The sequence below is a fragment of the Camelus ferus genome, chromosome 12 (genome assembly GCF_009834535.1).
Source record: "Camelus ferus isolate YT-003-E chromosome 12, BCGSAC_Cfer_1.0, whole genome shotgun sequence".
Classification (NCBI taxonomy): Eukaryota; Metazoa; Chordata; class Mammalia; order Artiodactyla; family Camelidae; genus Camelus; species Camelus ferus.
Window position 1 is genome coordinate 6040169 of NC_045707.1, and position 119981 is coordinate 6160149.

Genomic DNA, 119981 nt, shown 5'->3' on the forward strand with positions numbered 1-119981 from the left:
AGCAGTTATCCTAAAAATCTTTGATTTATTCAACATTAATGCCCTGCCACTGCTCCCTGATTTTATTAAATTCTCTAGGACAGTTTCTTCGTCTGTAAGGGGAAGCTAATAAAAACGCTTCCTCGGTGGGTTGTGAGGCATTATCTATGATAACGTATTTGAAAGTGCTTTACACTTTGCAAAGCACTACTTACATATGAGTTATTAGTTTTCCTAAGTCCAGCCATTTTTACGTCGGAGGAAAGGGTGGCCTATGAAGAGCAAACGTCTTCTCGAGGTTTTACAGCGAACCGGGCAGAGCTCGCTCAGTCATCCACCCTTCACACCCTTCCCAATCTTCAAAGCCTGGTTCGGGTCCACGTTTTCCTCAGCCTAGCGCAGTGGCCAAGAGCCAAACGGCCCAGGTTCGTATCCCAGCTCTGCCTCTTTCACAATCCGAGGACACATGCTGTGCCTTGTGTGCCTCAGCTGCCACCGCGAGAAGGAAGGGGTGGTGACCGCGCCCGGCCAGCCTGGGTGCTTAATGGCAGTTAACCTCTGTCAGCCCAGGGATCGCTCCCCTCCATGTTTCCTCCCCGTGCTGGGGTTGCAGTCAAGGCCGGGATACTCTGAGGGCTCGCTGCGTGCCAGGCACTGCTAGTTGCTCTGGCGGAGCGCAGCCCTCCTCGTCAGCCCAAGACAAGGTTGGGGGTGGGGGGGTCGCGCCACCCCGGGCGGGCATCCTAGCTCAGGCAGCGCTCAGCTCAGTATTCTCCCCTCTCGCTGTCCGCGACGCCCCCAGCGCTCCCTCCCTATACAGTGGTCACTAACACCCCGCCCCAAACTGGACCCCGCTGTCCAGAAGGCCAGGTAAGCCCGCGCCCCTGCTCCTCGCTCCGGTCGGGCTCCCACAGCAGGAGCTGCGGCCTTCCAGCTGGCGGGCGGGGGAGGGGTGGGCGGAGGCGCGGGGAGCGCGCGCCGAGGGGCGGGCCGCGGGGCGGGGCGACCGGCGGTTGGCGCTCGGAACCGGCGCGCTCCGCCCGGCCACGTGACCCACGAGCGCCGGGGCTCGCCCCGCCCCCCGGCCCTCCGGGGATGGGGGCGGGGCAGGCATTAAGATCTCTACCCTCGCCTGGCATCCCCACCCCTTACCAGGTGAGAGCCAGGGTTGAGACTTACTTGTTATCACCCAATTTTGTAGTTGAGGCCAGCTGAGGCCTGCCCAGAGTCATGGGTGGTAGGTCGGGTGTCGAGGCCGGGAAGTTTTGGTCTCCTTTCCTTTGGATTTTGTTGGAACCGAAGCTCTATGAAGGCAGGAATTGTGCTGTTCTCTTGGTCACTGTTGTGCCCAGAGCACAGTGGGCACGCACTAAATCATTTGAATGAATAACTCTTACCCCGGCCCTCCTCTAACTCTCTAACCTCAACGTGAGTCAGCCTGCCCTCTCCCCCAAGATCTTCTAAAATAGTTGGGGGAAGGCCCGACAGGGTTTATAGGAGATGGAAAAAAGGAGCATCCAGCCTGCATATCACTGGTGCAGAGGAGTTAATCCAATTCATGGGATAGGTTGAGAGAGACCAGCTAGGCTTCAGTGGAGTCCAGCGGAGGGATGATGGTGGTCTGGATTTAAGGGGTAGCAGGTAGGGATAGAAAGACGGGGAAATACTCGAGGTGGGTTTTGGAAAATTAAAGGGATTTGCTGATGGATTGAAAGTAGCGGGGAATCAAGAAGAATTTCCTGAGCAGCTGATGCTGCTGGGTACTGAAATGGGGAAAGCTCTAAGAGAAACAGGTTTGGGGTAAAGGAATGAAATGTTCGGTTTTGCGGTTTATGATGTAATGTCAGTTATCTCTACAGATGGATATATGAATCCGCAGCTCAGAGGACAAACACATGGGCTGAAGATGTGAATCTGGGGCTTTATAAGTAGTATTTACAGCAGTAAGAATGAAAGACATCGCTTATGGGGAGCAATAAAGAGAAAAGAAGCAGGTCCAGGACAGAGCCCTGGAGAACGCCAGTACTTAAGTTCAGGTAGAAGAGGAAGGTCCTGTGAAGGAGAGAGGATTGGCCAGAGAGGCAGAAGGAAAACCAAGAGGGACCCAGAAAGGACTGTTTCAGGAAGCACGGAGTCATTGTTATGTCAGATGCCACTGAGAGAAGAGGGGTGTGGCTGGTTTTAATCAGAGAAGCTGTACTTGAAATTGACAGAGCAGTTTTGGTGGAGTGTGGGGACAGATGGAGAAGTAGAAGCAGAGGTAGTGTGTGCAGACAGTCCTTTCAAGAGACTGGGGTAGGGAGGAATAGCACAATGGCAGGGGGCTGAGGGGGTGGGCTCAAGGACTTATTTGTACAGAACGGGTGATATAAGAGCACATTTGTGCTGCTACTGGGAATGATCCAATAGACAGCAAGAGAACAATGATCCCAGAGAGAAAGAGGGGCAGTGACTTACCGAGGGAAGGCTTCAAAAAGAGGGGCGCCTACGAGGTCTGTGTGTAAACGCGTGGCTCAGACCAGCTAATGCTACAACATCAGCCCTGGGACCAGGAGCTCTGCAGCCGAAGGAACTGCCACACTGTTCCAGGGTAGGCACTGTTGCTTAGCAACCTGTGTTTAATAAGATGTTTCAACTGAATTCCTAATCAATGGCCATTTCTACTTACGCTAACAGTTCCTGTCACTGGGGTCTTATCTCTGCTTCCTTCCAACCCCCAAAGGCTGGTACTTCTGTTTCTTTTGTTGAACTGCCGTGAAACTGAAAAGCTCAGGTTTCTACTTTCTTGTACTATTGATGATATATGCATTGAGATGTGAAAAACAATACATCACAGAGAAGATGGATTTAGGGGTTATGATTCTATCTTAAAGGGAGGTGATCAAAAATTTCAGGATTTAGATCTCCAGTTCAGGGCTCTCTGATGAGCTCCAACTGCTGTCCTGCCCTCTTGGAGGCATCTCAGACCAAGCAGAATTCTTAACTCCCTCTACTCAACCACCCAGACTCATTCATTCCTTGTTTTTTATATTTATCACTACAGAATGTGGTCCCACCGTGTACCCATCTGACATGTTCACCCAGAATCATACTGGATTCCTCCCTCTTCCAAACCCACCCTGTACCATTCATTAGTGCCTCCAACATATTTCTCAAGTTCTACTTTTCGGCATGCCTTCTAAGTCTGCTGTGGTCCAAACCACCATTCCCCTAGATCAGTACAAGAGCCTTCTAACTGGTCTCCCCGAAGCTTTTCTTGACCTCTCTCCAGTCTATTTTCCACGCAGCAGCCAGAGAGCGATCTCTTAAAACACAATCTAAACAATTTCCTCCCCTGCTTAAAACCTTTAAAGGTTTTCCATTACATTCTCCTGCCAACTGGTGCTGTTCACCTCCCTCCCTAAATTTTGTCTCTGCCTGGAATGACCTTCCCCCAACAATCCCCTTCTCCTCACTGACTCCTCACCCTGCAAGTCAAGGATGTTTGTTTTCTGCACAGCATGCCTTCTCCCTACATCCCCTGTGCAGGTGCTTCCTTTCCTGTTCTCCATCACAGTGCCCTGCCAAGTTCCTTCTCAGTTGGGAGTAGGTGTTTGTCAATTTCCACTATCTCCGGGCAGGAGGCAGTAAACTCCATGAGGACAGAGCTGTTCACCTGTATCTCCTCAGAATCCAGGACTGACCCTGGCACAGAGTAGGCACTTAATAAATTTTTGATAAACAAGATGATTTGGTTGCCTTAAGCAGATTCTCTGCCTGTGAAATTCATTGTTGTGCATTTATAAAAATTAGTAAAAGATTAAGCAACTCACAAAGGTTATTTCTCTTGGCTGGTTTACTTTTCTAGTTTCTGCCACCCAGTATCTAATAGGATGATAATAACTACCATTCCCAGTGCCCAGTATGTGGCAGCCACTGCACACTTATTATTTCTAATTCTAACAACAACCCAACAAGGTGGTCCTATTACAACCTAGACTCCATCTGCTTATCACACTTGATGTTGAATCCAGTATGGAGGCTTCTCAAAAAAACGAAAAGTAGAGATACCACATGACCCAGCAATTCTACTCCTGGGTACCCATCTGAAAAAAAATGAAAACACTAATTAAAAAGATACATGCACCCTGGTGTTCATAGCAGCAACCTAACTGTCCATCAACAGATAAGAGGGGGCTATGGCTCAGTGGTAGAGCGCCTGCTTAGCATGCGCACGGTCTTAAGTTCAATCCCCAGTATCTCCATCAAAAAACAAACAAATAAATAAATAAAAATAAATAAACCTAATTACCTCCCCCCCAAAAAAAGATAAGGAAGATGTGGTGTATATATATATATAAATATTTTCCGCCATTAAAAAGAATGAAATTTTGCCATTTGCAACAACATGAATAGACTTGGAGGATATTATGCTAAGTGAAATAAGTCAGACAGAAAAAGACAAATACTGTATGATATCACTTATATGTGGAGTCTAAAAAATTAACAATAAACTTGTGAATATAACAAAAATAGATTCATATATAGAAAACAAAATAGTAGTTACCAGCAGGGAGTTTCGTCTTTTTCAGCATGTGACTTGACAAACAGTCACTACCTTTTTTTTGATATTTTTAAAGCATTAAATTTAAACATTAAAACTATTCTGCCAAATGTTGGCAAGGATGTGGAGAAAAGGGAACCCTCATACACTGCTGGTGAGAATGTAAATTGGTGCAGCCACTGTAAAAGCATGGAGGTTTCTCAAAAAGTTAAAAATAGAACTACTTATGTGATCCAGCAATTCCACTCCTGGGTATATATCCAAAAGAAACAAAAACACTAATTCGAAAAGATAAATGCACCCCAATGTTCATAGCAGCATTATTTATAATTGCCAAGATAGAAGGCAACCTAAGTGTTTATCAACAGATGAATGGATAAAGAAAATGTAGTATGTGTGTACACACACACACACACACACACACACACACACACACACAATGGGGTACTACTCAGCCATAAAAAAGAACAAAATTTTGCCATTTGCAGCAACATGGTTGGACTTGGAGGATATCATGCTAAGTGAAGTAAGTCAGCCAAAGAAAGACAAATACTATATGATATCACTTATATGTGGAATTGAAAAAATACAACAAACCTGTGAATATAACAAAAAAAGAAGCAAACTCACAGATACAGAGAACAAACTAGTGGTTACCACTAGGGGAGAAGGAAGAGGGGAGGGGCAAGATAGAGGTAGGGGATTAAGAGGTACAAACTACTATGTATAAATTAAAGAAGCTGCAAGTATATATTGTACAACACAGGGAATATAGCCAATATTCCATAATAACAATAAATGGAATATAACTTTAAAATTATTAATTACTATGTTGTACACCTGAAACATATGATATTACATATTAACTGTACCTTGATTTGAAAAAAAATCTTTGTTGAAGAAACAGAAAAGAAAAAAAAAAGCAGAAGCCTGTTGTAATCCTTGAAGTCTTATTAGCTAGCTCTTCAGTCACTGAGCACCTAGTGTATACTAGGCTCTGCTCTTGCCCCTGGAAATACAGCAGACAGCAAGACAGACTTAATTCCCAGCCCTCATGGAGCTTACATTCCAGTGGTGGGAGATGAGCAATAAACAAGTAAACAGATGAATGAGATAATTTCAAACAGAAAAAAGCACTGTGAAGGACTGCAAAATGGGTGAAGGGATACAGAGTGAGGGGAGGGAACAGCTACTTTAAGTAAAGTCCTGAAAGAGGTGACTTTGAGCTGAAATCTAAAAAAAAAATGAAGAGCCATACATGAGAAAAGCCATGGAAAGGATGTTCCACACGAATGGAACAGAAAGTGCAAAGGCCCTGAGGCCAACTCAAGCTTGGCAATCAAGAATAGGAAGAGGTGAGTGGATGGATACAGTGATAGGAGGAGAAGATGATACAAGAGGCGGTTGAAAAGAAACCTGGAGCTAGGTTATTGTGGCAGGTTTGCATTTTATTCAAAGTGCAAGGGGAAGCTATTAGGGGTTTTTAAGCAGAGGAATGAACATGATCTGGTTTATGATTTTTAAAAATTCATCCGTGTGAATTAAAGAAGATGAAGATTCAAACTGAGAGACTAGTTGGAGGGCTGTTTCAGTGGACCAATGGCTTGTATTAGGGACACAGGATACATTTTGGAGGTAGAAGACCCAACAATACTTGTGGATAGCATGACTATGGGGTTGGAGGTAGAAAGGGTTGAAGAAAAGAAAGAAATCAAGAAGACTTTCACATCTTTGCAGTGGACCTCAAATTTAGAAATATGTTTAACATATGTTAAACTAATTACATTTAGATTCTCAATTAATTAATTGGATTACAACATAGCATAGGGGAAGAATTTGGACTAAATTTTATATTCCATGTGATCTTGGAGAGTGTCTAAACCCGAAGAGCCACTGTTTTGTCATCTTTAAAAGGGTGATTGGTGATTGGTTGTCCCTGATTTGAGATGTTTGTAAAGCACTTGGAACTCTGAGTGTGGAAATCTAAAAGGAATGAGGCTGTCTCATATCTGAGGGGTGTTTTTTTTTTCTCCCCTTCAGGAGATGATGCAAGGGAGAGTGTTGCAGGATCTTGAGCATGCCGAACATTTATAGCGTTGGGCCTAAGACCATTCCCGTTTCTGCCTGAATTGAAATGAGTCTCTCAGCTAAGCATTCCGGCCCCCGGGCACCTTAAATTTCTACTCAGGGAGAATACGAAGTTATTTCTGACACCTGGAACAGTACCTGTCTTAGGTATTAAATAATTGTTTAATGAAGAATAGAGTCGGAGTGACTGGAAGAGGTTGGCGTGGGGAAGAGAACAGTGCGCGCTATCTGCTGCAGGGCTAGAGCCGGGGGATTTTTCACGTCGCTATAGCAACACCCCCTCCCACACGCACCCAAGGGAGAACTACAAGTCCCACAAGCGCCCGCGGTTCCCCCGCCTCCAGGGGAGGAGGGGCGCGGGCGAGCGCGGAACCGGCTTTTCCTCTTTCCTGAAGCGTGATTGGCCCGCGGCTCTGCGAGGTGGCCAATGGGTGCGCTCGGGGAGAGCGGCGAAGCCAATATGGCTTCCTGCACCTGGTGACGGTTGAAGAAACTGTGTTAGGTCTCATGGAGAAGCCCCGGGGCGTCGAGGTGAGAGGGAGAGGACTTCTCGTGACTGGGAAAGGGAACCCCGAGAGCCTCGCTCGGTGGGCCCTCCTTTAGGTCTTTGAGCGACGCCTGGAGGGTGGAGGGTGGAAGGATGGATAAACAGGTAGTTAGGCTAAGCCGGGCCAGAGGCGATTGGCGTTGCCTTTCGTTCCCGTGTTCCTGGGGCCGAGTAGTCGAGGAAAGAAGGCTCCCTGCCCTGGGGGAAGGGGAATTGGGTTTCAGGATCTGAGTTTCTAGATCTTCTTCCTCCTCCTTGTCTCGTGGGGGTGTTCTTTAGGGATTATGAGGCCTGTCACATCCTGGTAAGAAGTAAAGGAAGTAAAAGTTTAATAAACTCTCCGTGCCTGGAGCGTTCACGTGCATTATCTCCCGATATACTCACAACAATCCTGTGTTATTGTTTCGTTTTTATGGTTCAAGTAGCTGAGGCTTAGAGAGGTGGTGCGACTCCCCGAGAGGGTCACACAGCTGAAAAGTGAAGGAGGTGGGCACTAAGTCTGTCAAGTTCCAAAGCTCTACTTGATTTGCTTTTTCCACTCTACCACAGCCTGTAATCCACTCATCCTTTAATCATTTGGCTTCTGGTCATCTTATATTTGAATTGGGTTTCACTCTAGTACATTTGTATGTATAGTTGTAAATATAAAGTGGAATAGCTCAAAAACTCTACAAGGGTAAAGGAGAATAATCATCAAGTGGAGAGTAAGAACAATAGCTTAGAGTTTTAGAGCTGTCACTAACTGTCGGAAACAGAACTAACTGGGCTTTACATACCTTATCAGTGTTCATAGTAATCTTCTAAAAAAGTTGTGTTATATCTGTTGTACTGATGGGGAAACCGAGAGCAGTAAGGTTAAATATCTTGCGCATAATCACACAGGTAATAAATGGTAGAGCCTGGATTCAAACTCAGGCAAATCTGGTTTGAGAGCCCATATTTTTAACGTAATGATTGTCACCGTTTATTGAGCACTTGCTATGTGCAAGTCACTGTTTTTAGCACTTTCCGTATTAACCCTTATTTTTCCCCTAAAGCCTATGAAATAGGTGGAATTGTCCTCATTTACAGACGCAGAAATGGAGGCACTGAGATTGATCTGCTGCAGGTCGTACAGCTAGTAAGCAGTAGAGAGGGTATTTGAGCCCTGGCCTAGAGCCCAAACTCTTCACACCTTTTCTGCTGCATGCCAGGTAGATTTTAGATTTACATACAATGTCTCATTTATATGTCAGAAAGTGTGATCCAAATATTGTTCTTGTTTTATAGATGAGAAAATTGAGACCCAGAGAGGTTAAATGCCTAGTTAGGATCAGAGCTGAATCCATAGCCATGCTGTAGCTAGTGTGTTTCCTGCTTCTTAAATTCTTTTTCGGATAGTCTGGATACCAAGTTTTGTTTTTTACTTTTTTTTCGGGGGCGTGGGGGTTGGTAATTTGATTGATTGATTGATTGATTGATTGATTTAATGGAGGTACTGAGGATTGAACCCAGGACCTCATGCATGCTAAGCATGCACTCTACCACTGAACTATACCCTCCCCTCTGTGTACCTAATTAAGTTTTCTCTGACTTAAATTGTTTTTGAGTTGAAATTATTTTGTTGTACATATGCTGAAGGAGAAAAATGAGATTCTAAAATACATCTTTCCCAGAAAGTCTTCATGAGGCACCTTGCTTAGAGTATTTTCACATCACTGCATTCTATTCAAATTGTGTTAAAATATCATCATTTATAAATCCACAGAAGGAGCTTGTTGAATTCCTAATACATGTTTTCTGCCTTGCTAAGGTATTTTGTTGAGTTGCAATTGAGAAATGTATAAATAAGAGTAATGATCCTGGTGTTTGCAAAAGGGCTGTTTGATTCTGCCTGCCACTTGGCGCAAAAGTGTTGACTTGACCAAGAACTGGAAAGGGGGTTGATAGCAGATCTGCAGCCTCCCTTCCCACACACTAAGCCAACTGTGATTCCTTCTGCCTGGTTTGTGTCATCCTTCCACTAGGAGACTCCGTCTTCAGAACCAATGGAAGAGGAAGAGGAAGATGATGACTTGGAGCTCTTTGGTGGCTATGACAGTTTCCGGAGTTACAACAGCAGTGCGGGCAGTGAGAGCAGCTCCTATTTAGAGGAGTCGAGTGAAGCAGAAAATGAGGATCGGGAAGCAGGGGAGCTGCCCACCTCCCCCCTGCATTTGCTCAGCCCTGGGACACCCCGCTCCTTGGATGGCAGTGGTTCTGAGCCAGGTGCCTTCAGAGTGTCCCTTGAAGATGGGGAAGTTTCAGGAGGCTGTGGAGGAAGAGTAGGATTAGGCCCTGTGGGCAGAACTGTCCAGGTGTAAGGATGTCTAAGGACCTGTGAGAGAAAGAGAGAGACACCCCAAGTATCCCCAGGGGTCACTTCCCCTGCTGTAGTCTGATTTCAAGTTGTGATTTCATTCATTCTTTCTTACAACTTTTCATTCATTCTTTCTTACAACAATTCTTTCTTTCATTCTTTCTAATATTTATTCAGCGTGTGAGATGCCAGTCATCAACATGGTGCTGCTTTTGCGTTTGTGTAAATAGTTGGTGGCTTTCTAAGCCTGGATGTTGAGCATATAGGACACGTAAAGTGTTCTGGTTACTACTTGGGAAAGGACAAGAAATAGTTTGTGGGTTGGAAGTGGCAGGGAGGGAAAAATAGAGTAAAGTGACCTCTGGGTAAGAGGATTAGTAGAGGGCAGGTGCAGGGTGCAGATAAGAATCCCCATGGATCATCGGGAAGCCAGTTGGCTTCAGAGGTGTGATGCTTGCACAGCTGCTGGAGCCCTGTGTCAGGGCCTCCTGTGTGTGAACTGCCTGTGAAAAGAGGCAGGCTATATGGTCTGTGGCGACACTCCTGTTCCCTGGTCCTTCTACTCTAGAAGAGTAATCTAATACTCTTTGCCAGTTGAATCTTACTTCCTTTCTATTCATCCTGTAATCTCTTTCTCTCTCCCTTTTTATCTTTCTCGTTCTGTCTTCTTCCAACCAGTCTCTTAGAATCTTAGAACTTTAGAACTAGAAAGAACTATTAGAGACCATCTAGTCCAGGGGTTCTCCAGCCTGGCTGCACATTAGAATCACCTGGGGAGCTTTTAACAAACTACAGATGCCTATCTCCCTACAACCAGTTAATTAGAATCTGAGGCTTGGGCACTTTTAAAAGCTCCCCCAAGTGATTCTAATGTGGTATTGGGATTGTAACATTGATCTAGTTCAGTTCCTTTATAGAGGAAAAGAAAGCAGACCCACAGAAGTTAAGTGATGCAGTCATCCTCACGGGTTTTCCTTAGCCCCACTGTTGACAGATAGCCAAGGGGTGCCAGGCAGCTTCGGATGTACACGCCAGAACCTCCTCCTATTCCAGTTCTGTCAGCCTTAGGGGGTCTGGGACTCACCTAATCAATGCAGTGTCCAGGTTTTGAAGGGCCTGTCATTGTGTTTGATCTGGGGTGACTGTCAGGGGAGTTACATGCTAAGTTCTCTTCCCAGCTGTCTGTGAGATGTGTGGTATTGTGGGTACAAGGGAAGCCTTCTTCTCCAAGACAAAGAGATTCTGCAGCGTCTCCTGTTCCAGAAGCTACTCCTCCAACTCCAAGAAAGCCAGTATCCTGGCTAGATTACAGGTGAGAGGCAGTCACTTGGAAGACCCCTCCCTGGGGCCCCAGGTGGTAAGATAGGAACAACCAACTGACTGATGGTGAGGGGTCAGGAGGGCTTGGGAAGGACCCTGCTTGTGGCCCTCTGGGGTTGTTAGCTTCCTGGTGTTTATTATGCTCTCCAGCTTTAGAGGGCAGAAGAATCCATTTATGGAGCTCGTTAAATTGCTGATTCCTGGAGCACCCCCCACCCTCACCCCTCAGAGTCTGATGTGTCTTCAGTAAGTTGTAAACAAGAACCTTGGGGGAGCCTGACACACATGTCTTCTCACCACTTTTACAAATGCTCTGACAGGAAGCTGAGAAACAGGCACAAGGCCCACCAGCCATGGTTTGTTTAGGAAGGTGATGCCTCGTCTCTGACTCCATGTCATAGGCAGCCACCTAGTGAGTCTTACCAGTCTTTAGTTAATTACTAACATTTGTAGAATCCTTAGAAATGGAAGGATTCTTAGAGATGTGTTGTCTAATCCGACAAGTGTGCTGAGGTCCAGAGAGGAAGGACTTACCTGTGGGCTCAGTGGGAAGAGAACTGCAGAGCCAAGACTGGAACCTCATCTCAGGGTTCTCAACACTGGTTCTCAAACTTGACTGCACATTAGGTCACCTGGAGAGTTTAAAAAATAATTGATGCTTGAGTCTTACTCCCAAAGATTCTGATTTAATTGGGATGGAGCATAGCCTGGACATCGGGGCTTTAAAGAGCTCCCCAGGTGACTGCTGTGTGCGACCTGATGTTACAGGTCAGTGTGCCAGCGCCTCTGCTTCGTGCCTCAGACACTTCACCTCCCACCTTTGTGAGACCATTACAGTTGTTTCGCTCATTTTGCGGAGTGTAGTCAAGGCATAGAAAAACCCTCCCAGAGCTAATAATATTGTTAACAGCTACAATTTGGGGATACTTGCTAAGGGCTTGGCACTCTTAGTACAGCCAGTGATCCCTAAGAAGTGAATTTTTTTTAATTCTTATTTTAAAGACTCAAAATTTTTTATTTACTCAAAGGTACACAAACAAAATTGAAGAGCCAGGATTTGACCCCAGGTCCGTGTGGAACGTAAACTCGCATGTCTGTTTCACTGACCTCTGGGCCTTTCTGATCAGTGCTCCAGTTATTAGTTACAGACCAGATCGGTGGCCTTCTACTTTGGGGGAGGACCCCTTTGAGCTCCTGTTAAGCTATGGACTCACTCTAGAATATTCACATATGTACAAATTGTTGCCTCCTGGTTCAGTTCACGGGCCCCTTTGAAGCCCATTCTCTGCCATAAATCTGTAGGAGCACCCGAGGAAGGAGATGGCTGAGAGCTGAGGCCACAGGGAGGCGGTTCCTAGCAGAGAAGGCTGAAGAGAGAGAAAATGTGTCCCTCCCTGCCCTGTAGCTCCTTCAGCCCCAGCCCCCAGCCCCTCCCCAGCTGAACAATAGCTAAGCACAACACCGGAACTCATCCTTGCGACTCCCCTCTGAGCTCAGCATTATTATTGTTATCATCTTGATTTACAAATGAAGAAACTGAAGTCCCCAAGAGGTTAACTGGACTGCAGCCTGGATTTAAACCTAGGCAGTCCAATCAGAGCCTTACTATGATTAGCCTTTAGGCTACGTATTCTCTCCTCCACCTAGGGAAAACCACCTACCAAGAAAGCTAAAGTCCTGCACAAAGCTGCCTGGTCTGCCAAAATCGGGGCCTTCCTCCACTCCCAAGGGACAGGACAGCTCGCAGACGGGACACCAACAGGGCAGGATGGTAAGACAGCATGGGACTGGTGCTCAGGAAGCGGGTGGGGTGTGGTGCCAGGACTGGGGTGGCCTCCTCAGGAGCGAGGATTGGAAAAGGTGGCCAGCTAGAAAGTGCCGGCCCAGGCTCGCTTTGGAGCGCGTCTTCCTCATCTGGTAGGCGGTGCGAAATTAGCTCAGAAAATCCCTCAGTCACTTTGAAATTGCCAGGATCCCTACTCTTCATAACTTAAAAGACCAGAATTAGCTTCTTTTGTTCTGCGTAGCTTTTAGCCCTCTGGCTTCTGTTTCCCTGAGGCAATGGAGACCAGATCTGGTTTGAAGAAGGGTGCTGGGATAAGGAAAGGAACCTTTCTCTCCCTCTGAGTGTGTCTAGCACTGTTTCTAAGCAAATGTAGGCATGAAGCCACTCGGCTCTACATGGTCTGAGTTTCTGACTGAAATTGAGCTCCCCAGGCTCCACAGTTGGAGGGGCCTAGGTATGTGTACCTCCCACCCATTTAGATTGGTTGTGGCCAATGAGAGGCTGGGGGAGGTCTGAGGAATTTAAGCCCAGGGGTCTTTGAATTTCCTTCTTTCTTTGGGGGAAGGAAGATCAGACATTTCCCTCCCAGTGTTCCCTCCTGAGAGTCTGGCAGCCTTTGGATAAGGTCCTCCCCCCTCCCCCCGTCCTGATGGCCACTGGTCGTTCAGGTATGGGATGGGTTTGGGGCTGCTGGGGTGGCAAAGAGATCTGGTTCTGCCCTCGGCTCACGGCCCGGTTCCTGGAGTGGCTGCTGCTGGAGTTCCTAGCTCAGACTCTAACTCTCTTCCCCTGCTCCACAGCACTGGTCTTGGGTTTCGACTGGGGGAAGTTCCTGAAGGACCACAGTTACAAGGCTGCTCCTGTCAGCTGCTTTAAACACGTGAGTGCCTGGAGATGAGGGGAGGGAGAGCAGGGACCCTCGGTGCTCGCCACCTTCTTTCCTACCTGCCTCTTCCAGTCTGGGTGTCGGCACTGGCACGGGGAGAGAGCAGTGGTGAGGTCTGGGTGCACCAAGCCCAGCCTGCCACTCGCTCCAGTTTATGTTCTGCCCACTCTTTTCAAAAGCTCCTCCCATAAACCCTCACTGAGCGCTTCAAGCACTGCCCCTCTGTCTCCACTTTGCTTATGTACATAATGGCACTTTGTGCTAGCTGATATCTAAAAGCCAACTTTGAAAATCCCTCTCTCCTTTTCCCCCATTTTTAGTGTTTTCTTGTTGAAAGCTTGGTGCTTTTGAACTGCCCTGGGCCTGCTGGTTCCTGGGAGGCAGATGTGGCCACCCCCTGGAGCTCCCTTCTGCTAAAGGCTCCTGACCCCCTGTTCCTGAGAAACACTGAAGGCTGAGACCCTGGAGGGCTGGGCTTGGGGTGGAAGAAGAGCTTAGCAGGCAGGTCTGGGAGGACATGAGGGAGCACTCTTGTTTAGTCTTTCAAGCTGATTTCCTAAACCCCAGGAAATCCAGGAGGAAGCCTCTGTAGCTTTCAAGTCCTCTGATCAGAGTAAACCCACCTCCTAGCCTCTCCTCTCTGAACTGCTTCTGAGCTCTGGGGAGTGCCCGAAACAGGGAAGAGTTGGCACTCAGTGCAGCTTAACTCTTTATTCCATTCCCGTCTGAATCGCTAATGAAGGTGAATATCTTTCCTAGGAGATGAGTCTTTTTGTTGTCCTGAATTCTCTAGCAGTTCGGGCATTTTCATTGCAGGAAGTTGCGTCATGCTTGCGTTTTACATACCTGACTTGATATGCTCCGTGAAAGCCCACCCTAATGTGCCTGGGTAGCATAACTGTGTCTCGGTTCTGTGATTGACTCCAGTCTCTACAGCCAGGGAGATGGAATGGGATACTCCAGTTGGCTTAAGCCAGGGCTGAGAATGAAAAAAAGGAGAATCTCCCCAAAGGAGAACCACAGTACCACTGGCAGCAGAGTGAGGATTAGATATTGTGATGGCAACCAAAAACGGTCCACTGCTGCCAGAGGGCCTTTTAACAGAAGGTGAGACCTCTTGGAGAGGTGGAGAAAGAACATGCCAGGAGTAGTGTGGGTAGATGGCCCTGGGAAAGCTGGCAGGGTGACAGCTGAGGGACGAGAGGGTCATGGTCCTTACTGCCCAGGATTGAGTAACGATTGAAGGAGGTACTATTTGTGCTGAGAACAGCGCCTGGTTAGTGCCTGGTATGTGGTGAGGGCTGGAAACTGCTAGGGGTCCTTCCTGACGCACAGGCTGGCCTAGGCATGATGTGCCCAAGAGGATAACAGCCAGGAGCCGGTCCTATGACAACCGGCACCCAGGGCACCCCTGTCCACCCCCACTCCCCAGCGTGGCTCTTCACAATCACCCCTAGTCCCAGCCTGGCTTCCCACACACAGCACGTGACGTGGAAAGCTGAGGCGCAAAGGAGGAGGATGCGATGTCTGAAGAGGCCACGCTGCTGGCAGCGCTCCTCTGCCAGCCCAGGTGTTCACCGTCCCCGTGGCTTCTCCTGTCCCCACCCAGGTCCCACTCTACGAGCAGTGGGAGGATGTGATGAAGGGGATGAAGGTGGAGGTGCTCAACAGCGATGCTGTGCTTCCCAGCCGAGTGTACTGGATCGCCTCGGTCATCCAGGCGGCAGGTGGGTGCTCCTCTGGGCGTGGCAGGAGAGTCGCACCTCCAGACAGATAGGTGGTGGTGTTGGCAGAAATTGGCTTCATAAAACAAGCGAAGAAACCCACCCGCTGGAGTTTCTGCCTCCCTTCTTGCCATTCTTTTTCCTACCAACCTTAGAGGGGACCACAGAGCTTGGCGAGTTAGGAAACTCCCATTTTTTAAGTTTACTCCAGGGACGATCAGGCTGTAGAAAACTGCTTCTCACTGCTGTACCGTCTTGCTTGCCGAGTAAGTGGCATGGATTTGTTTTGCTCTGACTGTTGTGGACAGCGGGGACACCCCTTGCTTGGAAGGAGTTCTAGGAACAGGCAGCGAAAGTCCACTTTAGGCTGGAGAAGAAGGAAGGCCTCGGAGCACACCCTTCCCACCCCACCCTCCCTCACTGGCGCCCTCTTCCTTCTCAGGGTACCGGGTGCTGCTCCGCTATGAAGGCTTTGAAAATGACGGCAGCCATGACTTCTGGTGCAACCTGGGAACTGTGGACGTCCACCCCATTGGCTGGTGTGCCATCAACAGCAAGATTCTGGTGCCCCCACGGAGTGAGTTGATGAGACCGGCCCCTGCCCTGGTCCCTGCCGGGCACTTGGTAGCAGGGATTTCCTCTCCCAGTTTAGACCAGAACAGGACCCAACTGCCTCCTTGCTTCTGTGCTCCCTTGTCCCAGAGGCCCCATGGCAGGTCCAAGCTGGGCAGCCTGGTTTTATAGATGAGGCGAATGCTGTCCTGAAAAGGGAAAAATAAGTCATTCAGTCCCCTCTGCTGATCTCTGGGGCAGCTCTGGCTCTCTGTCAGTGGGAGGGTGTCAGTCTGTAACCAGGACCCTTCTCTGTCTCTGCAGCCATCCACGCCAAGTTCACCGATTGGAAGGGCTACCTCATGAAGCGGCTGGTGGGCTCCAGGACGCTCCCCGTGGATTTCCATATCAAGGTCTGGCAGTGAGCCCTCTGGATCTCCTGCCGCTCTCCCGTTTTATCTGGCCTTCTTGCTACTCATTGGAGTATTTCTTCTGAGACTTTCTTGCTTAACAATCTCAGCAGCTCCAGATTTCCTAAGTGATTGCTTTCTCCCCACCCAGACTGATCCAGCCACATCGATCACGTTGCCCTACCTGCCATTTGCTCTTCAGATCCTCACCTTTGCTCATAACGTTGTCAGGAGCATTCATTCAATAGATTTTATTAAATACTTGTTTACAAGGCACTGCAGAAATGTAGAGAATACAGACCATGCCATCCAAGACTCTCCCATCTGGCAGAGCAAACAAAGTCATGCCTATGAATAATTATACAATAGCCTTGGTTCTGAACCAGGGGTATGCCTCAGGATTGTCTGTGTGGCACTTAATTTTAATTTTTAAAAATTATTTAGTTCTTTGGCATAAAAAAATCATATACATGGTAAAAATCAAAGGGGTCATAAGGTTGCACAGTGAGGACAGTGTCTCCCTCCTCTATATGCCAGGCCTGCTGGTGTGTGGCTCCCTCACACAGGCACCTGGGCCCCACCTGGGGTCTCGGGTCTCCTGACCCAGGTGCTCACATGTGTTCTGTTGCCTTGGGTAAGAGTCAGAGCAGCGAGCAGGGGATGCAGGGCAAGTGCTGTGTGACATGTGGTTGACTGGTCCTGTGGCCTCAAGAGGAGTAGGTATCAAGGAAGGCTTCATGGAGAAAATGGCACTTGAACTCTACCTTGATGGATAGGATGTGGGTGGTAAGGAGCCAGCAGTGGAAAACAGGATGGTATGGAAGTTGGGGCCCCGGACACCTGATGAGAAATTTGCCGCTGTGGGCCTTCACTGTTGGGGGGCTGACCTTCAGCAGGAGTGGGTCCAAGCACCTCAAGGAAGCATACCCTGGCCTTTTCCCCTAAAGCAGCTATGCTTTTTGCCTTACTTGAACTTAGTGGGTAGTACTCATTTGCTATTTATCTCTCTGTATTTTGTTAATTAAATTTTCATATTCTTTACAACAAAACTAAGCTTTTTCTCCTGTATTTCCCATGGTGCCTTGGACAGTTGACAGGTCTGGCAGTTGAAGAGGCGTGTTCACTCCTCCTCAGCTGGCCTTTGTTTTAGGATGAGGCAGGTGACTGTGGGTGGTACAGGCCACTAGGAGTATCAAGGTAGCCTCATTTCTACTTAAATTAAAAGGAGCTTGATTCTGGGTGGCAGAGCAGGGCTGTGTGTGAACCAGTCAGCAAGCAGGTCCTGGCTATCATGTGCCCAGTCCCTGCAAGTGCACGCTGGAGGCATATGAAAGCAGCTGCCTCTGAAGATTGGGTGGTGGAGAGGGTAAAGGGGGTGGGTTTTTGGAGGCAGCACCAATCCACTCCCTGTGATGCCTGCACTGTGGTAAGTGCTTCATAAAGTGTTTTGAACGAATGCCCATCAGCCAAGGTCAGGTCAGGTGTGTGTGCATGTTTTTGTACATTCAGTTGAGAGAAAAAGTCAACTGAGCACCACCTCTGTGCCTAGTTCTGAGCTTGGAGCTGAGAATACCAAACCTAGCTTCTGCCCTTACAGACCTTGAGTTCCAGCATGTTACTTGGAACAAACAAGGGCAATAAAGTGTTGTTTGGTTGTGGGTGCAGAGGGAAGGAGCATGTCAGGAAGGGTCAGGTGAGGGAGGCGGCCCAGAGGGACCCTAGCCCAGGCCTCACCCTGTCTCTCCCTCTGCTGAGTAGGTCAGTGTATTCCAGCCCTTGGGCGGAGGGCTGAAGGATCTGTGTCCTGGTGGCTGCTTTGTGACCCCTGCGCTGCTTCCCCTCCTGGTGGGATTTAGACGCCTGCCTTCAGTACCATCCTAGGGACTGAGGAGCCAGGACTGAACCTGGGGGGATGGGCGAGCTCATCCGCCTGCTTCCTGACCTAGTGTCTACCCTCTCCATCCTCTGGTTACTTTTAAGAGACAGAACAGAAAAGTGGGTGGGAGTGTCCGCATGACCACAGCAGGCCTGTGTTCTGACATTGCAGATGGTGGAGAGTATGAAGTACCCCTTTCGGCAGGGCATGCGGCTAGAGGTGGTGGACAAGTCCCAGGTGTCACGGACCCGCATGGCTGTGGTGGACACAGTGATCGGGGGTCGCCTGCGGCTCCTCTACGAGGACGGTGACAGCGACGACGACTTCTGGTGCCACATGTGGAGCCCCCTGATCCACCCAGTGGGTTGGTCACGACGTGTCGGCCATGGCATCAAGCTGTCAGGTAAGCAGAGTCCCAGGCCAGCGCGAGCCTGAGTGAGGATATCTCCACACGCCACACCCAGGCTGTGTGGTAGAGGTGACCGTCTCCACTCTGAGGATGATCAGGTATCCAGAGAGGTTGAGTGACTTGACCAAGGTCACTCAGCTTGAAGTAAAAATTGATTTGAAACCAGTGGCTACAGGCCCCGTCCTCTCCTGGGTCACGTAGGAAGAGTCTGGGTCCTAAGGGCTGTGTGGTTCCTGCGGAGAGCTCCTAATGTCTTCTGTCTTCTAGTCTAAGGGCAGTGCTGAGACAGATTAGCACATACGTGGGGCAGCCCCCACAGTACTGAGGGAGGCGTGGAGCAGGCCCTGTTAGCAGCCTTCATCTCCCTTCTCTCTCTCTGCCATCTCCCTGAAAGAGAGGCGCAGTGACATGGCCCACCATCCCACCTTCCGGAAAATCTACTGTGACGCTGTTCCTTACCTGTTCAAGAAGGTGAGGCACAGCCCTTGGGCACTTACCCCTTGGCCACAGGTCCACTCCAGGCCAGAGCTCCCCAGCTCTTCCCAGAGTGTCCCTTTCCCTCATTTCCTTCCCAGGCCTGTGACAGACGAGGCCTTCTTCCCCCACCCTTCACCTGGGCCAGCCCAGAGATTCCCCAATTGCCCCTGTTCCTTTAAGGTTCGAGCTGTCTACACAGAAGGCGGTTGGTTTGAGGAGGGGATGAAACTGGAGGCCATCGACCCCCTGAATTTGGGCAACATCTGCGTGGCGACCATCTGCAAGGTGAGCCTGGGGCTGGCCCTCCAGCCTCCAGCCTGGCTTTCTGCGGGCCTGCAGATGGCGGAGTTCTGTATTCCATGTGTGACTCCCCCTTCCCGATACTGGCTGCTCCCAGGGTGCCTGGCGTTTGTGAGCAGGGACTTAGCTCCTCAGACTCACAGTCTGCTTTCATGACATGGTCAGAGGAGCATTGGACAAGTGCTTATTGAACACCTGGCCTGAGCCTGGTCCTGTGACAGTTGTAGCCCCACCCTGTCACCTCAATGGGGGCCTTCCCACCACCAATGCAATCTCCTTTGAGTGCTGGCCTAGCCAAGAGCCCCAGCTGGGCCTGCTTTGCTGCAAACCTCTGTTACTGCTGCAGCCCGAGGAGCAGACGACCACCCCTCGGCCCTCCAGGGGGACCTGCTGATTTGTCCATCGGCAGATCTCCAGGCTGGGCCCGTGCCCACCACTGAGAACACAGTGACAGAAAGACTGACGTAATTCCTGCTGGCACAGCACTTGCTGTCTCGTGGGGAAGCTAACTGATCTCTCAGGTAGTGGGTCACAGCCGAGTGTAAGAGGTGCTGAGTGCTCTGAAACAGCTCAGAGGACAAGCTGCGGCTGGAACCATCCACCTCGTGTCCCTACCACAGCCACCTCACCCTGGGACAGGGGTGCAGTTCAGGACTCCACGTCTGTCTGCCTTGCCCCCTAGGTTCTCCTGGACGGCTACCTGATGCTCTGTGTGGACGGGGGACCCTCCACAGACGGCTCAGACTGGTTCTGTTACCATGCCTCTTCCCATGCCATCTTCCCAGCCACCTTCTGCCAGAAGAATGACATTGAGCTCACACCCCCAAAAGGTAAGACTGCCTTCCAGTCAGAAGGGGCAGGTGGGGACATAGGCCTAGATTCCTGGCCAAGCCAGACTCCCGGAGCTTAAAGTCTCTGAGTGGATTGAAGAGGTGACAGAGCTACCCATGGTCACCACTAGCCCTTCCTCTGGGCTGGCTCGGTCCCATGGCCAGGATGTGGTTTGGTGAACAGAGCTCCCATTTGTCCCTTTGGGCAGTGAACAGTCTGTACAGTGGGCCCATGGTCCTAGAGCACATACCAGCCTGGGGAGGAGGGAAGGCAGCTGCTGGGGAGACTCCGGGCTGGGTCCTGACCGAGCTGCAGGCACCCTTTTGACAGTGTGGGACTTCAGGACTCCCTCTCACTCCACTGCTCTTCCTCTCCCCCCGCATCTCCGCTTTCTGGCCTCCAGGGTACGAGACACATACTTTCAACTGGGAGACCTACTTGGAGAAGACCAAGTCCAAAGCAGCTCCATCAAGACTCTTTAACATGGTGAGGAGACTGAGGATGCGAGGGGCCTAAGGGTGGCCGTGGGACCAGCCCTGCCCACTATGAGCAGTGGCACTTCCAATACCTTCTCTTTCCTTGAGTCTCTGCCGCTAAGGTCAGCCACTTCATGAGAGAAGTCCCAGACTGACGCAGGCACTGTGCTGAACAGTTCAGCCAGTCCCTTTCTCGGAGGGGCTTGTGCCTGGGAACAAAGTGCAGTGGGATCACTGGTCAGCGGAACCTGCCCCACAGGCACACTCAGCCCCGCCCCCTCCCCCAGGACTGCCCCAACCACGGCTTCAAGGTGGGCATGAAGCTGGAGGCCGTGGACCTGATGGAGCCCCGGCTCATCTGCGTGGCCACCGTGAAGCGGGTGGTGCATCGGCTCCTCAGCATCCACTTCGATGGCTGGGACAGCGAGTACGACCAGTGGGTGGACTGTGAGTCCCCGGACATCTACCCCGTCGGCTGGTGTGAGCTCACCGGCTACCAGCTCCAGCCACCTGTGGCCGCAGGTCTGGGCTCTCACTGTCCTCAGGGGCTCTTGACTTTTCTTTTTCCTTCCTGCCAACCACGCCCCCTGCCCCCTGCACACTTCTTTCTTTGGCATAAGATCGAGAATCTCCTGGACCACTCCTAAGAAAAGAGTGGCCCTTGTCTCCCCACCCCCTCCTGACCTCTCTGTCTCCCTCTCCCTCTGGCCTGCAGAGCTCCTTCCTTGACCTTGCCCACTCTGTCATATGCTCGCACCCAGGTAAATCCCCCAGGTCCCTCCGAGAGCCCTGGTGATGCGGGTGGGAAGAAGGGACAGCTCTTCTCCAGTCCCTGCCCGCAGCCCTCTCCCTGTTCTCATTGCCCAGCTCTGGCTTTCCTTCCGGGGGCATCCCCTGTGTATGGGAGGCCGATGAGGGGTGGGCAGAGGCCTCCAGATGTGCTACAGCCTGGGTCCTCTCAGAATTCTCTTCTCACCGCTTGTCCTTGTCTTTCAACAACAGAGCCAACCACACCTCTAAAAGCCAAAGAGGCCACAAAGAAGAAAAAGAAACAATTTGGAAAGAAACGTAAGTGGTGCTCTAAAGGTGCCCAGCTGGTGTGGGACCAGCTGGGCCTGTGTCCCTGGGAGTGGAGGTGGGACGTCGCCACTTAGGCAGCGCTCTTCGTGGTCCTGCCGTCTCCTCCCCCTGCCCTTTGCCCCACAGGCCCGTCGGTCACCCTGTGTCTTCAGGGACCTGGAGCATAAGTAGGGCATTCGGTCTCTGGTAATGGTCAGGATACAGAGGAAAAGAGACCAGAGATAGCATCTGAGGGAGAAGGGCGGGTGTGGTTCCCTAGGCAGCTGCCCTGTTTGAAAATAAAAGGTCTGAGAGGAAGCAGAAGGTGCTCCTCAGGGCTGTGTTTGTTCCCTCATGACCACGGGGATGGGAGCTTGGGGCCTCTCCTTAGGCAGGGCCCCACGGGAGGGGCAGCAGGTTGGAGAGGGGCAGGGAGCGGCAGAGGCAGGGCACCCTCCGAAGCTGCGGGCCACTGCATGAGATGCGCTCCCTGAGGTGGCGCCACGCAGAGAAGAGGATGTCTGGGTAGAGAGGGAACAAGGGATGTGGTCCTTGGGCAGCGCTGGGATCCTGTGTGGAGTTGCCCAATGGCAGGACCGTGAACTGTTTAAAACGGTAACTTGAGAGGGGGAGACAGTAAGGATCAGGGAAGGGCAGCTTCACCACCACAGAGGGCATATGGTCTCATCTACTACTGAAGACCACCTCTGCGGGAGGTCAGAGTGCGCGCCTCCCTCCTGCCAGATTGGCACTTTCCCCTCTGTGGCGCTGCCTGACCTGACTGCTGGGCGAGACCCCACCTTCGCGCTTCACGTGGATACATCCCTATCCTGGATTTAAGTTTGTTTTTATTCAAAGGAAAAAGAATACCACCGACCAAGACCCGGCCGCTCAGACAGGGGTCCAAGAAGCCCCTGCTGGAGGACGACGTGCAGGCCACGGAGAGGATCCCGTCCGAGCCTGGTCCCGATGAGAGTAAGACCCTCCCGGCGAGGTTGAGGCGGGGTCAGCGGCTTCAGGGTTCAGAGGCGGGCTCTCTCCTTCCCAACCTGGGCACAGAAGAGTAAAGTTTGAAGGGAATTTTCTGGGCACCAGGCAACCCTTCTCACTGCTGGGCCTGGAGGGCTTCCCAGTACCTACCAGCAACTCAATGCAGCTGCGCGTCTTGCCTGGCCCTCTCCGCCTCTGCCCCCAGCTCACATGCTTGTCAGGGTGGGCGGCAGCTGCCAGCAACTCCGGCAGCCTGCCTGGCAGGGGCAACGAGGCCCTGGACCATCTCTGCGGCCCACCCCCACAGGGGAGGAAGGGGCTCTCCCCGCCACATCCTGAGGGCCCCTGTCTGTAGGACCCACAACTCTTCCCTGGATCCTGAGCCCTCCGCTCTCCCTGGAGTTACACGCACACTCCCCTCCCTGCCCCTCTTCCTCTGTAGTCATTACTGTGCGTGTGAAGGAGGAGCATCTGGACATGGCCACGCCTGACAAGGCCCCGAGTCCAGAGCTGCCTGTGCCCATCGAGAACATCAAACAGGAGACAGACGACTGAGCCATCCTCACTGCCAGCGCAGCCGCCTGGCTGAGGCCAATCCAGGGTGCCTCTATTGCCACCACCCCTCCACTCTACTTTACTTTGGAGACTGAGCCTTTTGCATAAATTCTGCCTGGTGCTGTGAGGGCCGGGCCCCAAAGGAACAGCCAGGGTCTCCCTGACCCGCCCTGTTGCCTGTGCCCATCTCTTGGGCAAGGCCTACACAACAGGGGCTGCCTGAGACCCACAACCTTGCCTGTTAGCATACCCCTCTCCAGCCGGAGTTCCTAAAGCCCTTTCTTAAATGTAGCCTCTCTCCACACCCACCATGTCGCTCAGCTGCCAGGGTCGGGGGCTGACCCCATCACGCTGGAAGATTAGTCTGTTGTGGGGGGTGTGCTTATGCCCAAGCAAGTCATAGAAATAAAGGCGTGGAGCAGCTCCCGAGGCGGAGACGCCACCCAGTCGATGGCTTGTGGTGTGATGGGTGCATCGTCTGCCTGATAATGTGCCAACCAAGTGGAACGGCCCATCCTGCCTCCTGAGTCTGTGCCCTGCTCCTCACCCCCTTGGGGGGCTGGGGAGCCCTGTGCAGGCACCCAGCTCTGGCAGGAGCTGAGCAGCAGTGACCAAGATGTGGGTTTCGGTGACTTGTGAGGTGGCTTTGAGCAACCTCGTTGGCATGAATACGGGTTCCATTCTCCATTTCTAAAAGGAACCGTGGAGCAGAGGCGGGGTCTACACCTTGGTAAAGGGGGCTTGCTGGGGCCCAGGGTGGGGAGACCACACCAGCCCCTTTGCCACTGGGGAGCTTGGTGGTAGAAGCAAGGCAGGGGCAGCAGGACTGAGAGGAGAGCTCAGCGTGTGTGCGCATGTCCCAATAGGGAGACTGCTGCTGGCGTTGACCTGCTCTGGAGCCCAGCTGGCCTAGGACCTGTCCTCTTCACTCCCCTCCTACCTGCTAGCCAGGGTCAGGTCTGGCCCTGCCAGAAAGTCACGGGGCCTCGATAGAGGGGAGCGGTCAGCTCAGCTGGCTGAGGTCGCCCTGAAGGAGCTCCTGGAGGAAGGGGGGAAGGGGAGACTTCTGGCTCCTTTTCTCACTATCATGTCCTTAACTCCATGACATATTTTGACTCCCCTGCTCCTGTCCGAAGTTACATTCTGGAAGTTCACCTAGTGTCTGCCCAAATTTCAGCTGCTTTTATTTTTCCCAGTTAGTCTCCGCTGAAGCTGTCTCCTCCTCTGATCTGTCCTCTCTTCAACGGTTCCTCTTCCTGGAACCTAAGGTGGTGGCAGGCAGCTGCCCTCAGCCTTTTTCTTCCCTTCTGTGTTTTTGGGTAGAGACAGCATGGTCGGGTGGGCCCGTGTCGTGCTTTAAGGGCTGTGGCTGTGCTGGGTGGGTGTCCGGCTGCCTGCTCCGTGAGCTGGTCCATTAAGCTGCCACGGTCCACGCTTGCCAGATGGTGTGCTGGCCTTGGTGTGCTCAGGACCCAGCTGTTGAGTGTCATCCCAGAGACAGGGTGCAGTCCAAAGGGAGCCGATTTCCAGTCAGTTCAAGGAGATCCTTTCTCCTTTTCTAAACCAGTAGGCAGGCCCACGTGGTACAGAAGGTACCCTCTTGCAGCCCTAATTCCCCAGAGCATGACTAGGTGTGTAACACAGTGCTGACCAAGGACGGGCAGGTCCCAGGACAGGGCCAGTCTCATACCAGACTTGGGTGGTGACGGGGGAAGAGAAAAGCGTGGGTGTGCATTTTGCTCTGCTCGTGGCACCCTGCCTTTACCAAGGTAACCTGCCCAGCTGAGAATTCATCGTCCTGGATGCCCTTGCAGGGGAAGGATCCAGTTCTGACCGAAGAACTGGGAAAACAGGACTTGTACGGCATTTCGGCCTTTGGTTCCTTCTTCCTGAATGAAGAAGTGATGTCCACAGGTGCCGTGGGCACAAAAGTCCCACGGTGATGGCAGAGCTGGAGGACAAGTTTAGCTGCCATGCCAGCCCTGGACTTCTTATCTTGTATGAGATAATTAAATCCCTTTCTAGCTGAGGTCCAGTTTATCAGAGTTCTGTTCCTTACAGTCAGAGTGCATTCTGGTGAGGGTACAGCTCAGTGGTCGAGTGTGTGCTTAGCATGCATGAGGTCCTGGGTTCAATCCTCAGTACCTCTATTAGACAGATAGATAGGCAGGCAGGCAGGCAGGCAGACGAACCTAATTACCTACCCACCAAACAATTAAAAAAGTGCATTCTGACATGCCACCACACAGTTTCAATTATGATTAGGTGAGTTCACACGAGTGCAAAACAATAAGGAATAAATATCACCTGTCATCCCCTGAGTTCCCCAAAGGCCAAGCCCATGTCTATGTCCTTTGTGCTTGGCACAAAGTTGCCCCCATGAGTATGGGACAGTGTACCTAACTTGTATGGCTGGGGCCTAGAGGTCAATTTTATTTCTCACAAATGGAAGTGCTGACGTCTGGAATGTTTTAACTCGGCACAGAATGAAACTTTTGCCTCTTGGTGGGAACTGAAGGTCCTGTCAAAGTCTCAGCAGTGGGACCACCCAGTGGCTGGGAGACACCCTAACAAACAACCATTTCACTCCCTGCTTCCACAGCTGGAGGACCTGCAGGGTTCCCTGGTGCAGATCAGACCACATGCAAACGCTGGAGGAAGCCCCTGCACCTTCCTTTACTGTCACCCCGTCTACACCCTGGGCTGTGCTGGAGGGACGGGGAAGGAAGGGAACTGCCACTTGTGACAGCCTCGTGTGCAGGCGCTGGTCTGCACTCGTTCATGCCCTTTACTTCATCTTCACTATAATCCTGTGAGGACACATTGACTTCGTTTTGTAGATACGAAAAAGAAGTCTCGTTAAAATTTAGTAACTTGGTGGCTGAAACGCCCAGCTGTTAAAAGGCAGCAGTGGAATTAAAGCCAGGCTGGTCCTCCACGCACCCTCTAGTACTCAGCACCTGCCGCCAGGTGAGCGCCCCAGCCCAGAACACCCTGCCAGGTGCCTCTTTCAATGCCTTTGTATTCCTGGGAGGAAACTGCTGCTTTCAACAAAATAAAAACAAAAAAAATCTAGACCTCCAGGGCTAGTGTTTGGTGGAATATCTTCATGTGAGAAAAGATGGACAGAAGGAATGGCCTGAGAGGTCCCGATTCCCGTCACAGCCACCAAACTGTCACCATACGTTATGGGAGGAGGGTCCCTGAACGACAGCCCTAACCTGGGGGGGGGGCCCATGGGCCCCCCCACCCCGGGCTGATGCAGGGAGAAAGCCCCGAGGCTGTTTACTAGCACAAATCCTGGCGGAAAGTGCCACACCAGTGTTAGCTGAGGTGAGTTTCACTGTTGTCATTAACCCTGGTTCCAGGACTCACTCCTAAGGTCAAAATGCTCACCCTTGGCCTGGGGTCTCTTTAGCGGTTCCTAACTCCCAGCCCACCTCCACAAGGAACAGTTTCGGGTTGGACGATGTCCCCACAAAGAAGGTACACCTCAGCATGAGCTCTGCTTCAGAAATAGGGTCTTCACAGAGGGAATCAAGTTAAAATGAGGTCACCAGGGTGGGCCCTAATCCAGTGACTCATGTCCTCATAAAAAGGGGGAATTTGGACACAGAAATAGCGGGAAGATGATGTGAAGAGACAGGTGACACCACATGACGACAGAGGAAGAGGGTGGAGTTGTGCTGCCACAGTCAAGGAACATCCGGGGCCACCAGAAGCTGGAAGGGGTGCAGAAGGAGCCTCCCCTAGAGCCCGCGGAGGGAGCACAGCCCTGCTGACACCTGGATTTCAGATGCCCAGCCTCCACAACAGCGAGACAAGAAATCTCTTCTAAACCACCCAGTTTGTGGTACTCTGACGGCAACCCTATGGAACCAATACAAACACCCTCAGATGGTCCCTGGGCCCCCCAAGCCTTTAAACTGTAGGTCCAGATAGGCAGGGTCCTCGCCCCACCTTCCCAGGGCCCCGCCGTGCTGGTCAGTTTCCCTCTAAGGCCTGCGGCCCCTACGGACCCTCGCCGTACAGCAGGTGTTCCCACATGGAGGGGCAGCCACGTCCTGCTCACCCTTCTCTGATGAGCTGAGAGATTTTGCTACAACTGAGCTTTCCAGCCTGAATGAATCTGTCAGGATGGCAAACCTAACGTCAGGGGAGTGGTGGAGTGACGCAGAGTGGAGTCCGACCTGCAGTGCCAACAACACACCTGCACTCCTGCCCTTCCCACCCCAGGGCCGTGCGAGGCCCCTGAGATCAGGTGGGAAAGGGCTGAGTCAAGAGGATCCAACAAGAACAGTCACAGCAGGATTCTCATGGACACACAGGGTCCCGTGATGCTGCAGCTTAATCAGAAAGGCCACTGTCCCCCAGGATGAAACAGCGTGTAGTCATTTCCTTACAAACCCACCTGGGGCTTTGCCAGGTGAGGAGAGCCGGGTGGACACTACTGAACAGAGGAAACAGTCATCGCCCAGATCTAGAACCACATAAACTGGGACCAAGACAAATCAGACCCCTGCTACCCCAGGAGCTTTGGAAGCTGACCCACCCACCAAGGCTCCCCACACCTGCCCTCCAGCCAACCTTGTCTGCGCTCTGCCGTCTTCCCTTCATGGGGGTTCTCTGGGCACTGGGTCGGGGGGCTGGCGTCCGCTTGGCCTTCCTGGCAGCCCATCCTGGGCAGGCTTCAAAGACAGCAGCTGCCGCCTTCACCCTCTGGCCACGGGCACTGGAAGGAGTGGCACAGGTGGCCCCAACACGCAGGTTCAGCCCAGTGAGCCACCTGAGAGAAAAGGGGGTTCGGGGAAGCCACTGTGCTGAGCTTTCCTGAGGAAAGTAAGTCTTCAGGAACTGGCGGCAGTGGGACCTAGTGGGTGACAGCAGACTCTGGAGAGAATCCTGGCTCGGCTGCTCACCAATTATGTGACCCTGGTCAAGTCACTTCAAACCTCAATCCCCTCCCTGCAAAAGGGGGGTAGTAATAAACAGTTCCAGAGGGCTGGTGACCCAGACACGGTTCAAACCAATCTAGATATGACATATAATTTAATGCAGTTCTTACAAACAACCACCATGAGGTGGATACAATCACTATCATCCCCTTTACAGATGAGGAAGCAGCACAGAGAGGCCTCATGGCTCAGTTAGACAGCCAGTAGAGCTGGATTTGAGCTCAGGCCTGCCGGACTCCAGGGTTCTTGCTGCTTTCTTATGTAATTATGTGAAGTGCCCATGTACACTAGGTCCCACCCCACTAGCCTGGGTGGATTTCATTCCCACTTTATGGACCAGGGAATAGAAGCTCAGAGAAGCCCACCCAAAGCACCGTGGATGGTTGGCTCCCCCAGGAAGGGCAGCTGAGCCTGGTAGGACCCTCACCCGCCGAAGGTGTTCAGCCGGCGCAGACTTGGCACTCCAGGGAGAGTGGAGGCTTGACTGAGAGCAGTTGGGGGCCCCTGGCTGGGGGTCCAGGTTAGGGTGCTCACCTGTGAAGTGGGAGCAGCTGGCAGTCACAGTGGAAGGGATTGCTGCTGAGGTCGATGAGCTCCAGCTGGCTGAGACCGGGCAGGGCAGGCAGGGCCTGCAGCTGGTTCTTCTGCAGGTGTAGGCTCTGGAGCTGGGGCCCCAGGCCCGAGAAGGCCCCTGCAGAAATCTGCAAGGAGACACCAGGCCCTGGTGTGAGGTCCTGCCAGGACTGTCCCACCCCCAGGCCTGGGAGGGAGCCCCATGCTGCCCCAGCAGAAGGAGAATGGAGAGCCCAAGGAGGGCAGAAAGGGCAGTGCCGGGGTGGAAACCCAGGCTGGTCCAATGCCAAAGCACTTGCCCTCTGCAAGTCACCCAGACCCCTAGTGCATGTTTCTCTCTGCTACACCCAGATGCCCCACAGAATGGCAAAGCCCTGCCCACAAAGTGTGCAACAGTAGGTAATCCCATGGACCCATGTTCCTCCTCCAGGCCTCGGCAGTGCCCTACCTGGCAAGGCCCTCCGTGTGGCACAGGATTCCTCCTGGTCTGTCACCCACACCTGAGCCCCCTGGGGCAGGCCTATTGTCTGGCTTATCTCAGGGACTTCACCCCCAGCCTCAGGCCTGGCATCGCAGGGGTGGTAATCTTTGCTAAGTGAACACAAGCTGCATAGGGTCTCATGCTGCCTCCCTTCACCCTTACACCCTCTGTGCCCACCTGCTCCAGGCCACTGCTGTTCAGGAAGAGGTGTTGCAGTGAGTGGCCCACGGGCTGGAAGGCCCCATCTCGCAGGGCCCTGAGTGGGTTCCCCGAGAGCTGCAGCTCCAGGAGAGCAGGAAGCCCCTCGAGTGCCCTAGTGGGCACCTCTCGCAGCTGGTTCCTGTCCAGGTGCAGCTTCTCCAGCTCCCGGGCTGGGCCCAGTGCCCCAGGGGACACTTGGGTGATGCGGTTCCCACTTAGGTAGAGCCAGCGCAAGGCCTGCAAGCCTGACAGCTCCCCGGGGACCAGGTGTTCCACAGCATTGTCCTGTAGGTGCAGGGAGAAGAGGCTGGGCAGGGCGCGCAGGGCAGCCCCTGGCACCTGTAGGAAGCGGTTGTGCTCCAGGTACAGGTAGCCAAGGCGGGGGGCCCCTTCCAGGGCGGCAGCGCTGAGGCCTGACAGCCTGTTATCAGAGAGGTAGAGATAGATCAGGCTGCTGAGTCCTGCCAGGGCGTCTGCCTCCAGCTCCGTGATGCCACAGTGCTGCAGGTGCAGAGACACCAAGAGGTCCAGGCCCAGGAAGGCCTCTCGGGGCACCAAGGGGAAGTGGTTCCGCCTCAAGTCCAGGAGCTGGGTGTCATTTGGGAAGCCGCGGGGCACTGCCCGCAGCCCTTGGCCTTCACAGCCACTATGCCGGGCCTCCGGGGCGCATACGCAGGCGCGCGGGCAGGGCCCGGCCTCCTCCTTGGGGGCGCCGGCAGGGGCACGTTGCCGCGAGGCAGCCAGCTCCTCTTCCCTCTCCTCCGCCCCTGCTTCCGAGCAGCGCAGGTCTGAGGGCCGCAGGGCGTCCAGGGCCTCGCCGCGCAGGCGCCGGGGCCCCCAGCAGGCGCCATCCGAGCTTACGCGCGCACGCGCCAGCCACTCGAGCAGCGGCTGGGCCTGGCAGCCGCACCACAGCGGGTTCCCCTGCAGCCGCAGCCGGCGCAGCAGTCCCGGGCCCTGCAGCGGCGGCAGGGCATCCAGCTGGTTCCCACGGAGGTCCAGTGTGTGCAGGCGGGGACAGTAGGCGAAGGCCCTGGGGTCCAGGGCCTGCAGGGCCCCGTGGTCCAGCATCAGCTCCCGCAGGCCGGGCAGCGCCAGCTCGTCCTCCTCCCCCACGTAGGTGAAGGGGTTGTGGCCCAGCTCGAGGCGGGCCAGGCCGCGGGCCTGGGACAAGGCCGGCCCAGGCAGGGACTGCAGCTCGTTGTGGTGCAGGCTGAGCCGGCGCAGGGCGGGCAGGCCGGCCAGGGCCTCGGGGGCTAGCACGCTGAGCGCGTTGTGGGACAGCTGCAGCCAACGCATGCGCACCAGGCCCTGGAAGGCCATGGAGGGCAGGTAGACGAGAGCGTTGTGGGCCAGGTTCAGCGTGGCCAGTGCGCCCAGCGCCCCGAACGTGCCCGGCCGCAGCTCCTCCAGCATGTTGCTCTCCAGCTCCAGTCGCTGCAGCGAGCCCAACCCGTCCAGCGCCTCCTGGGGCAGCGCGCTCACGTGGTTGGAGGCCAAGTTGAGGAGGAGCAGGCGGCCCAGGCCACGGAAGGCACCCTCGGCCACCAGCTCCACCTGGCAGTGCCGCAGGTCCAGATGTGTCAGGTAAGGCAGGTCCTGGAAGGCAGCTGGCGGGATCACCTTCAGCATGTTGCCCTGGAGGTCCAGCCTCTGGGTCAGCTGAGCAGGGAGAGGTAGAGGAGGCTGAGCAGCACAAGACCACGGCCTGTGCCCCTTGCTAACCCTGGCCTCTGTGCTTGCTGTTCCCTTACCTGTACACTCTCCTCCCCTTCATCTTTCCCTCATTCTCTTCATTCTGCTCCCTGACAACTCCTCCGGGAAGCCTTCCTCCCCAGCCCCTTGGGTATCCCCCACTCTGGCACTTCTCACAGTGAATTGTCATTGCTCATTTACTTTCTCTTCCTCTCTAGCTCTTGACTTCATAGGACAGAAAGCATATCTTATTCCAGTACATCCCCAGTTCTCTGCCACAGGACCTGTAATTAATTCAGTATCTATATGGATCACCTAACTTTTTCCAATCACATAGGATTTTAAATAGATTGTTTTCCTGTTGTTTGTCATTATTATTCCAGTTTTATAGACGTTAAGACTGAGGCTCAGAGAGAAGTGACTTGCCGGGGCCTCCCAGGCAGGCAGTGGCAGGTCCACTGGTGCCAGCCCAGGCTCCTTGTGCTGTCCTCCCCACCGAACCTTGCCCTGCTGACCTCAGGGATAGCATTCGGCACCTCGGTGAGGTTCTGGTGCCGGCAGGCAACATGCCGCCTGGAATTGTCGCAGACGCAGGTCTGCGGGCAGCGTTGGGCAGCTGCATGCCAGGTTGGCCCCAGTGGCAGCAGCAGAGGAAGCAGCAGCACCAAGGAGACACTTTGGGGCCTGAGAGAGAGAGCAAGGGTCAGTTGTTCCCAAGGACAAGGGTCCCAAGCTGTCCATTCGCTGGGCACCAGCTCTTGTTCCCAGAGCCCCTCAGATGTTTTCCTCCTTTGGCCTCAGGGAAGGTGTTACTACCCTGAGCCTCCACCCCTCCACGAAGCAGAGGTTCCATCGTTAGCCCTGTTTGACACCAGAGGAAACAGGCTCAGACAGGCAACCTCGCGGGTCCCCTGATTGTCTGCCCAGTGGCTCAGCAAGCCCTTGCTAAATGTGGTTCAGAGGTGTGCCCAGGCTGTGGAGAGGCTCCCGGGGGGAGGCCTGACCTTCCAGGGTGAGGTTGGTGGTGGAGAGAGGAGCAGTCTGTCCTCAGACAGATGTGGCATCAGCACCACGTGGCAGGGAACATAATGGCACCCACCTCGAGAAGACAGCCTGGCAGCCATGGGAAGGACCAGGCTCGCCCTGAGTTGTGAGGCAAGACTTGGGGGACCAGGTATCCTGGGATCAGAGAGCCTTGAGGAGCCTTAATGGTTGGTCCAGAGCCACACTGACAGGTGAGCAGGTCGCTCTGACTTCTCTTGTTTATTCCCCTATTGTCTTCTCTTCATCTTAGTGCAACCCAGCTGGCCTGGACTGGGGTGAGGGGAACTGAGTGTACGGGCTGGGTGCTGTGCTTTGGGCAGGATCTGTCTATTTTCCTGTCTGTCCACCCACCTCTACCCGCTCCCCATCCACCAGTTACCCAGCTGGACCCTTCACCTCACAGCTACTGCCTGCTTCTGCTTAGGGACAACTCCACCACGGTGGCACTCCTGGCTTCCCAAGCATTCCGCTCACCACCAGCAACCAAAGGGAACTTTCCAAAATACAGACAGGCCCTGCCACCCCCAACTGAAGACCCTCCAGCATCTTTTCATTGCTTTTGCTTTAAAGTCCTGACTCCCGATTCCGCTGGAATCTGCTCAAATCCTTCAGTGTCACCCTTGGCTCCCCCACCAGAAGCACACAGAACAGAGCCTCATCCTCTCTGTCTGTGACATCTAGCTCTTCCCTCTGTCCTCAGCTCATGGCAGGGCCTCTGAGCAGCTCTTCCTGATCCCTGGGCTGGCTCCCACCCTGAGCCTCCCCTATTTCTTCTCTTTGGATTGTCACCATCTTTTTTTCAGTCTCCTTGGGGTTGGTGGCATCCTACAGAGTCTGTAGTGAGGCTGAGGCTCAGGGCAGGCCAGAGAGGGGGGCCAATGGGGACAGATCCCTGAAGGGACAAGCATCCAGGCCTTAGAGGGCTGCCAGGCTCTCAGAACAGCTCCTGGAGGACGAGCCCAGGGGAGCCCCAGGGAGCAGCCACATTCATCATATTCTGCAGAGCCCACTTCCGGGGAGACCCTCGGAGAATCTCTGCCCAGGTAGATCCCAAAGCCCCTGGCCCCCAGCCCCTGAGAGGCCCAAAGAGGGGCAGGGGCTTGTCTGCAGCCGCTCACCTCCTCTCACCCACCTCGCAACCTCAGGACCCAAAGACTCACCCCGCCATGCCGCTCAGGGCCAGTCCAGCCTGGAGACACAGCACAGGGAAAGGCCAGCGACAGTCCCTGCCTGGACGCCAGCAGGAGCCCCCCTCCTGGCCCACAGGCCTGGCAGCGAGGACAGGGCTGAATGAGAGGCATTGTGGGCAGCCCAGCCTGAGGCGGAGGTGAGGGAGGGGCGGGCACGGCGGGAGCAGCAGCTGGAGTTACAGGGCCTCCTGCTCAGAATCCTGGCCCAGGCCTGGACCGGAGTCCCCAGACCAGCCCAGTAGGGAGGAGCCTCAAGGCGCAGGCCAGTGGCTCCCAGACCTAGGCTTCCTCCAGGCTGTAGGACTCTGGGCCGGGCTGGGTCAGTTTCCTACTCCAAAAAAGCATAGTAACTGGCTCATAGGGTTGTGCTGGGGGTTAAGGTAGGCACCTGGCACATAGTAGACTCTGAAGAACGGTTAACTCTGCCCTGTTTATACTTATAATACACTCACATACCTTATTTAACACTGTACATACAATATTTTGCGTATTTGTCTTTTCACTCAACATCAGATTGTTGGGAGCTAAGTCGATTCTTAGTTATACTCATTCATTTTGACTTGTATAGTATTCCACTGTATAAATGTATCAACTTACCCATATTTCCACTGCCTCCAATTTTGTATAACAATGTTGCAAAGGACACGTAAGTACTTACCTTCTTGGAGATGTGCATTCTTTAAAAAAAAAATGAAATAGTTCATCTTGATCACCACAAACATTTATGTATCCTATGGTTTTTCAGATCTGTGTTTCTGGTGGAAATGCAGCTTTCATTACTCAGTTTTGTTTTTTGTTTTTTTTTAAACAAGATAGTGTTACACCACAAGTTGTCTGGCTGTTTTTAGTCAGTGTTGTGTTTGTGACACTTATCTGCAATGCATATTTTAAAAATTTGTTCTCTTTTTTTCTATAGCATTCCATTCTATAAATATTATGCAACAGTGGGGTGGGACAGAGGCAGGAGAATTTTCTGTCCCAGATGCAGGTAATAAAGAGGTGCAGTCGGTAGGGAATTTAAATATAATGGAACTGACCTGGAGTTAGTATGCTTTTTATTATCATCCTGTGCTGGCAATTTGAAACAATGTCAATGCTAAAATATTCCTCCCTGTTTGGGCAGACCATTCCCACCTTCTTGGTACCTCACTGTACCACAATTAATTGTCCATTCCACTCTTGATGGGCATTTGGGTTGTTTCCCAGGTGGGGCTGTTATGAAGGGAGCTGTTGACCACATTTGCATGTGTCTTGGTGAACACATCACAACCCGTTCTGGCAGCGATCTACCCGGGGTGGAGTTGCTGGTCTTAGGATGTGATTATTTTCAGTGTCAGTGGTCACTGCCAAACAGTCTCTCAAAGTGGTTGCACCAATGACCGTGTTGACCAGCAGTGTCTGAGAGTTCCAGTTGCTCCACATCCTCTCCAGTGCATGGGATCATCTTTTGTATTTTAGCCATTCCTGTGAGAGTATAACCACATTGTGATTTTAATATGTTTCTCGAAGACTAGTGGAATTAAGTACCTTTTCATGCTTTTTGTGATGTGCCCGTTCAAGCCTTTTGGTCACTTTTCTATTGAGTTGTTTTTGGTATTCTGAATATGAGTTATTTAAAATACATATTGCAATTATTTTCTCCATCTCTGTGACTTGCCTTTTCACTCCCTTAATGATGTCTTTTGAGAAACAGAAGCTACTTATTGCTGCCTAGTGTACCTCATATGAATAGCCCATTGTAATAGCAAACCAAGGATGTTAAACATAGCTTAATTTGTTCATCTTCTCCTTATTCCCAAGGTCTTCTGTCTCCTAAAATATCTGTAGTTTTATCTTTTACTGTCAGGATTTTTTGAATTATGGTAAATTATACATTCACATAAACTTGACAGTTTTAACCATGTTTAAGTGCACAATTCAGTGGCATTAAGTACATTCACAGTCCTGTGAATTGCTTACTCTTGTCCTTTGTCCAGTTTTCAACTGGATGTGTATTCTCGACGCTGATCCTTTGTTATCTGTGTTGCAGTGTCTGTTTCTACCCTGTCACCGTGTCTATTAACTTTTGTGGTATCTTTGGTCAGTTTTTCATTTTTTGACACAGGCAAATTTTCTTACGACTTGTACTTTTCGTATGTCCAAAAAATGCTCTCCTGTTTTATTTTCCTTTTAAAAATATGGCTCTCAGGCAGCTGGATTTGGGTCACTGTGAATCTTGGTGCATGACTGTGGTGTAGCTGCTTCCACCTTGTCCTGTCCCCTGCCCTCTGAGCTGGGTTCATCACCCACATGCATGTGCCCACACACCGTTCAGTCTCCTTGCTGAACTAACGATGGACTGCAATTTTCTTTGCTCAGCGTCGCTTTTGATCCGTCTGCGGTGTATGTGGTGTGCCCTTGGCGTAGCTGATGCATTTTCACTGTCGTAACGTCACATCATGCAGCTCTGCTCCTAATCCGCTTTCCCGAGCTGGCCTGTGAGTCGCTTCTAGGTTCTCGCTGTCGCAACAGTGCTGCTAGGAGCCCCCTCAGCCACACTTCCTGGGGGTTTTTAGTCCAAGCTTCAGAAGAGAACTGATGGTTTGTGAGCTCCTGGCCCGCAGCTGAGCTCCCTTCAGTGGGTGGCCTGGTGCCAAGCAGGCCCTCCGCACCTGGGGGGGTCACAGCAGGCCCCAAGTCGCTGTGCTCAGGGACTCGGAGCCTGTGTGATCCTAAGGTTGGCTGAAATCCTTGGGGGTGTTTGAGTCTGGGGGGGAATCCCAAAGGCTGCTCTCAGTGAGCAGCAAGTAGAGGCCCCCAGGCCCTTCCCTGCACCTGGAGCTGGTCTGAAGGACTGAGCAGGAGTCGGGTAGGCAGAAGCCTCACTCCAGGACCAACAGGATCCTCCTCAGTGTGTGGGCTGGAGGCCTGTTGGTTAATTAATCGAGATCTGTGGTTCTCTTCTCAGTCTGAGCTGAAGCTTGGACACGCAGGAGCGAGGAAGGAGCAAGGGCCAGCCTGGGTGGCCTGGAGGGAAGGAACACCCGGGCCAGAGAACCTCGGACAGGCCCCCATTCAGTTCCGAGCCGGTTTCTCCATCTGTCAAATACCACATGCGAAGTCTTATTTGAACTCGACTCAGCTCTTACACCTCTTGAGAAGGCTTCTCTGACCCTACTGCCCACCATCTGGGCCACAGTTGTTGGCCTCCTGTATCAGACTGGGAGCTCCCCAAAGGCTGCACTCGTGGCCCCAGAGCTCAAAACAGGGCCTGGCATGAAGTTGGGGGTCTTGGAGTTGGACCTCCACCTGCCTCCTGCATAGCACCTGGGTATGGGGCAGAGGGGAGGAGAGCAAGGCGCGGGCATCACTTCTGCCACCTGGCCGAGAAAGATGCTGCCTCAGTGGTCCACAGCCAGTAAGACACCCAGCCCCCTAAGAAACCTCAGAGGGACCTCTTCATTCCTGCACCTGCTGTCTAGGGTAGGCGGCAAAGAGTCTGCCGGGCTGTCCTCACACCATTGTGGCAACAGGAGGGACCCCAAGGGAGGCCCTGCACCCTCCCGGACCCCCGTAAGTTGCCACCCCTTCCAGGCACCCCCCACCCAGCTGTCAGAGCGGAGCTGGCAGGCCTGCGACAGAGGGAGTGTCAGGCTGCCCCAGGTGATGACACAAGGTTGGGACAGCAGCTTCTCTGCAAGATGGACTGTCTCTTACAGACGAAGACAGGGTCACAGTGCCCACACGGAGGGGGGACTCCAGGTACTAAGGGCTTGAGAATGGCTTGCTTTAGGCAAAAAGTTACTCAGTGTCCACTGTTGCTACACATGACTTTATTTGTGAAGCCTCGGGCACAGCCCAGACACTTAAAGAGCACACGGGGAAAGCAGAGGGTGTCACAGGGCATCTCCAGCGCAGCCCCGCCCCGCCCCGCCCCGCCCCGCCCCAGGTCCCTAGGGGTGCCCGAAATGCAGCTCGGGCATCTGTGGGCCCTGCCTCTGCCCCCTGGGCTAGAGAAAGGTTTGGGCCTGCCCAGATGCCCCTCCAGCTTGGCCCCCAGGCAGGTCACAAACATCCTAGCAGCCAGAGGAGGGCCCACTGGGTATGGAGCCAGCACCATCCAGGCAACTCCAGCTCCTAGACCCTAGTGTCTGCCCCCTGGCTTCTCTTCCTGTCCACAGTGTGGGTGCCAGGGTCCTGCCCTCTGCTGACCACCCCACAGCCCCACCCACTACAGTCTCTGCCCCTCAGGCTGAGGGGTCAGCACAGCAGGGATGGATGGTAGGGCAGTGGTGGCTGCAGGACCAGGGCTTGGTGACAGGAAGCAGAGGCAGCCATAGAGTGAGCAGCCCCAGGCAGGGCATGAGTACACCCAGCCACAGCGCGGGGTGGGAGTGGGTGGGACAGCGCAGACAGCAACTCCCCAGCTTTGGTGCAGCCCCTGAGGGTAAAGACGACAAGGTGGGTGGGGACAGCCGTCAGGGCCTGGAGCCTGCACGCAGATCATCAGCAGAGTGCCCTCAGATGGTGGTGAGTTTAATGGCAGAGCAGCCTGCAGCCCTTCCACCTGGGGGCCGGCTCCCCTCCAGTGGGACCAAGGCCAGTCCAGCAGGGAGACATTGAAAACTCAAACCCTGACAAGAAGCACACATCCGCACACATGCCACGCCAACACACGTACTCAGAAGACACGACACACGACAGAGATCCCCGTGCTTCTGGCTAGAGTCCTCCATTTGAGTCTCTTCCCAAGTTACTGGTCCAGGCCGAGGGATGGGGAGAGGCCCGCCTTGCATCTAGACTTTGTACAGCGTCTGCAGTAGATTGTGGCGGGCAAAGGAGCAGGATTCCAGGGCGCCATTGGGCCTGTGGGGAAAGAAGGGTAAGCAGGCGGGGTGGGGACACTCCCAACAGCATGAGCTAAGGCCCAGGGACTGAGACAGCATCTCCTGTGGTGGGAACAGGTGTGGGGAGAGTGCACCTCGCTGGGGGGAGAGGCGAGGCTGCAGTCAGCTCTGCTTTCCACAAGGGCCGGTCCAGCTGCAGTGGAAGGAGGTTTGGGTGCGGGGAGCGTGGTGGAGTCCAGCCTGACTGAGGAGGCAGTGCTGTGCAGACGGAACTCAGACACCGTGGTGGCAGAGGCCAGGGCACCAACTGGGTCCGGGAGGCCGGCGTGTGTTCCTCACCCTCCACCCCATCTAGGTTGCCCCGCCACTTACTCATATGCTGTGAGCACCCTGACTGATGGCCTGGACCCCACCTATGTTACCTGTCCCCCAAGGCCCTTCCCCAGCCCCGCCCCCCACCCCCTGCTTGGATTCACCAGAAGCGTGGCTGGTCAGAACCCTCAGAGACAACCTCGCCCCCACCCCCGGGTTGGGCAAATGCAGAGACTGAGGACTGGGGAAGGCCACACAGGGCCTCAGTGAGGACAGGGACAAGCCGACCAACCCATCCCTGCTGGCCCTGGGCCTGTGGTCTGGAGGCTCCTTTGTAGTTGACTGCGGCCAGTGCCCCACCGTGGCCAGGACCCTTCAAGATGAGGGCAAGGTTTCTATGCCTCTGGGCAGCAGGCTTCCCCAGGAAAGGGGCTGTGGCTGCAGCAGGCCCCTTCGGGCAAGGCTGCTGAGGGAACGGACACAGACCTGCTCCCAGGCACGGGACAGGGATGGGCAGCAGGAGTGTGGCAAATTCCTCATCTGCCCCAGTGCTTGCTCGTACCTCATCTGGAAAATGGGGGCCACCGCACGTCCTCTGTCTCTGTCTCTCAAGGAAAGACTGTCCCTGAGCCCTGCATCCTCACAGGGGTGGTGACTCAAACACAGATGCCGAGAGCCCAGGAGGCGTGTGGGCCTCTGACACACCCCAGTGATCCGGCCAGGAAGCCGCAGCTGACCAGCACTGGCCACGTGAGCTGACGAGGGCACACTCACTTGGTCATGAACGCCAGCAGCAGGGGTGCAAGGGCCTTGGGGAAGTAGTCCTGCTGCACCATGTGATTCAGTGCCATCAGAGGGCCGTACAGGTTGGCAATGGCCTTGACCTTGTCTTCACTCTGCAAGGGAAACATACAGCAAGAAGCAGGGTGAGCTTCCAGGTCACTTGGCGGACCCCAAGTCTCATCCAGCCCCTGCTGAGGAAGCCCCACGGGCAAGGTCAAGCTGAATCCTGTCATGAAGGCCGAGGCTACTTAAGCAGACCCAGGCCCCACCGGACGGGTGGGTGTGGCCGGAGCAGCCTGGGGCACGCTCCCTCCCTCTCCCTGGGCCTGCACTCCCTCCGGCCACACCTTGAGCAGACCCATGTGGATGAGGAGCCGGGTGAGGAAGGTGTTGGAGTTGAAGGAGGATGAGCTGAAGGCCTTCTTCATCAAAGCATCTGCAAGGCAGAAGCAGCAGAGAGTCCTAAGGGCATGCAGCCCTTAGGACTAAGAGCACACAGGCTGGGTCCCGTCTTCTGCACTAATCAGGAGGTGAACACAGGGGTGGGACGTGGACACAGGTACCAGACTCGGAACAGCTAGCACCAGGGGAAGGGCTCGACCTGCTGACTGTGACACCCTGACCCTTCCCTGTCCTGGCCTCACAAGTAGAACAGGCTTGGGGACTTTGCACAGCTGGGGCAGAGATGAAGTGAGGCAGCTTGCCCTGGGGAAGGTCTTAGCCATTCTGTGGAGGTGAGGGGGGCAGTCAATGAGGAACAGGGCAGAGGAGGGGCCACGGGCCTGCAGGGAAACAGAATTCAGGTAGCGGGTTCCCACAAAAGCCCAGGGATTGGGCTCTCAGGGAGCAGACATGGGGACTCCCACCAGGCCCTCAGCCACCTACCCAGCCTCGTCTCCCACTGACTTCCCACCTCAATGCCACCCAAAGCACACCGATCCTGGAGAGGGCACCACGTGTGTTCCCACTCCTTTCTGTCCTTTCCCATGCGCCGTGTCCCTCACCTGCAGGGCCCCGCCTCCCCTCTCTGCCTGGCCCAACCAGGCCACACTCGGAGGCTCAAACATAAACAAGGTGAAAGGTGACAGGTGCTCGTAATGGAACTGAGAGAACAGGGTGGCAAGAGAAAGTCTTGACAGGACTAGAGATCCTGGGAAGCCTTGTGGAAGATATAGGGAGAGCAGGCATCCTCCGTGCAGGGTGGAGGGGACCATGTATGTAAAGGCTCAGAGGTGGGGACAAGGCTCAGCTCTCATAACCCCTCCTGAGAGGCCCGCCCCCACGAGGGCCTCGGGGCTGGGACTATCTGACCTTCCTGCAGTGGATGTCGCCTGGCCCAGGTTCTAACGTATTGACCTGTATGGCTTTGGGAAAGGCCTCAGTTTCCCCATCTGCAAAAAAGTGAGAGGAGCGCTCTGGCCTGCTCTGGGGCAAGAAGCCAACAGAAGAGCAGGTGGGAGGAGAGCAGCTCTGTCACGAGCCGCGGGGCAGACAGGTTCCAGGAACTATGTCATCTGAACCCTGGAGCAGCAAAGAGGCAGGAGCTAGCCGAGCCGAGCCCCACCCAAACATGTTACCTACTGCATCCTGCACTGCGGTCCTCACTGTGGCTTCGTCCTTGAACACAGAGGACACCTTCAGGAAGGCGGAGACCACCACCTCCGGGTCGGACGTGTCAGTCTGAGGACACAGGAGACAATGGCTGGTCACCCAGGGGCCAGAGCCCAGGGCCTAGGCACACAGTGGAGACATGCCTTCTGGCTAGAAGAGGCCTTGGCAAGATGTGGGCTTCTGGTGGGCAAAGACAGGTCCTGCCTGGCCCCATGCTGTGCCCTCAGAGCCCAGTGTTGGCCTAGCTACTGAGGCCAAGCTGCACACACACAGTGAGAGACAACGCCTTAAAAGTCACTATCCCTGTGACCCAGTGATCCTTCCTGCAATCTAACCTGATGAAATAACCCAGATGGCAGACAATATCCACATGCAAGGAAACTTTTCACTGACAACAGAGAAAAGTGGAAATAATGTGAACCCAGAGAAACAGTGGATTGTGATGTGCTACATCCACTCACTGAGAAAGGGCATCAGAGGAGCTCTACTGATGCAGGAAATGATGAGTGGCGCTAAGTGAAAAGGTGGCCCACACAAAGGTTTGTAGCACATAATCTCAAATAAATACAAAAGGGAAATAAAAAAGCCAAAATATCAAGCCAGCCCTGAGAGCGGCCCCTTTTATTTCTCTATACAGACACACCTCGCAGGCGCTGAAGGTTTGGCCCCAGACCACTGCAATAAAGCGAGTCACGTGAAGGTTCTTGTTTCCCAGTGCACGTGAAAGTTACGATCACTTATACTGTAGTCTACTAAGTGTGCAACAGCATCGTGTCTAGAAAATCCACATACGTACCTTAATTAAAAAACACTTTATTATTAAAAAATGCCAACCATCATCTGAGCCTTCAGCAAGTCATAATCTTTTGGTTGGTGGAAGGTTTGAAATGCTGTGGGAATTACCAAAATGTGAGAGAGACACGAAGTGAGCAAATGCTGCTGGAACAATGGCACCCACCGACTTGTTCGACACAGGGGTTGCCACAAACCTCCAATTTGTAAAAAAAAAAAATGCAGTCACTACAAAGCACGATAAAACAAGGTGTGCCTGCACCTATCATTTAACCTCTCTGAGCTTCAGCTTTCCTCATCTGTAAAACAGAAAAAAAGGGTCTACATTCCAGGCTGCCAAGAAGGGTAAATGAAACTATGCCCAGTGCCCAGAGCAGCAGCGGGCAGACAAGAGGAGCCGCACGATCTTCTCAGGATGATGGATGAACAACCCAACCAACCAACCACTGAGGCTCGAGCGCAGACACAAGCAGCGCGGGACTTGCACAGGGGTTCTGGGCAGGACAGCCGGTCTAGAAGCCACTGGTCCTACAGAACATGCGCAGGGAAGCCCGGGAGTGTGTGAGCACACAGGGGTGTCCTGGGAAAAGTCCCCAGTCCTAGCTGTCAGACGTGCCTCAGGCCTGCCCCTCCTCGCAGCCCGAGCCTGTCCGCAGTCTAACCACTGGAGGTGACAGATGTACTGGTCACGCTCATTTACATGTGTATGTATTAAAAAACCCAACACGTGGCAGCCTCCGCGCCCCACGCTGACGGTGCCCCTCCCAATCCCGTGCTCTGCTTGAACCTTTCTCCGGCAGCTCCCGGAGCCAAGGCCCATGCAGGCCCGGCGTCGGAAGCTCGGTTACCTGCTGGGCTAGGAGCACGGAGCTCTTGGGCCCGAGGCGCAGCAGCTTCTCCGAAGAGGGGAAAGCCAGAAAGGTGGAGACATCAGCGGGAGGCGGGGAGGACAGGACGGGAGCTGGTTCCTGGAGACGGGTGGCACAGGTGCTCTGTAGAGGTCCGAATCCGGACTCCTCTCCCAGAACGCAGGCCCCTCACTCCAGCCAGTCCCGGCTCAGAGCCCACAACTCCTCCAAGCTCCCCATGGGGCGGGGCCCGCGGATGCTCAGAGCCCACAACTTCCCCAAGCACCCCCAGGGGCGGGGCCCGCGGATGCAGCCGCCTCTAGGGCGGGCCAAGCCACCTCCCTCGGACTTCAAGAGCTGGGTGCGGCCAAGCCGATCCTCGCCATGACATGCGATGCTCCAGAAATGACTCTGGGGCCTAAGTGGACCCCACTGGGAACTGGAGTCTCATCGGACAAGTACTGCTGGCGAGCGCCAGAGTGGCCCGGAGAACTAAGGACATGCAGCCATTTACTGAACGGCTTCCATAAAACTGGACAAGAAGCCAAACTCAACGTAGTGCGGGGGTCCAGGTCCAACCCAGAGTTCTCCAGAAGCTTTATTTGGGAACCTATGAGGGAACAGATATGGCAGCCCTGACTCTACCTGCCTCCCAGTCAGGAAAGGGACCCCAAGTGTCCAAGCTGGGTCACCAACCCAGCCCAGTCTCTGGTAATGGGGCCATCCCTACAGGTCACCAAGATGGGTAGGAAAAAAATAACTTCTGTTCAAGATTACGTTTTATCCTATCTTTAAAGAAAAACTTATATACATTTCGACCCCCAGAATGGTTGAAAATCCACTTTTAACTTGATAGTCGGTCCTCTATCTGTGGTTCCGTACCCGCAGTTTCACCCAACTGCAGATCACGTAGCACTGCAGTATGTATTTACTGAAAAAATCCACATAGTGGACCTGCAGTACTAAAATTCACGTTGTTCAAGAGTCAACTGTACAGCGGGGAGGGTACAGCTCACTGGTAGAGCGCATGCTTAGCACGCATGGGGTCCTGGGTTCAATCTCCAGTACCTCCATTCAAAATCAACCAACCAACCAACCAACCAACCTGCTCACCCCCTACAAAAACAAAATGTGAACCAAATTTCATTATTTAAAAATAAAAGAATAAAAGTTTTTTATTAAAAAAGAGTCAACTGTACATAACGTAGCAGCATTATGTATATGTTACAATTTACAAATGTGTAAACACATCTATACTGAGGTAAACGTAAGTAAATGTAACTACGTTGGGAAGACTTTCTCCTTCCCACAGGAGTGTCCAATCAAAACTAGTCTGCAGCCACTGTGCCTAAGTGGCTTCCACACCCACTACTCCCATGAAGATGTCTCAACATCAGGGGACAAGGGCTCTGATCTGCAAACATGGACTCACCCCACTGTCAGGATCCAGAATCTTCCTTGATGGTGTGGTTGGCTCCTCTTCTTGCTCTCCCTTCTGTGGCTCTTCCTCCTCCTCCTCTTCCTCCTCCTCATCCTCCTCTTCATCTTCTTCCTCCTCTTCCTCCTCCTCTTCTCCTTCCTCCTCCTCATCCTCGTCCTCGTCATCCTCACCCTCATCATCACTGCAGATGACAGCTGGCTAAAGCAGACCCTCTCTGCCTGGTGGCCCAGCTGGCACCGAGAACCCACAGACCCCAGCTGGGTGGGAGCCTGCAGGGGGCAAGGGAAGCAGCTGCTCCCAGGGTGGGGATGCATGGGGTCACCAAGGAGCCATCACTCACTTCTCATCACCCAGGAAGCCCACGCTGTGGACAAGGAAGAGCTAGATTTCATCCCTGTCCCAAAGGAACCCACAATCCCACTGGGGAGACAGAAAAAAGGAAGAAAACTGTCTGTCACAGCTGGGGCCCAGGGCTCGGCAGGAATACTGCCCAGGCTGAGACGCTCAGGACTGTGCCACCCACACCTTGCTGACCACAGGAAGCTATGGTTAAGGGCGAGAGGCTTCCCTGCCTTGAGGAAAGCGGTTCCATTCCTCCTGGACTGGGGGCCCTCTGAGCCCCTCTCTGAGTCCCTAGTTCCTAGCAGCACACAGAGACCAGGCCTGGGGGGACAGGGCTGAGGACTCGACAGTGAATGAAGCCAACCTGAGATGAGAGAGGCAGATGGGGACAGGTGCCGATGGCCCAAACCGACTCCCATCCAGACGGAGGAGGCAGCCCCCTGCCATCCCACTCTCCACCTCCTGGAACCCAGGAAGCCCCGCTCTCCAGCGTCATCTCCTCCTTTCTGCGGTCAGCCTCTAAGGCTGGTTCCAAGAACAATTCGGAGCCCGCCCCCATCGCTACCCTGGCCTCGCTGCTGCTGCCCCACCTTATCCGTTCACGGCAGATCAAAGATCATCAGTGAGGGGAGGAGACAGCTCAGTGGTAGAGTGTGTGCTTAGCATCCACAAGGTCCTGGGTTCAATCCCCAGTACTTTCATTAAAAAAATAAATAAATAAAAGCCTAATTACCACCCCTCCCAAAAAAGGGTCAGGGCCTCCCCAACTCACCCACCCCTAAAGGTGACTGTTCTCAGCACCTGACTTGTCCCTTCGCTTAATGTGTAACTCAATTATTCCACATCATTCCTTGATCCCTGGTCCCACTACAATGAGGTCCCATGAGTCAGAGACCTTGACTGTCTTACTCTTGCACCCCTGGTGTCCAGCCAGTGCCTGGCACATGAGCAGGGCCTCAGCCAATGGTTTCTGAATGAATAAAGGCAGAAACAAGTGAGCCACTGACCCAGAGTCCCCTACCTGAGGGACGCCAGCACCCTGGCCATGCTGAAGCCATCCAGCACTTCCTGGAGCTGCTCGCAGCCCTCCTCTCCCAGGGTGTTGCCTGTTCGCAGGGGAGGGAACAGAGGGTCAGGAGGGGGGCCAGGGCCCACTGGGCAGGCCTGTGCCGAGGCCACCAACCCATTACCATTGAGGTCCAGTTTCTCCAGCTCGGCCTTGTCCACCATGGCCTCGGCAACAGACAGAGCAGCATCTCTCTTGATTTCACAGAATGACAAGTTCAGCTCCTAAAAAATAAGAGGAAGGAGTAGATAGAGGCAGGCAGAAACATGGGCCAGGAGGCCAGCTTCTATTCTGAAGCCTCCGTCTCCCCGACGTGGGTGTAGGGCAGGCGCTGTCCTCCAGCCGGGCAGACTAACACCCACAACAGCAGTCAGGCTGGTCACCCGATGACGTGCCAGGCACTGAATAGGTGTACTCAGTCTGTTCTATAATGGCTCACATCACTCCCCTCCTCCTCTTTTAAAAATGAAGAAACTGCAGCTCAGAGAAATGATGAGACTTGCAGTCACAGAGGGAGGATGTAGAAGTGGGCTAGGAACCCAGGCCCATCTGCCTTTACAGACCAGGTGGACCAGGTACCGCCACCTTCCCCCACAGCGGTAACCCCAAGTCTGGGGGAGCCTGGAGCCTCGAGGGAGGATGCAGGCGGCCAGCTGGCACCTTCAGCTTCGGCAGGCCGCCGCGGACAGCATCTGCAATGGCCACGGCGCCCTTGGAGCGAACAAGGCAGTCCCCGAAGTTGATCACCTCCACCTGCCGCAAGGTCTTCAGCGTCTGCGAGGAGGAAGTGAGGAGCAGGGTCAGGGCCCTTCTCCAGCCAGTGCCACACCCCATACTGGTCACCACACCGTCCTCTTCCGTATCCAGTCTGGCTACGTCATCAGCTCTTCTCACCACCTCTGGGTTGGCCTCTGGCTAAACCCTCCTTGGTGGCTCCCTATTACTTATGGGAGCAGGTCCCAAGGAGTCAGCCAGGCCACAAGGCCTCGCCTCCCCCTCAGTATCTCCTCCAGCCCTCACACACACCTTGAACTCTGGCCATTTCAAAGCAAGACCAAGCAGGGCTCCCTCCCATGCCTGGGCCTCCCACATGCTGCTCACGCCTCTGCCCGAAAACACCCCTCCACCCGCCTTGTCCAAAGTTCACTTGTCCTGCAGAACTTGGCCAAATGTGACCCCTTCCAGAAAGCCTGCCCGAGTCTGATTGGCACTTCTCTGCTTACACCCCATAGCAGCCTTCTGGGGGGTCACAGAGCCCTGCGAGGGTGATAGGCACTGTGGAGCCCTCCCATCTGGAGGCCCTGACACCGAGCCAGCCACCGTGCTCCCCACTCTGAGCTGCCACTGATGAGCCACTTCCTCCCCTCCTTGAACCTGGGCTCCTGAAGGCAGAGTCTCTGACTCCACTCTGTGTGGCCCACACTCAGCACAGGAAGCTGGGCTGGGGCTCAACAAACAGCTGATGGAAGAATCAATGAGGAAAATAGCCAGGCTGCAGCAGCCTCCATGGAGCCTGAGAACAAACCAGCACCAAAAGCTGGGGCTGCACGGAGGCAGCTCAGACACTGCAGAGCTGCCCAAGAAGGGCACGGGGAGCTCGTGACACACGGTCCGTTTTGGATGTGTTCACATGGTCAAGTTCACGGGGACACACCAGGTGGGTGGGGAAGGGGACAGAGCAGCCAGACCCCATCTGCTGGGGCCTGATCTGGCCCCGCCGCCCCGCCTCACCTTGGCCATGGCCACAGCGCCCTTCTCAGTGAAGGTGTTGTCATTCAGGTTGATGACCCGCAGCAGGGGGTTGATGGCAAAAGCCTGGGCCAGGGCAGTGACACCAGGGTGATTGATCCCATTCTGTGGCATGTGGACCTCCTCCAGAGTCCCGATGATCTGTGAGGGGTAGAAGGGAGAGAGATGGGCCCTGAGGCCAGGGTCAGGCCCAGTGCCAGTGACATCCTCAGGCAGGAGGGGAGGGGCTTGTCCATGAACGTTTTAGGCACAGGTGTCAGAGCACGCTTTTAGGAACAACTGCATCTGATCCTCTCCACAACCTCATGAGGAAGACCTACCCAGGATTAGGATCACCACCAGGTGGAGAAGACTAGGGATCAGAGACGGTAAGTAACTTGCCCGGTGTTACATGGCTCTGAACACAGGCTTCTTAGTCTGGTACCGTCTGTGCTATGGGGACCCTGAGCTCTGGCCTGACAGTCAGCCATGGCTCTGCTACACACGATGCAGCTCCACGTGGCCTTTCTTTCTTGGGGCCCTCCCGCCTTTTTACACAGTATGACTGGCATCCCCCATGCCACGTCCTTTTGTTGGGGTGAGGAAGGTCTAGCTAGCCCTTTCTCACCCAGGCCTTTTGACACTACCTTCTCTCTGCCTGGAATACTCTGTCTCCTTATTTTGTTGGTATTTTCTTGATAGGATGATTCCCAGTGCATTCGACAGCTCTCATTTTGGATGCCTCCGCCCTCAGGAAGGCTTCCTGGATTCCCCACCAGGCACAATCCAGCACTCTTCCTCTCTGCTCTCAGGGCACCTCATCCTTCTTCTATCATGGTGTCCATCACCCTGCAGTATCAAAGCCACCTTCCTGTCTGCACTCCATCAGCCCGTGAGGTCTCGAGAGGCCTAAGACCCAACCTCCACTGCTACCCGGGACTGAAGACGGGCCTGGCGTAACACTGCACCCGGGTGCCTTTTGTTGTCCTGAATGCCCAGCACAGCACGGAGGGTTCACAAATACAGGCAGGCCAACTGAGGCACATGTCAAGTCAGGGCCTCTTAGTATTTTCTGTGCCATGGACCCAACAGGCAATCTGGTAAAGCCCCTGGACTCCCCACTCTGGATGTTTTTAAATTTTAAGCTAAATTATATAGGATAACAAAAGAAATCAATTATTGGAAGACAATTACTGAAATATTTAGAAAACTGCCCAAATGTGTGATGTGGTACCATATGTATTTCTTGAGCCAGTAAGTAACAAGAGTTGGGTTTACTGTTAAGTACCCTTAACGTATGAGAAAAATATTTCCATATACCCATAACGACTATTATTTGACTTGAAAGCATCTGTGATTTCTCCTGGTAACAAAGTCACAGGAGTTTCTAAAGCTGCAGAGGTTGGCTGTCTGCATCCACAACAGAAGGCGTTACTGTACCGTATCTCTGTTAGTGATGACAATTGTGCAGTTACCCCCAGCCATGTTCAAAGACTCCCTGAATTCTATCCATAGTCCAGGGGGGCCCCTCAGACCCAAGCCAAGCCCCCCTTCCAAGAGCACAGAGCACGCCTGCTGAAGGCCCGGCACAACCGTGACATAACCCTGCTCCCAGCACACGGAGGGCAGCAGCCGGGCAAGGGGTGCAGAAGGGGCATGATCTTTAACATCGGCAGGTCTGCAAGGTACCCAGGCTCCTCCAGCCCCACAGGAGGTGGCAGGAGCCCCCTCACTGCCAGGCGTCCAGTAAGACACCAGGCGCTTCTCCCCTGCAAAGTCCACTGGCTTGAGGCAGGTGACCTTCGGCAGGTGGGGCATTTGAAATGGCAGGACCATGGGGGATGATGCTCTGGCCTGAGTATGGTTACTGCTGTTAGAACAGTTTGCTGGAGAAAATGTTTAAATTAAGAGAAGAGGGAGACTCCAAAGTTCCTAGCCCCATGGGGCAAGTGCGGCTCTCTCACCACCAGACTCAGCAGTGTCCTGGGGGCGGGAAGCAGGGCAGCTGCGAGGAAAAGGGGCAGCAGAAAGAAGAGTAAGGGACATGGACACGCTTCACTGTGGCCACAGCTCCTACCCTCCTCCCCATCTCAAGGGCAAGTCTGCCGGCTCCACTTCCACACCCCGCCTGCTGGAGCCAGAGACGGCCACCCTGAGCCAGACCAACAGGGGCCAGGCTGTGGTCAGCACTCACACGGCTCGGGCACCACCACTCCAGCTTCTGAGCCTGGAGATGTCACTCACACAGTGCTGCCAATTCACCCAGGGCGCTAGATCGCGCAACCTTTCAGACACTCATGACAGGAGTTCTGGCCTGCTCTAGGATGAGCCAGCAGCTTAGAGAGGGCAGGCTATTGGCCCCTGGTCTCTCAGCTAAGTTCTAGAGCTGGGAGACACACCCAGGGCCCTCCGCCTGCTGCTGACCTTAGCCCGCCTCAGGGCATGGTGGGGCAGGTGGGCAGAAACCACTCACCCCAAAAGCTTCTGCTAAGGCTGTAGCTCCATCGTTTTCCAGACGGTTTCTGCCAGCCACGAAGACCTTCAGGGCCAGCGGCTTGCCCTGGACACTGGATTTCCGATGACACTCAGTCAGAGCTGCTGCCAGGATCTGGGGGGAGAGGCAAGGGGCTCAGGCCATATGCAGGAGGCCCTGGTCGTCAACATGCTGTGCCACCTGCTGGTGGTGGGCGTGGAGACAAAGGGCTGCACAAAAGTAAAGCGGTCACACCTCATACAGCATCGCGCAGATACAAGAGCTCTGACATCCACCACTCCATTTGTGGGTCCCCTCCCCCTGCGGTGTTTAGCCCCATGCTAAGAATGGGGAGCCCAAACCCAGGAGCAAGAGACACCAACACTGAGCGGCCACTTCAAGACTGGTCCTGGGGAAGGGGCTTCACAGTCAGCTCACTTTGCTGTCAGAAGCCCTCTGTCGGGTGGGGATCATGACGATTCCCACTTTCCAGCTGAAGAAACTCAGACTCAGAGAGTGACAGAAACTTTCCCATAGAAGCTAAGCAAGTGGCAGACTCTGGACAGAACTCAAATCTTCTGGCACCTCCTCCACACTCCCCAACACCTGAGGGCAGCTGGCTGAGACCACAGACCCGCCGCACCCATCCAGTACACGCCTGTGCTCAGACGAGCCACACTGCGGGGTCTCAGCTACTGGGGGACAAACCTAAAACTTGGTTTGCCCTGACGCTGAGGTGGTGCCAGGAGATAGCCTCTATCCCAGGGACACCGACAGAGCAAGAGTTCAAAAATACCAGTCAGTTGGTGGGCTGGAATTGGAGAGACCAAGGTAAATGAGACGTAAAAGATTCCCAGGAAGTGCAGCAGGAGAGAAGGAAGATTACGGAGTGCTACCAGGTCCTGAGCGCTCTCAGCAAAGGTACTTTCTTCCCTTCCCGTTTGCCTGGGAGGCAGGTGGCACTGGTCTCTACAAACATGGAAGCTGAGGCTCAGAAAGGTACGCCAATCAGCCAAGGTCCCAGAGCAAAGACACGGCAGAGCTGCCAGGTCAGCTGACTGCACACAGCTCTGTCCTTGGGGAACATGGGGACACCACTAGCCTGGCTCCAAGACGGCAGAGACCACGGACTTCTGCTGTAGGCCAGCCTCTGAGGAACCTTTGCAGAGGCGGCTCTCCCAGCACAGCCCACTCTAGGTTGGGCTGAAGCAAACATTCTTAGGTCCTAACACATCCAGCTTCTTGCCCCACGAGACTGGAGGAAGGCTGGCTGAGACAGGCACGGGGGCGCACCCCTGCTCTCCCTCCCACGGACGGCTGATGGGACATCTTCAGGGGAGGCCTCTCTGGCTCCTCAGCCTGGTCACTGCGAGCATCACACAGGCTCCTCCTGCTGCTCTGACAGAGCCACGTGCATGCAGGTTCAAGTCCCACATCAGTCCCACACTGGCTACATCATATGGGGCACTCCACCCAAGATCGCTAAGATCAAGTATAGTTATCTGAAAAAAATGGGGGCAGGCATCATCCACCTTTCAGTATGGGTGAGAGAACTGAGGTAAAGCCTGTAACATATCTTCAAAGAGAAGACATCCCCCTTCGCCGTCAGTTCCTATGTCCCAGCCCTTTGCTCCTTTTGGTCAGAACATGAGGAAGGAGGATGAGAATGCAGACTGGTGCTCAGCCTTTCTAGAATCTGGGCCTAAAGTAGCCAGAATGGACCAAGAAGAGGATAAACAGGGCTGGCCTCCCTTGGCGCCTTTCTGCTCTGACCAGCCTGACTTGCTGGCAGGACGGGGAGGCGCCCTGGGGGAGGCCCTGACCAGGAACAAAGGTGAGCCGTGCCCGGCCTCCCGGAGTGGCTTCTCTTTCTGGGCTCCCTCCCCCACGTGCACGCACCAGGCCTTACGTGGCTCTGCCAGCTGTTCTGAGAGCACAGCAGGTCTAGTGCTGCCCAAGCCCTGCGTTTTGCAGAGCCAGCAGGTTGGAGCACGGATGCAACACTGCCTCTGTGTTGCCAGGGCAACACAAGAACTGAGGATGGTTGCTTGGCAACCCCACCCTCACATACTCTATCTCCTCTCCCCACTGGCCACAGGCTGCAGCCTGAGGCCTTCCTCCTTTGAAGAGAAAAACAACAGGCCAACCATCCCAGACAGTGGGTGGCCAAGGGCACATACTTCAGACAGATGCAAATGCAGGGAAGGAGGTGGAGGGACCATGGGGACACGGGGGAGGGGCCGCTGCACCCACCTTGCCGCCGCCGATGCCCATGCCGCAGTTGTTGAGCTTGAGCTCGTGCAGGGTGAAGCAGGCAGAGCTCTTGAGCAGGGCCTCGAAGCCTCGCACGCCGTCAGGCCCAAACGCGTTGTCACTTAGGTCCAGCTCCACCAGCTGGGCCCCGGCTGTGATGAGTCCCTCTCCTAGTGAGATCTGGGCACAGAGGGGCTCCCATCAGTTTCACAGACACAGGCCAGGCGCTGCTTCTGTGCCAGGCCCTCCCTGCCCTCAGGGGACCCCCAGGCTGGTAGGCAACCGGCAGACACAGACCATTTCAGCAGAGCTGACCACATTAATCGGACTGGAATCCCTGCAGAGGGCTCTTAAGTCAGATGGGGCATGGGGCTTAGTGTATGCGGAGCTGTCGGGGAAAGCTTCCTGCAGGTAGGGAACTTGACCCAAGCCGACCTGAGCCCCAGGAATGGGGAAATGGAAAAGAGAGGCAGAAAGAAGGCACCAATGATGGGAACCAAAGCAAAAACAGTGGTATCGGAGAAAGGGAGGGCCACAGCGGGCCATTCGCAGAACCAGGTCAGGAGGGAGCAGAATCTCAGGGTGCGGGGAGGGAGGTGCCAGGACAAGACGGGAAATCACGCAGGAAGCAAGAGCCATGATGCTTGTGGGCAAAACCACTGAGCTCAAGAGTGGACCCTGGGAAGTCTTGGCTGTACTTCCTATCACTGGGCCTCCCAGCCTCACAGGGACCCCAAGTCCTCACTTTCTGGCTCCTCCTGCCTGCTCGTCAGGACAGAGGAGATGCTGTGCTTGCCTGGCTTCCACTTCAGCATCTCAGGCCCCCACAGGGCAGTCTCAGCCTCCAGAAAGAAGAGGCTGTGAGAAAAGTCTCAGGAACTACTTAAGGGGTCCCTGCGGCCCAGGGACAGAGCAGAGGTCTCATTCACTCACCAGGGCGGGCGGGATCTCAGACCGCAGCCTCCCCGTGAACATGTCGCTCCAGTGGCATCGCTTTGGAAGGAGGAAGAAAAGAGTTAGCTGAAACCCTTGGAGGCGGCCTTCGGGCAGCCCCTCTTCTCATGGACCTGGACTACTGAGCATTGAAGACTGCTTCATTTGGGCTCTGTCAGCTCTGATTGACGCCGACATGACCTGGACGCTCCCAAGGACCATGGGGATCAGAAGTGTCCCACCCTCTGGTTCTCAAGAAGGGACATCAGGTTGAGCAGGAGGGGACTGGCCCCGGGCCCCACAGCAAGGCAGTGGCAGGACCAGGATCCAGACGCCTGGCCGGTGCTCCTCCCCAGCACTAGCTTCCCACTGTGTGGGCCACAGTGACACGTGAAGTGATTTTGGGTGTGACCATCTCTAGAAGGCAGCCTCAGCTTGGGGTTGGTGGGTCTCAGCTGCCTACCCACCTCTTGCTTATCTGCCTTTTTAACAAAGGGAGCGCAGGCTTCGGGCTCAGAGCCTTTAATGGCAATGGCACCCAACTGGAATTTAAAAACACTCTTTTATTCCCTTTACGGGAAGGGACACCATTTCCCAGTTATACAAAGGATCATGTTTGCTTTTAAGTTACTTCAGTGAGCGGACTTAAAAGAAATAGGTAAATGTCACAAAGGTAGTGGCTACAGGACGGGGTCATGTGTCACTCTGGCCAGCAGAGTCTGGCCTCCAAGCACACAGCCCCGTCCTCTGACCCTGGTCGCTGTGTCCACCCACATATCAACTCTGGCAGCTCTGGCCCTTCCCGGACCAAACCTGGGGATGATGGGACACAGGAAAAGCACTTTCCCTGAAACCCAGTCCTTAAAATGCATGAACTAAATTCAACCTTAAGTACTAGGGAAGTTGGTCTTCGCAGAAGAATCCTTGTATCCTCCAATAAAGCGAATCACTAACACACCTGGAGACGTGCTAACACACAGGTTTCCTGAGTGAGTTGTGCCTGCACACAGGTGCTCGGGGCCAGAACAGGCAGCCACAGCCTGAGCACCAGAGCCCCTCCCAACAGTGGCATCTCATCTCGAAGCTTCCCAAACCCAACTGTGATGGGCTGAAGGTCAGTATGGGGCTCTGGGGCACAAGGCTAGGTTCTAGCTCTGACTTAGCTGACCTCAGGCCGGCCACTCCCTGTCAATGACCTCTGGTATTTTATCTTTGAAACAGGCTTTAAGCCTCAATGATCTCCAGGTCGGCAGCAGAGCAGTCAAGAGGCTGGGCTGATACCTGGGCCCAGCCCACTCCGGAGACGTGACCCTGGGCCACACTCTCCTCATCTGTCAAGACCTTACTTGTGCAGGTGTCACAACAGTGGGGGTGACACCTTGCCCCACATCAGTATGTGCCCAGACCAATACTGGTGTCAAGGGCAACTCTGTCCCCGCCGCTGCCCCGGCTCAGGCCCCTTCCTGCACAGAAGCAGGCTTCAGACAGCGAGATGGGGCTATTTAAGGCACAGGGTCTGCACAGGGGACAAGACACATGCAGTCCCCCCACTGGTCAAGCTCTCTCACTACACCAGCTTGCACGTGGCTGCTATGTCAATCTCTCTGGTAGGAAAAATTCCTCTTCATAAAGCCCAGGCTTGGAGCTGAGTCTAGCACAAGGCAGTGTGATGCAACAACTAAGGTGGTGACGCTGGGGTTAGAACCCTGGCCCTTGGACGCCGAAGCTCAACAGCTACAGCCTCCAGGCCCAGGCCACCTCTCCTCTGTTCCTGTCCTTCACAGGTCCCCGGGGAGAGCTGGGTTCTTTCCTAGGAAAGTATCTGGTGCTCAGGAAGGGACAGGCCCTGGGCAGGAGAGCAGGAACAATCACTGCCTCGGCCGTCTGTTCACCTGACCTCGATCTTCCCAACCAAACGAACACCAAGGGCCACTGTCACCTAGCTCTGGGCCCGCCCTGGGTGAAGCCACCCTGTATCCTCTCATGGCCCCAGCCCCGTTCACCTTCCCTCTCAGAAAGCACGGTGGGCCAGAGAAAGAGCACTGGACTTGGGAGTGTGAAATATGGCCCGGCCACTGACAGCCCCCGAGCTTCGGTTCCCTTGACTAACAAAAGGGAGACACAGCTTTATTATTTGAGTCACTGTGAGGTTAAATGTCACATGCAGGAGAGCCTGCACAAGCCCTGCCGTGTCCCCACTGAGAGCCATTTCCAGTCTGGAAAGCAGGCCTCTCCCCCTCGTGGCTCTTCAGAGGCGTTAACACACTGGGGGTCCCTTGAAGGGGAGCAGAAACAACATCCTCCTGACACTGTGACCATGTGATACCCCACTTTTCTCACAGAGCATCTTGAAGAACTGGTGTTCAGAGGAACCCACCTTGGGACACACCAGAAGAGAGGAATCTGTCAGCCAAAGAGGGGCACCGCTTGGGTCTAACTTTCAAGAAAGAGCTGCCAGTCAGCTGTGAGAAGGGCAGCTAACTGGCTGCCCCCGGAAAGCGGCTTTCCAACCGGCCACAGCATCCGAGCTGAGGTCTGGCTGCTTCTGCCCAACAATATCTTCTTCTACAGGGCGAGCTCTGCCCTGGAGCTCCCGCGCGGCGGGCTGGGCGTGTCAGGACAGCCTCACAGTCTGAGACTCTGGCCACTGATTCTGCCCCTCTGAGTCCTCACAGGTCCCAGATCCACATCCCTGTCCAGTTCTGCCTCGTCCCCTTCCTCTCACACGTGCTCCCCAATCAAACTTACAACCCTAACACATCTCAGGGTCTGATGCTGGAGGACCGGGACACATCACACAGGGAGAGGGGCCCCTGGCCAGAGCTGTGTTCTGGGGAGGCCAGAGCGAGAGGAGCTGCTCACAGGGACCACCCACAGGGGTCCGGGAGGGCCTGGACACAGGTGTCGGTTGTGGGGTGAGAGCGGAAGCTTGTCTGCTCGGGGACCAGTTTGCGCCTGCTCGGCCTGCAGATCTCACCTTCAACTCCGACTTCTTTTCCAAGGCTTTGGCGATGACCCTGGCTGCTTCCACACCCACCGTGTTGCCCTCCAGACGCAGAGCCTCTAAGCCATCAAATTCTTCAATCTCTTTAATCACGTCTTTGGCTGCCCAGGACCAAAAAACAGAACCTTAAGACTTTAGGAGTCATGAACAGCTGAAGCAGGAGCTGAGGCGCAACGACCACCGGGTCACTCAACATCAGCGGCCACAGCGCACCCACCGTGTGCGGGCCCTGGCTCGCCAAGGCGCTGCGGGCAGGCTCGCAGTCCGGCAGGGGACCCGGCTACACAGACAAGCCCTTGGTAACAAGTGTTGAAACAAGGCGTGTATGAAAGGCTTGAGACCTAAAGGAAAAGAGGACCTGGCTGCTCTGGGTGAAGAAGGTGCTCGGGGCACCTTGTGGGCTGTGTGTGCGGAGCCTCCCAATGAGAGCACACCAAGCCAGGCAGGGAAAGGGCACCCAAGTCTGAGGCCAGTAGGCACGAGGGCATGACGGCACGAATGCTTTCAGGGCTAAATGATGCATGTGTGGGGAGTTCACTTCTGTACTGTCTTATTATGAGAAAAAATTCCAGACAACCTAAATGTCCATCAACAGAGGATAGATTAATACAGACAGTTACACTAATGTCACTATGAATGGCAACACAGTATTTACTTGACTTGAAACATAATTATGTTACAGTGTTAAGTGAAAAATGAGGTTATCCAATGGTGTTTGGTCTGATCCCACTTTTAAAATGTTGTATGCATTCTCAAACAAACACACCAAGGTCCAGAAACCAAACGCTAGAGCAGTTATCTCTAGGCAGTGGGATTCTGGGTGAATCTGTGTTTTTCCATCATCTGCTTAATATATTCTCAGTGCATCAGATTAGAAGTCAGCTCTTAAAGTATCTGTAATTATGATTCCAATTACTTTAAGAAAAAAAAAAGGAAATCAGCTATGTTTAGGTAAAAAAAAAAAACCATCAAAACTAATGGTAGTTACATCCCTAGGCTGTGTTATAATGAAGACACTTTTTCCTCCTTTCAATGCTTCTGTATTCTATAATGAGCATATATTAATTTTGCAATCTAAAAAAAGCACACAGGTTACATGAAAAACAAATCTCGTCTGGCTGGCACAGGATGGAGGGGTGACAGGGAAGAGAAGGAAATGAGGATGAGACCGAAATGGTGAGTGTGACCTTTTCTAGGTTACACGACCACAGAAGGGTTGTCAGAAAGGCTGTGACCTGCAACCTGTATGGGGCTCCCTGAGAAGCTGTCGGTGCTGGGGCCACGCAAACCCCTCCTCCCGCTCCCCTCAGCCACAGCGCACTTCCTCAGGAACCCTCCCAACCAGGTCAACCTCCACTCCCCAGCTTCCACAGCCCTGATCCCCCATGTGTAGCTGCTACAGCTGTACACTCACCTGAATGGTTACTGGACCACTATATAGAGACTCCAGTACCACCTCCCTTACTGGGTCCTGAGTTCCGTGAACAAAGGGATGCTCTTTGCCTCTGCTAACTACCACGTCCCCCAGAGATGACACTCAACATTCTCCACCAAGTCCACTGAGGTAGTTACCGTCAGGTCTAGTTTACAACTAAGCGAGCTGAGACATGGGGAGGATAAGAAAATGCCTACTAAGGTCACACAGTGACCAGCATCTACTTCACGACAAGGAAGGCTGGACAGGTACGTGCCCATTTTCTAGAAAGGGAAGCTGAGGTTTCAAGGAATGAAGCCACTCTACCTGGGAGTTCAAGGAACATGGCAGAGCTGAGCTGCAGACTGGTTTTCCAAAACGGAACCTATGTGCTGCTCCCCAAAACCTGGCTTCTGTGCACAACCTTGAACTTCATGCAGTGCCCCCGCAGAGAAGCCCCTTGACCCCTCTCCCCACTCCGGAACTGCAACTCCACAGTCCCAGGTGTCCAGGTCTCCTCTGCAGCTGGCACTCAGGGCAAAGGGCTGGGGTGGCCTCTCGGCCCTCTGGAAGACTTGCTTCACAAGGGAGCCCCGCCGACCTCTAGGAATGGCCGGGTCACCAGGAGAAAGGAGGGCTGCACAAGGGAATGTTTAAACAGTCTTTAGAAGCAAGGCGACAGAGATGCCAGGGCCCCAAGGGAAGGCTTAACTTATGGTGTGTGAGTGACACAAGTGCCGAGACCCAAAGGTACTGTGCTCGCCTCAAGTTCAGCCTGGAGAGTCACAAGGGCAGAGTGAGCTCGGAAGGAAAAGCACTAAAACGGGAAGAGCCGGGACAGAAGGGGGCGGGGTCACAGTTGGGCTGCTCCTCTCACTTGATGGTCCACGCAGGCGGAGTCACACGTAACTTAAAAACAGGTGAGGGATGAGCCCCAAGCATCCCTGAATAACCAAGCATCATGAGGCTGGGTGGGTTTTCTCTCTTCAGCCTCTACGGCCTCACACAGTAACCAGTCCCAAGTGCTTATTACTCTGCCTTGCAAGGCCTTTCTTTGGTGCTTAAATGGCTCACTGGGAGACAAAAGGGCCTTGTTCTCATCATCAGCTTCATGGCCTCCCCGCCCAGGCCCCTGCCCTCCCCGACTTCATCAGCTCACTCCCAGGCAAGGTACAGGCCTTTTCTGGGCCCACAATTAGGCCACCAGGCCCCTCAGTACAGCATTCAAGGGTCTCGGCCCCAGGCTCCCAATGAGATCAAGCCCACTCTATGTGTCTCAGCTCCTGGGCCTAACTCATTGGTCCTCCCTGCCTACAGTGCCCTTTTTCCTTCAAGGACAGTTCAAATACTACCTCATCCTTGGAGACGTCTTGGGCCCTTCTAAGCTAAAAGTGATCCCTCTCCCCGACCTTACTCCCAGGTGCATGTCTCAAAGCCTGTTTCACCTTCTCCCTCATTGTTCCTGTTCCAGGTTAGGAGCTCCTCACTGGGGCTGGAAGGGAGGCATAATGTCCAGTCTGTGCTAGTGAAGTGGTTAAATGCATGGATTTTAAGACTAGACAAACCTGAATTTTAATCCCAGCTCCACTACTTATAGCTGTGCCCTTAGGAAAGTCATATTACCTCCCTGTGCCTCAATTTTTTCAATCTGCAAAAATGGGGACGAAAGCTACCTCGAGGGCTTTTGTGAGGATAAACTGAGATATTCTTTGTATGGCACTTACATACAAGACTGCCTGACACAGTGTTAAGAGCAACATTTAATAGCTAATTCACATTAACTGAGCTGAGCTGAACGTCTACTGAGAAGCACCGGAACAGGGATTCAGCTAGACCTCTGCTGAAGTCCTGGCTCTGCTATTTACCAGCTGTACGACCTTGGATAAGTTACTAAAGCCTCCCAAGTCCTTTTGCCTTATTTATAAAATGGCAACACTTTTACCTCCCTCCCTCAGGGATGACGCAAGGATCAAAAGTGACAGAGCACAAGGAGGAACTCTCAATTTTAAGGCCGTATAGAGAAGTCAGGAGCATGCATCACCACACTCCCAGCAACCAAGGACTCTAGCCATCTCTGACCCGGTGGAGGGGAGCACAAGCCTGCCTGAGCACCATGACAACCAGGCAAGTCCAGACCAGTTTCCCTGGTTGGGCAAGAACTTCAAGAAGCCTTACAGGTACTGTCAGAGGTAACATTCCTTCCAGATGCCAGGAGATTCGGGGTTGATCAGTGCCGGCCATAGCTTGGCCAGAGATGGAAAGACACAGTCTGCATTCTGGTTCCTAGTTTTCTCCAGTCCTGATGCCTGTTCACATACAGGAACACCCACCCCTCTTCTAGGGGCATTGACTTGTACAGACTAGACCTCCCAAGAGGGCCTGGGTTGTTGTTTTAATGCAGCTCCCTGGGGGCCTCAGCTCTGACGAAGGCAACAATTCCCAGACCAGCTCTGGATCATGGGGGTGAAGGTGAGGGTGGATCTGAAGTCAGAAGTCAGGGCTCTAACTTTGGACTGCCTCTAACTGTGGTCCCTCATTGCCTACCATCCCCTCCTAGAGATAAACGGGCCCTTCCCACCTGCCAGGCTGAGCTCTCACCAGCAGGGATGCCCACCAGGTGTTGGTAGGCAATTCACCTTTGAGCCTCACTGTGAAATGGGCCCAACGATCATTCACGGAATCACTAGGACAAATAATTTGACAATGACGATAAATGGGCCTGACAACAGGAAGAGCAAGCGCCTACTTGCTTACTCCCCTTCCTCCCTGGACCAACCCACACAGGAACTCACCATCTTCCGCAGTGTTGAGTTTGAGGCTCTTGCCCTTGAAACTCAGCTGTCCCCCGGCCACCTGGGTTTTGGCCAGCGTCTCTGCCAGCTTGGCAATGTCTTCTGAGGCCATGTTAGCCAAGTTGGTGGGCTCCCCTGGAAATCTGCAAACTGAGGAGGTCAAGGTTCCATTAAGAGAGAGTAGTCTCCTGGGGCCCCCAGGTTGGGGAGGGCAGGATAGGACTTCAGCCATTTCAGTTGCCTGACCCCCACCTCCCCCTGCTAAGGAAATTCCAAGAGCTAAACCATTGGGAGAAAGGAAAAGAGCATGAGGGAAGGAACAGTTCTAAAAATGTGGAAGAGGTAGAAAGAACACAGAAAAATCACATTTCAGTTTCTGAAGAGTTACCATCTCACTACTACAAGTCCTCCTCTGCCCAACTGCCCCAGCTGGGACACCAAGCAAAGCCATGGGAGTCAACTACTTCCTGGGTCCCCAGTGAATGGCAGTCAAGTCCCAGCCCAATGGCTGTGAAGAATTTGCCCAAAGCACACACCTGCCTGATCATCTTGGCTGCTCTCTGTTTGAGGATCCCATTCCTCAAACAGGACAGAGATGGCTACGGGATCCAGGTCATCCATCCCAAGGAATGCCCCACCACCCACGCTGGCATGACTCTGGGGGTAGGGCACAGGGGTCAGCCCAATGCACGCCTGGTTTCAATCTTGGCCAGGAGACTGGGCAGCCCATGGTGGCCAGACCTCAGGGGTTCCTAGGAGACCAGAGATCTCTACATCACAACAGCTACCATCATAATAGATCAGGGAAAGAGTTGCTGAAAAAAAGAGCTTCCAGCCTGGAGTTGAGCAGACTGGCAGAAAGGATCACTACATCTCCCCAAAGAAGAATGACAGGTAATCAGGGAAGACCAAGGATATTCAGTGCTTTAAGACAATGATTAAGAAGAAAAATATGGTGAAAAATACAAAAATGAATATATATATATTCACATATGACTGAATTGTGCTGTACACCAGAAATTGACACATTGTAAACTGACTATAACTCAATAAAAAAAAAAAAAGCAGAAAAACAAACTAGAAAAGGGGTAAGGAGGGGTTTTTTTTGGCGGGGGGAGCTACAATTTAAAGTAGAATGGTTAGAGAAGGTACTATTAAGAAACAAAGATATCAGGGATTGGGCCCTGCAAATATTTGGGGGAAGAGTATTCTTGCAAAGGAAACAGCAAATACAAAGGTTCTTATGGAGGAAGGGGAGGGTGGGTAGAGGAACTGTAAGGAGGCCAATGGGGCTGCAGCACAGAGAAGAAAGGAGAAAGAGGTAAGAGATGAGAAAAGGAAATTAATGAGAGGCCTAAGTCACCATGGCCATTTTAAGAAATGTGGCTTTTACTGAGTGACAAGGAGAGTCACTGGAGGGCTTCTAGCAATAGAGAGACCACGATGTGACGTATGTTTTGACAGGATCACTCTACCTGTTGCGTAAGGCAGGGTATCTTCAAGCTGCTCCAAGAATGAGGGGATGAAATTGAATAAAAATTAGCCTGAAACCCTCCCCTCCACCTCTTGAAGTTCTGGAATAGGACAATTTTAGGCTAAAAGTGTGGTGGTGGGGCCTCCAGATGGAACACGAACACAGTACTTCTCAGATGGAGAAGGGTCCATTCTTCAGTCCAGTAGGTACACACGTACACACACACACATCATCCACTATAAAGACTAAGAAACTGGCGCATAGAGAGGAGAACTGATTCGTCCAAGGTCTGCACAGGGACAGCGGCAGAGCGAAGACAAACGGTAATTATACATTTTCCTTCTGGGAAGGAGTGCCGCAGATGTTCACAGGTGCGCATCCACCGCTCTGGCGAAGCGTGAGCAGTGACTCAAGCCGGTCCCGTGGACTGCGGCCCCAGCCCAGGCCCTTTGCGGGTGTGGTCCTATTGGGAGGCGGCGGCGGGGAAGCGACGCGCGAGTTCGGGCCACAAATGACAGGCGGGCAGCACCGGAGCCCCATCCGGGATCCAGGGCGGACGCGCACCGCCCCCAGATGACACCGACGCTAATAGGAGACGCCACTGCTGGCAACTGCGGGCTGGGAGGCCCAGGTGGGCCCGATGCCCTCTCTGAGCCTCAGTTTCCCCACTTATGAAAAAAGCCAGCGCCACCCAGCTCCCCTATTCCCACCGCCTCGGCGATCGGCCGTGGAAGGCACAGGGAGAAGACCGAGGGGCCACGCAGGAAGCGCTCCGGAGCGCCACACCCTCCTCGCTTAGTTCCAGGGCCGCGCCGCCCCCCGCCCCCATCCCAGGCAGATGACAGGGAAAGGAAAGGGACCCCGACCCTACCGTAAACAGGCGGCGCTGCCGCGTGGGGCAACCGAAACGCGCGTGTCCGCCTAGCGGGGGAGGAACTGATTTAGGGTCCGGGTCAGGTCAGGTCGGGGTCGCCTCTCCGAGTCCAGCAGTCCCGATGCCCAGCCCGCTTGTCCGGCAGCTCTCCCGGCGGTTCTCGCCGCTCGCGCCCCCGACACCACCTGCTCCCCGCACGGCAGCGGATGATGGCGGAGGAGGAGGATTTTGAAAGCCGGCAGTTTCTTTCCCTCTATTTGATTTGTTGGAGGCCCAGGACGGCTTCCTTTTCCCCTGCGCGCGTGGCCTCTCGGGTAAGGTAGTCCAGTTCTGAGCGGGGCGCGGCGGGGCGCAGCAGGACAGCGCCCGAGAACTACCATGAGGTAGCCGTGACGTACCTCATCCCAGAACGCCGCCGCTGGTCGCTCTTTGCCCTCCCTTTTCGGCTTCTGGCTCTTTCTCCGGGAGGCCACTGGGCGGTGTTTAGCCGCGAGCTCCCACGACGACTACAATTCCCAAAATGCTTTGCGGCGCTACCGTCTCAGCCCTTCCGGAAAGGTTACGTTCACGTAACTTTATTGACAAAGGCTGGTACTGCGGGAGGCTCGGTGCTGGATCTGTTCAGCAAGAAATAGATATCCATTTCCTAAAGGGAAAACCTTGCCTTTTTTGTCCCATGAAATTGGAAGGATATTCGAAGCCGTTCACATAAGTAGTCACAAATTACTTGATAATTAAAAAGGGGAAATAGGAACCCTATAATAAACTCTGCCACACCACTGTAACCACGTGGTCCACAGTACTGACATCCATTGCACACCCTCCGCAGTGATGTACCAAGAACACAGCATTACCATCTAGTCGGCAACGCGTAAGGTTAATCTAATCATGAGGCAACATCAGATCTACCCAAATTGAGGGACATGCTTCAGAACGTTTCTGTGCTCCTCCACAAATGTGTGTGTCATGAAATAGCACCCAGAGATAATCACCGTCAACGTATACAGCCTTCTCCAAAGTTACCTCTCACAACTCAGCTCATGTACATGCTTTTGCTTTACCTCCAATTCGGAGTTAGATATATTATGTGCCAGAGGCTTCCACACACTGCTAATTTCATCTTACAACCACAAAGAACTGGACATCATTGTCACCCTTCCCAGCATAGAGATGAGAAAACTGAAGCTCCAGATCCTGGAGCTTCACACAGCTACTGAGATGTGGATCGTCTTTCCACCCTCCCCTCTCCTCCTCTGCCTACAAGGCCCATATCAAATGCCACCTCCTTCAGGAGGCTTTCCTACCCGACTTAAGCTACAATGAATCACCTTCCTCTGGGCCCCACAGCAAGCTGCAAGCCCCAGCAGCAATTGGTCTGCAGCCTTGAGAGCTTCTTCATAGTCAGAGTTAACAGTATTCTTGGCAGCATCTGCCTCAACCTGAGAGATCCTCTGGGCAGGTACTGTCTCCATCTGGGCAGCATCCTCTTGGAGCCTGGCCTGTCATAGGTGTTTCAGTTTTCCACCTTTGAACTGGATTCCAGGCAGGGCCATCAGATGTTTCCTTAAAATGAATCATCATCTGAGAAGGCTAAGACGCTCTCAGTTAGGTCTGATGCTATTCCTGTGCTGATTCTAGCTAGGACTGATCAAATCAGTCTAAATTTTCCTTGGGGTGATCCTCGGGCTCCCTTTTCCAGTTTTACTTTCTGAGACTTTCATCTGATGGGGACCTTCCAAAGGGAAGAGGAACGTGGGCGGTAAAACATCTTAGGCGATCTTCCTCCTCATTCAGGTGACGGATGGGTTTCAGAACTGGAAGGGAATTCTTAGCAGAAACACAATGGCTTTCAAAGACCAGGTAGGTAACAGGAGGTGGTAATAGGAGCCCCATGGGGCTTGTGGAGATGTGGAGAGATGTTCTGCCTGGAGGTGTCCACATTCAAAGCTAAAAATCATAGACCCAGACCCCTTAGCAATCCAGATTCTGTTTGTTACTCTTGAATCTAGATTCTATCTCAAACCCCTTTCAAATGGGGAGACTGTGATTTAAAAAGGAGAAGGGGGTTTGCACAGTGAGTCAGAAGAGTCTAGAATCATCAGTGTTTCCAAGCAACACATTTGTCATCTTTTTTCTCTTTCTCCCTCCCTTTCTCCAACTCTCTCTTTCAAATGATCACCTGAGAGCTTGCCTGGCCCAAGAAGTGGAATCAAAGCTTTTGACGGACAGAATCATGTTAGGCCATCCTCTCCTCTTTGCAACAGATGGTGAACTGAGGCCCAGAGAGGTCAAATAACCCGCCCACATTACACAGTAACTTAGACAAGACATAGTAGAAGCTATATCTAGACAAGACATAGTAGAAGCCAGATCTCTGGGGTTCTCTTCAACAGGCAAAACAAGTTACTTTGTGTGTGTGAGGTGGGAGTAAAGGGAGAGTGGATGTTCCATATTTCTCCCTGTTGTGCAGTGGTTTTTATTATTTTGTTTCCTTTTTTTTTTTTAATGTTTTGAAGAGAAAAGCAGACTACCTCTGATTAGTTTGGTTTACTTTAACCGAGTGTTTTAAATTCCATTCTAGTGCCTGAAAACAAACTTGACTGCCAATCGTAAATGGACTAAATAACAATATTTATCCTGGTTTCCTGAAGAGCTACCAAGGCTGCAGACTTGCCATTTAGTCAGATCAAAAACAAATGCCTGAACTATGTCGGACACATGAGGAATGTGGAGAGAAAGTCCCAAGATTCAACTGGGTGCTAGCCTTTGGCCCTCGGAGAGAGGAGAGATGCAGGTGCTCCTGGCCTATCCACATTGCAGGAGGGGTTTGCTACATCATCTGTTATAGGTAAACTTAAACCACATTCCCCACTGGGTTCAAGCCCAGGGCTCCCTTAACTAATTTTTTTAACCTCGATAAACAAACATAATTAAAAGAATTCTTTCACTCCACAAAAAGTTATTCAGCATCCTACTATGTACAAGGCACTCTTCTGGAATCCAGTGATGAATGAGATGAAAAAGGATGGTGACTGGGGAGGAGCTTAAATTAAGTTCTAACGTGTATGAAGGGTTTCTGGCACCAAGCCCTTTTGGTAGATTATTTTCTCTTTCAAGAATTCTTTTGTTTCCAAATGGAAATAATTTCATTTTTCAAATGAAAACACAGCAGTTTAAAAAAATTAGTATCAATGCAAAAGAGCATAAAGAAGAAAGTTAAAAATTACCTGTTTTGTTTTTAACAAAAATGTTACATGAATTGATGAGTGGATGGATGGAAGGATCAGTATATGATTAAGCAACTATAGCAAAATGTTAACAATGTAGCATAAGCTAGGGTTGTACAGTTCTTTCAACTTTCTGTCTGCTTGAACATTTGCAAGCATATTGGGGACAAATGTGACCGTGTTTTATCACCGGCATCTCATCCACTGTATTATACTTCTAGGCTCACGGGTCCACCCCTCTCTCTTTTTTTAAAAATCACCCTCACCTTTGAGAATCTGAATTCTATGGACTGTTTTCCAGGAGAATGTATTACATATTTATTATTTATTTAATCACATATTTTTCAATGTTTTGCATGCAGGAACTCACTCCTCACAATAACCCCAGGGGGGAAGTACTCTTATTATCCCCAACCTAAGTCTAAAATTGTGCATTCATCTTCACGGTCTTTCCCTAAACCCCAAGAGAAGACCCCTTGCTGGAGGGCTGGGACCTGGGACTGTGCTGGAGCAGTGGGGACAGAGGTTTATCTGCAGTCCCAGGACCTAGCCTAAGGCCTGGCAATGAATGTTTCTGAGTCAGTGAATGAACACCATACATGGTTGCACTAAGACTGCCATGTACTCAGGCTCTCCCCAGGTGACAACAAGGCATCTCTGAAAAAAACAAAACAAAACAAGGCATCTCTGCGGTCCAGGCCATGGCAGGCCTAAGCCTGGAGCAGGAGGTGCTCCCTGGAAAAGGGATAACTGAGTGATGTACCTGTCAGTTCCTCAAAGTTCACAGCATGAGTGTCTGACTCCCATTCTCCAGTGACCCACTCCGGTGACAGGTCCTTGGTGGGAACCAGTGATGCCCCCAGATTGAAGATATCCACGTCATGATGCTGTGATCTTACAGATGTCTCTGCCTCTGTCTCTGTCTCTTTCTTAGCTGTGTGACCTCAACCAAGTCGCTTAACTGCTCTGTGTCTGTTTCTCCACACCGAAACAGGTGAAAACAGTCCCTACCTTACAGGGTTTGGGGGAGGGTAAGAGAATCAATGTGTACAACATGCTTGGCTCATAGTAAATAAAAAGTAGTGGCTATTACTGCTATTTAAGTTTTAATGTGGGGACATAGGGCAATCTGCTGGTGCCAGTTTTGGGGCCTTTCTCTCCAAAGCACCACCTCCTCTGGGGTCTTGTTAGGGCCCATTTACCATCGCAGGAAGCTCAGGTAGTTTAACTATTATTGATGCCTAATTCAAGAGACGAGGGCAACAGAGGGGAGGGTTGGTGTCCAGCTGAATCTACATTAAATAACAGACAGTCCTCTTCCACTGGCAACCTGGGATGGTGGAATCATCATACCATTTACCAGCTAGTTCATTTGAAGCAAGATGCAGTCAGTAGTCCAGCTGGCCTCAGCATCTTCATCCATAAAATGGGGGGGCTGATAATAACAATGGTACCTAATATGATAAATTGTCAAGAGTGTTTCATCATAAATTGTACAGGGGATATGGGAACTAACATTTACTCATCCCTGTGGGCTAGGCACTGTACTATATTTAATTATAGTACTTGAAACAAACTCTATGTTGATTAGGTTTTCTTATCCTTATTTTGCAGATGAGGAAAGTGAGGAGAAAGATTACCGAGGGTCACACAGCTAGCAAGTGGCAGAGTTGGGACTCCAACGGACCTGGTCTTCCTAACACTGCCTCATTGACACCTCTACCGTACCACCCAGCCGTCCTAAATTGCCAGGCTCTGTCTGTGGCTGCCTTTAGCCCATGATCTTGGATCTATCACAGGTGACCCAGTGGTTGATCTCCCACTAAGCCTCACAATCCCCAAGGTTGTACTTGTCAGATATTAAGTCAGAATCTCGGGGTGGGGGGTTGTGTATGTGGGGAATTAGGGGTCTTCATTTTAAACAAGCCCCACCTCTCCCTAAGTCTGAGGGCCACCAGACTTTGCTTTTCGTTTCTGGACATAAATGTCCATTCTCTTCATGCCAGAGGCTCCCTTTTTGTTTGTTAATCTTAGAGTAGTGAGGGCAGCGAGGGCATCCACAGAATGAAGAGTTTGAGAAATTGTGATGGTGCAGGTGCATTTTTTTCTTCCCTTTTCAAGGCTCCTTTAAGGTAGACATTGAAAAGTGTAGGAGGCCATGTAAAGCATACAAACTCTGGAGTCAGAATTGCTACTTCGGACAAGTTACTTAATCTCCAAGCCTCAGTTTTCCATCTGTAAAATAGTCATGCCAAAACTGATATTCTAGGATTACTGTGAGAATTAATTAAGTAAATTGTGCCAGTTTCTTGTCCCTCATAGCATTTACCACAGCATGTTTAAAATTTGTCTCCAGTTTCTAAGATGATGTCTGGCACAAATGTGGAAGAGATAACACTTGTAAAGCTAAAATCAGCTAGGCTCACAGCTGATCCTCAATGAATTAAAAAATATATATGTACAGGCATACATATATATGTACATGTATACACATCTGTGTGTGTAAAATGAGGAGAGAGAACTCTGAGGAATCAATGAGGCAGGTGATGGATGGTCGTGTGGGATGACACCGTATTTGGAATCTGAAGCTCTGGATTCAAATCCAACCTGGACCTGGCCAGCTCTGAGGTAGTGCCAGGGATGCTCACAGCTGGTTTCTCCTTTGGTGATTTCCCCTTTCCTTCTTGGTCTTCTAGGCAGCCTCAAGTCCTTCCGGGAAACATCCCATACATACCACAACAGCCGAGGGAGGTCCTGATTCCTCTCTGAGCCTCTTGTCCTCATCCTTGCAAAGGGTAGGGGGGGCAGCAAGGGTTTGGGGGGGCCTTCAAAGAAAGCATCTGGAAACCCGGAAGCTTTTTACACACATGAGGAAGGGCGGAGGCGCTGAGTTTTACCAGTGTCCGCCCAGAAATGCAGAATTGCCAAAAGAAAAGCCCTAAGAGGGAAGGACACTCTCAAAGAAAATAAAGGTGAATGCCAGGCATGAGCTTTCCACGGGGAAGGGGGACTTCCCCGCCCCCTCCGCCCCCAGGTGCGCAGCCCGCGCCGCCCACCCCCGGCGCCAGGCAAGGGGCGACGCGCTCTAGGACCCGAGGAGGAAGAACTGCAGGGAGATCGTGCCTCCAGCGGGTGCTGCAGCGAGCGGCCGGCCGAGGGGGCTGGAAATGAAAGTAAAGCGCTCCGGAGCCACATGGACGGAGCTGCCGGGGCGGCGGCGCCGGGAGCAGGATGCGGCCGCCCGTAATTAAATAGCATTTACTCTTATTATTACTAATAATAATAACGTAATCATACCTCTAGTCATAGCATACCATTTATCGGGCTCGGCGCAGGCCCGCGGGGAGCGCAGCCCGGCCGAGGTGAGTGCTGCGCGCGGCCCGAGCCCGGCGGGGCAGAGGCCGGGGCCCGACCGCGAACCTGCGGCCGGCGCGGGAGGGCTTGGGGCGCCCGGGGACCGCGCCGGGCCGGGAGGCGGCGCGGGAAACCCTGGCCGGGCCGGGGCTGCGCGGGGCCACCCGGAAAGTGCATTTTGCAAAAATAAAGAAGTAGCCCCCCCACCCCCCTTTCCGTTTTTTGGGGGCTCCCCCTCCCGATCCCCGTGCCCTGACCCAAAGTTTCAAAGTTATTGTGCGACCGGGGGCACCTGCCGCTGGGTGATTTGGCTTCCTCAGCAACCCCCGGGGGGTGTCTTGGAATTTTCTTGCGTGGGGGGCTCTCTCTGCGTCCGGAGCTTTGGGGTGCGCGGATGCTTCGCCCGTCCGCGCGATGGGGGTCGAGGGGGTTGGGGGGGACGTGGTTGGCAGCGCGCCCCTTCCTTTTGTGTGCGCCTTGGTCCTGCAGTGCCGGAGGTTGGAAGGACCGGAGCGCGGGCCGAGCACCGCGCCCGCCGACAGGCCGCTCCTGCCGGCTACGGTGGTCACGCGAGCCCGGGGATCCGGGGCCTGCGGCCGGCCCAGGGGAGGGGGCGGCAGCAACGGGGGGCGCGGTCGGGGGGGCATTTCCGGTCGCGAGATCAGTCGCTGGGCTCTGAGGCCTGCGAAGGGCCCGTCATCGGGACAGGAGCGCGGTGGCTGCGGGGGACAACTCCAGAGCCTGGGGGACGCCCCGGGGAGATGGGTGCCGGGGAGCCTCGGACCCCCTCCCGCCCTCAGCGGGCGTCAGGAACCCCTCCAGGCCTGCTCTCTCCTTTCGCGGCTTTCCCCCTTAAAATCTGCCTGTCTCAAGTGTATATAAGGCGCCTGGTTTGGGGGTCTTTCACAGAGACAAAGCAGATTCCCAGGGGGAAAAATCACGTAGAAACAATTCACTGTGACAGACCCTGACGGCTGTGATGCCAAAATGGCCTTAATGGGGAAGAGCGGGGGCTGGAGAAGGAATGGAGGCTGGAGAAGGGGGCTGGCTGGGCCCAGAGTGGGGGCCTGGGGCCCACAGCAGCTTTGTCAGGGATTTCATTTCTCTGGGGTTGCTTACTGAGACTGGTTCCTGGGTACAAGACTTTGAACCCCAACTTTTTACCATTTTTCTTCGGCGCCTGCAATTCATGAGTCCCATGATAATAGCAGAATGCAGATCTTTGAATTTTCACACAAATGTGATAATTACAGTACATTTAGCAACTGTTGGACACAAAATTCCAGCAGAATCAAAAAAAAAATTCCAGCAGAATCTTTAATTCTACTACCAAGACTTCCCCTTCCCTCTCCCCACATACAACCACACCCACCTTGGTGGTCTTTCCCCTTTTTCACTTCCCATAGAAATTGGACTGCAAACTAGAAATGATGCCTGGCCAAACACAGTTGGAGCAGGTTTGAGGTGTGGGCTTCCTTAAGCTGTGTCCAAGAGGGCTGAGATCTGAGAATAGGGGAGAGATTTTGTGGCCCCTGAGCTGGAGTGAGGTTTGTCTTCCATGGATGCTGTGAATTCTAGGCTGTTGGCTTTTTGTTTAGGATGGACACTTAAGAATGTGGGTTTTGGTGGATTATTGGGGGCTAAGAAGCTCTGTGGGATGAGCTAGTCTCTTGAGTCTTAGGTATAGGAAAGTTGAAGCGTCAGCAGGATTGGATTTGAGAATATGAAAATAATAATCCTTTAAATAGCACTTTTTAGTTTATAACAAAAGGGCTTTCACATATGTTGGCTCATCTGTCCTTCATAGCAACCATGTCAGCTTGACATTTTTCAGTCCTCATTTTCCAGATGAGAAACCTGAGGCTTAGAGAGTTGAAGGTCTCCCAGGAAAGTCACATAGGAGCTGGGATTCCTGCCTGATTTTCTGCCTCCAAACCTTCACCTTTCCCAGAGTCCTGGCTACCTTAGCAAGTTACTTTTCAAGGGCCTCTTGTGAGCATAGCGTGATGCTGCGGGGGCAGCCTTGGGTTGAGTTTGCCACTTAGAGGGGCAGGAGAGAGGTTAACTCTAGTGAACCAATGAGTGAACAAGGAAGTGGTCACTACAGGGTCAGTGTGGTGGCAGTGGAGAGAAGAAAGCTCTCAGGGTAGCCTGGGAAAGCTAGGGAAGGCTCCCTCCAGGAAGTGATCTTGAGCTTGAAAGAGTGTGGAGGCTTGGCCGGGGTGGAGAAGACGTAGGGAGTTCTGGGTTCACACAATTGCTTCCACACTGGGAGGCTGACATACATTCTAATTCTTACGGTGGCTCCATAAGGGATAGGCATTATTGTCTCCATTTCACAGATGAAGAAACTGAAGAACACAGGGTTTATGTGGCTGGCCTAAAGTCACCCAGCTGGATTTGAAGTCAGTCCTGTGTGACTGTTGAGTGTGCTACCTGGTGTCAGAATCAGATCACCTCCATCCCAAGTATGTGGACAAGAACAGAGACCAAGACAGTCTGAATTGGCAGATGCTTCAGGGGTGGAGCCTTAAGCTTAAAAGGTCAGCAGGCTCCGCCAGGCCGGGGAGTTTCACAGAACTAGCCCTGCATCCCACGGCCTCACGGGCTGGCCCAGTACAGGTACCCTCAGGAGATTTCAGAAAGCATGACTGGAGCAGGCACAACAGTGGTGGGAGCATGGAGATTAAGTTCACTGCCCGAGTGCCTGCCAGGGCCCAGCTCGATGCCTCAGGAGCTTACAGCTTGGAAAGGAGAAAGTTATGGATAATTAACCTGAGCTTCCCAAGGACAGGAACTGGGTCTGACTCAGCCTCTGTGTCCCAGGCCCCAGTGGAGGTGCCAGGAGGACACATTCAGCCATTGTGTTGTCAAATTGAATTATGCCCAAGTGTAGCGGAAGAAGATTGATTTTGCCCTGGGGGTGGAAGGTCTTCTGAGAAGAAGTGCCATTTAAACAATTTGAAAGATGGGTTGAGAAAGGCCAGAGAAAGGGCATTCTAAGGAGAGGCATTGAGACAGACAAAGGCAGGGCAGTGGAAGGTAGGAGCGGGCAGATCAGCTGCTATAGCCACGGTGTGGGGGCAGGTGTGAGTTCAGGTTGAAGACAGGCTGTGCCACCATGGTCCCTTGGGTTCTCCAGGCCCAAATTTCCTTTTCTGAAAATGAGCCCTAAGATTTGATGATGTTTGGTGGTAACCTCTGGGAGAAGCCCAGTGCCCAGGGATCAGGACAGGAGACTCAGAGGAGAGGAACTAGAGAGGTTTAAATTAAAAAAAAATAATAATTCAACAAACACCAACCCAGCAATTAGCTAGTGGCCAGCTGTTGTGAGTGCTTTTTCCAAGAGGAGCTTGTTACCTTTATACTAGCCCTATAGGTGAGTGCTATAATTATCCCCATTTTACAGATGAAGAAACCGAGGCACAGAGAGGGTAAGTGACATTGTGTTGGTGGCAGGGTTAAAGGGCAAACCCCAGGCGGTCTGGCTCTTGAGTTGGCCCCGTGGGGGACTAGGTTAGGTTGGGAGGGAGGGAGGGAGGTAGACGAGACTGATGGGGCCGCAGAGGTGAACTTCAGACAGCAGAAGGTGGAGGTGTCCTCTGAGGAAGTCTGGCTGCAGCCGAAGCAGGAGCCTCAGCCTGGGTTGATGGAGTGACTGCTACGTGTCATCTCCCAGGCGCCTCCACAGAAGCCAGCTCCTTTCATCACGTTTAATGGCCCATAGAAAACAGGCTCGTTTTCCTTCCCCTGTCATCACCAGCTCTGGGGCTCCTTCCCACCTTATTTATTTCTCCTAGTAAGTCTGCTTCTTTGCAGGTGCCCTGATGGCTTCTGCAGGTGTGTCAGCGCTGTTTTCCCATCAGGCCACGGAGGCCCAGACTGAAGGGGCAGGAGCATTTCTGCATTCAGGAGCCACCTGTAGTCACTTCAGTTCAGCAGCAATTCCTGAGGCCTGAATCAGGCTAAGACAAGGGCTTGACAGTGATAGTGGCAGTAGTGACAGCAGCCGCCGTGTCTGGACCGCTGCTGTGTGCCTGCACCGTGCTTGCGCTTTCTGAGCTGCCTCTTACTGAATCCACTTAATAACACTATGAGGCAGGAACGATTATTAGCAGCCCCATTTTGCAGATGAGGAGACTGAGGCTCCAAGATCACAGGACTGAGGTCGAGCAGGGGGTCAGACGGAGCCAGGCCGCTAGGACTGCCGAGTCCGAGGACTTAGCTGCCGTGCAGAAGAGATGCCTTCAAGTTCTTTCTGTCTCCATGGAGTGCTTTTCTTACCTGTCTGGAAGGCCTACTTATCTAACACTTGTCTTGTGATTTTGCCCACAGTCTCTCATTAACCCTCATGATAATCGTTCAAGGTAAGAGAGGTTCCTGTTTTTCAGAAGAAAACTGAGGGGTCACCCACCCTCCATTCTTCCTGTCCTGTCCACACTGTGACTCAGGACAGGAGCCAGAGGTTAGATTCCCTGAGTCCAAGAGCCAGGGTCAGCCAGCAAGCATGCATTGAGCACTTCCCTGGGGGCTGCAGGCAAGGTCAGGGCTCTGACCCTTCGGGCTTTTCGGGGGCTCATCTGTGCTCTCGTTCTCTGGAGCATATTCCGTGTTATACCCTGTCCCTCTGCAGGCAGAGGAACCCAGGGCAGGGAGTTCAAAGTCCTGGCTTTCGTCCCCAGCTCCAGTACACAGTAGCTGCGTGAGCTGGGGCACCATCATTTCGTCAGTCTTGGCCTCAGTCTCCTGTCCTCTTGCTGATTCAGCCCCATCTGCCTTGACTTTGCTCCGAGACTCAAATGAAGGAACTCTGAAGGCTGTAGAGCCTGCCCAGGCTGTGCTCCCCTCTGAGTGAGACAGCCCGCACGCTGTCTGTGGGGTGTGTAACTATTCTGACTTTAAACTGAGCACCCAACCCTGCATCTCCTTTCTCTTGCCTTCTGAAGCAGCCTGCACTATGTCTATGGAGTATGTATCTCTCTGAATAATTCTACCTTTACTCAAAAAAAGACCACCCAGTGTGAGGGTGTGGTTGTGGTTGCCAGGGAAATTTAATAACCTCCAGAATGTTCCTGAATCTTCTCCACTGCTCACCATAATTTGGGCCTGGACTACTGCAGTAGCCTCCTAACCAGTCTTCCAGCTTCTCTTCTTGTCATGCATCCTCAACGCAGCAGCCAAAGGGTACTTCTCAAGATTTAAGTGAGACCCTGTCCCTTCTCTGCTGAAAACCTCCCAGCGGTGTGCTGACACACCTAGAACCCAGCGCTGGCTCTCCAGCGTGGCTGTGTGTAGCTCTCTGACCAGCCTCAGCCTGTGCCTGGCACCTTGCTTCCTACTTGGCCTGCCCTCACTCCAGTGTGCGGCCTCACTGCCCTTCTGTCTTTCCCTTGAATTCTAAGCTTGTTCCCACCTCAGGCCACTGCCTTTGCCATCCCCTGTGCCCGGTGTGCCCTTACCCACTTCCCATGTTCCCATGATTGACTCCTTGTCCCTCTTAAATGCCACCTTCTCAGAAGGGCCTGCCCTAAGCTCCCAGCCCCTACCCCCATCACTCCCTGCGACGTATCCTATTTTAGTTTCTTTGTAACTCTTATCTGTATCTTTGCTTATCTTGTGCATTTAACAGGGACCTGTTTATTTGTTTTTCCATACCTGGACCACAAAGCTCCCCAAGGCCAGGGACTTTATTAACCCTGTTCCCCAGCATCTAGCAGAGCCATCGAACAGGAAGGTGTTCTGTGGTTATTTGTTGAATAAATGAATAATAGTAGCAGGGTGGTCCAGAACAGCCCTTGCCAAAAAAGAGTGGCCTAGAAAGAAACCACAAAGAAATCTGTGTTGACTGATTAAAAAGTACTCAGGATAATTTTGAAAGTTGCCAAGCATTCTCTGACAGTGCCCAGTTCAGGAGAAACGCAAATTTCAGACCTACTGGTGTGTGTGTGTGTTGGGGGATGGGGGCACTATTTAAATCTGCAAAATAGTCTTACAAGGTAGGTGTCATTAGCTACATCTTGCAAATGACAAAATGGAGGCTCGGATTGATGCCTGGAGAACCAGTGTGGGACAGGGCTGGGACTGCAACCCGGCTCAGGGCTCTGCACTTCCCCAGCCTGTCTCCTGGCAGTGACGCAGGCAGAGCAGCCCATGAAACTCTTGGTGCCCAGGTGGTACGACCACAAAGATTTCTGCTCCCATGAACAGAGCAATGACTTCTCAATTGCTCAGAAAAGAAGAATGATAAGGCTCTGAGCTCTGGGATTCTGGGCAAGTTGTGTGTTTTTTGGTTTTTTTTTTTAAAGTATACTTGCCCATAATTCCCAAGGGTTTTACAATGAACTTACGTTACTTTTCTATTAAAAAAAAAAGTTATTGTTTAAATGTCTCATTTCAGTACCTTGGTGGGTGGGTGGTGATGGAGAACTGGAGTGGAGCCTGGGCCCCTGGAGAGGCAAGTGGGTTTGAACTCCTCTGTGCAGTTTGGCCCTCAGGTTGTTGGTAGCGACAGACAAGATTAAGAAAGTAAAAGCCCTTTGTAACCAGAATGCTGTAGGCGGGTGAGGGTTATGCATTGCGACTGACTCTTAGTTTGGCTTTTGATGGGGCAGTGGGGGAGGCCTGGGGCAAGTTTCCTGAACTTTGGTTTCTGTTCAAGGTGACCAGTTAACAGAAAACAAAGTGCAGGTTAATGAGTCCTGTGGGCATCCATTGCCCGTCCATTCCAGAAGGTTCCCGGTGGAGCCCCAGGCCACACCATACCTGCAGCCTTTCTCCCCGGCAGCAGAGGGGCCTTGGGCCAGTCATGGATCCCTTCAAGACTCGTTTTTTTTGTTGTTGTTGGTGGTTTTTTTTCTTTTTTATACTTTATTTTTTGCAAGCCTCACATCTTGGTAGAAAGAGGGGATATTAGCACCTACTTTTGAGATTATTGTAGGGATAAACAGCATGATTCCTGAGAACAGGGCTTCTAAATCACCTCTGCAGGCAGCGTGGGGAAGCCCAGGAATGTCTTCTCAGAATACTCTTTAAATGCATAAAGTAAAATACACAGAATTACAAAGGAAACCAATTCTCTTGAACTACAGCTGGGCTTTTTTTTTTTTTTTTAATCAATGCACTAAAAAAAGAAGATCAAGCAGTGAGTGTAATGTAACTACTGTAATTTCAAGGTTGTGGTGAGGGTGAACAATATTTTATTACATCTGCAGTAGCTGAAATGTGACAGCAGAAAAGCCGTGATTTCTTGTGCCAACACTCCTGCAGTGTATTGCCTATGCTCATAATAGCAGGCAACGTTAACAGCAGGTAGAAATTAGTGAAAAAAAATGTGTTTTCCCAGATCCCTGAAAAATGGTCACAGACCCCTGAATTCTCTCCCTGGGCCCCAGGTTCAAAACCCCTGCCACAGAAGTTGCTTGATACCCAGCATGTGGTCTCCAGAAACAAGCTGAGACCCCTCCCCGACCGACCTCCTTGGAGCAGAAGGTCCTCAGGTGGACAGACAGGGGAAGGGATAAATGCAGACCTGGAAAGCTGACTAGTGAGGTCAGGGACTGTGAAATTAAAGCCTTCCTGGTCTCTGTGGGTAAGCCATCGAGGGCCTGGTAGTCAGAGAAGGGCCCGGCGTAGAGATGATGTGACCCCAGGTGGTCTGTGCCCTGTCTGCGGACTGTACTGACTGCTGCTTTTGCAGGAAACCTGGGGCAGGTGAGTGCCAGGTGGGTGGAGTGTGGGTCAAGGTTGAAGGCAGCCTGTGGGGGAGGATTTTTGAGTTGAGCGGTGACACTGTGTGGGCTCCACAGTCCAAGTGCCAGAGTTCAGAGCCCAGCTTCGTCACTTACAGTCACCCTGGCAGGTCAGTTCACCTCCTAGTGCTTTGGTTTCCTCATCTGTAAAATGGGGATGATGGTAATACTTTTCTTAAGGGGTGTTATGAAGATTAAGTATTATACTTAAAGCTCTAAGAAGAATATCTGGAAGGAGAAAGTGCTTAGTAAGTGATGACTGAAATCAGCACCTTCACTGTTATTCTAGGATTCATGAGACTGCACTTACTCAGAGTGTGTTCCTGGGCACTGTCTCTGTGCTGCTCAGAGATGAATCAGATGCAGCTTCTGCCTTCAAGGAGTTCCTAGTTTAGGGGGAGTCTGGGGACATGAGCACATAATTTCAGTTACCTAGGATAAGAGCAGTGGTTGTGGTGAGCTTGGGGTGCTGTGCTAGGGTGGGGTTTGGGGAAGGAAGACTTCCTGGAGGAGGGGCCACCTCAGCTGGACTTTAAAGAAGCACTGAGCATTAGTCAAGTTTGTTCTAGAAAAAGCGGGCAGCTTGAACGGGAAGCAGGACAGTCCACAGTTGCTGGAGTGCCACATTCCAGGCCAGGCCACGGGCACTGTGTACCCTGGATGAGCAGCTTGGCCTTTGTTCTCCTGGTAGTGAGTGTCATATAAGGTTTGTTTGTTTTTTAACTTTTCATTCACAGGAAGTTGCAAAAATAGTACAAAGAGTCCCTTTAGCCAGTGACCTTGGATGGTGATACCTTATGCAGCTAATATATATTATCAAAACCAGAAAACTGGCATTGGTACCTTACTTGACAACAGAGCTTATTCACTTTTCACCTTTTTTTAAGCCTGTTCATTCGCAGTGTACACACGCGCACTTGGAAGCGTTTTAAGCAGGCGAGTGACACTGACGTGTGTCAGATATCCCTGGCCACCAAATAGCAGCAGATTGGAGGGGCTTGTTAGAGGCTGTTGGCCAGAGGTGATGAGGGCCTGCTCGTGGAGATGACGGGAGAAGAAGGGAGGAGTGTTTTGGAGGTCCAGGTAGAAGGAATTGGATGATGGTTGGATCCACGACTTGAGTTAGGGAATAATGGAGGAGGAGCAGGATTAGGGGAGAAGCTGCTGAGTCAAGTTTGGAATGTGCTGAGTTGAAAGAACGCCTAACCCAGCTGGGATTGGCACCAGGAAGGACTTTCTGACGTGGAGGCTTCCAAGCTCGGTCTTAAAGGATGAGTAGGAGTTGCCTAAGGTGGGGGTAGAGAGGAGGAGGGCATTCCAGGTAGAGGGTCCAGGATTAGGAAAGGCACTGAGGTCATAAACAGCCTGGACATCTGGGTAGCACCTCCCAGAAGGTAAGAGAGATGAATCTGAAATATTGAGGAGGGGGTGAGCCTGGTGGGAGGAATAGATTTGTGAGTCATTGACATGACCCATGAGATCATGAAATGCAAGAGCTCATGGGGGGAGAGCACGTAGGGTAAGGAGAGCAGGAGCACTGTCTTTTACATGGTTCAAAACCCCTGCCACAGAAGTTTACATGGAAGACCTGAGCAGAGGAGGAGGACAACCAAGTAGATGCAGCCAAGAGCCCTAGAAAAAGCCAGTAAAACACCATCCCCTACTGGACTCAGCAGCTAGGAGGTCCCTGGGAGGGGGTGGACCCTTGGCAAGCACCTTCAGTGCGGAGGGAGCGGGGTTGCTGTGAGTTGGGGCAAGTAGAAAGTGAGAATGTGGAGACAACCCTTTCACAAAACGTGACCAAGAAAGGGAATCAAGGTTGTGTGTTAGCCAGAAGGGGATTCAGGATCAGAGGAGGGAGTTAGTTTGGGGGTGGGGAGGACTTGAGCATGATGACAGACTGAGGGCCCTGGGGCTGGAGCTGATGGCTGAATGGGGGATGGTGAGGGTAATGGTGATGTCTGTGGGCTCTGGGGCCAGGCTGCTAAGGTTTGAATCCCAGCTCCACCTATACCAGCTGTGTGATCTTGGGCAAGTCTCTTAACTTCTCTGTGCCTCTGTTTCCTCCTCTGCAAAATGGGAATGATAGCAGTCCCTAGATATTTCATAGGGTTGTGCGAGCCTTGAGATATTATGTGTATAGGGATCATGACAGCTCCTGGCACATGGTAACCACTCAAGAAATGTTAATATTATCACCCGATTAATTTATTTTGGTATCAGTTTTTCTGATTTATTTATTCAACATTCACTTATTCTTATCTATGTAATACCTGGGTTGGATAAGTTGATATTCATTCATCCATTTCTTTTTCATCCAAGCCACTATTTCCTGAGCACTAGCTCTGTGTCAGGTGTAGGGCCAGACATTTAAGATTTTGATGAGGCTGGCACAGTCCCTTCCTGGTCTGATGAAGATCTGAGTCTCTAAAATTCTGTCATCTTCAGCCCTTCTCCAAAGTGGGAAAAAAAAAAATGTGTTTCCTTCATGGTTCTCAAGTGAATGGTTTGGTCTTTTCCTTGGAAAGAATAGTCCATGGACATTTGGGGAGTCCTGGAGCACTGGGTTTAAAAACTTACTGGTTCCCATTTGGCCCCTGTCCTACTGTTGGCCTCAAGTCAGTTGTCTCATTTTTTATCTTAGATTACAGGGTTAATACTTGCTGTCTGCAAAAAATCCAAACCATTCTGAGGTATAGAAAGCAGAAAAGAAAGTCGTCTGTGTCCTGCTGCCTCTTGGCAGATCAGTCTCCAGAGAACCAGTTAAATTGGAGAATATTCTCTCAAACTCCTTCTTTATGTAAACACACACTGCACAGATGTAATCATACAACACAAAATGTTCTAAACTCTGCTTTTTGTTCCCTTTCTCAGCCGTGTACAGAGCCATCTCTGACAATACATATAAATTCAACAGCTGCATTGTATTCCATGGTATGGGTATACCATAACTCAAATTACTGATTAAGTTAATTCTTTACTGGTGAGCATTAAGGTTGCTTCTAACTTTTTATTCTTTAAAAAATACTTCCCAGTACAAATATAATTGAGGGCTTTTACAAGGATTTTGGTAGGTTAAATTCTTAGAAGAGAAATTTCTGGGTCAAAGGGAAAGGACATTGTATCATTTGGAAGGCTTTTGGCTACAAGTAACAGAATTCCTTCCTCAAAATGGGAGTTTATTATAATCTCACATGTTAAATGAGGTGGAGCATTTCTGAGGTCAGTTAATTTATGGGGTCAGACATGATCATTAAATACCTTTGGTCTGTCTTTCTGCTCTGCCTTCTTCTTAATACCCTGGCGCACAGCTGCAGGAAAGGGATTATTTCTTCTGTCCCCCTTTTGAGTCTGAAGAAAGTCTTTCCCAGAAGCCCCTTGGCTGATTTCCCTCCTGTCTATTGGCCAGGATGATGTCACATGGCCGTGGCCAAGCCAATCACTGGCAAGGAAAAGGACCGTTATGATTGGCTTAGCCCAATGCAGATTCACCTGAGGAACTGTTTTGGGACTGTGCCAGGGAGGAAGAAGGGAGGCTGGCTGCTGGGTGGGCAGCTTTCTGGTTTGGTGGGTGCTGCTTCACAGAGGCACTGCCGGTTCCCACACTCAGAGTATTGGCAGTGTTGCAGAGTGCCGTTTCCTCCACCCTCATCCACCAGGCTCTCTTCTCTCCTTAGCCTCATAGGTAAAAAGTGGCACCTTGTAGATTTAATGTGTGGCTCTGTTATCAGTGAGCTTGAGTATCTTTTCTCAATGATTTATATTTCCTGCGAATTTCCTGTTTATGTTCTTTGCCCGTCTTTTTAAAGTAATCATGGTGATTATAAAATAAAAATAGTTGATACTCAATGCTTATGTGTCAGACATCTCATTGAACCTTCCTAACAACGCTATACAGTAGATATTAGTATCCCTGTTTCAGAGATGAGGAAAGTGAAACACTGAGAAATTAAGCAGCTTGTAATAATCAGTTAATAAGGAACAGATTTTGAATTTGAACCCAGGCATGCACCTGGGTGCAAGGTCACATATTGTGCTGATAAATCAAAGGAACTGTTTCCTGTTGGTTCTTTAATCCACAGATGTATTTCTGAGAAGAGCCCATTTGAGGCAGGTCCAGCTTGAAATTCCTAAATTATAAGAACCTGGACCCAGAGTTGGTGGTTGGGGGAGGGAACTGCCCAGCTTGGTAGTGGGATTCTGGGGAGATCAGAGCCTCAGATGTCTCCTTGAACTTTTTTCTTTAGAAAGAAACGAGATGTTTTGGCTTTTATGCTCCTTGCTCTTCCACCAAGTGCCCTATCTGAGTCATGCCTGACCCTCACCTTTGAGGAACTCACCACCTCCCTCTTTAACTGAGAACAAATGATCTTTTTTTTGGTGGTATTGTTGATGGAAGTCCTGGGGATTGAATCCAGGACCTTGTGCATGCTAAGTATGTGCTCTACCACTGAGCTATACCCTCCCCCCACAAATGATCTTTTAATTACTATCTTAGTCTGTTCTGACTGTTACAACAAAATATCATAGACTGGGTGGCTTAAACAACAGAAATTTATTTTCTCATACTTCTGGAAATTTATTTTCTCATACTTCTGGAGCCTAGAAGTGCTGGCGATCTGAAGCCAGATCGAGGTGCTGGCAGATTTAGTTTCTAGTGAGAGCTCTCTTCTTGTTTGCAGACAGCTGGCTGCCTTCTCACCGTGGCCTCATCTGGCCTTTGGTTGGTGATGCCTGCCTGCAGGGAGAGCAAGGGAGAACTCTCTGGTGTCTCTTCTAATAAGGACATTAACCCTGTTAGATCAGAGCCCTACCCTTGTGACCCCATTTAACCTTAATTACCTCCTTAGAGGCCCTGTTTCCAACATTGGGGGTTTGGGCTTCCAACATATCTGAGGGGGAACACAAATGTTCAGTCTATAAATTCTGCCTTTGTCCCCCCGAGTTCATGTTCTCATAACATGTAAAATGCATTCATCCCATCCCAATAGCTCCAAAATTCTTAACTCTTTTCAGCGTCAACTCTCAAGCCCAAAGTCTCATCTAAATCAGATATGGTTGAGACTGGAGATATGATTCGTCCTGAGGCAAAATTCTCTCCAGCTGTGAACCTATGAAACCAGACAAGTTATAAGCCTTTAAAAACACAATGGTGGGACAGGCATGGGATAGACATTCCCATTCCAAAAGGGATTAATTGGAAAGAAGAAAGAGATAACGAGCTCCAAGCACGTCCAAAACCCAATGGGGCAAATCCCATTTGATTTTTTTTTTAATTTTATTTTTTTGGAGGGAGGTAATTAGGTATACTTATTAATTTATTTTTGGAGGAGGTCCTAGGGGGTTGAACCCAGGACCTTGGGTATGCTAAGCATGTACTCTACCACTTGAGATATACCCTCCCCACCTCCCATTTGATTTTAAGGCTTAAGAATCATCTTCTGTGGCTTGATGTTCCTCCTTCCTGCCCACTGGGACACAGCATCACCCCACAGCTCTGCCAGCAGTTTGGCCCCCAAGGCTCTGGGTGACAACAGCAGGACCTGTTGAAAAGGAGGTGGTGGCCCCACCCTTTGAAACCAAGAAGGCAGCCCTGATGATCTCTAAATCACCTTCAGGGTTATACTTCCCTTTTCTTAAAGGATAGGACATGTTTGCAGCCAAATAGCTCTGTGGTCCTGTCCTGTAGAATTCCAGAAGTCCTACCACCTGCCTTCACCATAACCCAGCTTTCTCTGTCCCCTTTAGTTCAAACTGGCATTGTCTCTGCTGCTTTAATCCCATCTCTATTTCTGACTTCTGCTGATGGCTGATTAGATCCATCCTAATCCTCTTACCGAGGGTTGTGCAGCACACCCTCGGTGTTCTCTTCAGAACACTCTTTCTCATTTGTTTGCAATATGAATAGGCTGAGAATTTTCTAACTTCAAGTTCTGGTTCCTTTTGTTAAATGACCCCTCCTTCAGTTCACCTCTCTTCTCTCCCATTTTACCATAAGCAGTAGGCAAACCCATGCCACAACTTCCATACTTTGCTTAGAAAGCTCCTCTGCTAAATAATCCAGTTTCATCACCTGCAAATTCTGCCTTCCACCAAACACTGGAACACAATTCAGCCAAGTTCTTTGTTTATAACAAGGATCGCCTTTCCTCCAGTTTCCAGTAACCTGCTGTTCATATTCATCTGAGGTCTCACCACAATCACCTTGTGTTCATATTTCTACCAACAGTTCCTTCAGGGTTTTTTTTTTAGCACATACCTTAAAGCTCCTTCAGCCTCGTCTCATCATCTGGCTCCAAAGCTGCTTCCGTATTTTTAGCTGTTTTTTACAGCAGAACCCCACCTCTCAGTAGCAAGATGTGTACTAGTCTAGCCAGGCCACTGAACAAAATGCTGGATCAGAGCCCCACCCGTGTGAGCTCATTTAACTGGAATTACTTCCTTAGAGGCCCCATCTACAAGTACAGGCATGTTGGGGTTAGGGCTTCAACATTAATTTGAGTGGGGACACAAACATTCAGTTCATAAGCACCTATAAAATATTCTTCCCAGAGGAGGGAAACTGAAGAGGAGGGAGGGGTGTGGGGCAGTAGGTGCCTGCTGGGGCTGGGAGTGAGGGGGTTTTTGCTCACCGGGCATGTTGTTAATGAGCTGTCTGATGCCCATCTCCCCAGGCCCTTTGACCCCGGCTCCTGGACCACTGTGTGGCCTTGAACAACTTTCCTAGCCTTTTGGAAGCATCTGTTTTCCTGCCTGATGGAGTCACAGTGAAATTTAAATAAATCCCGTTTATTTAATGACAACTCATTTTCATGTAGGGCAGAGCTAGACTCACAGCTACCCTTTTGTTCAGAACCTCCTGTGATTTCCCATCTGACTTAGGGTGGAAGCCACAGTCCTTGTCCCACTTACAAGACCTCACATACGGTCCCCCATGCTGAGCCTCTGACCTTCCCACTCACCACTCTGCCCACTGCCTACCCAGCTCCATCCACACTGGGCTCCTTGCTCTTCCTCAGATATACCAGTCTCTGCCTCAGGACCTTTGCACTCACTGTTCCTTCTGCCTGAACACCTTTCCCAAAACATTCACATGGCTTGTTCCCTTTTATACAATATAATTATAGAGTATATCACTCTAGCTCCTTATTTTTTCCTTCCTTATTACATTTTATATTTATTTGTTGTATCCCTCCTCCACCAGAACATATGCTCTAAAAGAGGTGAGACTTTGTCACCTTTGTTAATTGCTGAATCCTCAACAGCCCTAGAACATGTCAGGCATTCCTCAAGTGCTCAATGCACGCATGGCCAGCGGGCCGGCTGGAAGAAGGCTGACCGGCTCGTTGAAGCTCCTATTTCAGTGTATGGTAACTGGGCCCCTGCAGGCTGGTCTTCCCACTAGACTGTGAGCCCTCTGAGGGCAGGGATTTTGTTTCAGTCATGGCCGTGTCCCCTGTACCCAGAGCAGGACTTGGCACGTTGAAGTGCCCCCTCGTGTTTAATGAGTGAGTGAGTTAAGGGTGTGCGTGTGGTTCCCTCACTTCCTCAGTTCACACAGGGCCACTGTTTAGGTGGCCTCTGGGTTTTTTTTCCAGGCAGTGTGCTTTATACTTTACCTGCCCCTCTACCCAGGGGGCTGGCACTTACCAGGTGCTTAGTAGTCTGCACTCTGTGACGGGCATGGTCAGGCAAAGCCAGACCCCCAGACTGCGCAGCTCTCGGGTGGTCTGGGCCACTCCCGTCCTCCCGGGGACCACTGCAGTTGCTGGCAGAAGGCCCCTTAATTGGGAGCAGGTCAGCACATTACCTGGTGCATGGTGGGTGTCCAGGAAATGTGGGCTTCCTTCCTTTTCTAACACCTGACCCTCCAGATTCCTACTAGTCATGGGCTAGGCCTACTGACTGACCTGTGTACAGCCCTGTGGGGTGCCAGCTGGAATTGGGACCTCCAGGTCAGGCTCACTGTGCATGCTGCTGGGCAGGTGTCCTTTCCTGATCTACCCAAGAAACTTGTCATTCTCTTCACATCCAGCCCAATGACCACCTCCTGCAGATCCTTCCCCGGCCTCCGCCCATGGATCCACCTCCTCTGACCCCTCAGTTCCCAGGCCCCTTGTACCACAGCTGGCCTGCACTGCTGCTCTCCTGTCTTTCCCTCCCTCTGGACCAGGAATTCTCAGAGGGCAGGGCTGGGCCTGAGTGACTGATTCATTTTGGACCTCCCCCCGCCCCCCACTCCCAGCACCGTGTCTGCCAACCCAGTAGGAAACTTGTAAATATTGGTTGAACTGAGTTAAATCCTGCCTTTCGAGGTCTGTCTTTGCCCTTGGCATAGAGGAGACTAGGTCACTAGTATGGTAGACGAGTCAGAAAATCTTCGCATAGGAGGGGGTATAGTGGTCCCCTCCCTCTGCAGCCTGGGCCCCAGGGTGACCTGGGCCTCCAACTTGGTGTTACTTTATATAAGTAGGAATATTAGCAGTAATTTACTCTCCTAGGGGAGTGGGTATCTGAAGGCCCCAGGCCTGTGCACCTCCACTGGGCACCCCTTGTTCATGGCCAACCTTGCATGTGGTGGCATCCTTTCTTTAAAGCACTGCCAGCCTTGCAGTGTTGCTCATGAGATGCCATCTGTTTGCCAGCCCTGGTCTGTCCCTTTACTCTCAACAAAATGAATCTAGAGTGGTCGATATATAGATCCTAGGACAGGAAATTGGGAGAAACATATTTTTGAACAGGAGCCTTCCCCCAGATCACTCCACAGACACATCTGCCTTTTCTGGGATGTGAGCATTCATGGACACCAAGCTTCGGCTCAGTGAGCAGTTCTACCTCTACTGTGCCTTTGAGAAGGGAGGGCAGCAGTGTCTTTCCCAAACTGATGTCGGTAATTGTAGGCCTTGTGATCTCTCAGCCTCACTCTCCCCATCTCTCAAACGTGGGTCCCAGCATGGCGCAGCCACCAGGGTCATCAGTCAGGACTGGAGAAAATGTGGGCGATGACAGTGATTTCATAAGCCATCACGTGCAGCCTGTTAGAAAGTCTCCCTTCCCTGACACCAGGGAGCCAACTCCTATTCAACCTTCAAAGCCCTACTCAAACATTGCCCCCTTTAAGGAACTTCCACTTTCTTTGTGCCTCATCTCAGCCTGTTTCTCATAGAAGTCTGGCTTGGCGTAGCACTGGTGAGATATCTTTCCTTATCTCTAAGTAGGTTGTAAGGCCTGGGTAGGGAGGGCACCCTGGCCTTCATATTTGCATATAACAGGCATCTAGCAAATGTTGACTCAAATGTCTGGTATAGGAATTCTGATCTAATAGCTACGATTTGTTAAGTGTCTACTATGTACCAGGCCCTGAAATGAGTGCCTTCTGTGTATTAATCCTGTCGGTGGGCACTATTTGTAATCTCCGTTTTACACAGCAGGAAACTGCCGCTCAGAGGGGCAGAGTAACCTGCTCAGAGATCTGAATCCCCCTCCATAGCCCCTGTGCGTGGCTGCGCTGCTGTTTCAGTGTCTCAGTGGTCAGAGAAGTGGATTCATTCCCACTGGGTAAGGAGCCTCCTTCATACTGCCTGGGGTCGAGAATGTTTATTCCATGGCATGGGATTCAGACTTATCAGGAATCACCACTGAGATGGCTGCGGGCAGCATTTGCTTCTCTGTTAAATCTGCTCAGACCTCGGAGGCCAAGAGAACTGGCTCAGAGATGTGTCTTTGACCCCTGAGATTTTCTGAGAGGACTGCGGGCCCAAGGGGCCCAGGGGGGGAATAAGGCAGGCGCTCCCATGAGGCATGGGCTGGTGTGGGGAGCTTGGCCACAGAGGTAAAGCGAGGCTCTTAGCTGCGGAAGACAGGGTCTGATTTGTGGTTTGAAAGACCCTTGTGATGGCCTTGAGGAGGTGGGGGCAGCTAGGAGGCTGGCCCCGGTACGCTGTCTGGGGTGGGCAACACCCCAAGTTGTGCGAAGGGATGGGCTGGAGACCCAGGTCAAAGTGGCAGAGCGCGGCAGCCATGAGCGCGGCAGCTGTGGCCAGGCCCTGTGCAGCCAGTGGCCCAGGCCCACAGGGCCTTCTCTCCTCCCGTGGCTCCCCTGCCAGGGCTGGCTGTGCTGCATCGTGCTGACTGATGCACCCTTGTCTTTCCCACCAGCAGAGCAGGGCAAGGATTGGGTCCAACTCCAGGCTCCTAGGAAATGGGACGGATGACCGTGCGATGGCCCCATTGAAGGGATCAGGAGGGACTCCATGGGGGAGCTAGGCTTTGAGGGATGGTTAGGATTTCGTTCACAGGATGGAGAGGAGCATGACTGCATAGGTGGAAGGAACTGCAAAGGCAAAGACCAGAAGGCAGGAAACCCCAGCAGCCTGTTCTGGCTGGAGGTCGGGCATAGGGGTGTGGCTGTGAGGATGAAGAGAGCTTGTGTCACAGACAGGGACACTGAGGATGAGAGACCCTACCGTGGCTCCTACAGAGACCAAGATCTTGGCCATTGTGTCCATCCCAGGAAACACTTGCAGAGTTTTTGGCAAGAGGGAGGAGCAGTGTTGGATGACACACACTCCCACGTTGTTGGACTTGCTCTGAGCCAGACTCTGCACCTGTCATCTCCTAAACCCTCATGACAGCCAGAGTGGCGGGAGTGCCATCAACCCCCCTTTTCCCATCAGGAAGATGACCAAAGCCCAAAGTCACATTGTGTGAAAATGCTGGCCTCACACCCAGGTCTGAGTCCAGGGCCCCAGCCCAAGGCCCTGGCAAGGCAAGCAGACGTGTAGCAAGCACATGCCAAGGGCCCTGGCTCTGCCGAGGTGAGGCGGTGTGAACAGCACTGCTCTGGGAGCCTGAAGACTCGGTGTGGCTCCACCCCTCCCTGAGAAGGACTGGCAGGAGGCAGGAGGTTCTGTGGCCTGAGCTCCTTGCTTCCACACTCTCATCTCCTCGGAGCCTCACAGCCACCCTGCCTGTCCCAGGCCACACAGCTTCTCCTGGCTCAGAGTATGGGCAAGGACGTGCCCTTTGTCTGACAAGCTGGGTCCCAGCCCCATTTGCCCTCTCATTGATCGACTGACCTTGGGAAAGATGGATTGCACTTCTTCATGCCTTATTTTCCTCATCTGTAAAATGAGGTTAGTGACCCCTGCTCTGTGTACCTGATAGTGTTGTTGTGAGGACAATGTGGTCGAACGCAGATGGAAATAAAAAACAAGAAAGTAGAGAATTTTTAGAAGGTATCAATTTGATAAACTTGCTGCCTGTCCAAAATAATTGGGTGTTTTTTTCACCTTTTTACACCTTGTTGCCAGTGAGGCAGTGAGGATCCACTCAGTCTGCATTTGGCCCTCGTGGGTGCTGTGAGGGGGCCCAGGTTCAGAGCGGGAGGGAGGTCCTGCAGTCGTGGCCTGGGCAGTTCCACCTCCCGGCCTTGCCTACGGTCCTCTCGAAGTAATCGTTGGATGGGGCAGGGCATGGAAAGGGTTCATGAGTGGCTGGGACAGAAAGTGCTGGCTAGCTGGGTGGTGGGTGCCCCAGGCTCAGGTTCTGACCCAGGAGAAGGCCCAGCCCGCCCGCCCAGGGCTGTCACTGGGTGGGACCAGCTGACCTCCAGTGGGCCTTCCAGTCCATACACGGCGGCATAGAGGGGGAGCCAGGCGGGCTGTTTGGATCTGGCTGTGCACTCCCTTCTCCCAGGGGAGTCACCCTAGAGATACCAGACCCCTAGCTGCTCTGCCTGAGCCTCCCTTCTCCGTGAACGCCCCCACCTTTGGTTTTCACTCCCTTCCTCTCTGGAGCACATCCCTGTGAGCGGGAGAGAGTGCTTGGTGGGGGGTTGGGGTTGCAGACAGTGACCAGCCCGCTGACTGCCTGATGGACTGTGTTCTCTCCCGCAGAGACTGATGGAGAGGCAGAGGCGGAAGGCGGACATCGAGAAGGGGCTGCAGTTCATTCAGTGAGTGTGCGAGGGCCGGCTGGGCGGGGCTCCTCTGAGGCCATCCCTGGCACGCATGCGCTCTCCAGCTCTCCTTTTCTTGCTCGCTGAGCCTTTGCTGTTCAGGCTCCCTGTGCGTTGGGAAGTGAAGAGGTGGGCCACGCTAGCTAGCCATGGGCTGGCGTGGCAGGGGCCAGAGGTTCCTCTAACTTTGAGCCATGAACCCTACATGCACACGCTCTCCCTGGCCCTGGTTACCCTTTGGTCTCATCCGGTGTATCATTTTACCCTCAGCCTCCACGCGTGCTCCTACACGCCCTGTTAATTCTCTTGTTTGTCTGTGCATGTCTCACAGTAAATCAATCGTCCTGCTTATTGAGCACGTCTTTTCAGGCTCAGTGCTGGGGCCTTCACACCCATCATCTCCCTGATCTTCCCAACAGCCTAGTAAAGTAGGTGGTCTTATCTCCATTTTGTAGATGAGAAAGCTGAGGCTCAGAGAGGTTGAGAACTTGTTCACAGTTACATAGTGATTAAGTTATGGGATTCTAAGCTGGGTCTCACTGACTCTAAACCCCACATTTCTTTACATTATTACCCCCTGTACCTACATGCCATGTTTGTGTTTTCATTTTTTTCTTTACACATGAAATATTTTTACTAACTTTTTTCTGATCTCTTAAATGGACCCTCAGAGGCATGTTTATCTCTAATAAAGGGTATAAGCTTCAGGCCCCTCCCTTGCAGTGGTTCTTTCTGAAGCCCTGAAAAGCTCTCTTGTAATTGTTTCTAATTTCGTGTTCTTTCTCTTAAATAGGACTCCCCACAGAACTGGAATTTGCATCCACATTCCCTCATATACTACCCACTTTTGTTCTCTAACACAGACTTGCAAAACGAAACCTACCTTTTCACCACAAGCTGGTCTCTTTCAACACACACACACACACACACACTCACACACACACACACACACACACACACACACACACACACACGGGATCCACTCCTATTTGTATTCACACAACACACTCTCTTTCCTCAGCTTGCAATGCGGTCACTTTTCCTGGTTCAGGCCAGCTCAGAGCTGTGGCCCACCCTTCACTAGGGGTTGGTCTTCCACTGGGGGAGGGAGGACTTTGATTAGGGGTAAGTGCCCAGGTTTTACTCAGAGGCCAGTCTGGTGAACAAGGTGAGCCTTGGGAACACTGTTTTTCATGAGAATTCTATCTTTAAGTCACTGATTTCTGTGGAGCCGGACCTCTGAGCCCCAGACCTAGATCTCATTCCAGTTCCCATGCTTCCTGGTGGTCTCTGTGCCTGTGAAACAGGGATAATGCCACTTCCCTCCCAAGGTCATTGTGCTTGGGGTAAGTGGTCTCCTGTCCCTTTCCAGAGGGGAGTTCCGAGAAGGTTTAGCCACAGGACTCCTAAGGGGCTGCTTTGCAGGATAACACAGCAAGGCCTGCTCCTTTTTCTTTTTTTTAATTAACTTATTTTTTAAAATTTGGGGGGGTAATTAGATTTTTATTTATTTATCTTTAATGGAGGTAACAGGGATTGAACCCAGAACCTTGTGCATGCTAGGCACATACTCTACCACTGAGCTGTACCCTCCCCCTTTTAAAATGACTGTTTCCTCACATACAGACTTTGTGTGCTTAGCAAGCATTTATTAGACACCTCTGGGCACAGAGCATTGTAGGATCTATCAAGTGATCTGGACAGGTGGGTGGCTGATTGTGTAGGGCCTTAAACACCAGGATGAGGTGACGTTGAGGACAGTGTGACCTATTGAAGCTGAAGCTGATGCTGGCAGGGGAGAGGCTGGAGGTGGGGACCAGTCAGGGTAGTGATGGGGGCCTGGGCGGGCCCTGATCTCTGATGATGGGGACACAAGCGAGAGGGTGGGTGACAGGCCCCACTGTCACTGTCCTCCTGCCACATACACAGGGTGTGACACCTCCGGTGTCTCCTCTCACTGCTTCTCACTCATTAGCTTAGGCTGCTCTTTCCTGCCCAGGTGTTCACAGTGGCTCTGGGCAACAGAAGGAGCCCCAGCCTTGCTCTCTGGCCCTGGCTCTGATGTGCTGTGTGACCTTGGGCAAGTCGCTGCCCCTCTCTGAGTGTCTCTTTTCCCCTCTGTGACATGAGGGACCAGGAGACAAACCCCGGCATCCCTCCCAGCCCTGCCATTTAGCCTTGCAGATGTGCCCCAGTGCTCCCGGGCTGACACTCTCTTCTGTGCTGAGCTGGCCTTTCCTTGGCCGTAGGCAGGAGAGGGTGCCTCAGGCGCATCTGCTTTGTCAAGTCTGGCATGAGGGGTTAGGTTCTGAGTCCCCAGCATTGGCTGGGGGTGTGTGTGTGTTTGCGGGAAGGGACAGGAGACGTGCAGAGACTCCCACACTAAAGGGCCTCGAGGTGGACTTTGGGCTGCCAGCCGGCCCACAGTTGCAGTTCGGTTTGGTGGGGCTGGAGCTGGTCTGCTCCTTCTCAGCATCTGAGCCTGGAAGAGCCTGGCTGCCAAGCCCAGGGCGAACACAAGCCCTCCTTCCAGCCTTCCATGGGAAACACAAGGCCGGCATGGTATTGACTTAGGGAGAAAAAACTGCTGTCTTGTCACCCCAAGTCTTAGATCAGAGCTGAGGGTCCCACTCCAGGCACGTCTCTAACCTGTGGCTCTGGCTCCTGGGTCTCCATGAGGCTGGGAAGCCTGGACCCACCCAGACCTCAATCCTTCTCTTTTCCTGTAGGTCGACACTACCCCTGAAGCAAGAAGAGTATGAGGTGAGTGTCAGCCTCTGGCTGGGGGAAGGAGAAGGGCAGGGTGTCTGTGGGCCAGGGTTTCCAGGGCCGGGGCGGGGCTGGGTGCAGAAGGCCCCCTGACCCCCTGTGCCCTGCCCCCCGCAGGCCTTCCTGCTCAAGCTGGTGCAGAACCTGTTTGCTGAGGGCAATGACCTGTTCCGGGAGAAGGACTACAAGCAGGCCCTGGTGCAGTACATGGAGGGACTGAATGTGGCCGACTACGCCGCCTCTGACCAGGTGGCCCTGCCCCGCGAGCTGCTGTGCAAGCTGCACGTCAACAGGGCCGCCTGCTACTTCACCATGGTGAGCCCTGCCCGAGGCCCGGCCGAGCCGGCCCGCGCCCCACGGGCCTCTGCCTCCTCCTGGCAGAGTCTCATCCGCGGCTCCCCAGCTCTCAACCCCAGCTGCACAGCAGACTCACCTGCAGAGCTCTTAAAGTACCAATACATAATTAGAAATTCTTTTAATGAAACTGGTGCCCAAACTCTATCCCAGATGAATTAAGTTAGACTTTCAGGGTGGCCTGGGCATTGGCACGAGTCTGTGGGTGGTCAGGGCCGAGAACCTCCACCCTTATCGTCTCCTGCCTCCGTCAGCAAACCTCGGACGCTCCTGCTCCTCCCTCCTGGGCTCCTTCCCTCCATCGTACCTTCCTTCTTTCTCCAGACTTCCGGTCTCCTCTTCTCTCCTCCTTAAGGCTCCAGCCTCCTTCTCATCCCTGTCCTCACTCACTGACTCAGTCATTCACGAGATCCTGTGGGAGACTCTGCTGTGGGCCCTTAGAGGTTCCGGGAACACCTCTGCAATCCAGACTGGACCATTCTGGATAAACGAGTCTACCAGATGCCTGTGCACACTTTGTTCTGTGTGCCGAACCACCTTCATGGTTCCACTTCCTGGAGAGATGCCTTTATCACTTACTCTCAGTCCACGGTGTTCTGAGTGGCCAGGCTCATCACTGTAGAATTTGAAGGCCACCCCTGATGTCGGGCCAGTGCCCACTGGCAGCCCCTACAGCTGGATACACGGATGCCTTTGACTGAGTCTGAACACCAGAGCTGTTTCCCGGAGCTCTTGAGTCCCCTCCCTGACCCCAGGCCTCAGTCCAGGGCAGGAAAAGAGGCCTGGGGTGGGGAGGGAGGGTAACAGGTGCTGACTGGTGGCCACCTGCTCCTCTCCGGCAGGGCCTGTATGAGAAGGCGCTGGAGGACAGCGAGAAGGCACTGGGCCTGGACAGCGAGAACATCCGGGCGCTGTTTCGCAAGGCGCGTGCCCTCACCGAGCTGGGGCGCCACAAGGAGGCCTACGCGTGCAGCAGCCGGTGCTCCCTGGCCCTGCCCCACGTGAGTGCGGCTCTGCGTCCACACCAGGGGAGTCCAGGCTCCCAGCCCTCGCGCTGGCCCTCACTTTGGCCGAGCACCACACCTCTCCGAGCCTCACACCTCTCCGAGCCTGACTTTCCTCCTCTGAGACGTGGAGTTGCAGACACTGATAGTAACACTGAGCTGGGATGCGTGCCAGGCATTGCTAAAAACACATGTGCATTAGCTTACTTAATCCTTGAGACAATCCTTTGAGGTAGAAATGATTATTACCCCCATTTTAAAGAAGAGGAAACTGAGGCATAGAGAGAAAGGAATTTACACAAGATCCCCAGCTAGGTGGTGGCAGACTAAGATTTGAACCCAGGCAATCTGATTCTTAACCTCAGCACACTGAGAGTAGAGGGTTGCAGTGAGGACTGAAGGGGGTGCCACATGTGCCGGGTCCTGACATTCAGGCTGTCCCTAGATGGGGAAGAGACAATGGGAAATAACCAATTGAAGGTCTTGCTTGTCCCAGCCCACACACGCTGGGCACATGTCTCCTCCCCATGTATTCTTCAACAAGTGTTTACTAAGCGCCCACGCCCAGACCTGTACCTTTCAGGGACACACAGTCTACTGGGAGACAAATGAGAACAGCCCTGGGGTCTGGACCTGGCTCCACCACTGAGCCCTGGCATGATCTTGGACAAAGCACTTCCCCTCTCTGCACATCAGTTCCACACCTATAAAGTTCCTACTTTCTCTCTGAAATAATGGGTGTAAAAGGGCTTGGAGAAGGGTAAATCCTGCCCTAGAAGGGCTGAGAAGGCTCAGGATTGGTCAGGATCCTGGAGGGCTCCCTGGAGGAGGCAGTGCTTGAGTGGGGCTGGAAGAAACAAGAAGAATTTGGGTGGGCAGAGCAGACAGGAGGCTGTATGCACAGTGATGGGGGAATTCTGTGCCGGAGAACTGGCCTGGGTTTCAGTTTTAATCTTAGGTCTGCCATCTACTAGCTGTGTGACCTTGGACAGGGTTTGGCGGCCTCTTTGGCTTGGTTTGCACCCCTGTAAAGCGGGTGATAACATACCATGTATCGGCGTTGTACTGAGGATGGAACCAGTGAATCGCACAGGGCAATTGGCACAATGGCTGGACATAATAAGTGTTCAGAACATTCACTGTTACTTTACTTCTGGCTTATTATTCTTGCTTCTCCAATTCAGTTTACTTCCCAACTGAGAAGTAGTCCCTGACTTGGACCCCATTCTCCAGTGTCCACAGCAGGTCCATATCCAGGTCTCATAGGACCCGCTCTTGGAAGGGCAGGGTGGCTGTACAGGTCAGGGAGCTGGGACCCAAGAGGGCTGGGAACTCCCCTGAGGAAAGTACCCAAACGAGGACTTCTGATGTTGAGTCAGAGAATTCCCCCCACCTTTACCAGGCTTTGTGGGGAAACGCTGACTGGGCCCTGCTCTGTGCTGGGCTCCAGGACCAGAGGTGACTTAGACCATTGGCTCCAGGAGTTCATCAGAGAGGTGGGGAGGTGGACGAATGCCCAGGACATCACAGCATCCACGTTGCCCCTTTGCAGCCCAGACTGCAGTCACTGTTTCTCTGTTTACTGATCGGTTTCCACACTAGACTGGAGCCTCTGTGAGGCCTGGGCCCCATCTGGCCGTGACTGTGGTGTTCCCGGCCCCTCGCTTGCCAGGCACACAGTACACAGTCAGGAGTACAGACCTGAAGGGAGGAAGGAATGCTGGGTGCTGTTGTACAGCCCATTCCAGGCTTCACACGTCCTTGCTCCTTTGGGCCTGTGCTCCAGCCACGTGTCCTCACTTGCAAAAAGTTCCAAGACATTTTTTGGTGAAAGAAGCAAGTTGTAGAACAAACAATAGATATAATAAGACTCCCCTCATATTAAAAAAAAAGGAAGAAATAAAGAGAAAATCCCCACAAAGCAGAACTAAGTGTCCTTTGTAGTCCATGTGCGTGGACTGTACAAGTTCCTAGATAAGATCTGTCGGGAAACACGCCAGCCTTGCTGGCTGTGCTCCCTGGGGAGGAGCCCAGGCCGAGGGTGGGGCTGACCCAGGGGAGCACTTGCTCTCTCTCCAACACTTTAGTCCTCTATAGCGACATCGTTACTTACAAATTATGGAAATGAAAAGCTAATGTTAAAATAAAACCCCCTGAATTTTCCTTTCCACTCCACACAATAAAGGGAAAAAGAGAAGCATGGGTCCCTGTCCCCAGCCCCACCACGTGCTAGCTGTGTGACTTTGGCAGCCAGTGTCCCCTCCCAGGGCCTTGCTCCCTTCTCCGTAACGTGGGGTAACCGACTGTAGGTCACTAACAGGGCTGCAAGATGTCCCGATCATAGCTTTGGGAGTCAGGACAGACTGACCCACTCTACCCTGTGTCTTGCTTTCCCAGGATGAAAGTGTAACTCAGCTTGGTCAGGAGCTGGCTCAGAAGCTTGGGCTGCGGGTTCGGAAGGCATATAAGAGGCCTCAGGTAATGGGGCTCTGGGCGCTGGGGCCTGGGCAGGGGTGGAGACAGGGAGACCTGAAGAGGGGGACCAGGCGCCTTCAGGAGAAGTGTGTGGGGTGGCTGGGGCCAGGCCAGGACAGAGGGTGACGGCAGGTGATCTTCCCCGTCTGTTGGCTGAAAGCCCTGGAATGATTTCCAGAACCTTTTGGAAAAGGAAAGAACAGCCAGAGCTTCCAGCTTACCTTAGATGCCAGCTGTTAAAACCCACCCTCCCCGCCCCGGCCTGGCCGACTTCAACACCCTGGAGACGGCCTCAGGTGACACTGGCGTCCTCCAGCCTTCTGTTCTCAAATAACCCCTGTGGGGCGCTTATTTGAAACGCAGGTATCTGTTCAGATCCATGTATCTTCATTTGGCTCCTGCTGTGGGCCAGGAAGCTGCACAAAGGAAAGGGTATGTCTCTCGGGTTTCCGCTGTGACCTTGAGCAAGTTAGTTCTTCTCTCTCCACTTTCTTTCCCGCATCTGGGATGTGGGGATAATGGTGCATGCCTCGAGGGTTCATGGAGGATGAAAATGAGATGTCTGGGGCGGTGCCTGGCACAGCGCTGGCACACAGTAGGAGTGTCTCTGTGCAGGTCATCTGCCCTGGTCATGGCTATAAGAAGAAAATCCCTGAACCTGACCCAGAGAGGTGGGGCAGGTGACCCCCCTTGGGTCTGGGCGCAGGGTGACTTGGAGGGCACCACAGACCCCACCCGCCTGGCTGGGGCTCCTCTGGTGCCCTGGCTGATGGGACCCTGAGCATCTTTGCAGAATCCTCATCTCTTCCCACCTCTCTCCAATCTCTGGCAGGAATTGGAAACCTTCTCTCTGCTCAGTAACGGCACCGCGGCTGGTGTGGCAGATCAGGTAGGATGGGGGCCAGGACCCCGAGCCTCCCTCCCAAGCCCCCCAGGTGCCCCCGCCACCCCAGGACCAACCTGTCTTGGTTCACCCGTCATGAGAGCTTGGGATTCATTCTCTGGGAGGTAAATGACCTAAAGCAGCAGGACCAGAGGCATCACACTGAAGGATCGGGCTCAATTTATCCCTGTCCCCACTGCTGTAGGCCAGCACCTGCCCTGGGAAGAGGGATGACTGACAGCTTGGGCCTGGACCAGGCTCTCAAGGGCAGCTCTGGGACCCACAGCACCTCCACCTCCCAGAGGGGCCTCTTGTGACCGCAGGGGCGAAGAGTGGAGATGGGCTGTGGCTGCCGGTGGCGGGAGTGGTTGCTGCAGGGGAACTGTCAGGGGTAACCCCACTCACAGACCCCTGAGAAAGGAAATGATGGCAGCAGGAGGAGTGGGAGTAAGGAAGGAGTGAAGAAGAAGGAGAAGCAGTTGGGACCAGGCCAGCAGGCCCTGTCCCCCCAGCACACACATCAGGCCCCCCCACCACTCACCACGCAGGAACTGCTCAGGTGGACTTTGAGGCTTTCTGGAAGGGGAGGAACAGGCTGTACAAGCGCTGAGGAGGGCTGGTGTCCTGCTGCTTCCTTGTACAAGGGCCGACTGAGGCCCACGAGTGAGGAGGGGACTTGGCTGATATCACATAGCGAGGCAGCAGCAGGCCTGCCTCCCTCCCTCCAGAGCATTCCAGTACTTTCATTCATTCACTCAACAAACTCTCAGGGCTGAGATACTTGTGTCCTTGCCCTTGGAGGGTTACCAGGCTGCAAGGGAGGCAAGTGTGGATCTGCATGTATAGCACTCATGATGGTTCATAACCCAGAATTATTAGGCCTGGCACCTACCAGGTCCTTAAAAAAAAAAATTAAGTGAATGTCTTAGTCTGTTCAGGCTACTGTGATAAAATGCCATGTACTGGGTGATTTATAAAGAAAATAACTTTATTACAGTTCTGGAAACTGGGAAGTCCAAGATCCAGGTGCTAGCAGATTCAGGTGTCTGGGGAGGACCCCCCTCCTAGGTCACGGTGGTCCTCGAGTTGTAATCTCACAGAGTGAGATCACCAGGGCCTGGACCAGGCTCTCAAGGGCATGAGGGCTCCACCCTTATGACCTAATCGCCTCCCAAAGGCCACCTTCCCCTAGGACCATAATCTTGAGGGTTAGGATTTCAACATATGAATTTTGGAGGGACAAGCATTCAGACCATAGCAGTGAGTGAATGAATGCACAGTTGCAAATAATTTCACAACACCTGGAGGGAGGTATACTATTTACCCACTATTACGAAGGAGAAACTGAGTCACAGAGGAATTAGGTGACTTGTCTGAGTTCATCCAGTGTGTGCCAGGCACTGAGTTGGGGTCTGGGTATGTGCTGAACAAGACATACATGGCCCCTACCCTCAAAAAGCTCACAGTCCACTCCACAGTCTGATTCCAGCCTCCCTGTCCATCCTCACCATCTTTTCCTCCCCCACCAGACATGTGTGCACCCATCCCCTTGGCTCCACCGTGAGCTCCCCTGGGACACACACAGCAGGTGCGCTGAAGATATTTGTTGAGTGACTAAATGACTATGGCCAAAGGGCCACAGCAGATGTGGGTGGAATGCCCAGCTCCACAAAGGCCAACCCTTGGTGTCTACTGAATCTGCAGCCAGGGGACCACCTCAGCCCCTGCCAAACCAGTCACCCATCCCTGCAGCCTTGCTGGGGCCCCCACTACCTGCACAGAGGCCAGGGCTGGTCACAAGGATGAGGGTCTGTGAGAAGCCCACGCAGAGTAGACTCCACGGTGGAGAGGACAGGTCAGACCCTGCCTCAGTGCACTAGCGTGGTGCTGTGTGTGTACACACATGTGCATGCATGCAGACACACCCACATCCAGCACACATTCCCACACCCACATATCCCCTCCCACACGCACATAGTGGCCTAAGGACACACAGGGGACAGGAGGACAGGGGAAGTGTCCCAGCCAGATCCCCTGATCGTCTTTAAGTTATATACAGACACTGCGTGTGGGCCTGGCTGCTGGGATCCCTGCAGGGTTCTCCGTGTGGAAGTACCAAGCAATCCACATGCGTGCCTGGGAGTGGAGACTGCACAAGCTGTGCCCATGAGGAGCTTCTTACGACCTGGGAGACAGGCACGGCCTTCTGGGTGTGGCGTCTGAGCCACAGCTGCCACTTGGCAACAGTGGGAGCAAGACGCAAGGAGGGCTGTGAGTTCTAGGAAGACAGAGCCTGAGGCAGCCTTGGCCTCATGCTCTCCTTGGACTTCGTAGAGCTGGAGTGGCAGGATTCAGGCAGGTGGAGAGGAGGGAACAGCTCCCAAGGCCAGGGGAGAGTGAAGGCTTGAGCAAAGGCCTAGAGGCAGGTGGGGAAATACCCACCACAGCCCAGAGCTGGACACAAGCCAGGCAAGTCCACTCGGACGGAACGTGGAGGCTGATGAATGAGGACACCCGTTCCCCGCAGCCAACCTCCTGATGGCTTAGATTAAAATCTGATGTTGCACATTTAACAAACACATAAAGTACTTCCTCTGTGTCAGGCCCTGTTCTAAGCTCTGTACAAATTTCAAGTGATTTCATCCTTTTAACAGTCCGAGGAAGTGGGTGACTGTATCATCCTTACCTTACAAGTAAGGAAACGGGCCCAGAGAGGACGGGGAACTTGGCAAGGCCACAGAGCAAGCTCAGAAGGTCCAAGGGTGGCACTGGGACCCCACCTGGGCTGATTTAGCCTGGGGCTGTAATGAGGGAGGGACATTGGTGATTCAGGAGTGGCACTTTTGTCTTTGAGCTGCAGACTATCCAGGCCTGGCATGTGTGTAGAGGGCTGGGTACCTTCCCAAGGTATGGGCCCTGTCCTGTGATGGGTGAGGAAGCCAGGACCCAGAGGTCGTGTCCCTTCCCCTGAGGGCACTCCCTCGGGGGCTGACATGAGGCTGGCCTAACTCCCCCTGCCCCCTGCCCCCTTCGGTAGCATCAGCATCAGTCGCTTGGGGAGGGGCCTCGAGTGCTGGGCCCCACGACTCTGAGTCTTCCCGGTCCGCCCTGTCCTTCCTCTCCACAGGGAACTTCCAATGGATTGGGGTCCATAGATGACATCGAAACAGGTAGTATGCCTGGTGCACTGGGGTGGGGTGGAGACCCTGTACCGGGGTAGGTGTCAGAAGAGTCAAGTCCCTCCCCTCCCAGCCCTGTAGACAGGGACTCCTGAGGGCTCCCTGCCCCGGGACTACCTGAATATGAAAGAAGATAGTGAGTTCAGGAAAACAGACCCCACCCTACCTCGGAGAGGGGAGAGCATCTCTCCAGCCTGGGAGGTGGGGGGGACCCTATCCTCCAACTAGGAGTCCCACCTTTTTCAAAGTCCACCTCTCCTTTTTCCTCACTGACTTCCAGGAAGGGTCACATTCCATTTTATTTATTTATTTTTTAGTTTTTGAGGGGGAGGTAGTTAGGTTTGCTTATTTATTTATTTATTTTTGGAGGAGAACTGGGGATTGAACCCAAGACCTTGGGTGTGCTAAGCATGTGCTCTACCACTTGAGCTACACCCTCCCCTCCTGGAGGGGTCACATTTTAAAAGTGTCAGAGAGAGGGCATTGCTTCCTCCAGAGGTAGGACATTCAGGCCCTGACCAGGCCCATCAGGGAGACACTGGAGGAGCCCCTCCCACTCCATGGCATCCCTTCTTCACTAGCTGAGCCTCCCCCGATGGGGCAAGCCAGCAGGGCTCCTGGTGGGAAGTGGGGAAAGGAGGGATGGTGTTGGATGAGGACCCCAGGGCCCTGGGACACCAACCCTACTCCTGCCAAGCAGGACCCCTACAGCTACTGAGCCCCACCCCATCCACAGATTGCTACGTGGACCTGCGAGGCTCCCCGGCTCCCCTCCCCTCTACCCCTACGATGCCCCTCTTCCCTCACGTTCTGGATCTGCTGGCCCCCCTGGACAGCAGCAGCAGGGCCCTCCCCGGCACTGACAGCCTGGATGACTTCTCCGATGGGGACGTCTTTGGTCCAGAGCTGGACACCCTCCTGGACTCGCTGGTGAGCCATGCTGCGCCCTCCTGTTCCTCTGAGCCCTTCTCCCACCTGGGACCCCATCACACTCATCCTCATGTCCCACGTGGGGTGAAAGGAAGGCCCTATCTCCCTGTCACAACTGGGGAAACGGAGGCCTCAGGAGGGAAAGGGACTTGCTCTGGGTAGAAACAAGACGGAGCAGAACGTGCATCCAGAAGGGATGGAAGATCCCTGGTTCCACCCCTTCACCCGGTGGGACAGGTTGGGGCCCAGGCACAGAGGGGTCAGCTAGCTTCGGGCCTGCAGTGTCTGGTTCTGCCCAGGCCTGAGCGGTCCAGTTATCCTCCGACCCCTCCCTCTGTTCCCACCTCGCAGTCTCTGATGCAGGGTGGCCTGCCTGGCAGTGGTGTGCCCAGTGAGTTGCCCCAGCTGATACCTGTGTTCCCTGGCGGGACCCCGCTGCTGCCACCTGTGGTGGGCGGCTCCATCCCCGTCTCCAGCCCATTGCCCCCTGCCTCCTTCGGCCTCGTCATGGACCCCTCCAAGAAGCTGGCTGCCTCTGTGCTGGATGCCCTCGACCCCCCAGGCTCGGCTCTGGACTCCCTGGACCTGCTTCCATACTCAGAGACCCGGCTGGACTGCCCTTGACAGCTTCGGGTCGACCCGTGGCTCCCTGGACAAGTCCAGCTCCTTCATGGGTGAGTCCTGGGTGGGCACGCTCCTTTCCAGTTTCTGGAGAGTGGAGTTGGAATTACAGTTTTGTTTTGCCTCATGGTCTAGGGCCACGTCTTCTGAGTTTGTGTCTCCTGCAGCGCTCTGAACAGTGTGGGACTGAGGCCTAAGGGGTCAAACAGCAGAGCTGAGATAGTTTAGGACTCCAGACTTGCATTCTGGTGTTCTCCGCCCAGCTTCCTGGGGCCCTGGGGTCGCCAGACTGGTGGGACCCCACGGGGATGATCCTGAGGCTGGGGGAAGGGTGCGAGGCCGTGGGCTCCTTCAGCACCACTCTGAGCTAGGGCCCTGGAGAAGAAACACACCTGCTGGGCCCTTGTGGGACTGGCTTTCTAACCGTTGGACTTAGGCCAGGGCATTCACTGCCAAGGAGAGCTCACAGAGCTGCAGGGGCACAGATGGGCTACACAGAGACATCCTGGAGCGGTGATGGCGGAGCTGTCTCAGGGTCTCGAAGGAGGAGGTCATCTGCTGGCAGAGGCCACAGTGCCACACAGGCCTGGTGACGCAGGGACTGGCAGACAAGCAGAGGGGAGGGCAGGTTGGGAGCCTTGAAGGCCTGAGGCTGGTCTCAGAGGGCCCATGAGCCTAGCTGAGAAGCTCGAACTTTCTCCTAAGGACCACCGGGCCGAGGAAGGTGTAAGTACAGGGTGGACATGCTCAGGCTAGGATGCTTCTATGTCCCTGGGCAGTGGCCTGAATAGTAGAGGATGTGTGCCCTGGATGGCTTCCCCAAGTTAGAAATACTTTAAGAGAAAGTCCTCGGGGGGCCCCTCATGCCCTTCAGAGCAGGTGGGTGACCTCTGTGTCTTCTGACCCAGAGGAAACCAACTCCCAGGACCACCATCCCCCGAGTGGCACTCAGAAGCCAGCCCCCTCGGTGAGTGACGCGGCGAGGATTGGTGACCAGGTACCTCGTGCTTTCTGGGGTGTGGGGGAAAGTGGCTGTGGGCTCCAGCGAGAGGGGTGAGCCCTCAGCATGGGATAGGTGCTGCATCCCCCAGGAGGCCAAGGAGGGGCACCCTCAGAACAGATGGGCCAGAGGTGGGCTCTTCCTTCCAAACCCTTCCTAGTCCAGCCGTGTGCTGGGAGGGCGAGCAGAGGGCACTGCCACCCTTGTCTGTCCAAAGAGGACATCGGGGCTCAGAGAGGTTAAGTAACTTCCCCAGGGTCTGTAACATCTCTGCTCTTGGGACTTGGCCAGGGTTGAGTTCAGGACAGCAGTTGACCAGGACTTAGATGGCCTGCACTCTGGCCTCAGCCTAGACACAGCTGTGTGGCCCTGGGGACGTCACCCAACCTCTCCGAGTTTTGCCTTGGGGGCTTGGGAGAGAGGACGGGCAGATGAGCCTGTGCAGGGCCACTGCTGTTCCTCTGCTTCCACGTTGGGCTTTCACTCAAGGAAAGGTCCTGGGCCAAGGTCACTGTCATCCATGCACCCTTATTACGCTAGTCTAGTCCTGCTGGATTCTTGGATCATGTTAGAAGGAGCTCCCCTGGCTGGGAGGGTAGAGGAAGAGGGAGGGTCCTGGGCTGCAGTTCTGCTCTTGGGTGGGATTAGGGGGTGTCACAGTGCCCGCACCTCTGGTGCCCAGGCTGGCCCCAGTGGTCCAGCCCCCAAATGGCCAGCCTCCTCCTGTCACAGCCAGAGCCTTCCATGCCTAACACCGCCTTGCTCATCAAGAACCCCTTGGCTGCCACCCACGAGTTCAAGCAGGCGTGCCAGCTCTGCTACCCCAAAACAGGTAATGTCCCTCCTTCATCCACCCTCTGCCCAGAAATGCCCAGAATCGCAGGAGCATAAAATTCCAGAATGACAGAATCCTAGTGGACCAGTCAGAGATGAGTGTGGAAAGACAGAAGCCCCTCCGGCTATTTCCGGCAGACAGGGGTGTAACGTGGGAGTCGGGGACTTTCAAAACTGCTGGAAAGTCAGGAGGCGTGGAAGCCAGGAGTCTCACTGGGCCTTTAGGCTACTTCTCCACAAGCTGAGGACCAGAAGTCAGGCTGTGCTGCTCTCACACGGAGCTCTAGGGGCTGCCCGAATTACTGGCCAGGTGTCACAGCCGCCCCACAGCCCAGAGGCTGGTGCCTGGCTGTGGAACCAGAGTCCAGCTGGCATCTGCCAAAAGAAATGCAGCCCCCTCCCCTCCCCACACTCCACTAACCTGTCCACCTCTCACTGGGTGACGTGAAGCCTTGCCTAGAACCCAGGTGGTGAAGGAGTCTAGGAAGTATAGTTCCTAGGCTCCTGGCCCCTAAACCCAAGGTTTTAGAAGCAATTCAGAATAGAGGCCCAATGTTGGTAGACAATTTAAGCACACCTTGAATTTCAGAATTCTAGACGCTAAGACTCATGGCGTTTTATTTGCCAGAATCCCACATTTAATCTAAAATCTAACATTTTAGAATTAATAATCTCTTGGTATCTCAGGGTTAAAAATCTTACCGGTCTAGAATTCTCCATCTCAGAGGTGTTGGAATTGACAGGACCTCAGAAGTCGTCTAGTTGCTGCCATCCACCTACTGCAGGACTTTCCCCCCGTCTCCTCAGCAGTCATCCTACCAAAGCCTGTGGCCCTGCGGGGATGGGGAGCAAAACGCTGTCTTGCTGGTTGGCTGTGCCCATGAGAATTCTTCCTTGCATGGACCTCGGCCTGCCTCCCCGGTCCGCACACCCACTGCTCGCTGCCCCTGCGCTGGGGGAGCAGACTGACGCCCCACGAGCTGGTGCACACCCAGTGCTGGCCCAGCCAGATCACATGGGGTCCCCACAAGGCCATTTCCTCTTGGTCGTTTTGAGGAGACCCCCTACCCCATTGTTGGGAGAGGAAGCCCTTGGTCAGAAGATTTGAGAGGACCAGGGAAGAGGAAAAGGAGGGAGAGGAGGACTCTGGCAGAGGAGGAATCTTTCCAGGGCAGGAGAAGGGAGGGGCCTGGTCTCTACCAGGCACTCTCTTCATAATTTGTTCTAGGGAAACACTGAGGTGGTCAGGCTCCCTGGAGAATCAGGGTGGTGGTAGGAAGTGGGTGGGTGCTGGAAGGGGCTCCCTGGAGGGAGTCTCCTCAGCCTAAGGCCCCCATCTCCAGGGAGCCTGTGGCAGGAGCTGGCGGGAGGCCCAGGGGAAGGAGGTGGGTTTTTCAGGTCTGAGGGCTAATTCCCACTGCTTGGGCATCAGCCGTCCCCTTCAGTTCCGCTTCCAGAACCACAGCCCCTGTCCTCCCTGCCCGGCAGGCCCCAGGGCGGGTGACTACACCTACCGCGAGGGCCTGGAGCACAAGTGCAAGCGGGACATCCTGCTCGGCCGCCTCCGGAGCTCAGAGGACCAGACCTGGAAGCGGATCCGGCCGCGGCCCACCAAGACCAGCTTCGTGGGCTCCTACTACCTGTGCAAAGGTGGGTGGGCCTGGCTCCTCACGCCCAGCCTACCACTGCTCCTCGTCACAGGCAGCGACGGTGGTCCATGGAGGATGGACCGAACATCAGAACGAGCAGCGCCTGCCCTGACCAGCCCCCCGGACAGGCGGGAGCATCCAGTGTTCCTCTGGAGCTGGAGCCCGGCGGGGCCTGCACCCCCAGGTGGCAGGGTCAGACAGTTCACGCACAGCTAGTTTCTGTTGCGCTGCAGGGTCCCAAAGGGCTGTTGGAAGGAGGTGGAGAGTCCGTGTGAAGTGCTGGGGACTGGCACGTAGTCAGGGCTTGATGAATATTAGCATTTAAAAGTGAGTATGTTGTGTTGTTGTCCTCACTTCTGGGCTCACATCAGTTTGGTTAACATGGACGTCTGTCAAGTACCTCATTTGCTCTCTTCTGTTCCCCAATCAAGCGTCTCAGTGCAGTCTACATGGCAAGACGTGAACAGTCTTGATGTTTGAAGTGCTTTATAGCATCCCCTTTTGTCATCACACATCCTCACAACAACTCTGGGTGAGGAAACAGGCTCTGGGAGCCCGCCCCAGGCTCCAGCTTTATCCCACAACCAGCCCGTGACAGGAGCTCCTCCTGGCTTTCTGGATCAGCTCGTTGTCTTCCCAGCTGGATCTTAAAGATTTGTCATTTCTGAGCACGAAGGCCTCCGCCAGCCATGCCCTGGCCGGTGTGGATGAAGTCCCAATTCTGCGAGGCCTACGCGTCCCCCATCTGCCCCAGCCATTCCCCTAATACACTGAACCCTGGCTGACTCCTTGCACACGCTGTGCCCGAGGAACTTGGTCATCCTCTGTTCCTCCTTTGAGCAGCCCCTGGATCTTGTGAAGCCCTTCCCTGCAGGGCTTCCCCCTGGGTGCAGAGCTAGTTACAACGCAGAGCTGTCTATGGGGTCACCCAGCCGTGTGCCTGCAGGCCTGGTGGCGGGATGGGATGGGGCCAACTTAGGAAGACTGTGAGGCAGGGAGAGAAAGAAAGAGGAACAGTTCCCACCCTCAGGAAATGACCAGTCTCTGGGCAGTGAGCCTGCTGCCCTCCCAACTCCCTGGCCCCCTGGAGTTTTATCTGTTATTTCCCTTCATCCCCACGACAGCCCATGTCCTCCCTTCATGGACAGACAGCTGAGACTCAGGAGTAACAAAGATTCCCAGCCCAAGTCTGCCAGACTCCAAGGCGCATGCCTTCCGCCACCAGTGGCAGTTTCACACCCCTGGTGTTTATGTAGAGGCTCCACAGAGCCCTTTCCATGCCCGTCCTCTCGCCTGACCCACACACGGCAGCCTGTGGGGTGCTGGGGCCGGGGTGGCCGCCGTGTTTTGCACATGAAGATGCAGGAACCCCCCACACCTAGGTGTAGAGCAAAGGAGGGGCCTGGCCTGGGAAGGGCTTTCCCTGAGCTCTGCCACCATCCCCCGTTCAAGTCCTCGTGTCGGCCAGCCCCACCACACACTCCGCTGAGCCTGGGCCCCACCAGGTAGTCACCGGCCACAATGGTGGTCATCAGGGCGCTGCCGGCTGCCGTCCTGCCTGGCGGAACGTGTGTCCTGTTGCCTCTTTGCAGACATGATTAACAAGCAGGACTGTAAGTACGGGGATAACTGCACCTTCGCCTACCATCAGGAGGAGATCGACGTGTGGACGGAGGAGCGGAAAGGCACCCTCAACCGCGATCTGCTCTTCGACCCACTGGGGGGCGTCAAGCGCGGCAGCCTCACCATCGCCAAGCTCCTCAAGGAGCACCAGGGCATCTTCACTTTCCTCTGTGAGGTACCTGCCGCCCGCCCGCCCGCCCACTGGCCCCTCCACGCTCGCTGCGCAGACAGTAGGGAGGGGCCCCCGGCGCGCTCCACCGTGGACTGGCAGCCCTGGAGCCCACGGGTTCTGGGGGCCTGACCTCAGAATCAGTAGGTCCTTGGACTGTCAGTTAGGCCCATAGGATCCTATCACACTAGAGCCCAGATCCTACCCAGCCCCCTCGTTTTGCAGAGGTAGAAACTGGGGCCAGAGAGAGAAATAACCACACCTGCTCTTTCCTTGAGGCCGTCATAGACTCAGGTGCTCTAGGTCCTCCCCATCCTCCCCACGCCTCCTCATCCAGCTGAGCTGGCTTCAATGCCCGCTGTGCCTTCCTGCCCCGTTTCCTGCCCGTGTCCAGCCTGAGTCCTCTCCCTGGAGTGCCCTCCCCATTTGTGCATCTTGGACCGTCTGAGGCTCAGCTCTGAGCCCAGCAGATCCGCCAAGCTATTCGTTTCCTCCCGGGAGCTGTCACAGAAGACCGTGCTGGCCTCCTGCCTCCCCACCCACCCAGCCCTAGTGTGACAGGGACAGGGACAGCATCAGGTCTGTCTCCATGAAGTGAGAGCCGGGGGTCCAGGTTGTTGGCAGGGTTCGGTGCCGCTGGGCCAACCTTGATCCACCACACAGCCAGCCCTTCCCACCGACTCTTAGAGCAGGTGGGCTGCCCACTCCCTTCAGGGAGTCACGGCTCACAGCCAGATGGCTGCATGTACTTTACAAAGCAGTTCTGTTGCATCCTTTTCTAGCTTCACAGTGAACCTGGGGGACAGAGCAGGTGTGATTTTCCCCAGGCTACAGGTGAGGAAACTGAGGCTAAGAGATATGGAGTAACCCCCTGCCCAGGCATTTGGAGTGATGGGATCAGAGAGGGAAGGCCACAGACCCTGGGATTCCCTTCCTCACTCCCCTGACTCAGGGCAGGGCTTGCAAGGACCCAGTCTGTCCCTCCTGGGTGGCCATGCTGGGTCCCAGCCCACTCTCTACCCGGGCAGATCTGCTTTGACAGTAAACCTCGGATCATCAGCAAAGGCACCAAGGACTCTCCGTCTGTCTGCTCCAACCTGGCTGCCAAGCACAGCTTCTACAACAACAAGTGAGTGGGACCCATACCTGGGCCAGGCCCAGGGTGGTAGCAGGTAGAGAGTCCCCCAGGGGCCCCCCAGCTCAGATGCCTGGGGAGCAGCTGAGGCCAGAGGCAGGATTTGGGACTCATATCCAGCATCCACCTGGAAAGGACAGAACTACATTTATCGAGTATCTACTATATTCCACGCATCCTCTTGGGTGCTGTAATGATTTCTGCAGTCCTGTGAGGGAGGAGTTAGTATCTCTGATGTACAGATGAGAAAGCTGAGGCTTGGAAGCAGCTTACTTAGCAGACAGGTGGGGCCACATCCCTGACTCCCTTCCAGTGCCTCCACTGACGTGACACGGGCGACTGACAGTCAGTGGGAGGGGCTGAGTGGGGCCTGGCACCCGCCTTTGCTCCTTCTGACTCCCCTTGGCTGTGCTCTGCCATGGATGATGGAGCCCAGTTCCTGGCGTCAGACAGGCCTGGGTCTAAATCCCGGCCTGGGTCTAAATCCCAGCCTGGACAACGGCCTGTTTTATGTCCTCTGGTGCTGTGACCTTTGGCTTCCTCATCTGTAAAGCTGACGACGATGATCACAATCTCCTAGGGTTTCTGTGAAGGTAATTAAGGCTCCCAGCCCAGAGGAGGTGCTCGATTATTACTCCTCTGGGTGCAGGACCAGCTCTGGGCCATTGAGCTGGGGAACCTGAGGGAGACACCCCTCCTTGCAGCCTCATAGCTGGTGGAATCTGGTGCCCTCCTCCTATGGGCAGCTCCATCTTTGAGCTGTCCTCCAACTGAGGCCAGGGCAGTGGCATACGGCTGAGACTCACACCAGAACTATCTGAGTGCAGGACCCCCACCTCTTCCCTCCTGTGCTGCTGTGTTCTGGAGATGGTTAACAGGGCAAGAGGCACCCAAGGAGGAGCCCTACTAGGAATGGGGGGTAGGGGCTGCAGACTGCATCATCGTCATCCCCTGCCCTGCCCCGCCAGGTGCCTGGTGCACATCGTCCGCTCCACCTCCCTCAAGTACTCCAAGGTCCGCCAGTTCCAGGAGCACTTCCAGTTCGACGTGTGCCGCCACGAGGTGCGCTACGGCTGCCTGCGGGAGGACAGCTGCCACTTCGCCCACAGCTTCATCGAGCTCAAGGTCTGGCTGCTACAGCAGTACTCAGGTGAGGGGCAGAGGGCCGCCATGGCCGGCGGTGCGGGGGGCTTCTGCAGTTCAGAGGAGGGCAGTTACTGGGGGGCGACTGCAGAGCAGCCACAGAGGACGCAATGGCTCTGCTCTCTGGGAGCTTCCAGGCTCTAAAGATCCTGGTTGTGTCCCTGTCCAGGCAGTGCCGGGGGACCGCGCGCGGAGAAGGCGGGGAGGCAGAGCTGGGCCCTGTTCCGCCAGCTCTCAGGGTGGTCTGGTCTCAGCACTGCCCTCCGAGCCTCCACTGCTCCCCTGTGAGGTGGTGGCCATGATCTCTGCCTCAGAGCCCAGGAGGTTGAAAGCTGATCACTCGCTCACTCACTTGCTCATCTGAGGGGGATTCGTTGAGCACATGCTTTGTCAGGAGCTTGAGCGAGAACGAGGTCCCAGCTCCCAGAGCACTGGGGTCTGTACGTGAGGGCAAGGCAGACAGTCCAACAGGTAGGTAGTGGATCCTGTATTCCATCTGCTCCCGGAGGCACACTGTCCCCCGCTGTGTGTGATGATTTATTTAGCAGCATGTGTGTGTGCGTGTGTAACATAAAATAATGGTACGTCTAACAATCATTGTCTTCTTAGAGTTGACAACATAGGGTGACACAATTTCCGATGTGCCTCAGTGTCATGAGGAGAGTAAAGCAGAGCAATAGGATGGATAGGGACTTGGGGAGGGGGCGTCTTGGATAAAATGGTCTGGGAAGGCCTCTCCGAGGAGGTGGCATTTAAGCAAGGAAGGGCAGGGAGAGCGTTGCAGGCAGAGGGAACAGCAAGGCTGCAGGCCCTGAGGCAGGAGCCATCTTAGTACAGAAGGGCCATCTGTGAGGCCAGAGCAGCTCAGGGCTGAGTTGGGGGAGGGGCGGCTCTGGGGTCAGATGAGGCCTGAGAGGTCAGCAGGGACCCGAGCATGTAAAAGTCTCTAGATTGTTACTAGAAATGGTTGAGATTGTTCTAAATAGGATGTGCAGGATTTAGGGGGTGTAAGCAGATGGAGTTGTATGACCTGATCAATGTTTTTAAGAAGTCACTCTGGCTGCTGGATGGAGAACAGAGGGGCCAAGGGCAGATGGAGGGAGACCCGGGAGGGTGGACTCAGGCCAGGGTGGCAGTGGTGGAGGTGGTAAGGGTGATCAGAAGTTGGGTGTTTTGATGGTGGAGCCAACAAGAGTTGTTGATGGACCAGATGTGAAGTAGGAGGTGAAGAACGACCTAAGTCGCCTCCAGTGGGGTTGCCATGTCTGAGAAGGGGGTGCTGCAGGAGGAGCAGGTTCGGGGGTCTCACATCAGGGTTCCATGTGGCATGTGGGGTGTTTGAGCTTCCTGTTGGATTGCAAGTGGAGATGTGGAGCAGGCAGCCAGATGTGGGGGTGTGGAAGTTTATGGGCGAAGTCTGGGCTGGGATGTATATTTGAGAAGCAAGCAAGAAAGCACAGTAAGCCCCTGATGGCGAGTGGCCATGGCGGAGTGCCATCCGTGGGACCAGGTCGAAAATGAAATCAGTTCTGGGAAAGGGACCAGAAAGCCAGAGGGGGTTGGGAGGGGGCAGGCCTCATGGAAGAGGCTATAAGCTGTACCTCAGAGGTGGGCTTAGTGTCAATAGTCAGATTGGGGGGGGTCTGGGCCACCAGGCTCAGGTGTTTGCCCTTTGACAGCTGGCAGTGAAGAGCCCTGGCCCCTCAGTGAGCTGGTGAGCCAGGCTGGGCCAGGCACAGAGCCCTAAGAACCAGAGGGCGTGAGGACCCACTAAAGGAGATGGGGGCCAAGGAATGGTGCTGAGCAGCTAGTCTGAGAGACGGGGACACTGGCAGGAGTGCAGGGAGTCCCCCTGCCAGGCTGCAGAGCCAGCATCTTGCTCCTCCATTCCCCACTCCTGGCTGCATTTCATCCTCTCTGTCCCTGTGAGGGCCTGGAGCAGGCCTCCGTTCCCAACTGCAGATGCCCCCATGGGCTCAGAGAGGATGAATGGTTTGTTTCCCTGCTCCCCACTCTTTCCGTGGCCTGATGGGGAGTGGTGCCCCTCCGCCTGGGCCTGGGGCGGCACCAGCACCTTGCAGATCCCCTGCCCTTCTCCTCACCAAGCTCCAGGGATGCCTGTGTCTGCTTCCCCATCCCCAGGCATGACCCATGAAGACATCGTCCAGGAATCCAAGAAATACTGGCAGCAGATGGAGGCCCACGCAGGGAAGGCCAGCAGCAGCTTGGTAAGAGCCCAGGTTGGCACTGGGGGTGGAATCAGCCCCTACCAAGGCCAACCCCCATCCGTTTACTTGGATATAATTTATTTACCAGAAAATTGTGAGACTAGGACAAAGGGTGTATACCCTTCTCTGGATTCCCCAGATGCTAACATTTTACTGCTTCCCACACTCTGTCCTGTGTGTGTGTGTGTACATATATACATACACATTTATTTACAGAAATTTAGACTTTTTGAACCATTAGAGAGTAAGTTGTAGACGTGATGTCCCGTTACCCCTAAATACTTCAGTATGTATTTCCTACAAATAAAGACACTGTCTTACATAATAACCACGGTGCAGTTGTTAGCATCACAACATTCACATTGGTGTCATTGTCCAGAGTATGGTGTACTATCATTCAGGTTTCACTAATCCTCCCCAAATCCTGGCAGTGCACTGCTCTCATTGATTGTGTCTTTAATCTCTTTCCATCTTGAGCAGCTCCTCAGTCTTTCTTTGTCTTTCATGACTTTGACATTTTTGAAGAGCCCCTTGTTCTGTAAAAGGCCCGTCCACTTGGGATTGTCTGACGGGTCCTCAAACCACAGAGGTGACGTCTTGTCCTTGGTTCACGCGTCGGGAGGCACATCTCTATCTGTCCCTTCATCAGCAATGACTTGGTACCTTGATCAAAGGTTCCTCCACTGTAAAGCTTTCTCTACTGTGAAATTATATTTTCCTCCCTTGTAATTAGTGAATGTCTTGTGGGGAGGTCTTGGAGACCACATGAGTGTCCTGGTAGTCCTCAACCTTGTCACCCACTGCTGGTATCAGCCCCCGTTCCTCTTGCTCCTTGCCCTGGTCCCGAGGACATGAGCTCGGGCCCTGGGGCGCTAGCAGGCGGGGAGACAGGCTCAGAGCATGCTCAAGACTTGCCCAGGCACATAGAGCGGAGTAGATCTCGGGTTCTCAGGCACTTCCTCTAGAGCTCACTCTGCTCCCTCCCCACCCTGCACCTTCCCCCTCACCCTGGGTGGGTGTGAGGCTCACTCACGGCAGCTGACTGAGCTGCCACTTACCAGGCCCTTGCTCTGCGCAGGGGGCCCCTGCTCTGTGCAGGCGGGGGGCCCCCTCCCATCCTAACAGCCCCAGGGGGCAGGGGTCACTGTAACTTCAGGTGACCTGGGGATAGAGGGGTGGCCTCAGGGCCTCGTGCCATCCACACCTGAGGGATGACTCTGCCACAGTGCCAGGCCCACCCACGGGCCACCTTGGGAGAAAGCTGGGCCCCTGGCCCCTCTTGAGGCCGCCTGGGTGTGGCAGGGAACCTGGGAGCAGGCAGGCTGGTGGTGGGGCAGGCCCAGGCCTGGCTGACAGGGCTGCCCGGCCCAGGGCCTTCCCTCTGTCTCCCTCCCTGCCTCGTTCCTGGTCCTTTTTCTCTCTCTCTCCTCTTCCTGGTTGCTCCTGTCCTCTGTCCCTCTTCTGTTCAGTCTTCGTCCTCACCCACTACGTGGTTTATTTTTGCTCCTGGCTAGGAGCCTGGCTGGGAAGCAGCGAGGGACTCAGGTTGGACCTGCAGTGTTGTCTTCCAAAGAGAGAACAGCCTTCACACCCCCTAGCCCTCTGACCCCCTCCATCCCGCCCCGGGCTGCTGCAGGGGCCCAGGACCGATGCAGGCCTGGCTGCCCGGTGGTGCCGTGACCAACTCCAGCCCTCCCTAGCTGCCAGGGGTCCCACCCTCCCCACCTAAGGTGCCACTCTCGGTCCTGGCTCTGGAACAGGGCTTCTGCATGGGCCTGGCTGGGGCCCGGGCATGAGGCATCTTGTTTGCCTGCTGTCAGAGGGTGGGGCCAGCGGCACTGTGAGTCCAAGGACAGGATGGCAGGGTAGTGCTGCTTGGGCCCGGTGCCATGGTGTAGCTGTGCCATCCTGCAGAGAAGCACAAACACCTGCCTCACACCAGGTCCTCGGGCCACTCACCTGTGAGTGGGTTAGAAACGTCTCTGAGACTCTGATTCTGCTCCGTCAATGGGGAATGACCCCCCAGCCCCCAGGGCTATGGCGAGAAGCTGTGGAGACTGTGCAGCTGTGAGAAAGGAAGCTCGGGGGCCTGGCATGGCTGCTCACTACAGCAGAGGCTAAGCCTCCAGACCCTACATACCTCACCTGTGAAATGGGCCCTCTCATACTAATGTGAGAATCCAGGGGAACATCTAGAAATCGACAATGATGCAGATAAACCTGCCTGTTGCAACACAGACTATGTCCCAGTTCCAAAGGCATGATTTTACCCTGTTGCTGGGATGTGTGTTATCCGGGGACCGAGCCAGGCCGCGAGTCTCCCAGTGCCAGGCCAGGGGCCAGTCAGCACCCAGCAAAGACAGAGCCCTTCCTGCTCAGAGCAGGCCCTGGGCCAGGCAGTGCCGGGGACACAGCGCTCCCTGGGGAGAAGGAGATGGCTGCCTGGGGGTGACCCCACACCTGAGGCTCCAGGGAGGACGGGAGGCTCCAGCTAACAGGAGGCATGGGGCTGGCCAGCACAGCTGGGTGAGGAGGAGGCAGGTGGCAGGAAACAAAGCTGGGTGGGCACTTTTTCCACCTCTCACCCCCGACCTTGCCCCAGGCAGGGGTGCAGAAGAGCCAGCCCTCCTGCCTACAAAGGAAGGGCTGAGGCAGAGGACAAGGAGCGAATGTGGTGGGGCCTTAGAGAGGCTAGGGCTACCCAAAAGTCTGTCCCACAACCTGAGGCAGCTCCTCTGTCCCCACCCCCTGCAGATGGCTTCCCACCAGGCCTGACCCTCACAACTAGATGAGTCGGTCAACCTGAGGTAGTTCAGGTACTACAGGAGGAGCTTATAAGAGGGGCAGCTGCCACTTAGGAGAGCTTCAGGGAAGGCTTCCTGAAGGAGGTGGTGCTCGAGCTGAGTTTTGAAAGTTTCTAGAACAAGCCTGATAAAGAATGGAGAAGGACATTCCAGGCAGAGGGAACAGCATGTGCAAAATCAGGGAGGTGTGAGGTCGCACTCCATGCCCGGGGAAACTCCAGCAGCTCCACGGAGCAGACCCACTGGGACTATCCAGATAAGGCAGAGAGCATTCCATCAAGAGTCAGGAGCCTGTCCAAGGCCTGGTTCCTGCACTGAGAGGCCATGGGGCCAGGAGTTAAGAGGTCACTTCCTACCAGTAAGTGGTAATAGACCGGCCCACCCCAAGGCTCTACGTGGCACTCATGCTCCCAGAAGTCACCTGTGACAGACCCCAGGGCCTCAGCCTGGTGCCTTTGGCTTCACCAGCCCCTCTCCCCAACAGGGTGCCCCGCGGACCCATGGGCCTAGCACCTTTGACCTGCAGATGAAGTTCGTGTGTGGCCAGTGCTGGAGGAACGGACAGGTGGTGGAGCCTGACAAAGACCTCAAGTACTGCAGCGCCAAGGCCCGGCACTGGTGAGCCAGGCGCCAGGCAGGGGCATGGGCAGGGTGGGGGCCCACCCGAGCACCGTAAGTGAGGGCACCGGGCTCTCCATAGAAATCACACAGCCTGCTCTGCCCTGAGCCCTCCCCAAACTGCCCCTGCTGTGTTCTGCAGCTGGACCAAGGAGCGGCGGGTCCTTCTGGTGATGTCCAAGGCCAAGCGGAAATGGGTGTCGGTGAGGCCACTGCCATCCATTCGTAACTTTCCACAGCAATACGATGTGAGTGCTGGGGCTGGGGTGCAGGGGGAACAGTGGGACCTTGGGGATGGGGGCCATGGTGTCCCGGGAGGGCTTGCCTGCTGGCTGGGGCAGTGACTCAGGTCAGTGGGTCTCAGCAGGCTCTCCCACACCCGCCCCACAGCTCTGCATCCACGCGCAGAACGGCCGCAAGTGCCAGTATGTGGGGAACTGCTCCTTCGCACACAGCCCGGAGGAGAGGGACATGTGGACATTCATGAAGGAGAACAAGAGTGAGTGGGCAGGGAGGGGCCTGGTGGGGTCCCCCACTCATCGGCAGAGCCAAGAGCACCTGCTGAACCTGCTTTGCCACCCAGGCCCTGCCTGCTCTGGGTCTCCGGTTGACCGGGCAGCCCCAGGGGTCCTGTAGGGGCCATGGGACAGAGTGGATGGAGAGTCCCCTCTCACCAGACACTCTGTCCCCTAATGCCCACCAGTCCTGGACATGCAGCAAACCTACGACATGTGGCTGAAGAGACATAACCCAGGGAAGCCGGGGGAAGGGACGCCCATCACTTCTCGGGAAGGGGAGAAGCAGATCCAGATGCCCACGGACTACGCAGACATCATGGTAACAGCCCCCACGCGCCTGGGGCCCTGGTCCGAGCCTGACCCGAGGGCGGTCGGGAGGGGCCCAGCCTCCCTGGGGGAAGTGGTCCCGGCAGGGGTGTGAGGAGCGGGCACCCACGGTGGCCGTGTCCCCAGATGGGCTACCACTGCTGGCTCTGCGGCAAGAACAGTAACAGCAAGAAGCAGTGGCAGCAGCACATCCAGTCCGAGAAGCACAAGGAGAAGGTCTTCACGTCCGACAGCGACGCCAGTGGCTGGGCCTACCGCTTCCCCATGGGCGAGTTCCGGCTCTGCGACAGGTGCCCTTGGGGAGGGCAGGGCAGGGCTGGGCTGGGCGCGGTGCGCGGAGAAGGTGGAGGCCGTGGTGGGCTCTGGCTCTGCTTGGCCTGGGGATAGAGTACACGGGTGGTGTGTCCAGGAACAGCTGCTCTTGGATGCGAGAGCCGGGCGGGGCGGGGATGGGACTGGAGGTGCGGACCCCGGCTCTGCAGTCCTGGGTCAGAGCCTTGAGAAGGCCTGGCTGGGCCCACTCTCACCAGGACTGAAAATGCACCAGGAAAGGCTTGGCCTGGGGGAGGTGGAGTGGGGCCCCCACTCCGGCAGCCGTGCGGGAAGGCGCACAGGGCTTGGGCAGTGAGCCTCCTGCCGCCCACAGGCTCCAGAAGGGCAAGGCCTGCCCGGACGGGGACAAGTGCCGCTGCGCCCACGGGCAGGAGGAGCTCAGCGAGTGGCTGGACCGGCGGGAGGTGCTGAAGCAGAAGCTGGCCAAGGCCCGCAAGGACATGCTGCTGTGCCCGCGGGACGACGACTTTGGCAAATACAACTTCCTGCTGCAAGAGGACGGGAATGCCACCGGTGCCACCCTAGAAGCCCCTGCTGCTGCCACCGTCACCGGGGAGTAGGCCAGGTCTTGGCCGTGGGTGGAGTCCTAGGATCAGGGGACAGGGGTGGGGATAGAAGGCCTGATAGGAGGGCCAGGGCAGGCCAGGGCTGGGGGTGGGGGGCCCCTCATCAGGCAGCCCCTGGCTCCCCCAGGCCCTGTCCATCCTCTCTCCCCCGCCCCCTCCACCAGTGCATACCCAGGTGCACGAGCTGCAGCCCCACGCGTCCCAGGGTCTTCGTCCTGCGGAAACCCTGGGCAGATCCTCCCACCCCCGGCCCTCCCAATTGCGGAGGGAGGGGCCTGATTGACCCCTCCAGCTCCAGCCTACAGCTTTAACTTCTATCTGCTCCTAAAGGGGACACCCAATGCTCAGGGCTGGGAGCCTGGGGTCCCCACTTGAAGTTGCAGCAGGAGCATCCTTCTCCCTGCCCGCTCTCACCCAACCCGCACCTCCTTGAGGGCAGATCAGGACACAGCAGAGGGCAGGAGGCCCCAGCTAGCTTTAAAATTCAGCCCCAGGATAGGACTGGGGCCATTGTACAGGTCACTTACCCTGTAGGGCCTGTTTCCCCTCTGGTTGGAAGAGTGAGAGGGGCTGAGCTGCATGATTTCTGGAGCCTGAGTGAGGAGCCTGGCTCTCTGGTGAGGCCACCAGCCCAGCTGCTCTCCCCTGTGGGCAACTGAATGTAGATTATAGATCTTCAGAGCCTTCAGAGATGACCCATCCAAGCCCCGTTCTGCAGATAGGAGAACTGAGGAGCGGCCTGCCCGGCATCCCCAGCCCACGGCATGGTGGAGATGGGGTGCAGGCTGCGGCCCAGGACTCAGGGCTGGTTACTGGCTGGAGCCTTCAGGCTCTCGTAGGGATGTAACGGTCTCTGAATCAGTGTGCAGCTGGGTCCCAGGCAGCAACGCTGGGGGGCTGGTCGTGTTAGCACCTGTAGAGGGACAGTCCCCTCCTGAGCATGGTCGTAAGGAGTGCTTCTTCTTGGCTGCTCGAGGAGGTGGTGATGGGCAGGGCACCCAGGGCTCGGGTTCTGCACAGAGACCAGGGACCGGGGGTAGTGGGAGGGTGGGTGCTCGGGGGATGTGGAGAAAAAGGAGACTTGACCCTGGGCAGCATGGGCCACTCTGGGATCAGACACCACCCCTCTTCTTAGAGACTCAGCAGAGTCCTTTCCCTTCTCCCTAGACCCAGACCAACAACTATGACCGTCCAGCCCATCCCCTGCCTGATCCCCGGGCCTGCCAGCTGCCTGGGACCCCAGCTGACCCCCAGCGCCTGCCCCCACCACCAAGCCCTCTCCCATCCCTCTTGTCAGACATGTCTTTGTGCACCCCCTCCTCTCCATCCCACCCCTGTGGGCAGACCCAGCCTCCCCTGGTTCCCTAGACATTCCAGAATGCCCCACACCATTGGCACAAGGAGTGGGGACCCCCAGAAGGAATCAAGGACTGAAGCTGGAGTCGGTGTAGGGGCAGGTGAGACAGAGAGAAAGGAATACCCTTTATTTCTCCTCAAGCAAGAAGTGAGAGCTCTGATAGGAAGACGGGCACCCCAGGCTGCAGAGAACCCTGTTCCTCTCGCTGCCACTGCCCAGCCTTCTCCTGATAAACCATGGCATGCATCCTTTCTGCTCCCTGCCCCTCCCCCAGCAGGCGGGCAGTGGCGCTGCTGGAGGGGAGGGGGACCCGAGGTGGGGGCCTTGGCCGTGAACGTTGATGACTCGTGTTTTCCCTGATCCGTGCTGTTGCAGTCTGTCGTCACCAGCCTTGTTTTTAGTGTGTATATATGTTGCCCCCGTGATGCATATATACACAGGTATTAAATATATCGCTCTATATAATACTATATATGTGTGTGGTATCCAAGGAATCACTTCTAATGAGGGCTAAAGATAAAAATTTGGCCAGAAAATGCAGCCATCCTGGAATAAGGAGGATTTCCAGGGCCATCAGGCCCTTTGTGAGGACTGAGGGACTGGAGCCAGGAGTCTGAGGTGGTTTGGGCAGAAGCAGCCCCTGCCGGGCTCCTATCTGCCTGACAGCTTTCAGATCACCCTAACCTAGTGGGGAGAGAGTGAGAGTGCTCAGGGAAAGAAGACGGTAGGTGTTTGTCTTCCACCCAAAGGAACAGGATTAGAATCCAGATTTCTCTCCTCCAACGTACAATCCATGCAGGGGCCCTTCGATCCGGGGCTCCCTGGTCTGGCCAGAGCTGGATCCCCCACAGGGCTGGGGGAGAGGGAAAGGAAGGCTGGTGGGGGACGACACTTTGAATGATGAGTGTGATTCCTTCAGTTGTGACCCTGACTGGGGAGGCTCAGAGAATTGAGTCGGGCCTGTGCTCCCCACCAACAGGCAGGGACGAGATATCACGGTGAATATGGTGAAGGGGGACAGGCGCCCCGATGGAGTGTCCCTTTGGGGTGGAGCAAAGAGAGATGCTGCATTTCTCAGATGGGCAGTAATCAATTTAATGGTCCTTTAAAAATGTCTGTGTATTAAAAACTTAAGAATACCACACTTTAATATTAAATATTCATAAGGTCTAGTATCTTGATAATAATGTAGATGTTTTAATAACAATTTTTGTCCTTCTTAAAATAAAACAAAAGAAACTTGCTTCTTTTAGCCTTTGTTCTAGAAAATAAACGTGTGCACTTTGACCTCTGTCCCCGAGGTGTCACTCCTGTTCCTCCCCAGCTGGCACTTGTGCCCGGGCTGCTCTTTACTCATGAGGCAGTGCTGGCTGGCACCGAGCATGCCTTAAGGCGGACATTTGGAGGGGTGAGGGGCAGAAGGTCTGTGTCCCTGTGTAAACAGGGCAGCCCAGCTGACCCCAGCGCGGGCAGCACCCTGGCTGGCAGGGACGAGCTGTGCTCCGCACACACGGCCCCAGTCGCCACCCTCCATTGGCTCTTCCGCAGCCTGTCTGCTCGCTGCCCTCCTAGTGGGGAGGTCCAGCGGTACCCACACTCCCCTGCTCTTAACCATGTGCACCTGGGTTCCAGAGGGCTGGGTGTGACTTTTCCAGAAAGGTGAGGGGCTATGACATGCTTTGGAATGTGATCCTGATTGCAACCTGGACTCCTCTGGGCCCAACCTCCTTAGCTTTGAAAGAAGAGAGATTTGAAAAAAAAAATCTCAAACTGCGTGGTTGCAGGTGATGGAAGGGTCCTGATGGAAGGGGCTGCACGTGTCCAAGAGCGGGCTCTCACCAGACAACTTCAAACAGTATGGAGTTGCCCCAAGGTCTGCGAAGTCTCTGAGGACAAGGTATGCAGTCGGGGCTCACCTGCTTGATAAATGGACCAAGTGAGTGAGAGGAGAGCCGCCTTGACTTCTGTGCACTAGGCACTGTGGGCACAGCAGCCTGCACATCAGGTGTCCACATCTTGTGGTCCAGAGAGATTCAGTGAAGGTTCCAAGGACCCTCAGAAAGGAGACAGAAAAGATCAAGAGCCACTGGGAACTGGGTGATCGGCAAGGTCCCTTCAGCACTGACATTCCAGGGTTTTCAGCACCCCTGGCTGCACTGCAAAAAACCAAAGTGGCCTGGCAAGGTCCAGCTCCCAGAAGAAAACGCAGGCCCATACTCAGGCCAAAGAGATCATGAACCTGTATCAGGACCTTCCCTGAACTTAGAAAAGCAAAGAATAAGTTCAGCAGGACTTCTAGTGGACTAAATTCTTAAATTCCCATCGAGTCCTCTAAATTCTCTTCGAGTCCTCTTTTAGCTCAGGTTGGTGACCATTAACTGAGCACCCACCCCATCTCAGACCCTGGGGATGTGAGATTGCTGATGAAATGTGGCCTTCCTTGAATCCACAGTCTGCAGGGGAAGATGGCCCTGCATGGAAGAGTGTAGGATGATGTGACAGGCATGGTGGTGGCGGTCACTCTAGGTACCATGGAAAACACCTCATCCAGGCTGGATGCTGAGGAGGGCTTCCTGGAGGAGGTGAAACTAGATTTGAGGCTTAAAAAGATTGTTGTGTCATTGTAATCAATGTGGACTCACTGTTGTGCACCTTTCCTTTTCTCTCCATTGTATTTCACATGTGCATCTCCACACCCCAATGTAACTTAGATATTTACAGTCAGTGGCTGACACGTCATCCTTCAAGGGGCCAGAGCTGGCTTGAGCAGCCCCCAGTTACTGAATGCAGGCCGGTTTCCGGTCTTCCATCCTGTGAGCAGCACCACGACCATGGTACCCCAGCTCCCCTGGGGAATCTGCTTCTGAGAGGCCGCCTAGGCAGGTGGGGGGATCTGCAGGCAGAGGTGGAGGTGGGGACGGCT

At 53.7% G+C, this 119981-nt stretch overlaps 4 protein-coding genes and 2 long non-coding RNA genes across 10 annotated transcripts; 2 read left to right on the forward strand and 4 right to left on the reverse strand.

Annotated features, from left to right (window-relative positions):
• The first annotated feature begins 7020 nt into the window (after nucleotides 1-7020).
• On the forward strand, nucleotides 7021-26233 carry L3MBTL2 (L3MBTL histone methyl-lysine binding protein 2). Of its 3 annotated transcripts, none has more exons than XM_032492314.1 (17): nucleotides 7021-7141; nucleotides 9164-9404; nucleotides 10674-10807; nucleotides 12463-12586; nucleotides 13402-13481; nucleotides 15097-15214; nucleotides 15654-15788; nucleotides 16088-16176; nucleotides 18221-18452; nucleotides 18853-18929; nucleotides 19116-19220; nucleotides 19918-20065; nucleotides 20470-20552; nucleotides 20830-21064; nucleotides 21545-21610; nucleotides 22460-22576; nucleotides 25749-26232. In XM_032492314.1, exons 1-17 carry the CDS (start codon nucleotides 7118-7120, stop codon nucleotides 25952-25954), a joined length of 2214 nt encoding a protein of 737 aa, XP_032348205.1. In that variant the 5' UTR covers nucleotides 7021-7117; the 3' UTR covers nucleotides 25955-26232. The 3 variants fall into 3 exon arrangements, with proteins under 3 accessions (XP_032348205.1, XP_006174769.1, XP_032348206.1); XM_006174707.3 differs by lacking the exon at nucleotides 25749-26232 and adding an exon at nucleotides 23034-23595; XM_032492315.1 differs by lacking the exon at nucleotides 7021-7141 and adding an exon at nucleotides 8273-8350 and having other exon boundaries at nucleotides 25749-26233.
• LOC116667530 lies at nucleotides 16366-21311 on the reverse strand. The gene is made up of 3 exons (XR_004324349.1): nucleotides 21227-21311; nucleotides 21184-21185; nucleotides 16366-16378 (listed from the first exon to the last, which is right to left on the reverse strand). It is a non-coding gene; the product is annotated as an uncharacterized LOC116667530 (long non-coding RNA).
• Nucleotides 22517-33369, reverse strand: CHADL (chondroadherin like). Its single transcript, XM_032492313.1, has 6 exons — nucleotides 33256-33369; nucleotides 31567-31735; nucleotides 29333-31018; nucleotides 28636-28802; nucleotides 27734-27932; nucleotides 22517-22650 (listed from the first exon to the last, which is right to left on the reverse strand). The coding sequence occupies exons 1-6, from the start codon at nucleotides 33261-33263 to the stop codon at nucleotides 22624-22626; spliced, it is 2256 nt and encodes a 751-aa protein (XP_032348204.1). The 5' UTR covers nucleotides 33264-33369; the 3' UTR covers nucleotides 22517-22623.
• Nucleotides 33370-37075: 3706 nt separating this feature from the next.
• On the reverse strand, nucleotides 37076-62556 carry RANGAP1 (Ran GTPase activating protein 1). 3 transcript variants are annotated; one of them, XM_032492317.1, is made up of 16 exons: nucleotides 62249-62549; nucleotides 59904-60053; nucleotides 55671-55798; nucleotides 52694-52753; nucleotides 51761-51940; nucleotides 49508-49642; nucleotides 47038-47196; nucleotides 45967-46080; nucleotides 45431-45530; nucleotides 45262-45346; nucleotides 43890-44079; nucleotides 42458-42577; nucleotides 40784-40886; nucleotides 39554-39642; nucleotides 39198-39319; nucleotides 37076-38130 (listed from the first exon to the last, which is right to left on the reverse strand). In XM_032492317.1, exons 2-16 carry the CDS (start codon nucleotides 60013-60015, stop codon nucleotides 38061-38063), a joined length of 1767 nt encoding a protein of 588 aa, XP_032348208.1. In that variant the 5' UTR covers nucleotides 60016-60053; nucleotides 62249-62549; the 3' UTR covers nucleotides 37076-38060. The 3 variants fall into 3 exon arrangements, with proteins under 3 accessions (XP_032348208.1, XP_032348209.1, XP_032348210.1); XM_032492318.1 differs by lacking the exon at nucleotides 42458-42577 and having other exon boundaries at nucleotides 37508-38130; nucleotides 62249-62556; XM_032492319.1 differs by lacking the exons at nucleotides 37076-38130; nucleotides 39198-39319; nucleotides 39554-39642 and adding an exon at nucleotides 39665-40597 and having other exon boundaries at nucleotides 62249-62555.
• A 5911-nt stretch (nucleotides 62557-68467) lies between these two features.
• Nucleotides 68468-118345, forward strand: ZC3H7B (zinc finger CCCH-type containing 7B). Its single transcript, XM_032492320.1, is given in 24 exon segments — nucleotides 68468-68840; nucleotides 88478-88536; nucleotides 91269-91302; nucleotides 91426-91623; nucleotides 92505-92663; nucleotides 95064-95144; nucleotides 95974-96030; nucleotides 99152-99194; nucleotides 99940-100133; nucleotides 100485-100748; nucleotides 100750-100807; nucleotides 101663-101721; nucleotides 102487-102586; nucleotides 104077-104238; nucleotides 105830-106035; nucleotides 107058-107158; nucleotides 108133-108314; nucleotides 110450-110535; nucleotides 113824-113957; nucleotides 114100-114205; nucleotides 114348-114456; nucleotides 114661-114794; nucleotides 114929-115092; nucleotides 115449-118345. Coding segments are annotated over 23 exon segments (2931 nt in total). The 5' UTR covers nucleotides 68468-68840; nucleotides 88478-88483; the 3' UTR covers nucleotides 115696-118345.
• LOC116667531 lies at nucleotides 81117-83080 on the reverse strand. Its single transcript, XR_004324350.1, has 2 exons — nucleotides 82840-83080; nucleotides 81117-81318 (listed from the first exon to the last, which is right to left on the reverse strand). It is a non-coding gene; the product is annotated as an uncharacterized LOC116667531 (long non-coding RNA).
• Nucleotides 118346-119981: the final 1636 nt, after the last annotated feature.

Coding starts and splice junctions, on each gene's coding strand:
- L3MBTL2 (XM_032492314.1), top strand. CDS start 7,118: ATGGAGAAGCCCCGGGGCGTCGAG. Junction 7,142..9,163: donor AGAAGCCCCGGGGCGTCGAG/GTGAGAGGGAGA, acceptor TCCTTCCACTAG/GAGACTCCGTCTTCAGAACC. Junction 20,066..20,469: donor TGAGCTCACACCCCCAAAAG/GTAAGACTGCCT, acceptor TCTGGCCTCCAG/GGTACGAGACACATACTTTC.
- CHADL (XM_032492313.1), bottom strand. Junction 27,933..28,635: donor CAGCTGCTCCCACTTCACAG/GTGAGCACCCTA, acceptor CTTTTCTCTCAG/GTGGCTCACTGGGCTGAACC. Junction 22,651..27,733: donor GACGGCAGAGCGCAGACAAG/GTTGGCTGGAGG, acceptor TTCTGTGCCCAG/GTTGGGAAGGAGAGAGCCCG.
- RANGAP1 (XM_032492317.1), bottom strand. CDS start 60,015: ATGGCCTCAGAAGACATTGCCAAGCTGGCAGAGACGCTGGCCAAAACC. Junction 51,941..52,693: donor CTGAGATCCCGCCCGCCCTG/GTGAGTGAATGA, acceptor CTCTGTGCCCAG/ATCTCACTAGGAGAGGGACT. Junction 42,578..43,889: donor TTCTGGATCCTGACAGTGGG/GTGAGTCCATGT, acceptor ACCCGTCTCCAG/GAACCAGCTCCCGTCCTGTC.